This window comes from Pleurodeles waltl, chromosome 6, assembly GCF_031143425.1.
Source record: "Pleurodeles waltl isolate 20211129_DDA chromosome 6, aPleWal1.hap1.20221129, whole genome shotgun sequence".
In the NCBI taxonomy this organism is placed as follows: Eukaryota; Metazoa; Chordata; class Amphibia; order Caudata; family Salamandridae; genus Pleurodeles; species Pleurodeles waltl.
Window position 1 is genome coordinate 1,178,379,185 of NC_090445.1, and position 144,179 is coordinate 1,178,523,363.

A 144,179-nucleotide genomic window follows, 5' to 3' on the forward strand; every position below is an offset into this window, starting at 1 on the left:
GCATTACTGTGTGAAATATAAGTAAATCTGCTGTCAAATTTCTTGTTGAATAACCCAGAGCAGTACCCGGCTAAGCAGACTATAAATATAAGAATTACCATAATAGGACCCACGCAGCCGTGCAAAGCTGCAGGCATACTAAAAAACCATAAACAGCATATTTGTGTCTCTCACCTCAACATCCGCCACAATACTACGAGCTGCATCTAATAATATGATAATCAAACCTCGCTGATCGTCACACACAACATGGAAACACTTCCCATGTTGAATCATAAAACAAGGACAATACCCTTCTAACTATTCACCACCATATATGGCTTAGCATGCTGCCAATTCAGGTAAGTGCTTCCATGCCACAGATAGGGGTAATAAGCATTATGCAAATGTGCAAACAATACAATACAATATTTATCACTTGTGCATCACCAACATTTGTTTTGGTCCTAGTAAGTGGTTTGTTTCACTCAAACTCTGGAATTATAAAACACAATGTGCTTCTTTTTTGCTTTCATAACTGCTGGTATATGTTGAAATATTTGTACTGTTTATTTACAGGTATTTTTACATTTATTGTGAATTATGAACAAATTGACATCTTACAGTGTTTTTTCTTGCACTCCCCGTTTGCAAGGCCAGAGGAAATTGTGATTCTGCTGCATCTTCCAAATAATTATGAATTTACCTCATTTGACACATAATCGATCGTCTGCTGCATATTCGCAGATTTTGACAAAACAATTTTGTTTCTATCTCAAACAAATAAAAAGTTTCTAAAAATGCTACAAAATATGCTGCTGTGCAGTGGAATGTACTTTGCAAAAGTTGACTGGTCAGCGGTCAGTTACTTACAGCTGTATTTGGATGTGAAACTGGTACTAATGAAATGAAACCTTTGCCCAGACAGTGCTAACGTGTAAAAAGGACAATATAATGAAGTGATACTATTAAACAATGTGCCACATTAACCTGCATGATTTGTTTTGCCAAATAATTTAGGACATGATGTATATATTGGTGAAGATTGTACTCTCACAGTTGCGACGCAGTTCCTTCCCTGCTAATATAGTGGTCCGTACACCAGATGTATTAGCAGGTGGACCTTAAGTTTGGCTACAGTGGAAACTACTTCATCTTTGCCGTGGCCAAACTTTTCCAATGGCCTGGGTGAGTAAGGTACATAAAAGAAATAGCAACGTGTCCTCCCATTTAGATGGAAGACATGTAGTCATTTTTTTTTTACTGTTTCTTACCGCCAGCTAAAACTTGGCAATAAGGAACAGTAGACTCATTATAATTCTACATCCACCATTGGAGAATACTCCCATAGTGAGGGGAGCATTATATTTTTAACTTACAAAAAGAAACTCCCATTTCAGGATTTTCTTTTTGAAAAGGAAAACAATTATTGTGTGGTATTGGGCTGCATTCTGCGTACACAGCCTTGTAGAACAGAGTAATATCCATGTCCAGGAACTGCGATGACAGCAGTTCCTGGCAATGTTTTTCCGGTCGAGTGCGCAAGCACTCTGGCCCCTGTTGTAATCTCTCTGTGGGCTTTTAACCATGCCCATGTCACACCACTCAGTTTTGTTGGTTCGTGGGCTTGCCTTTTAAAATTCACTTGATTTCATTATTGAAAGGGATGCGTACGTCATGCCTTTTCCAGTGTTTAGCCCTCCTCGAGTGCACCGGCCAAATACTGAAAACACATGAGGCTCCATGTTTTCCGTATGGTTTCTGGACTACTTTTTCTTTTTGACTTTGTATGCAGCGCAATCTCGCTGGGCAGTAATTGAGCGCTTTTCATGACTACCAGTTTAATTCTATTGTTTATCCTAGGGCTCCTTTGCGAATTCAAGGTTTTACACAGCGCAATCGCACTCGTTTTTTTAAAATTATTTTTCTTTGTATTTTTTTTAAACACTTTTAATGATGCTGTGTGCAAAAATTGCATCTAATTTCCCTTAGTCCTCTGTTCGTTGTGTGTGCTTCTCAATCATTCAGTGTGCCGCTGTCACTGCAAAACTGTACTCCTACTTCGATGTATGTGGAATGTCCTGGTTTTTAGCCTTCACAATCTGGCCTTTCCACTGTGTAATAACACACCATGTCACTCCGAGCCCACCTTTCACAGTTGACAAAATCTATCATGGTCGCAGAAACCAAGTCCACCTACTGTGCTGGCTAGCCTTTCAGGCAATCTGGCAGTCTGGCACTATCAGATGGGCCATCTTGAAATGGTCAGTGTGTGAGGTGTTTTTCTGGTCCTGTGGGCCTTGTTGGAAGTAGAAAGACATGACTGTTCAAGCTGGCCCATCTGGCACTGCGAGACTGCTCAAAAAGAAAGTCCAGCACTGGAAGGCTCCAGCGTTTACCTGCCCTGGCAAACTTCAGAGGACCTTCTGCAAAACATTGATGGGCAGTCCTGCTGTTTAATTAACCCATTTTGTTTAGAATATTCCTACAGTCTCCACATCTCCATGTGAACCACACCTTTCACTTCCTACAAGCTCTGGACAGCCATAGATGCAGTGTTGTATGTTGGTGTTGTGCAGTGCAAAGGGTTTTAGCACTGCCATAGTTTAAAAATTCTCACTGCTTAATAATGACACACACAGTTCTGCTAGATGGTCACTGAAATGTAAAACCATGGCAGAAGGATTTAAGTCAACTCAGTGGGATAAAATCTTGGTGCTCAAGCTTACCCGTGGGTAGGTCTACATAAGCCCTGGTTCTTAGTGTATGTGTCTGCATTTGTTTATCTAGATCTGTTTTAATTATAAAGATCTTGGCCAACTGATGAATTGGGGTTAGAAGGCAGCCAGGATGGCACTGACCATATATGGCTATTTAAGCCCACTTCCGACAGATCCAGTTTAAGTACTTCCATTGGGGCACTATGGCCAATGGACGGAATGAACTCTCTGAATGTCAGAGGTATTTTTAGGTTGAGCTTAGCAGCGCACAAGCGCTGCTTTTCTGACGTCGTGTTATCTATTTGGGCTTTTAGCCACTCCCACCTCATGCCCCTCACTATCGCTCGTTTATGGGTTTGCTCTTAAAAAAATCTTTGTTATCATTGGTAAATGCTTTATGTTTGTCCCTCCTTGGGGCGGTCTGGTTACTGCCTTGGACAGCAACCCTGTTACATGGCTAATTGCACTTTTGCTGATACGTTTGACTGCGAGCTAACTTTTGTTTCCTTTTATGTGTCTCCTTCACACTCATGGCGTGGCACTTTGAATCGGCTCGTTTATGTAAAACTGTTACTTTTCATTTTCAATTTATGTGTGTAGGAGGCTGGCCTGGCTTATAGTGGGTACCTTGTGGTACTTACACCCGTGCCAGGTCCAGTTTTCCCTTATTAGTAGAATAGAGGTGCTGTTGCAGCTTAGGTTGATAGAAGGTAGCTATGGCAAGGCAGCTTAGGCTGAACTAGGAGACATGCAAAGCTCCTACTATACCACTTATATCATATAGCACAATATCATAAGGAAACACAATACTCAGAGTTACTAAAAATAAAGGTACTTTATTGTTGTGACAATATGCCAAAAGTATCTCAGAGAATACCTTCACTTAGAGGTAAGTAATATACACAAGTTATATGTACACAAACCCAAAACAGGTAAGTAACAGTAGGAAAAGTAGTGCGAACAATGTAGAATCACAATAGGATGCAATAGGCAAACATAGGTCTAGGGGCAACACAAACCATATACTCCAAAAGTGGAATACGAATCACAAATGGACCCCAGACCTATGAGAGGTTGTAGAGGGTCGCTGGGACTGTGAGAAAACAGTAAGGGCATCTGAAATACCCCACCCCAAGACCCTAGAAAGTAGGAGTAAAGTTACTCTACTACCCCAGAAAGACACAATAGTCGTAATAGGGGGATTCTGCAAGAACCACAAGCACCAGCAAAACACTGAAGACAGACTCTTGGACCTGAGGACCTGAAAAGGAAGGGGACCAAGTCCAAGAGTCGCAATAGTGTCCGGGGGGGCAGGAGTCCAGGAAAACCCAGATGAAGGTGCAAAAGGGCTTCCTCCAGGTGGAAGAAGCCGAAGATTCTGCAACAATGAAAAGGGCTAGGAACTTCTCCTTTGGATGGAAGATGTCCCACTGCGTGCTGGATGTTGCATAAGTGTTTCCGTGCAGAAATACCGCAAACAAGCCTTGCTAGCTGCAAGGGTCACGTAGAGGTTTTTGGGTGCTGCTGGGGACCTGGAAGGACCAGGATGTCGCCCCTTGGAGGAGGAGACAGAGGGGGCGCTCAGCGACTCAGAGAGCCCCCACAGAAGCAGGCAGCACCCGCAGAAGTACTGGAGCAGGCACTTGGAAGTTCTGTGAACTCAGAATCACAAAAGGAGGGTCCCACAACATTGGAGTCCAACTCAGAGGGTTGTGCACTGTAGGACGGAGTGCTGGGAACCCAGGCTAGGCTGTGCACAAAGGAATCCTTGGAGAAGTGCACAGAAGCCGGAGCAGCTGCAAATCACGCAGTACACAGGTTTGCTGTCTGGCTTGGGGAGGCAAGGACTTACCTCCCCCGAATTTTGACAGAAGGGCCACTGGACTGTGGGGGACACTTGGACCCAGCGCCTGTGTTCCAGGGACCAAGCTCATCAGGATGAGGGGACCCAGAGAACCGGTGATGCAGTCTTTTGGTGCCTGCGTTAGCAGGGGGAAGATTCCGTCGACCCACTGGAGATTTCTTCTTGGTTTCCAGTGCAGGGTGAAGACAGACAGCTCTCAGAGCATGCACCACCAGGAAACAGTCGAGAAAGCCGGCAGGATGAGGCGCTACAATGTTGCTGGTAGTCGTCTTGCTACTTTGTTGCGGTTTTGCAGGCATCCTGGATCAGTCAGCAGTCCATCCTTGGCAGAAGTCGAAGAGGGAAGTGCAGAGGAACTCTGGTGAGCTCTTGCATTCATTATCTGAGGAATAGCCCAGAGGAGAGACCCTAAATAGCCAGAAAAGGAGGTTTGGCTACCAAGAGAGGTAGGAACCTATCAGAAGCGGTCTCTGACGTCACCTGCTGGCACTGGCCACTCAGAGCAATCCAGTGTGCCCCCAACACCTCTGAATCCAAGATGGCAGAGGTCTGGGATACACTGGAGGAGCTCTGGGCACCTCCCCTGGGAGGTACCGGTCAAGGTAGTGGTCACTCCCCTTTCTTTTGTCTATTTTCCCACCAGAGCAGGGCTGGGGGACCCTGAACCAGTGTAGAGTGGCCTATGCAGAGATGGGTATCATCTGTGCCCATCAAAGCATTTCCAGAGGCTGGGGGAGGCTACTCCTCCACAGCCGTTCACACCTATTTCCAGAGGAAATCCTTTGTTCTGCCTTCTTGGGCCTGGGCTGCCCAGTCCCCATGAGGGCAGAATCCTGTCTGAGGGGTTGGCAGCAGCTGCAGTGGAAACCCCAGAAAGGCAGTTTGGCAGTACCCGGGTTCTGTGCTAGAGACCCGGGGGATCATGGAATTGTCTCCCCAATACCAGAATGGTATTGGGGTGACAATTCCATGATCTTAGACATGTTACATGGCCATGTTCGGAGTTACCATGGTGAGGCTACACATAGGTAGTGACCTATGTGCAGTGCACGCGTGTAATGGTGTCACTGCACTCACAAAGTTCGGGGAATTTGCCCTGAACGATGTGGGATCACCTTGGCTAGTGCCTGGGTGCCCACAAACTAAGTAACTTGGCACCTAACCTTCACCAAGTGAGGGTTAGACATATAGGTTACCTATAAGTTACTTATGTGCAGTGAAAAATGGCTGTGAAATAACGTGGACGTTATTTCACTCAGGCTGCAGTGGCAGTCCTGTGTAAGAATTGTCTGAGCTCCCTATGGGTGTCAAAAGAAATGCTGTAGCCCATAGGGATCTCCTGGAACCCCAATACCCTGGGTACCTAAGTACCATATACAAGGGGATTATATGGGTGTACCAGTGTGCCAATTAGAATTGGTAAAATTAGTCACTAGCCTGCAGTGACAATTTTAGAAAGCAGAGACAGCATAAACATTGAAGTTCTGGTTAGCAGAGCCTAAGTGATACAGTTAGGCACCACACAGGGAACACATACAGGGCATACACTATGAGCACTGGGGTCCTGCCTAGCAGTATCCCAGTGACACAAGGGCAAAAACAAACATACATACAGTGAAAATGGGGGGAACCTGCCAGACAAGATGGTACTTTCCTACAATATGCAAGAAAAGTCTGGTTAGGAGTTTACAACGCTAATAGCTATGACTCGAGGAAATGCAAGACCCATTGCAAATGCTTGTTATAAATGACCGTTTGCTTGGCGGCCATTCATAAATTGTGCGGGTGGCCTTTCCACCATGTGGAGGGAGTAAATTACTCTGTCCCCATGGGGGAACTGTGAGCCGGCCACCACCAAATAAATCAGGTAACATTGCCTCATAATTAAGGCCTTCTCTGCCGCCTAATTATAGTGGCCCTGTTTGTACCAAGGAGATATTGGCACACAGTTCACTTAACAAAATTATCTCACATAACCTGACATTTAACCTTTCTTGGAGCACTCCGCTAATGTAGCAAGACAAAAACAACACTTTAAAAAAGGCATTCACCTTCTGAACTCTAGCACAGTTATACTGTTACAGCTGCCTCGGTCGTTAGGTGGGGGTGTGGTACTGAAAATTCTGGACCCGTGTTATAAACATCGTCGTATCACAACGATTTTGGTATCAGCAGACCGAGAATGATTAGAATAGTATGCACAAGCATTGTATTCATATTCGGGTGACGAAATCACCCGAATATCAGAGTTTCCGTCCTGAACCCTCGGGTTCCATTTAAACGACAGCCATTTTGTGATTGCCCTCACATAGGCCAATGACTAATGCTGAAAATGAGTCTGAAGGACACGTACATCTTTGCTGACTCCTCTGTGACCTGGGCAAGCTGACTCCACTGCCTGAAGCCAAACCTGTTCGGCCAGTTTCTTTCCCAGTGGCCGAATGAGATTAGTATCAAGGCACAACACATCATAAAACCTTTCATCACACACAAACCATGCCTAATCTTACACGCACCTGTCCCTGTTTCTTTCTTTATGACTTGCTTTACAAGGAGGAGGTGCCTGTTTATATTGGGGGTCCGTCTCATATCTGATGAAAGTACTGAGCCTTGCCGAGTAATTGATTGAGGGCTGGACAAACTGAAATATGGGCTTGTCATCATAACCCTGTTATTTCTTTGTAGTGAAAATATGTGAATGGTCAACTGTAAAATAAGGAATGTTTGCCTAAAGCATAATATTTTGTATAAAAGAGAAGGTTAGCTTTGCAAGGGGAGCAGTCTCCTGAGAATATACACCGTGTTGTACTTCTAGGATACCTGTTACTGGCTGCAGCCAATAAACAAGATCTTTGACTTCACCAAGAAGACTCTGTGTTTCTGTAGTCTGAAACAGGAAGGACTCGAAGTCTTAGGGTGTGTTCCCTGGCACCACTGGGTTCTGAAAAACCCAGTACTTCAGGGGCCAAAGATTATTACTGGCTGGCCCTGGCTATGAGCCTGCTGGAATGTGCAATAGTTATGCACACACTGGAATTATACAAGCCATTAGGAATGTATCCTGATAACGTAAGTGAGAACTGTGAGAAAGTATCCTCTTTCTAGCTTGGTTACCCCCCATTTTTGGCCTGTTTGTCAGTGTGTTTTTATTGTCTTGCTGGGATCGTGCTAGTCAAGACCCCAGTGCTCATAGTTTGTGGCCTACATGTCCGTATGTTTTACTTTTCCAGCTAACCAGAACTCCAGTGCTTATGCTGTCTCTGATTTCAAATTTGTACTTACATACTGGTAACCCAGTATTCCACTCCACATTGGCACACTGAACCCCTCCCTTATAAGTCCCTAGTATATGGTACCTAGGTACCCAGGACATTGGGGTTCCAGGAGATCCTTATGGGCTGCAGCATTTCTTTTGCCACCCATAAGGAGTTCATACAAACACTTCTTCAGGACTGCCATTGCAGCCTGAGTTAAATAGTGTAAGCACTATTTCACAACTGTTTTCAACGCACCAGGTCACTTAAAAGTCACCTTTATATTTAACCTTCAGACCCTGAAGGCTAGGTGCATAGTACTTGTGTGTGATGGCACCCCTGCACTGGCAGAGGTTCCCCCACATATGCCAGGTCCATTTTCCCAGACTTCGTAAGTCCGGGTATTCCATTACAAGTGTGCCCTACACAATACATATATGTAGCTTCACAATGATAACTTAGAATATGGCCATGTGAGGTGTCTAGGAACTGGAAATTGCACCCCCAATCTCATTCTGGTATTGGAGGCCAATTCCATGCACCCTGGGGGCTCCCCAGTACTGCCATACCAGTCTTCTGAAGTTTTCACTGCAGCCCCAGCTGCTGCCACCTCACAGACAGGCTTCTGCCGTCCTGGGGCTTGAGCAGCTAAATAGCCCCAAGAACCGCCTTCTTGGATACTTGGTTGCAGTTGTAGAGTTCCTGGAGCAGTCTGCGGTCGATCCAAGGTCAGAGGATGAAGTAGTAGTTGCAGAGGATTCCTGCTGGAAACTTTTAAGTAGAATCTAAAGAGAACCCCACAGGAAATAACCTAAATAGCCATGAGAGGGGGATTGGCTACTTTATCAGGTATGGACCTATCAGGATTATGGAAGCCTGTATAACTTGATCCTGAGAGAGCATATTCTTAATAATTGTGTGTCTGATTTGTTGCACCAGTACTTGGTGGACTCTGATCTGACCTCTCCCCAAGAATTGGGAAAGAAGGCAGACAAATGGGTCAGAACAAGGGTGAACAGAAAAGTTCATACAGGGGGTGACAAAGATGGCAATAAGAAGAAGGATGGTAAGTCTTCTGACAAGGGTGGGGACAAATCTAAAAATGAGTCTTCATCAGGCCCACAAAAACACTCCGGTGGGGGTGGTGGGCCCAAATCGTCTTCTAATCAGAACAAAGAAAAGAAACCATGGTGCTATTTATGTAAAATAAAAGGCCATCGGACAACAGATCCCAGTTGTCCAAAGAAAAGCACCAAGCCTCCTACCACTACAACCCCTACTGCTACACCTAGTGTCCCTACTAATAGCAGCGGTGGTGGGAGCAAACCTACTAATAGCCAATCCAAGTCCAAAAGTCACAAGCAAGTCGGAGATGGGCAGATAGATGCCCAGGAAATGCCGGCTGTGGGTGCAAAGAAGCTGCTACTGGACAGTAGAAGCTGAGGATTCTGCAGGAACGACAAGGGCTAGAGACTTCCCCTTTGGAGGATGGATCCCACACGCTGTGGAGAGTCGTGCAGAAGTGTTTTCCCGCCGAAAGACTGCCAACAAGCCTTGCTAGCTGCAAATCGTGCAGTTAGGGTTTTTGGATGCTGCTGTGGCCCAGGAGGGACCAGGATGTCGCCAATTGCGTCTGGGGACAGAGGGGGCATCGAGCAAGACAAGGAACCCTCTCAGAAGCAGGCAGCACCCGCAGAAGTGCCGGAACAGGCACTACGAAGAGGAGTGAAACGGTGCTCACCCGAAGTTGCACAAAGGAGTCCCACGCCACCGGAGGACAACTTAGAAAGTCGTGCAATGCAGGTTAGAGTGCCGTGGAACCAGGCTTGGCTGTGCACAAAGGATTTCCGCCGGAAGTGCACAGAGGCCGGAGTAGCTGCAAAAGTCGCGGTTCCCAGCAATGCAGTCTGGCGTGGGGAGGCAAGGACTTACCTCCGCCAAACTTGGACTGAAGAGTCACTGGACTGTGGGAGTCACTTGGACAGAGTTGCTGGATTCAACAGACCTCGCTCGTCATGCTGAGAGGAGACCCAGGGGACCGGTGATGCAGTTCTTTGGCACCTGCGGTTGCAGGGGGACGATTCCGTCGACCCACGGGAGATTTCTTCGGAGCTTCTAGTGCAGAGAGGAGGCAGACTACCCCCACAGCATGCACCACCAGGAAAACAGTCGAGAAGGCGGCAGGATCAGCGTTACAGAGTTGCAGTAGTCGTCTTTGCTACTTTGTTGCAGTTTTGCAGGCTTCCAGTGCGGTCAGCAGTCGATTCCTTGGCAGAAGCTGAAGAGAGAGATGCAGAGGAACTCTGATGAGCTCTTGCATTTGTTATCTGAGGAATTCCCCCAAAGCAGAGACCCTAAATAGCCAGAAAAGAGAGTTTGGCTACTTAGGAGAGAGGATAGGCTAGCAACACCTGAAGGAGCCTATCAGAAGGAGTCTCTGACGTCACCTGCTGGCCCTGGCCACTCAGAGCAGTCCAGTGTGCCAGCAGCACCTCTGTTTCCAAGATGGCAGAGGTCTGGAGCACACTGGAGGAGCTCTGGGCACCTCCCAGGGGAGGTGCAGGTCAGGGGAGTGGTCACTCCCCTTTCCTTTGTCCAGTTTCGCGCCAGAGCAGGGCTGAGGGGTCCCTGAACCGGTGTAGACTGGCTTATGCAGAAATGGGCACCATCTGTGCCCATGAAAGCATTTCCAGAGGCTGGGGGAGGCTACTCCTCCCCTGCCTTAACACCTTTTTCCAAAGAGAGAGGGTGTAACACCCTCTCTCTGAGGAAGTCGTTTGTTCTGCCATCCTGGGCCAAGCCTGGCTGGACCCCAGGAGGGCAGAAACCTGTCTGAGGGGTTAGCAGCAGCAGCAGTTGCAGTGAAATCCCTGAAAAGGCAGTTTGGTAGTACCAGGGTCTGTGCTACAGACCCGTGGGATCATGGGATTGTGCCAACTATGCCAGGATGGCATAGAGGGGGCAATTCCATGATCATAGACATGTTACATGGCAATATTCGGAGTTACTATTGTGAAGCTACACATAGGTAGTGACCTATGTGTAGTGCACGCGTGTAATGGTGTCCCTGCACTCACAAAGTCTGGGGAATTTGCCCTGAACAATGTGGGGGCACCTTGGCTAGTGCCAGGGTGCCCACACACTAAGTAACTTTGCACCTAACCTTTACCAGGTAAAGGTTAGACATATAGGTGACTTATAAGTTACTTAAGTGCAGTGGTAAATGGCTGTGAAATAACGTGGACGTTATTTCACTCAGGCTGCAGTGGCAGGCCTGTGTAAGAATTGTCAGAGCTCCCTATGGGTGGCAAAAGAAATGCTGCAGCCCATAGGGATCTCCTGGAACCCCAATACCCTGGGTACCTCAGTACCATATACTAGGGAATTATAAGGGTGTTCCAGTATGCCAATGTGAATTGGTGAAATTGGTCACTAGCCTGTTAGTGACAATTTGGAAAGAGATGAGAGAGCATAACCACTGAGGTTCTGGATAGCAGAGCCTCAGTGAGACAGTTAGTCATAACACAGGTAACACTTTCAGGCACACTTATGAGCACTGGGGCCCTGGCTGGCAGGGTCCCAGTGACACATACAACTAAAACAACATATATACAGTGAAAAATGGGGGTAACATGCCAGGCAAGATGGTACTTTCCTACAGAACCCCCTCCCCCCCCCAAACGAAGGACAATAAGACTAGCCATGACCTGATGAGTCTTCATTGTCTAAGTGGAAATATCTGGAGAGTCCATCTGCATTGGAGTGGGTACTCCCAGGTCTATGTTCCACTGTATAGTCCATTCCTTGTAGGGATATGGACCACCTCAACAATTTAGGATTTTCACCTTTCATTTGTTTTAGCCAAAGTAGAGGTTTGTGGTCTGTCTGAACAATGAAGTGAGTGCCAAACAGGTATGGCCTCAACTTCTTCAGTGCCCAGACCACAGCAAAGGCCTCCCTCTCTATGGCACACCAACGCTTTTCTCTAGGGGTCAACCTCCTACTAATAAAAGCAACAGGTTGATCCTGGCCCTCAGAATTAAGTTGTGATAGGACTGCCCCTACTCCTAATTCAGATGCATCGGTTTGGACATAGAATTTTTTAGAGTAACAAGGGCTTTTCAGGACAGGTGCAGAGCACATGGCCTGCTTCAGCTCCTCAAAAGCTTTCTGACAGTTTGCTGTCCATAATACCTTTTTAGGCATTTTCTTTGAAGTGAGGTCATTAAGAGGGGCTGCAATGGAGCCATAGTTCTTTATGAACCTCCTATAGTACCCAGTGAGGCCTAAAAAGGCTCTCACCTGAGTCTGAGTAGTAGGGGGAACCCAATCAATAATTGTTTGGATTTTCCCCTGAAGTGGTGCAATCTGTTCTCCACCAACCAGGTGTCCCAGATAAACCACCTTCCCCTGCCCTATCTGGCACTTTGAAGCCTTGATAGTGAGGCCTGCCCTTTGCAGGGCCTCTACAACTTTCCATAGGTGGACCAGGTGATCATCCCAGCTGGAGCTAAAGACAGCTATATCGTCCAGATATGCTGCACTAAAAGCTTCCAGCCCTTGCAGGACTGTGTTCACCAACCTCTGAAAAGTGGCAGGTGCATATTTCAATCCAAAAGGCATTACTGTGAATTGGTAATGGCCTCCAATGGTTGAAAATGTAGTTTTAGCTTTTGCATCTTCTGATAATTTGATCTGCCAATACTCTGCAGTCAAATCAAAAGTGCTTAGATACTTGGCAGATGCCAGTGTATCTATGAGCTCATCTGCCCTGGGTATAGGGTGAGGATCAGTTTTGGTTACCTGGTTGAGACCTCTGTAGTCAACACAAAACCGCATTTCCTTCTTTCCATCTTTGGAATGAGGTTTTGGTACAAGTACCACAGGAGAAGCCCATGGACTTTCAGAGTGCTCAACCACTCCTAGATCTAACATTTTCTGCACCTCTTGCTTTATGCAGTCTCTGACATGGTCAGGCTGCCTATAGATCTTACTTTTGACAGGCAAGCTGTCTCCAGTATCTATAGTGTGCTCACACCAAGAAGTGGTACCTGGCACAGTAGAGAAGAGTTCAGAAAACTGACCCAGGAGATTTATGCAGTGGTCTTTCTGCTCAGCAGTAAGACAATCTGCTAGTACAATACCTTCCACTTGAGCATCTTGTTCTGTGGAAGAGAAGAGATCAGGGAGAGGATCACTGTCTTCTTCCTGTCCCTCATCAGTTGCCATGAGCAGGGTGAGATCAGCCCTGTCATAGTAGGGTTTCAGGCGATTGACATGGAGCACCCTAAGGGGACTTCTGGCAGTGCCTAAGTCAACTAAGTAGGTGACTTCACCCTTTTTCTCAACAATTGTGTGGGGTCCACTCCATTTATCTTGGAGTGCTCTTGGGGCCACAGGCTCCAAGACCCACACTTTCTGCCCTGGTTGGTACTGAACCAAAACAGCCTTCTGATCATGCCATTGCTTCTAGAGCTCTTGGCTGTCCTGAAGGTTTTTACTGGCCTTTTTCATGTACTCAGCCATCCTTGATCTGATGCCAAGTACATAGTCCACTATGTCTTGCTTTGGAGCTTTTAAAGGTTGTTCCCAACCCTCCTTAACAAGTGTTAGGGGACCTCTCACAGGCTGACCAAAAAGAAGTTCAAAGGGGCTGAAGCCCACTCCTTTCTGGGGTACCTCCCTGTAAGCAAATAGGAGGCATGGTAAAAGGATATCCCATCTCCTGCGGAGTTTTTCAGGGACTCCCATAATCATGCCTTTGAGAGTTTTGTTAAATCTCTCCACCAGTCCATTTGTTTGTGGATGATAGGGTGTAGTGAACTTGTATGTCACACCACACTCCTTCCACATGGCTTTTAAGTAAGCAGACAAGAAATTGCTTCCCCTGTCTGATACTACCTCTTTTGGGAAGCCCACCCTGGAAAAGATTCCCAGGAGGGCCTTTGCCACTGCAGGAGCTGTAGTGGTCCTTAGAGGAATTGCTTCAGGATATCTGGTGGCATGGTCCACTACCACCAAGATAAACCTATTGCCTGAAGCAGTAGGAGGGTCAAGGGGGCCAACTATGTCAACCCCTACCCTTTCAAAGGGAACCCCAACCACAGGCAGTGGAATAAGGGGTGTCTTGCAACTGGCTTGACAGGTTTCACAGGACTTACAAAATTCCTTTGTGTCCTCAGACATTCTAGGCCAATGAAACAAGGGAACAAGCCTGTCCCAAGTTTTCATTTGCCCCAAATGTCCAGCTAAGGGAATGTCGTGAGCAAGAATTAGGAGGAACTTTCTGTACTCCTGAGGAATCACCAATCTCCTGGCAGCTCCAGGATTTGGATCCCTTGCTTCAGTGTACAAGAGGTTGTCCTCCCAGTAACCTCTGTGAGAGTCACTGACATCCCCATTTGCTTGTTTGACAGCTTGCTGTCTTAGACCCTCTAGTGTGGGACAGGTCTGCTGTGCCACACTCAGCTCCTCCCTGGCAGGCCCCCCTTCACCCAAAAGCTCAGCAGTGTCTGCTTCCAGCTCCTCTGGTGTAGGTTCTGCACAGGGTGGGAATTCTTCTTCCTCAGAAGTAGAATCCACTGTAGAGGGAGGGATAGTAGGTAGTTCTTTATTTCTACTAGCCCTAGCTTTAGGGAGCACTTGGTTCATTGTTCCAGGATCCAAGTCACCCTGTCCTTTTTGCTTTTTGGCCTGAGCCCTGGTTAAAGCAAAAATATTCCCTGGGATGCCCAGCATTGCTGCATGGGCCTCCAACTCCACATCTGACCAAGATGATGTCTCCAAATCATTTCCTAGTAGACAGTCTACAGGTAAATCTGAGGCTACCACAACTTTCTTTGGACCAGTAACCCCCCCCAGTTGAGATTTACAACAGCCATGGGGTGGCTAAATGTGTTGTTGTGAGCATCGGTTACTTGGTACTGGTGACCAAGTAGGTGTTGTTCAGGGTGGACCAGTTTCTCTATTACCATTGTAACACTGGCACCTGTGTCCCTGTAGGCCTGAACCTCAACACCATTTATTTGCTTGTACTTATCCATGTTAAGGGGACAAGCAACCAAGGTGGCTAAATCAATAGCCCCCTCAGAGACTAACACAGTCTCTGTGGTCTCCCTAATCAGACCAATCCCAACTAAGTTACCAATAGTGAGCCCAGCTACTCCCTTGGATTGGCTATTAGTAGGTTTGCTCCCACCACCACTGCTATTAGTAGGGACACTAGGTGTAGCAGTAGGGGTTGTAGTGGTAGGAGGCTTGGTGCTTTTCTTTGGACAACTGGGATCTGTTGTCCAATGGCCTTTTATTTTACATAAATAGCTCCATGGTTTATTTTCTTTGTTCTGATTAGAAGAGGATTTGGGCCCACCACCCCCACCAGAGTGTTTTTGTGGGCCTGATGAAGACTCATTTTTATATTTGTCCCCACCCTTGTCAGAAGACTTACCATCCTTCTTCTTATTGCCATCTTTGTCACCCCCTGTATGAACTTTTCTGTTCACCCTTGTTCTGACCCATTTGTCTGCCTTCTTTCCCAATTCTTGGGGAGAGGTCAGATCAGAGTCCACCAAGTACTGGTGCAACAAATCAGACACACAATTATTAAGAATATGCTCTCTCAGGATCAAGTTATACAGACTTTCATAATCAGTAACTTTACTGCCATGTAACCACCCCTCCAAGGCCTTCACTGAATGGTCAATTAAATCAACCCAGTCTTGTGAATACTCCTTTTTGGTCTCTCTGAACTTCATCCTGTACTGTTCAGTGGTTAAGCCATAACCATCCAGGAGTGCATTCTTAAGAACTGTAAAATTATTGGCATCACTTTCTTTCACAGTAAGGAGCCTATCCCTACCCTTTCCACTAAATGATAGCCATAGGATAGCAGCCCACTGCCTTTGAGGGACATCCTGTACAACACAGGCCCTCTCAAGTGCAGCAAACCACTTGTTAATGTCATCCCCCTCCTTATAAGGGGGAACTATCTTGTGCAGATTCCTGGAATCATGCTCTCTTGCAGGATGACTATGGGGAATACTGCTGCTGCCACCATGGGTTTCAAACCCAATTTTCTGTCTTTCTCTTTCAATTTCTAAGGACTTCCTATCTAAATCCAGCTGTTGCTTCTTGAGCTTCAGCCTGGATTCCTCCACTCTCAATCTATTGAGCTCCCTTTCTAACACTCTGTCATCAGGGTGGGTGGGAGGGATATGCCTAGAAACAGAAGTATGATGAGAATGGACAGAAGAAGACCTGGCCCTAACAGAAGGCATCCTAACAGCTTGATTAACAGAAACATCACTTCTACTATGATGTGAAGGAATACTTTTGCTATGATGTGAGACCACACTATCAGTATGGTGTGACTCTACATCAGTACCAACTATGCTAGGTTGTCTGATAATGGGCAGGCTAGGAAGTTTATTTCCTGAATCTTTTTCTTGGGGTGTCCCAGGATCAGATTGGGAACCATTAGCTACTTTTTCAACAGATGGGGCACCTCTGGCCTTATCCTGTTCTTTAAGCATGTTAACTAACAGTTCTCTAGAAGGATTCTTCCTTACACTTAAACCTCTATCTATGCAGAGACTCCTTGCTTCTTTCCAGCTAAGGTTATCATAAGCAAGTTTGGACAGATCAACAGTTTGGCCTGTGCCAGACATTTTAGAAAGAGTTTAAGTGATAGAAAAAGTGAAGAAAAAGTTTTTCAGAACTTTTGGAAAGACAGAACAAAACTTTTTAAACTTTTTAAGAACTTTTAGAAAGTTTAGAGGTACTTTTCAGCACTTAGAAAAGAGTGAAAAGAGGAAATGCAAAACGTTTTAGTTAGGTGTACATACACTGAACTTGTTTTGTATATTTTTCTCTTATGAAAAGTACAGTGACAAAAGTGGTAAGTAGTTGCAAAGTACTTATCCCACCGCTGCACAACCAATGTAGGAGGCTGGACTGGCTTGTAGTGAGTACCAATAGGTACTTACACCTTGCACCAGGCCCAGGTATCCCTTATTAGTGTATAGGGTGTCTAGCAGCTTAGGCTGATAGATAATGGTAGCTTAGCAGAGCAGCTTAGGCTGAACTAGGAGACGAGTGAAGCTCCTACAGTACCACTAGTGTCACTTGCACAATATCATAAGAAAACACAATACACAGATATACTAAAAATAAAGGTACTTTATTTTTATGACAATATGCCAAAGTATCTCAGTGAGTACCGTCAGTATGAGGATAGCAAATATACACAAGATATATGTACACAATACCAAAAATATGCAGTATAGTCTTAGAAAACAGTGCAAACAATGTATAGTTACAATAGGATGCAATGGGGACACATAGGGATGGGGCAACACAAACCGTATACTCCAAAAGTGGAATGTGAACCACGAATGGACCCCAAACCTATGTGACCTTGTAGAGGGTCGCTGGGACTGTAAGAAAACAGTGAGGGTTAGAAAAATAGCCCACCCCAAGACCCTGAAAAGTGAGTGCAAAGTGCACTAAAGTTCCCCAAAGGACATAGAAGTCGTGATAGGGGAATTCTGCAGGAAAGACACAAACCAGCAATGCAACAACAATGGATTTCCAGTCGAGGGTACCTGTGGAACAAGGGGACCAAGTCCAAAAGTCACAAGCAAGTCGGAGATGGGCAGATGCCCAGGAAATGCCAGCTGTTGGTGCAAAGAAGCTGCTACTGGACAGTAGAAGCTGAGGATTCTGCAGGAACAACAAGGGCTAGAGACTTCCCCTTTGGAAGATGGATCCCCCACGCCGTGGAGAGTCTTGCAGAAGGGTTTTCCTGCCAAAAGACCGCCAACAAGCCTTGCTAGCTGCAAATCATGCAGTTAGGGTTTTTGGAAGCTGCTGTGGCCCAGGAGGGACCAGGATGTCGCCAATTGCGTCTGGGGACAGAGGGGGCGTCGAGCAAGACAAGGAGCCCTCTCAGAAGCAGGCAGCACCCGCAGAAGTGCCAGAAAAGGCACTATAAAGAGGAGTGAAACTGTGCTCACCCGAAGTTGCACAAAGGAGTCCCACGCCACCGGAGGACAACTTAGAAAGTTGTGCAATGCAGGTTAGAGTGCCGTGGACCCAGGCTTAGCTGTGCACAAAGGATTTCCACCGGAAGTGCACAGAGGCCGGAGTAGCGGCAAAAGTCGCGGTTCCCAGCAATGCAGTCTGGCGTGGGGATGCAAGGACTTACCTCCACCAAACTTGGACTGAAGAGTCACTGGACTGTGGGAGTCACTTGGACAGAGTTGCTGGATTCAAGGGACCTCGCTCGTCGTGCTGAGAGGAGACCCAGGGGACCGGTGATGCAGTTCTTTGGTGCCTGCGGTTGCAGGGGGACGATTCCGTCGACCCACGGGAGATTTCTTCAGAGCTTCTAGTGCAGAGAGGAGGCAGACTACCCCCACAGCATGCACCACCAGGAAAACAGTCGAGAAGGCGGCAGGATCAGCGTTACAGAGTTGCAGTAGTTGTCTTTGCTACTTTGTTGCAGTTTTGCAGGCTTCCAGCGCGGTCAGCAGTCGATTCCTTGGCAGAAGGTGAAGAGAGAGATGCAGAGGAACTCTGATGAGCTCTTGCATTCGTTATCTGAGGAATTCCCCAAAGCAGAGACCCTAAATAGCCAGAAAAGAGGGTTTGGCTACTTAGGAGAGAGGATAGGCTAGCAACACCTGAAGGAGCCTATCAGAAGGAGTCTCGGACGTCACCTGCTGGCCCTGGCCACTCAGAGCAGTCCAGTGTGCCAGCAGCACCTCTGTTTCCAAGATGGCAGAGGTCTGGAGCACACTGGAGGAGCTCTGGGCACCTCCCAGGGGAGGTGCAGGTCAGGGGAGTGGTCAATCCCCTTTCCTTTGTCCAGTTTCACGCCAGAGCAGGGCTGAGGGGTCCCTGAACTGGTGTAGACTGGCTTATGCAGAAATGGGCACCATCTGTGCCCATGAAAGCATTTCCAGAGGCTGGGGGAGGCTACTCCTCCCCTGCCTTAACACCTTTTTCCAAAGGGAGAGGGTGTAACACCCTCTCTCTGAGGAAGTCCTTTGTTCTGCCATCCTGGGCCAAGCCTGGCTGGACCCCAGGAGGGCAGAAACCTGTCTGAGGGGTTGGCAGCAGCAGCAGTTGCAGTGAAACCCCTGAAAAGGCAGTTTGGTAGTACCAGGGTCTGTGCTACAGACCCGTGGGATCATTGGATTGTGCCAACTATGCCAGGATGGCATAGAGGGGGCAATTCCATGATCATAGACATGTTACATGGCCATATTCGGAGTTACTATTGTAACACGCGTGTAATGGTGTCCCCGCACTCACAAAATCCGGGGAATTTGCCCTGAACAATGTGGGGGCACCTTGGCTAATGCCAGGGTGCCCACACACTAAGTAACTTTGCACCTAACCTTTACTAGGTAAAGGTTAGACATATAGGTGACTTATAAGTTACTTAAGTGCAGTGGTAAATGGCTGTGAAATAACGTGGACGTTATTTCACTCAGGCTGCAGTGGCAGGCCTGTGTAAGAATTGTCAGAGCTCCCTATGGGTGGCAAAAGAAATGCTGCAGCCCATAGGGATCTCCTGGAACCCCAATACCCTGGGTACCTCAGTACCATATACTAGGGAATTATAAGGGTGTTCCAGTATGCCAATGTGAATTGATGAAATTGGTCACTAGCCTGTTAGTGACAATTTGGAAAGAAATGAGAGAGCATAACCACTGAGGTTCTGGATAGCAGAGCCTCAGTGAGACAGTTAGTCATAACACAGGTAACACTTTCAGGCACACTTATGAGCACTGGGGCCCTGGCTGGCAGGGTCCCAGTGACACATACAACTAAAACAACATATATACAGTGAAAAATGGGGGTAACATGCCAGGCAAGATGGTACTTTCCTACACTTTTCACTTAGTAACTTTGCACCTAGCCTTCAGTAAATGAAGGTTAGACATATAGGTGACTTACACGTTACTTAAGTGCACTGAAAATGGCTGTGAAATAGTGTGTGCACTATTTCTCATGGGCTGCAGTGGCAGTCTTCTGAAAGGGATTGTCTGAGCTCCTTATGGGTGGCAAAAGAAATGCTGAAGCCCATAAGGATCTCCTGGAACCCCAATTCCCTTGGTTAACTAGGTACCATATACTAGGGGCTTATAAGGTGGGTCCAGTGTGCCAAATGGAATTGGTAAATGAAGTCACTAACCTATAGTGACAAATGTAAAAGCAGAGAGAGCATAAGCACGGAGGTTGTGGTTAGCAGAGCCTCAGTGACACAGTTAAGCAATATTGAGAACACACACATTAGGCCACAAACTATGAGCGCTGGGGTCCTGTCTAGCAGGATCCCAGTGACACAGTAAAAACACACTGACACACACTCACAAACAGGCCAAAAGTGGGGGTAACCATGCTAGAAAGAGGCTGCTTTCTCACAGTTACTAATGTATATTTCATGTGTATTACTTACCTCCTAAGGGAGTATAGCCTCTAAGATATTTTTGGCCTTGTGTCACTAAAATAAACTACCTTTATTTTTGGTAACATTGGGTAATGTCTTTTCTTGTGTATAAGTACTGTGCAACTACAGTGGTATTGCAAGAGCTTTGCATGTCTCCTAGTTCACCGTTGGCTGCTTTATCTACAGCTACCTCTGGACAGCCAGGCTTCTAGGCACTGACTACATTTCGCTAATAAGGGATAACTGGACCTGAACTAAGGTGTAAGTAGGGTAGGTTCCCACTACAAACCAGGCCAGCCCCCTACAAGAACAACACTTGCATGACTCAGTCTACTTTTATTACATTTCCGAGCACTTCATCTCAGCTGTTATCTTGTAAAAAATCCTCAGCAAAAAAACTGCGGTTTCACAACTTCAAACTATAGTTGATCGTTTCCATGTGTGGAGATTGCGAAATCCTGCTGGGAAAGATTTGTGCAGACAAGGCTCAAATAACACATATTTTCTACTTTGGCAGCAAAAACGCATAAATCCTGTGTTTTTTTTTTAATCTACGTAACTCAAGGGAATGCTAAAAACCGCAGAACCTATATAAATCACTGACCATAAGCAACAGAGGCACGCCTTGGTTCAAACAATCCTAACTCTGGAAGAAACTGTTTGCCTGGATCATGGTAAGCCACATTTAAACCATTTTTTCTCGCTTTTTTAATTAAATCGCATCTATGTGACCTTATAGAGATATTCCTTGAGATATTACTTTAATTCTCTTAGTACCGTATTACATATAGTAACAGCATGCTTGTTAACGTTACTCTATTTCGTTTTTGTGCCCCCACAAATCATTGGGCATTCTTTTGTCTACAGAGGTAGATTGAAACAATAGAAAAATAGGATTGCCAGCTGCAATAAAGGAGCAAAATAATCCATCGTCAGTTCTAATTGTCACCACATCTCAGTTTACACAATTCGGCCTTAGTGTTCAGTAATGTACTTTGGCTTCTGCGTCTCTGCCTGGGAATGTTTTCAACACGCAGATATCTGCTAGGATATGCCCTCCCCTTACTGGCCTTAATAAGTCACAGTAGAATAACTTGGATACATGAATGCTTTTTTAAACGGCACTCTGAGAATCGTATAACAATAAAGATAACCAGAAAGAGGTGACACAGTCATAAACTCATAAGCCATTTCAGTGATGCTTAAAGTGGGCAAATACCAGCTGGACGGGGAAGTGAAAATACCCCTTGTGAAGCGCGTGTCCCAGAGCACGTTCTTTCCTGGGTCTCGCCGAGAGGCGGGTTTAGCAAACTCGTCTCCCTTTTCTTATCGGTGAAATGAAGCTATCGTACTCCTAGTGATGCCACACACACGAAGGGGCATTTGGATCAGCCTCGTTCACCCATTGCTCCGTTGACACGCCGTTCATAATGTGGTTCCGCTTTCAGCATAAGATGCATACAGTTGGGGACTGAGGTAGACCCCTTCATTAACTCGGCGCTTGACAGTGGCCGTTGCATTTTGCATTAACCCAGCCATTGTTAGTCTAGTTGGTCAGCAAGCAAGAGTGATGGGTTTTTGGATTCTTACTATCATCCTCCATATGAGGAAGAGACAGATACCAGTAGACATCTAGTGCTCTCAGGAGATCCTTGCTGCGCACCCCACTCTGGGCCCCACTGGTGAGTGCAATGTTTACTGCAATGACAGATTCTATTCCACCATGAATTTTTCTTTGTCTTCTGTTTGTAATTCAGGCTGCTTTTCTGTCCTCCCATCCCAGACACTGTTTCACCATGGCTCACAATGGTCTAATAACCTACCATTACCACCACTACTAATATACCGTCACAAGTAATACCATCAGCATCATTATCAACACCTCCAATACTACTACCCTTAGCACCAAACATACCTTTACCATGATTACCCTTACCACCACTACTACTGCTGCACAATCACTGCCACCAATGTCACCACTATCACCACCACTATCAATACCACCCTCACCGTGACTGCCATTATCTGCTACTACTGCTACCACCACCACTATTACCAAGAACACCCCACTCTAGTATCATCACGACTTTCACTATCATGGTTACCATCACCGTCACTATCACAATCATCACAACTACTACTACCATCAATGACACTCCCAGCACCGTCACCACTACAACCACTGCGTTCATGTGAATGTGTGTATAAAAACATTGTGTGTTTGACAATGCCATGTCCTAAAAGGTTTTATATGATGTAAATAACACATTGATGTATGGAGAAACTCTTCTGTGAAGCTCTCTGTGCTCAAGAACCTTTGTTCAATAAATCTGGCCAGTGGTACAATACCAAGACAAAGTCACTAACAGGTTCATCGGTCTCCCAGACAACAGACAAAGACAGGCCTGTCCGATATTTTTATGTGCAGAGTTCTCCACCTCACCTGTGAAGCCTCCACACTCACAAAATAACTATTAAAATGCAGTTTTGTGACTACTGAAAAAGCGCAAACTTATACAAACATGTGAGTTTACCTTTGTCAATCAGGCCCTGAGTCTTTGAAGTTTTGGTGTGAGTCTGCTTCATTTTGTAATAGTCACTTCTCTTCCTATTAAAAGCAGTCTGTCACTGCAGGAGTGACCCCAAACCTGATAGCCCTCCAATACAGGCCACAGGAGTGACTGTAGTTCACACCTGGATGTCAGCCACAGTGATAGCCCATGGCCCCAGCCCTACTCTTTATGATTCTCATATCAGCTCGATATCCTTCCTGAAATGTGCCAAGGCCACCTTCCTTGATACCTCTCACTGAATCAAAGAGCACCCTTTGAAGTGTACAGGGTAAGAGTGCTGCTTCCCACTCCAATGTGTGTGCCACCCAATTTACAGGAATGCAGCAATACACAAATCTGTCTAGGGAGGTTCCCCTACCTCCTCTCCCTATGTTTCACAATGCAGTCTTGTATCTCCCAAAATGGAACCCAGAGTCCTCCATGTATTGTACCATTCACGGGCACACAGCCCCAGTGCATGTATGCAGCATACACACACACTGCATAGCACTGTGTCCTTTCTGTTCTGTACCACTCATAGGCACACATTAACCCAGCACATATATTTAACATACACACTGCACCAGACTGAATCCTTTGTATATTGTGCCAGTGGTAGACACACATACACCCAGCATATGCATTTAACATGCACCACTGCACAGTACTTCATTATCCCTGTGTTGTATCCTTCATAGGCACGCATACAGCCAGTACAGATCCATGCGCTGTGCAGCACTCCACACCAAACCGATGCAGGTCAAGAATGAGTTAGGCACACACAGCTGAACTTTAGAATGAGTGAGCCTGGAGAGCTCACTCCAGTCACACAGGTTAAAAAACCTTCTCACTCCTACTGATCACTACACACTATGCTGTAGCTACTGCACACTTGCCACTTAACTCCTGGTGAGAGCAGTAACCTTCCACCACTATAAGGGTGGTGCTTTGTCAGCTCCTCCCTGTCCAAAACAGCAGCAATCTGTGAGACAGGGTTATGTCACACAGGTTAAAAAAGACCTGCTCACTCCTACTGATCACTACACAGTATTCTGTCACCACTGCACACTTTATACTCAACTCCTGGTGAGGGCAGTAACCTTCCACCACTACAAGGGTGGTGCCTTGGGAGGGAGCCCCTCCCGGTCCAAAAAAGGCTGCAATCTGTGAGACAGGCTCATGTCATGGCATACACGTATGGTCCATGATTGCCTATAACAAAAAAAATCAGCATTAGGGATCCAGACATCTGTACAGTTGGGGCACTTAGGGCACTAGTCCATGTTTATTACCATGCAGAGGACTTTTCCGTCCTACAACGTTCATGTATGTATTATATTCATTTAGTGGTAGTGCTTTCAATCGCACAGACTCTACGTTAGGGTGTAGTATGGCGCAAGTGTTAATGCAGGAATTACAGTGAAAGAGACATGTATGACAATCATTTCCCCATTCCTAACATTTTTTGATAAATATCTTTTTCATTTCAGAAATATCTTTTGGGATTTTCTCTTCTTTTAATTGTCTCAGATTTGGGATGTGATGCAGCTTGCTACCGTCAGCTTTTGCATTCTGACGACAAAGGTATGAACGAAATGCCTTATCTTACTAATTAACATAATGTTTTTATTAATGAAAGCAGGTATACCATGCATTTGCAAATGTTTGATAATTTACAGAGAGGTTTAAACAAATATCTTTAAAGATCAACACTTTCAACAATTACGTTTTTCGGATTCAAGTACTGATGAAAGTCCATCTGCCTTCTCCGAGTAATATGGATCTTTAAGCAAGCTCCATCATGTACCCCAATATATTTGTTTTAAAATGGTGGACATTCAAGCTAAACAAATAAAACGTTGCGGTAATCTGTCCCTTTAGCACAATCTTGCAACATCCTACTTGGATACAGTTCAGTAGATGTTGCCAGCATTCAGTACCTCATGAGAACTTTTGAGCGTTCACTTCCTTGGAAATTACATCTTGCAATTTTAAGATATTTGCTTGAATGCCAAAGGGTGTTGCCTATTAGGTCTGGCTAAAGACAGCTTAACGAAGAAGAAAGTTTAGGCCAGCCCCTTAAGACATCGAGAGTAGGGAATGACCGGATCAGGGGCATTTCATGGATTTTTCGTTTCTAGCACTGATTAGCAAACTGCGGGATCACTGGACGGCAACCAGCCCGCGGGTTAGGCGCTGCAGGAAAACGAGTTGTCCGCCGCATATTTTTCTATAGGTGTACACAAAGTGCTACCACAAAGATCTTAGAGCATATCTTAGAACTTATCAGAGGCCTGTACCCTTGGGAAGGCTGCCTTCTGTTCAGTCTAAGCAATGCGGTAATTGTGGTCATTCATTTTTCATTTCTTTCACATTTATCAATTTATCAGCTAAAAACCTATTATTTTTTAGTGAGGTAATATCGTTGTATTCTTTTTATTAAGGCAGAGTCTAAATTTCTATTTTCACGGAGGCAATCTCCTGACATCACGAGGTTTGGATTTCATTAAAGCTCTTCAGAGAAGCTAAACATAGATAGATGGTGTAGACTCTGAATACAGCAGACATCAAGTGATAACAAAGATAGAGGGAGCACCCAGACAAGGCAAAACAGAACCTATCTCGGTTGTGCGCCTTCAGTAAAAATACCTTTGCCCCAGAAAATTCAGGTAAATGCCGTCCTTTCATTTTTAATTTATTTTGATATTTGTATTTTAACAGTTAAATATTGATACATTTTTGCTGTGATAATCTTCGTTTAGCACTTTTGTTTAGTAATTAGCATCATCGGAGCCGCCTCCCTCACCAACCACTGTTCCAATGCTCCTCTGCGACGTGGAGACTCCCGTCGTTTTTGTCGCAGTGTGGTCCCCCTTGAGTACAGCCTGGAGTTTAGTGGAGATGTACCCTGGAACCTGTGTACAATATACAAATATTCTTCCCTCAGTAAAGCATGCAACATTAGGGATTTGGCCCGAATGACAACGGTCTTCCCCTCTATTCAACCCATACATTGAGAACAGGATTAAATGTATAGTTCCCAGCATCCCCTAGACACATCATTCTATCTTTTTTGTCATTGTATTTACCACCAGTTTTGAAAGTTGAGCTCTCAACGGAAACAGCAATCCGGCGTGTCTTGTTCTGCCCATTATAGTGGTATTACAGTGGGCGCCGAGTCAGAACACATTCAATGAGTGCCTATGTTCGGAAATAGCTCTACATCACCATGTGTTAAGTGGAACATTTCAGCAGTGGCGTGACGAAATGTAGATGCCCCCCATTTCTACCCACCCTTACTGGCGATGTCCATGAAGACTGCAGAGCACCTCCCAAAGCACCTCCCAAAGAACACTTTGAGTCACCAAGCAATGCTTCCAGTTAATGTACTTTGCCGGCGGATCTAGCCGATCATATAGTTCATAGGATTAGAGCTGATGGATAAAAATAGAAATCCACAAATTGATTGATTGAATGATGCGGGCTGGAATAATGTGTAAGGGTGGGGGCATGATGGGAGGCCTTTCGAAGAGCTGCGTCAGTGACAGTCGGCCTATGGTTTAAAAGTGCACAAACAATATTTGTGCAAACTCCACCATTAATGAAATCCATGCGAATATTTTTTTTTATAGTGAAGCTGTTCTGTCGTACTTGATTTGTCACAAATAGGCTGCATTGTAAGGACCCTGCTGCAGGCAGGGTCTGACTCCAGCGTCTCAGAAGATAATTCTAGTGACATAGCTCAGATGTCAATGCAGGTGCTGGAGAGATAATTGTGTGGTGTCTGGTTCTACGTCTGAAACTTAATATGCCTGAAGAAAGGCATTGCTTGTATAATATAGGTGATTTATTTGTATTGCATATAACATAGTCCCGGGTTTATTGTGGTTATTAAAGAGATCTATTTCTAACCACAGCTCCCAAGCTGTAATTCCGACAAAGTAACAAAGGATTTAATTGCCCCATGCAAACAGCTACCCACAGTCTGTATTGCAACTCAATATTTCATAATTCAAAGTTGGCAAAACGTGCTTTGTTTGGTATCACTAACAATTATAAAGTGCACTAAAGGTGCAGTTTGTAAGATGATTCGAAAGGTCTGTAGTGAAACATGCAATGATCTACAGGTCACATCGAGCTCCATCCTTCTGGGCTAAATAAATTTAGTACCATTAACAGGGATCGGCCATTACTATCACCCAAGTTAAAGGGGGTTACCATTCCTCTCATCACATTGGATAATAGTAGCACCTGCTATTTACAGAGCCTGGAAACAAAAGAAGTGTGGTCTGAAGCAACATATAAAAAAGATATTGTGTGGTCTAGACATACGTATTATTCATGTAATTTCACACATAAAACACCATACCTCATATTCCCATACTGCACACGAAGATACACATATCTCAAATAAAGAGCTTGAGAAAGTCTGAAAATACCTTTGCGGGTTTATCTCTTAACAATTTATGAAGTAATAGGCTCTGCCTATATTCATCTGGTGGACCATCTAGAGTAGTGTGAGGATAAAAATAAGCTCTATTTGACCTCCAGCACTTAGTACCAGCCTAGGACCTACTCAAACAAATTAGAATGATCAATTGTCGTGAACTCACATTGGCTGCCACACCATGGCAGGGGGGGAAACATATAGGCCTTGTAGGCAGTTCCTCCGAACAACATACAAATCATTGCTTAACTGGTTGTATGACACAACCATGCATGCAAAAACAATGCATGCCTGAACAACGTGGTCAGAACCACAACGTGTCTTTACCACGCATGCCTTTACAAAAATTTTGTTGTAAAAGCATATGTGGTAAAGAGGTATGCGTGGTAAATCCCCCCGCTCTACACCCTAAGACGCCCCAGTATTTAAAACTACCCGCCCGACGAGCCCTAAGCTAAAAAACTACCCCAACATCTCCTGCTCTTAAAACTACCCCAAGGCTTAAATCCACAAAACTACCTGACCCCCGGGCCCTCCTACCCTTAAAATCTACACGCGCCTTGAGCCCTTAAACACACCAGCTATCCAACCAGCCCTGCATGTAAAACTACCCCACCCCCTGAAGCCCAAATCCACAAAACTACCCCTACCCCTCCCCACCCCAAATCTTCCCCGATCCCCCCCGGCCCTGAGCCCTACATTCCGAAAACTACCCAAATGCCCCCATCCTGAGCCCTAACCCCCCCCCATGCACCCCTCAATACCTCCCCAAGCTACCCCAACCCCAACCCCAACTAAGGCCTAAATTTCGAAAACTACCCCACCCTGAGCCCTAAAACCCCCTCAAAGACACCTAAAAACCACCCCTCCCCAAACTACCCCAACCCCCCACCCCCACCCTAATGCCTAAATCCACCAAACTACCCCGAACCCCCTGGCCCACCTACACTTAAGTCTAACCCAAACCCCCCCTCCCCGGCCCTGAGCCCTAAACTCCCACTGTGCACCCCTAAAATGAAAACAAAATCCCCCACCCCTAAAACCAACCCCAGCCCCACTTACCTCAATCGATCCTTCTTCCTGCTTGCCTGTCCATCCTCCACCACCTTCAGCCCTAAATCCCCTCATATACAACCTAAAAACGACACCCCAGCGCCCCCTCCCCTTTAATCTACCCCAACACCACCCCAGCCCTGACAGTCACCAAATTACCCTTGTCCAGCTGCCCTTTAATCTACCCTGACCCTCCCCCCCGGCCCTGAGCCCTAGACCCCCCACCCACCCGTAAAATAAAAAAAACTCCCTCAGTCCAACTTACCTTGACCGATCCGTCTTCCTGCTTGCCCGCCCATCCGCACAGCTAGACCACTGCCTGAACAACGCATATGCGCCCTGCCTTAACCACGCAAATGCCTATTTAAGACATATGCGTTGTTCTGGCAACCGTTGTTTAGCTTGCGGCCTTCCGCTATGCATGGCTATGCCCAAGTAGGTTCTGCCGTTTCCCATGCTTCATTTGTTGAAGAATAAGTGCTGGTGCCAAACTTTGCTTAGAAGACTGTGGTTGGCACTGGTGCACACAGAATACCAAAGCTTCATAGTCTGGAATCAACCTCATGCGTCTTTAACCGACTGCCAGACATTCCCTGCCTGTTTAGTGTAGGAAAGTACTATCTTGCCTGGCATGTTACCCCCATATTTCACAGTATATATGTTGTTTTAGTCTATGTGTCACTGGGACCCTGCGAGGCAGGGCGTCAGTGCTCATAAGTGTATGCCCTGTATGTGTTCCCTGTGTGATGACTAACTGTCCCACTGAGGCTCTGCTAACCAGAACCTCAGTGGTTATGCTCTCTCTGCTTTCCAAAATGTCACTAACAGGCTAGTGACCAATTTCACCAATTCACATTGGCATACTGGAAAACCCTTATAATTCCCTAGTATATGGTACTGAGGTACTCAGGATAGTGGGGTTCCAGGAGATCCCTATGGGCTGCAGCATTTCTTTTGCCACCCATAGGGAGCTCTGACAATTCTTACAGAGGCCTGACACTGCAGCCTGAGTGAAATAACGTCCACGTTATTTCACAGCCATTTACCACTGCACTTAAGTAACTTATAAGTCACCTATATGTCTAACCTTCACCTGGTGAAGGTTGGGTGCAAAGTTACTTAGTGTGTGGGCACCCTGGCACTAGCCAAGGTGCCCCCACATTGTTCAGGGCAAATTCCCCGGACTTTGTGAGTGCGGGGACACCATTTCACGCGTGCACCATACATAGGTCACTACCTATGTATAGCGTCACAATGGTAACTCCGAACATGGCCATGTAACATGTCTAAGATCATGGAATTGTCACCCCAATGCCATTCTGGCATTGGGGAGACAATTCCATGATCCCCCGAGTCTCTAGCACAGAACCCGGGTACTGCCAAACTTCCTTTCCCGGGGTTTCACTGCAGCTGCTGCCAACCCCTCAGACAGGTTTCTGCCCTCCTGGGGTCCAGCCAGGCCTGGCCCAGGAAGGCAGAACAAAGGACTTCCTCAGAGGGAGGGTGTTACACCCTCTCCCTTTGGAAAAAGGTGTCAGGGCTGGGGAGGAGTAGCCTCCCCCAGCCTCTGGAAATGCTTTGATGGGCACAGATGGTGCCCATCTCTGCATAAGCCAGTCTACACCGGTTCAGGGATCCCCCAGCCCTGCTCTGGCGCTAAACTGGACAAAGTAAAGGGGAGTGACCACTCCCCTGACCTGCACCTCCCAGGGGAGGTGCCCAGAGCTCCTCCAGTGTGCTCCAGACCTCTGCCATCTTGGAAACAGAGGCGTTGCTGGCACACTGAACTGCTCTGAGTGGCCAGTGCCATCAGGTGACGTCAGAGACTCCTTCTGATAGGCTCTTACCTGTGTTGCTAGTCTATCCTCCTTCCTAGGTAGCCAAACCTCCTTTTCTGGCTATTTAGGGTCTCTGCTTTGGGGAATTCTTTAGATAACAAATGCAAGTGCTCATCAGAGTTCCTCTGCATCTCTCTCTTCACCTTCTGCCAAAGGATCGACCGCTGACTGCTCAGGACGCCTGCAAAACCGCAACAAAGTAGCAAAGACGACTACTGCAACCTTGTATCGCTCCTCCTGCTGCCTTCTCTACTGTTTCCTGGTGGTGCATGCTCTGGGGGTAGCCTGCCTCCTTCTTGCACAAGGAGCTCTGAAGAAATCTCCTGTGGGTCGACGGAATATTCCCCCTGCAACCGCAGGCAACAAAAGACTGCATCACCGGTCCTCTGGGTCCCCTATTAGCATGACGAGCGTGGTCCCTGGAACTCAGCAACTCTGTCCAAGTGACTCCCACAGTCCAGTGACTCTTCAGTCCAAGTTTGGTGGAAGTAAGTCCTTGCCTCCCCACGCTAGACTGCATTGCTGGGTCGCGCGTGATTTGCAGCTGCTCCGGCTCCTGTGCACTCTTCCATTATTCTGAGTTGGCCTCCGGCGTCGTGGGACTCCCTTTTGTGTCTTCGGGTGGACTCCGGTTCACTCCTCTTCCAAGTGCCTGTTCCGGTACTTCTGCGGGTGCTGCCTGCTTCTGTGAGGGCTCCCTGACTTGCTGGGCACCCCCTCTGTCTCCTTATCCAAGTGGCGACATCCTGGTCCCTCCCGGGCCACAGCAGCATCCAAAAACCCTAACCGCAACTCCTGCAGCTAGCAAGGCTTGTTTGTGGTCTTTCTGCGTGGGAACACCTCTGCAAACTTCTTCACGATATGGGACATCCATCCTCCAAAGGATAAGTTTCTAGCCCTCTTCGTTCTTGCAGAATCCACAGCTTCTACCATCCGGTGGCAGCTTCCTTGCACCCTCAGCTGGCATTTTCTGGGCATCTGCCCACTCACGACATTGTCGCGACTCTTGGACTTGGTCCCCTTGTTCCAAAGGTACTCAGGTCCGGAAATCCACTTTGGTTGCTTTGCTGGTGTTGGTCTTCCTTGCAGAAACCCCCTATCACGACTTCTGTGCTCTCTGGGGGTTATAGGTGCACTTCACACCTACTTTTCAGAGTCTTGGGGTGGGCTTTTTTTCTAACCCTCACTGTTTTCTTACAGTCCCAGCGACCCTCTACAAGCTCACATAGGTTTGGGGTCCATTCGTGGTTCGCATTCCACTTTTGGAGTTTACAGTTTGTGTTGCCCCTATACCTATGTGCTCTTATTGCAATCTACTGTAACTTTACATTTCTTGCATTACTTCCTTTTGCTATTACTGCATATTTTTGTTATTGTGTACATATATCTTGTGTATATTTGGCATTCTCTTACTAGGGGTACTCACTGAGATACTTTTGGCATATTGTCATAAAAATAAAGTACCTTTATTTTTAGTATATCTGTGTATTGTGTTTTCTTATGATATTGTGCATATGACACCAGTGGTATAGTAGGAGCTTTGCATGTCTCCTAGTTCAGCCTAAGCTGCTCTGCTATAGCTACCTTCTATCAGCCTCAGCTGCTAGAAACACCTCTTCTACACTAATAAGGGATAATTGGCCCTGGTACAGAGTGTAAGTACCCCTTGGTAACCACTACAAGCCAGGCCAGCCTCCTACATTGGTTGTGCAGTGGTGGGATAAGTACTTGCAACTACTTACCACTTTGTCATTTTGTACTTTTCATAAGAGAATAATATACAAAACAAGTTCAGTGTATGTACACCTAACCAAAAAGTTTTGCTTTTCTTCTCTTACACTATCTGCTAAGTGCTGAAAAGTACTCCTAAAACTTTCTAAAAGTTTCAAAAAGTTGAAAACATTTTTTTTTCCTGTTCTTTAAAAAGTCCTAAAACTTTTTCTCTCTTTTATCTGTCCCTAAACCTTTTTCTACCATGTCTGATGTAGGAACCCCTCTTAATTTGGTCAATGCTACTTATGACCACCTTAACTTTAAGAGCCTAAGGAGTCTCTGCATTGGTAGAGGTTTAATGCTAGGAAAGAACCATTCTAGAGAGTTATTGTCTAATATGCTTATTGAGAATGATAAGGCCCAGGGTGGCACCTCATCAGAAAAGTTGATAGATAGCTCACACTCTGACTCAGGGGAAGCCCTTGAGGGAGTGGTACAGGGTTCCCTTCCTAACCTGCCCCTTAGCAGGCCACCTAACAATGCTGGTAGTAATAGAAGCTCCCATCACAGTAGGGATGTTTTTGTTCCTGCAGGCCAGGTTGCTAGGGTGCCAACTGTTAGGGACAGGTCTCCATCTGTTCATTCACATCATTCTTCTGAGTCAAAGCATTCCCAACCCACCCACCCTGATGACAGGATGTTAGAAAGGGAACTCAGTAGATTGAGAGTGGAAGAGTCCAGGCTGAAGCTTAAACAGCAACAGCTGGCTCTAGACAGGGAATCCCTAGACTTAGAAAAAGAGAGACAGAGGTTGGGGTTTGGACCCCATGGGGGCAGCAGCAGTATTCCTGATAGTAATCCTGTTAAAGAGTATGATGCTAGGAATCTGCATAAGATAGTTCCCCCTTACAAGGAGGGGGATGACATTAACAAGTGGTTTGCTGCACTTGAGAGGGCCTGTATGGTACAGGGGGTCCCTCAAAGACAGTGTGCTGCTATCCTATGGCTATCTTTCAGTGGAAAAGGTAGGGATAGGCTCCTTACTGTGAAGGAAAATGATGCCAATAATTTTACAGTTTTGAAGAATGCACTCTTGGATGGATTTGGCTTAACCACTGAACAATACAGGATTAAGTTCAGAGAAACCAGAAAAGAGTCCTCACAAGACTGGGTAGACTTTGTTGACTGTTCAGTGAAGGCCTTGGAGGGGTGGTTACATGGCAGTAAAGTTTCTGACTATGAAATCATGTACAATCTAATCTTGAGAGAGCATATTCTGAATAACTGTGTGTCTGATTTGTTACACCAATATCTAGTGGACTCAGATATGACCTCTCCCCAAGAATTGGGAAAGAAGGCAGACAAATGGGTCAGAACAAGAGTGAACAGAAAAGTTCATACAGGGGGTGACAAGGATAGCAAGAAGAAGGATGGTAAGTCTTCAGGCAAGGGTGACGACAAATCTAAAAATGAGTCTTCATCAGGCCCACAAAAACACTCTGGTGGGGGGGTCCAAATCCTCTTCTAATCAAGTTCAGAAACCATGGTGCTATTTATGTAAAGTAAAAGGCCATTGGACAACTGATGCCAGTTGTCCAAAGAAAAGCACCAAGCCTCCCACTACCACAACCCCTACTGCAACCTCTAGTGCCCCTAGTAATAGCAGTGGTGGTGGGAGCAAACCTACTAATAGCCAATCCAAGGGAGTAGCTGGGCTCACTTTTGGTAATTTAGTTGGGGTTGGTCTTGTTAGGGAGGCCATAGAGGCTGTGTTAGTCTCTGAAGGTGCCATTGATTTGGCCACCTTGGTTGCTTGTCCCCTTAATATGGATAAGTACAAACAACTTCCCCTAATCAATGGTGTTGAGGTTCAGGCCTACAGGGACACAGGTGTCAGTGTTACCATGGTGATAGAGGAACTGGTACACCCTGAACAACACCTACTTGGTCACTAGTACCAAGTGACAGATGCTCATAACAACACTCTTAGCCACCCCATGGCTGTTGTGAATCTCAACTGGGGGGGGGGGGTGGGGGGGGGGGGGTGTTACTGGTCCAAAGAAAGTTGTGGTTGCCTCAGATTTACCTGTAGACTATCTACTAGGGAACGATTTAGAGACATCAGCTTGGGCAGAAGTGGAGTTGCAGGCTCATGCAGCAATGCTGGGCATTCCTGGGTATATTTTTGCTTTAACCAGGGCTCAGGCCAAAAAGCAAAAAGGACAGGGTGACTTGGATCCTGGAACAATGGACCAAGTGCTCCCTAAAGCTAGGGTTAGTAAGGGTAAATCCCTACCCACTATCCCTCCCTCTACAGATTATTCTACTTCTGAGGAAGAAGAATTTCCCCCCTGTGCAGAACCTTCACACGAGGAGCTGGCAGCTGACACTGCTGAGCTTTTGGGTGGAGCGGGGCCTGTCAGGGAGGAGCTGAGTGTGGCATAGCAAACCTGTCCCACATTAGAGGGTCTAAGACAGCAAGCTGTCAAACAGCAAAATGGGGATGTCAGTGACTCACATAGAGTTTACTGGGGGGACAACCTCTTGTATACAGAGGCAAGGGGCCCAAAACCTGGAGCAGCCAGGAGATTGGTCATTCCCCTGCAATACAGAGTTCCTCCTAACTCTGGCACACAACATTCCCTTGGCTGGACATTTGGGTCAGATTAAAACATGGGAAAAGCTTGTCCCCCTGTTTCACTGGCCTAGGATGTCAGAGGACACAAAGGATTTTTGTAAGTCCTGTGTGACCTGCCAAGCCAGTGGCAAGACTGGTGGCACACCAAAGGCTCCCCTTATTCCACTGCCTGTGTTTGGGGTTCCCTTTGAAAGGGTAGGGGTTGACATAGTTGGCCCCCTTGACCCTCCTACTGCTTCAGACAATAGGTTTATCTTGGTGGTAGTGGACCATGCCACAAGATATCCTGAAACAATTCCTCTAAGGACCACTACAGCTCCTGCAGTGGCAAATGCCCTCCTGGGAATCTTTTCCAGGGTGGGTTTCCCAAAAGAGGTTGTATCAGACAGGGGTAGCAACTTTGTCTGCATACTTGAAGGCCATGTGGAAGGAATGTGGTGTAACATACACATTCACCACACCTTATCATCCACAAACAAATGGACTGGTAGAGAAGTTTAATAAAACTCTCAAAGGAATGATAATGGGACTCCCTGAAAAACTCAGGAGGAGATGGGATGTCCTGTTACCTTGCCTCTTTTTTGCTTACAGGGAGGTACCCCAGAAAGGAGTGGGCTTCAGCCCCTTTGAACTCCTATTTGGACACCCTGTAAGAGGTCCTCTAACACTTGTAAAGGAGGGTTGGGAACTACCTTTAAAAGCTCCTAAGCAAGACATAGTGGACTATGTACTCGGCCTAAGATCTAGAATGGCTGAGTACATGAAAAAGGCCAGTAAAAACCTTCAGGCCAGCCAAGAGCTCCAAAAGCAATGTCATGACCAGAAGGATGTTCTGATTCAGTACCAACCAGGACAGAAGGTGTGGGTCTTGGAGCCTGTGGCCCCAAGAGCACTCCAAGACAAATGGAGTGGACCCCACATCATTGTTGAAAAGAAGGGAGAAGTCACCTACTTGGTTGACTTGGGCACTGCCAGGAGTCCCCTTAGGGTGCTCCATGTCAATCGCCTAAAACCCTACTATGACAGGGCTGATCTCACCCTGCTCATGGCAACAGATGAAGGACAGGAAGAAGAGAGTGACCCTCTCCCTGATCTCTTCTCTTTCACGGAACAAGATGCTCTAGTGGAAGGTGTAGTTTTGGCAGACTGTCTTACTGCTGAGCAAAAAGACAACTGCATAAATCTCCTAGGTCAATTTTCAGAACTCTTTTCTACTGTGCCAGGTACCACTTCTTGGTGTGAGCACACTATAAATACTGGAGACAGCATGCCTGTCAAAAGTAAGATCTATAGGCAGCCTGACCATGTCAGAGACTGCATAAAAGAAGAGGTTCAGAAAATGCTTGAACTAGGAGTGGTTGAACATTTTGAAAGCCCATGGGCCTCTCCTGTGGTGCTTGTACCAAAGCCTCACTCAAAAGATGGGAAAAGAGAGATGAGGTTTTGTGTAGATTACAGAGGTCTCAACCAGGTAACTAAAACTGATGCTCACCCAATACCCAGGGCAGATGAGCTTATAGATACACTGGCATCTGCGAAGTATCTAAGCACATTTGATTTGACTGCAGGGTATTGGCAGATCAAGTTATCAGAGGATGCTAAAGCAAAAACTGCATTTTCAACTATTGGAGGGCACTACCAATTCACAGTAATGCCCTTTGGTTTGAAAAATGCACCTGCCACTTTTCAGAGGTTGGTGAATACAGTCCTGCAGGGGTTGGAGTCTTTTAGTGCAGCATATCTGGACGATATAGCTGTATTTAGCTCAACCTGGGATGATCACCTGGTCTACCTGTGGAAAGGTTAGGAGGCCCTGCAAAAGGCAGGCCTCACTATTAAGGCTTCAAAGTGCCAGATAGGGCAGGGGAAAGTGGTTTATCTGGGACACCAGGTAGGTTGAGAACAGATTGCACCACTTCAGGGGAAAATCCAAACTATCATGGATTGGGTTCCCCCTACAACTCAGACCCAGGTGAGAGCCTTCTTAGGCCTCACTGGGTATTACACGAGGTTCATTAAGAACTATGGCTCCTTTGCAGCCCCACTAAATGACCTCACTTCCAAGAAAATGCCTAAAAAGGTATTGTGGACAGCTAGCTGTCAAAAAGCTTTTGAGGAGCTGAAACAGGCCATGTGCACTGCACCTGTCCTAAAAAGCCCATGTTACTCCAAGAAATTAATTGTTCAAACTGATGCATCTGAATTAGGGGTATGGGCAGTCTTATCACAACTTAATTCTGAGGGCCAGGATCAACCTGTTGCTTTTATCAGCAGGACGTTGACCTCTAGAGAAAAGCGTTGGTCTGCCATAGAGAGGGAGGCCTTTGCTGGGGTCTGGGCACTGAAGAAGTTGAGGCCATACCTGTTTGGCACTCACTTCATTGTTCAGACAGACCACAAACCTCTAATTTGGCTAAAACAAATGCAAGGTGAAAACCCTAAATTGTTGAGGTCGTCCATATCTCTAGAGGGAATGGACAATACAGTGGAACATAGACCTGGGAGTACCCACTCCAATGCAGATGGACTCTCCAGATATTTCCACTTAGACAATGAAGACTCATCAGGTTATGGCTAGTCTTATTGTCCTTAGTTTGGGGGGGGGGGTTTGTGTAGGAAAGTACCATCTTGCCTGGCATGTTACCCCCATATTTCACTGTATATATGTTGTTTTAGTGTATGTGTCACTGGGACCCTGCCAGCCAGGGCCCCAGTGCTCATAAGTGTGCCCTGTATGTGTTCCCTGTGTGATGACTAACAGTCTCACTGAGGCTCTGCTAACCGGAACCTCAGTGGTTATGCTCTCTCTGCTTTCTAAATTGTCACTAACAGGCTAGTGACCAATTTCACCAATTCACATTGGCATACTGGAACACCCTTATAATTCCCTAGTATATGGTACTGAGGTACCCAGGGTATTGGGGTTCCAGGAGATCCCTATGGGCTGCACCATTTCTTTTGCCGCCCATAGGGAGCTCTGACAATTCTTACACAGGCCTGCCACTGCAGCCTGAGTGAAATAACGTCCACGTTATTTCACAGCCATTTACCACTGCACTTAAGTAACTTATAAGTCACCTATATGTCTAACCTTCACCTCGTGAAGGTTGGGTGCTAAGTTAATTAGTGTGTGGGCACCCTGGCACTAGCCAAGGTGCCCCCACATCGTTCAGGGCAAATTCCCCGGACTTTGTGAGTGCAGGGACACCATTTCACGTGTGCACTATACATAGGTCACTACCTATGTATAGCGTCACAATGGTAACTCCGAACATGGCCATGTAACATGTCTAAGATCATGGAATTGTCACCCCAATGCCATTCTGGCATTGGGGAGACAATTCCATGATCCCCCGAGTCTCTATCACAGACCCGGGTACTGCCAAACTGCCTTTCCCGGGGTTTCACTGCAGCTGCTGCTGCTGCCAACCCCTCAGACAGGTTTCTGCCCTCCTGGGGTCCAGCCAGGCCTGGCCCAGGAAGGCAGAACAAAGGACTTCCTCAGAGGGAGGGTGTTACACCCTCTCCCTTTGGAAAAAGGTGTCAGGGCTGGGGAGGAGTAGCCTCCCCCAGCCTCTGGAAATGCTTTGATGGGCACAGATGGTGCCCATCTCTGCATAAGCCAGTCTACACCGGTTCAGGGATTCCCCCAGCCCTGCTCTGGAACGAAACTGGACAAAGGAAAGGGGAGTGACCACTCCCCTGACCTGCACCTCCCAGGGGAGGTGCCCAGAGCTCCTCCAGTGTGCTCCAGACCTCTGCCATCTTGGAAACAGAGGTGTTGCTGGCACACTGGACTGCTCTGAGTGGCCAGTGCCATCAGGTGACGTCAGAGACTCCTTCTGATAGGCTCTTACCTGTGTTGCTAGCCTATCCTCCTTCCTAGGTAGCCAAACCTCCTTTTCTGGCTATTTAGGGTCTCTGCTTTGGGGAATTCTTTAGATAACGAATGCAAGTGCTCATCAGAGTTCCTCTGCATCTCTCTCTCTTCACCTTCTGCCAAAGGATCGGCCGCTGACTGCTCAGGACCCCTGCAAAACCACAACAAAGTAGCAAAGAGGACTACTGCAACCTTGTATCGCTTCTCCTGCCGCCTTCTCGACTGTTTCCTGGTGGTGCATGCCCTGGGGGTAGCCTGCCTCCTTCTTGCACCTGGAGCTCTGAAGAAATCTCCTGTGGGTCGACGGAATCTTCCCCCTGCAACCTCAGGCAACAAAAGACTGCATCACCGGTCCTCTGGGTCCACTCTCAGCACGACGAGCGTAGTCCCTGGAACTCAGTAACTCTGTCCAAGTGACTCCCACAGTCCAGTGACTCTTCAGTCCAAGTTTGGTGGAGGTAAGTCCTTGCCTCCCCATGCTAGACTGCATTGCTGTGTACCGTGTGATTTGCAGCTGCTCCGGCTCCTGTGCACTCTTCCAGGATTACCTTCATGCACAGCCAAGCCTGGGTCCCCGACACTCTAACCTGCAGTGCACAACCTTCTCAGTTGTCCTCCGGCATCGTGGGACTCCCTTTTGTGTCTTCGGGTGGACTCTGGTTCACTCCTGTTCCAAGTGCCTGTTCCGGTATTTCTGTGGGTGCTGCCTGCTTCTGTGAGGGCTCCTTGACTTGATGGGCGCCCCCTCTGTCTCCTCATCCAAGTGGCGACATCCTGGTCCCTCCTGGGCCACAGCAGCATCCAATAACCCTAACCGCGACCCTTGCAGCTAGCAAGGCTTGTTTGCGGTCTTTCTGCGTGGGAACACCTCTGCAAGCTTCTTCACGACGTGGGACATCCATCCTCCAAAGGGGAAGTTTCTAGCCCTCTTCGTTCTTGCAGAATCCACAGCTTCTACCATCCGGTGGCAGCTTCTTTGCACCCTCAGCTGGCATTTCCTGGGTATCTGCCCATTCTCGACATTGTCGCGACTCTTGGACTTGGTCTCCTTGTTCCACAGGTACTCAGGGCCGGAAATCCACTTTGGTTGCTTTGCTGGTGTTGGTCTTCCTTGCAGAACCCCCTATCACAACTTCTGTGCTCTCTGGGGGTTATAGGTGCACTTTACACCTACTTTTCAGGGTCTTGGGGTGGGCTATTTTTCTGACCCTCACTGTTTTCTTACAGTCCCAGCGACCCTCTACAAGCTCACATAGGTTTGGGGTCCATTCGTTGTTCGCATTCCACTTTTGGAGTATATGGTTTGTGTTGCCCCTGTACCTATGTGCTCCTTTTGCAATCTACTGTAACTTTACATTGCTTGCATTACTTCCTTTCGCTATTACTGCATATTTTTGGTATTGTGTACATATATCTTGTGTATATTTGGCATCCTCATACTGAGCGTATTCACTGAGATACTTTTCGCATATTGTCATAAAAATAAAGTACCTTTATTTTTAGTATATCTGTGTATTGTGTTTTCTTATGATATTGTGCATATGACACCAGTGGTATAGTAGGAGCTTTGCATGTCTCCTAGTTCAGCCTAAGCTGCTCTGCTATAGCTACCTTCTATCAGCCTAAGCTGCTAGAAATACCTCTTCTACAATAATAAGGGATAACTGGACCTGGTACAGAGTGTAAGTACCCCTTGGTACCCACTACAAGCCAGGCCAGCCTCCTACAATACTGGAACACCCTTATAATTCCCTAGTATATGGTATCTAGGTACCCAGGGTATTGGGGTTCCAGAAGATACCTTTGGGCTGCAGCATTTCTTCTGCCACCCATAGGGAGCTCAGACAATTCTTACACAGGACTGCCACTGCAGCCTGAGTGAAATAACGTCCATGTTATTTCGCAGCCATTTTACACTGCACTTAAGTAACTTATAAGTCATCTATATGTCTAACCTTCACTTGCTGAAGGTTAGGTGCAAAGTTACTAAGTGTGAGGGCACCCTTGCACTAGCAAAGGTGCCCCCACATAGTTCAGGGAGATTTCCCTGGAGTTTGTGAGAGCGGGGACACCATTACACGTGTGCACTACATATAGGTCAATACCTATATGTAGCTTCACCATGGTAACTCCAAACATGGCCATGTAACATGTCTAAAATCATGGAATTGTCCCCCCATGCCAAATCTGGTATTGGGGAGCCAATTCCATGCAACCCCAGGGCTCCACTATGGACCCTGGGTACTGCCAAACCAGCTCTCTGGGGTTTTCTCTGCAGCTACTGCTGCTGCCACCCCACAGACAGGGTTCTGCCCTTCTGGGGTCTGGGCAGCCCAGTCCCAGGAAGGCAGAACAAAGAATTTCCTCTGAGAGAGGTGTTACACCCTCTCCCTTTGGAAATAGGTGTTAAAGGCTGGGGAGGGGTAGCCTCTCTCAGCCTCTGGAAATGCTTTGAAGGGCACACATGCCTTGCATAAGCCAGTCTACACCGGTTTAGGCAACCCCCGTCCCTGTTCTGGAGCAAAACTGGACAAAGGAAAGGGGAGAGACCATTCCCCTGTCCATCACCACCCCATGGGTGGTGCCCAGAGCTCCTCCAGTGTGTCTCAGACCTCTGCCATCTTGCTTTCAGAGATGTGGGTGCACTCCGGAGGCCTCTGAGTGGCCAGTGCCAGCAGGTGACGTCAGAGACCCCTCCTGATAGGTGCTTACCTGACTAGGTGGCGAATCCTCCTCTGAGGGCTATTTAGGGTCTCTCCAGTATGCTTTTCTTCAGATAACGACTTGCAAGGATTCACAAGAGTTCCTCTGCACCTCTCTCTTTGACTTCTGCCAAGGATCGACCGCTGATTGCTGCAGGACACCTGCAAAACTGCAACAAAGTAGCAAGAAGACTACCAGCGACATTGTAGCACCTAATCCTGCCGGCTTTCTCGACTGTTTCCTTGTGCATGCTCTGGGGGCTGCCTGCCTTCACCCTGCACTGGAAGCCACAAAGAAATCTCCTGTGGGTCAATGGAATCTTCCCCCTGCCTCAGCAGGCATCAAACTTCAGCTTCACCGGTACTCTGGGACCCCTGTCATCCTGACGAGCGTGGCCCTTGGAACACAGATGGTGGACCCAAGTGACCCAAACTGTCCAGTGGTCCAATTGTCCAAATTTGGGGAGGGTAAGTCCTTGCCTCCCCTCTCCAGAGAGTAATCCTGTGCACTGCATAATCTGCAGCTACAAGGGCTTCTGTGCAAATTTCCAAGAAATCCTGCATGCACAGCCGAGCCTAGGTCCCCAGCACTCTGTCCTGCAATGCTCAGCTGTAAGAGGCTGGTCTGGCTTGTAGTGGGTACCAAGGGGTACTTACACTCTGTACCAGGGCCAGTTATCCCTTATTAGTGTAGAAGAGGTGTTTCTAGCAGCTTAGGCTGATAGAAGGTAGCTATAGCAGAGCAGTTTAGGCTGAACTAGGAGACATGCAAAGCTCCTACTATACCACTGGTGTCATATGCACAATATCATAAGAAAACACAATACACAGATATACTAAAAATAAAGGTACTTTATTTTTATGACAATATGCCAAAAGTATCTCAGTGAGTACCCTCAGTATGAGGATGCCAAATATACACAAGATATATGTACACAATACCAATAATATGCAGTAATAGCAAAAGGAAGTAATGCAAGCAATGTAAAGTTACAGTAGATTGCAATAGGAGCACATAGGTATAGGGGCAACACAAACCATATACTCCAAAAGTGGAATGTGAAACACAAATGGACCCCAAACCTATGTGAGCTTGTAGAGGGTCGCTGGGACTGTAAGAAAACAGTGAGGGTCAGAAAAATAGCCCACCCCAAGACCCTGAAAAGTAGGTGTAAAGTGCACCTATAACCCCCAGAGAGCACAGAAGTCGTGATAAGGGGTTTCTGCAAGAAAGACCAACACCAGCAAAGCAACCAAAGAGGATTTCCGGACCTGAGTACCTGTGGAACAAGGGGACCAAGTCCAAGAGTCGCGACAATGTCAAGAGTGGGCAGATGCCCAGGAAATGCCAGCTGAGGGTGCAAAGAAGCTGCCACCGGATGGTAGAAGCTGTGGATTCTGCAAGAACGAAGAGGGCTAGAAACGTCCCCTTTGGAGGAAGGATGTCCCACGTTGTGAAGAAGCTTGCAGAGGTGTTCCTACACAGAAAGACCGCAAACAAGCCTTGCTAGCTGCAAGGGTCACGGTTAGGGTTTTTGGATGCTGCTGTGGCCCAGGAGGGACCAGGAAGTCGCCACTTGGATGAGGAGACAGAAGGGGCGCCCAGCAAATCAAGGAGCCCTCACAGAAGCAGGCAGCACCCGCAGAAGTACCAGAACATGCACTTGGAAGAGGAGTGAACCGGAGCCCACCCGAAGACACAAAAGGGAGTCCCACGACGCCGGAGGACAACTCAGAAGGTTGTGCACTGCAGGTTTGAGTGTCAGGGACCCAGGCTTGGCTGTGCATGAAGGAAATCCTTGAAGAGTGCACAGGAGCCGGAGCAGCTGCAAATCACGCGGTACTCAGCAATGCAGTCTAGCATGTGGAGGCAAGGACTTACCTCCACCAAACATGGACTGAAGAGTCACTGGACTGTGGGAGTCACTTGGACAGAGTTGCTGAGTTCCAGGGACCACGCTCGTCGTGCTGAGAGGGGACCCAGAGGGCCGGTGATGCAGTCTTTTGTTGCCTGCGGTTGCAGGGGGAAGATTCCGTCGACCCACAGGAGATTTCTTCAGAGCTCCTGGTGCCATAATGAGACAGGCTACCGCCAGAGCATGCACCACCAGGAAACAGTCGAGAAGGCGGCAGGAGAAGCGATACAAGGTTGCAGTAGTTGTCTTTGCTACTTTGTTGCGGTTTTGCAGGCGTCCTGAGCAGTCAGTGCTCGATCCTTTGGCAGAAGGTGAAGGGAGAGATGCAGAGGAACTCTGATGAGCACTTGCATTTGTTATCTAAAGAATTCCCCAAAGCAGAGACCCTAAATAGCCAGAAAAGGAGGTTTGGCTACCTAGGAAGGAGGATAGGCTAGCAACACAGGTAAGAGCCTATCAGAAGGAATCTCTGACGTCACCTGATGGCACTGGCCACTCAGAACAGTCCAGTGTGCCAGCAACACCTCTGTTTCCAAGATGGCAGAGGTCTGGAGCACACTGGAGGAGCTCTGGGCACCTCCCCTGGGAGGTGCAGGTCAGGGGAGTGGTCACTCCCCTTTCCTTTGTCCAGTTTCGTGCCAGAGCAGGTTTGGGGGATCCCTGAACCGGTGTAGACTGGCTTATGCAGAGATAGGCACCATCTGTGCCCATCAAAGCATTTCCAGAGGCTGGGGGACGCTACTCCTCCCCAGCCCTGACACCTTTTTCCAAAGGGAGGGGTGTAACACCCTCCCTCTGAGGAAGTTCTTTGTTCTACCTTCCTGGGCCAGGCCTGGCTGGACTCCAGGAGGGCAGAAACCTGTCTGAGGGGTTGGGAGCTGCAGCAGCTGCAGTGAAACCCCAGGAAAGGCAGTTTGGCAGTACCCGGGTCTGTGCTAGAGACTCGGGGGATCATGGAATTGTCTCCCCAATGCCAGAATGGCATTGGGGTGACAATTCCATGATCTTAGACATGTTACATGGCCACGTTCGGAGTTACCATTGTGACGCTATACATAGGTAGTGACCTATGTATAGTGCACGCGTCAAATGGTGTCCCCGCACTCACAAAGTCTGGGGAATTTGCCCTGAACGATGCGGGGGCACCTTGGCTAGTGCCAGGGTGCCCACACACTAAGTAACTTAGCACCCAACCTTCACCAGGTGAAGGTTAGACATATAGGTGACTTATAAGTTACGTAAGTGCAGTGGTAAATGGCTGTGAAATAACGTGGACGTTATTTCATTCAGGCTGCAGTGGCAGGCCTCTGTAAGAATTGTCAGAGCTCCCTATGGGTGGCAAAAGAAATGCTGCAGCCCATAGGGATCTCCTGGAACCCCAATACCCTGGGTACCTCAGTACCATATACTAGGGAATTATAAGGGTGTTCAAGTATGCCAATGTGAATTGGTGAAATTGGTCACTAGCCTGTTAGTGACAATTTAGAAAGCAGAGAGAGCATAACCACTGAGGTTCCGGTTAGCAGAGCCTCAGTGAGACAGTTAGTCATCACACAGGGAACACATACAGGGCACACTTATGAGCACTGGAGCCCTGGCTGGCAGGGTCCCAGTGACACATACACTAAAACAACATATATACAGTGAAATATGGGGGTAACATGTCAGGCAAGATGGTACTTTCCTACATCAGCTCCCTGAGTTGATGTCCGGTGTTGTGGGACCTCCTTTTGCAGTGTTAAGATGACCGCCGTGTTCAGACTTTTTGAACCCATGTTCAAGGACTTTTGCGGGTGCTACTTTCTTGTGCGTGGGCTCTCTACGTTGCTGAGAGCCCCCTCTTTCTCCCCTCCCAAGTGGCGACATCCTGGTCCTTCTTTGGCCCGGGCAGCACCCTTTTTCTTCAACCTTGACTCTTACAGCTAGCAAGGCTCGTTTGCGGTATTTTGCCAAGGAAACGCTTCTGCATCTTCCAGCACGCAGTGGGACATCTTCTGCATGAAGAAGAACTTCCTGCCTCCTTTCGTTGCAGAATCTTCAGCTTCTTCCCACCATATGCAGCCATTTTGCACCTTCATCCGGGGTTTAGTGGGCTCCTGCCCCCCCCGGCCACTTTTGCGACTCTTGGACTTGGTCCCCTTCCTTTGCAGGTCCTCAGGTCCAGGAATCCATCTTCAGTTCTTTGTAGTCTGTTGTAGTCTTTGCAAAATCCTTTATCACAACTTTAGTGTGTTTCTGGGGAAACAGTAGTACTTTACTCCTAGTTTACAGGGTCTTGGTGTGGGGTATCTTGGACAACCTGGGTGTTTTCTTACACTCCCAGCGACCTTCTACACACTACACTAGACTAAGGGTCCATTCATGGTTTGCATTCCACTTTCTTAGTATATTGTTTGTGTTGCTCCTAGGCCTATTGCATCCTATTGTATTCTGCAGTGTTTGCCCTACTTTCTGACTGTTTTACTTACCTGATTTGGTTTTCTGTGTATATTTTCTGTATTTTACTTACCTCCTAAGGGAGTATATCCTCTGAGATATTTTTGGCACATTGTCACTAAAATAAAGTACCTTTATTTTTAGTAACACTGAGTATTGTCTTTCTTATGATATAGTACTTATATGATATAAGTGGTATTGCATGAGCTTTGCATGTCTCCTAGATCAGCCTTGGCTGCTCTGCTATAGCTACATCTATCAGCCTATGCTGCTAGAACACTACTACTCTACTAATAAGAGATAACTGGACCTGGCACAAGGTGTAAGTACCATCAGGTACCCACTACAAACCCGGCCAGCCTCCTACACTTCCGGCACATAAACAATCATTTAAAAATGACACGTTGGCACTTCTGTGTGTGCAGCACACACAGAAGTGCCAAATAGTCATTAGTGATTGTTTATGTGCAGGAAGGGACACATTCCCACACGTAAACAATCTAACCCCTCAACGCAGACATCCTTGCATGATGGTGCAAGGATGCCTGCATTAGCGCTAGCCAGCTCAATTTAGCGCCAGTGGAGGGGACAACACAGGGTTGCGCCGTATTGAAGTAAATGTGGTTCATCCCTGCATTGTGAAAATGATGGAGCGCGGCGCTGCCAGTTTTGGGGCATCATTGCGCACCGTCATTTTCTGTTAAATATGGGCCCAAGTTTATAATGTGATCATTTGTGGGCAGTTTGAAGGTTGCAAATTAAAACCTTGTGACCAACTCTTGATTTTATCCATTTATTGGCTATACAATTAGCACTTCTAAGTAGTTTTGTGTGTGTGTTTGTGTGTGTGTGTGTATGCACCCCCTTACGTGGGTATTATTATGCGAGTGCAAAAGGGTCATAGAAGATTTGCCGGCGTTTCGGGACCTTTATCACTTTGTGTAAAGCTTCTCGAAAGAAGAGAATTGTGACAGAACTATGTTACTTGGGATGGGGAAAACGTAAAATCGATAGACCAAAATTGAGAAATGACTCTAAGGAGAAACGAAGGATGGGAAAGACAGGGAGAAAGAACTGAACCTCAACATTTTCCCACAGGGATTAGTTTTGTGTAAAATAAATAAAATAGGAAACCATGTTGCAAGATTACTGGCAAATCAAAGTTTTTAATAAATATTTTATTGTAGGTTTTACAAAAGTAACATAGTCGGGAACCACAGTAGTATAGCATTTGAATCAGTTACATCAATGTATCACTCTTTTATGGTTATTTTAATAATCTGCATATCTTGATGTGTCTTCTAGAGCTAGAGTGGTGGGAGGAGCTGGCACTTGCACCTGAATAGGGATGTGCATGTCCTTTCACAAAACAGTCTTCAACCTCCTGCAGTACCTATGACCCCACAAGTTTGAATCCTTCTGTACTGAGGACATTCTGCTATGAAGAAGAGCTTGATGCTGTAGGAGAGACTACCACTTCGTCTTTTGCTTTGCTGTGCTGACCTGCTGCTTATTGCTTCTTTCCTGAGAGTGAAAGGACTGGACTTTGCTTTCTACATCCTGCTTCCAAAGGTTCTCAAAGGGCTTGGCCTGAGCTTGCCTCCTTTTGAGAAGACTCAGGTGTAGGAAAGTACCATCTTGCCTGGCATGTTACCCCTATATTTCACTGTATATATGTTGTTTTAGTCTATGTGTCACTGGGACCCTGCCCGGCAGGGCCCCAGTGCTCATAAGTATGTGCCCTGTATGTGTTCCCTGTGTGATGACTAACTGTCTCACTGAGGCTCTGCTAACCAAAACCTCAGTGGTTATGCTCTCTCTGCTTTTCAAATTGTCACTAACAGGCTAGTGACCAATTTCACCAATTCACATTGGCATACTGGTACACCCATATAATTCCCTAGTATATGGTACTGAGGTACCCAGGGTATTGGGGTTCCAGGAGATCCCTATGGGCTGCAGCATTTCTTTTGCCACCCATAGGGAGATCTGACAATTCTTACACAGGCCTGCCAGTGCAGCCTGAGTGAAATAACGTCCACGTTATTTCACAGCCATTTACCACTGCACTTAAGTAACTTATAAGTCACCTATATGTCTAACCTTCACCTGGTGAAGGTTGGGTGCAAAGTTACTTAGTGTGTGGGCACCCTGGCACTAGCCAAGGTGCCCCCACATCGTTCAGGGCAAATTCCCCGGACTTTGTGAGTGCAGGGACATCGTTACACGCGTGCACTATACATAGGTCACTACCTATGTATGGCGTCACAATGGTTACTCCAAACATGGCCATGTAACATGTCTAAGTTCATGGAATTGTCACCCCAATGCCATTTTGGCATTGGGGAGACAATTCCATGATCCTCCGGGTCTCTAGCACAGAACCCGGGTACTGCCAAACTGCCTTTCTGGGGTCTCCACTGCAGCTGCTGCTGCTGCCAACCCCTCAGAGAGGTTTCTGCCCTCCTGGGGTCCAGGCAGCCCTGACCCAGGAATGCAGAGCAAAGGATTATCTCTGAGAGAGGGTGTGACACCCTCTCCCTTTGGAAATAGGTGTGATGGCTGGGGAGGAGTAGCGACCCCCAGCCTCTGGAAATGCTTTGATGGGCACAGATGCTGCCCACCTCTGCATAAGCCAGTCTACACCGGTTTAGGGAGCCCCCAGCCCTGCTCTGGCGCGAAACTGGACAAAGGAAAGGGGAGTGACCACTCCCCTGACCTGCACCTCCCATGGGAGGTGCCCAGAGCTCCTCCAGTGTGCCCTAGAGCTCTGCCATCTTGGAAACAGAGGTGTTGCTGGCACACTGGACTGCTCTGAGTGGCCAGTGCCAGCAGGTGACGTCAGAGACTCCTTCTGATAGGCTCTTACCTCTCTTGGTAGCCAATCCTCCTTCCTAGGTAGCCAAACCTCCTTTTCTGGCTATTTAGGGTCTCTGCTTTCGGCAATTCTTCAGATACCGAATGCAAGAGCTCACCAGAGTTCCTCTGCATCTCCCTCTTCACCTTCTGCCAAAGGATCGACCCCTGACTGCTCAGGACGCCTGCAAAACTGCAACAAATTAGCAAAGATGACTACTGCAACCTTGTATCGCTTCATCCTGCCGGCTTTCTCGACTGTTTCCTGGTGGTGCATGCTCTGGGGGTAGCCTGCCTCCTCCCTGCACCAGGAGCTCTGAAGAAATCTCCCGTGGGTCAACAGAATCTTCCCCCTGCTAATGCAGCACCAAAAGACTGCATCACCGGTCCTCTGGGTCCCCTCTCAGCCTGACGAGCGTGGTCCCTGGAACTCAGCAACTCTGTCCAAGTGGCTCCCACAGTCCAGTGACTCTTCAGTCCAAGTTTGGTGGAGGTAAGTCCTTGCCTCCCATGCTAGACTGCATTGCTGGGTACCACGCGATTTGCAGCTGCTCCAGGTCCTGTGCACTCTTCCAGGATTTCCTTTGTGCACAGCCAAGCCTTAGTCCCCGACACTCTATCCTGCAGTGCACAACCTTCTGAGTTGTCCTCCGGCTTCGTGGGACTCCCTTTTGTGACTTCGCGTGGACTCCGGTTCACTTTCCTTCCAAGTGCCTGTTCAGGTACTTTTGCGGGTGCTGCCTGCTTTTGTGAGGACTCCCTGAGTTGCTGGGTGCCTCCTCTGTCTCCTCCTCCAAGTGGCGACATTCTGGTCCCTCCTGGGCCACAGCAGCACCCAAAAACCCCTAACGCAACCCTTGCAGCTAGCAAGGCTTGTTTGCGGTCTTTCTGCATGGGAACACCTCTGCAAGCTTCATAGTGACGTGTGACATTCGTCTTCCAAAGGAGAAGTCCCTAGCTCTCTTCTTTCTTGCAGAACTCTAAGCTTCTTCCAACGGTGGCAGCTTCTTTGCACCCTCAGTTGGCATTTCCTGGGCTCCTGCCGATTCTCGACACTGTCGCGACTATTGGACTTGGACCCCTTGTCTTACAGGTACTCAGGTCCGGAAATCCACTGTTGTTGCATTGCTGGTGTTTGTTCTTCCTGCAGAATCCCCCTATCACGACTTCTGTGCTCTCTGGGGGTGTACTTTACTCCTACCTTTCAGGGTCTTGGGGTGGGCTATTTTTCTAACCCTCACTGTTTTCTTACAGTCCCAGCGACCTTCTACAAGCTCACATAGGTTTGGGGTCCATTCGTGGTTCGCATTCCACTTTTGGAGTGTATGGTTTGTGTTGCCCCTATACCTATGTGCTCCTATTCCAATCTATTGTAATTCTACACTGTTTGCATCACTTTTCTTGTTATTACTTACCTAAGTTTGGTTTGTGTACATATATCTTGTGTATATAACTTATCCTCATACTGAGGGTACTCACTGAGATACTTATGGCATATTGTCATAAAAATAAAGTACCTTTATTTTTAGTACTTCTGTGTATTGTGTTTTCTTATGATATTGTGCATATGACACCAGTGGTATAGTAGGAGCTTTACATGTCTCCTAGTTCAGCCTAAGCTGCTTTGCCATAGCTACCTTCTATCAGCCTAAGCTGCTAGAAATACCTCTTCTACACTAATAAGGGATAACTGGACCTGGCACAAGGTGTAAGTACCTCTGGTGCCCACTACAAGCCAGGCCAGCCTCCTACACCAGTGTGGCAATTGAAATTGGTAAATCAAGTCACTAGCCTCTAGTGACAAATTTAAAAGCAGAGAGAGCATAAGCACTGAGGTTCTGATTGGCAGAGCCTCAATGAAACAGTTAAGCACTATACAGACACACACATTAGGTAATAAACTATGAGCACTGGGGTCCTTACCAGCAGGATCCCAGTGAGACAGGTAAAAACATCCTGACATACAGGCAAAAATGGGGGTAATATGGCAAGAAAGATGGTACTTTCCTACATTAGTGTCCTACTATCTCCTATTACTGAGATACATCTGCATTCCAGCAAATGTTGTATAACTTCACTGCATCACACTGCGGTGCACGTTAGCAACCAGCTGCTTGAAATATACAGTGAAAGAAGATCTGGTTTATGAAGGTTTTTTCCCCCATACAAATAATAATGTTGCAAATGTCACAAAAACAAATGAATGCCAGAAAAGAACAGAACGCCATTACAAACATGCCGACAATCCAAAAGCGTATCAATGCTAACGCAATAATGCAGAGAAATTCAGAAAACTGACTAGATGCGAAATTCCTGGCAGAATTAACTGAATCTCGATTCCTGCTTTGTTTCTAGGCTGCCTCATAGATGGCAAGTTGCGTCCCTTCGGTTCAACAACTAGAACGAAGCAATGCATGAGCTGCAGTTGTTCACCCTCATCAGGCATAGAATGCTGTTCTCTGTAAGTGTTATGGAAAACAAGAAATCAAAAAATGAAAAGTAAAATATATGCACTTGTTTCATGATTTACACAAGGAATCTCTGTTGCTGCTTCTAGAATTAAACTGCATTTTTCTAGTGCGCTGCACTGCGCCTCGATGAGTCTCCATGTATTTCTCTAAAGCAGAAGTCTTTATCCTGGGGAGAGGGCGGGATGGCATCCGCCCTGGGATGCCTGAACTGACTTAAGTGGGCACCAAGCACTTTTCAAGAGGAGCATCATGCTAAAAACAGTGCTGTGTTGTTAAGGACAAAACCAGAAAGTCATCGAGGCATCTTTTGTCACTCATGTCCTGGGTGGGAGTAAGTCTTAAGGGGTACGGCTGAAGTAACACGCAAGGTCTCTCCCCCACTCCCGACAAAGGATCACACTGCGGATAACTTTATACTTTGGGGAGATCAGGCTGCAGATAGCATGTTGGTCATCGTAATGGAGTGCAATTTTAAAAGGGATACCTTAAAATAATAGTAATGTTTGAATTGCTAAATATGTTTAGAGCTGACAGTTTTTAAAGAATTTTGAGGAAAAAAACGAGAGTCAAAGTGATTAAATAAAGAGCATGTACCTAAGTCTTCTTGCAGGGACGATAAAAGGATGGGATGACCCAAAGTGTAAGATGTCTGTTCCTTAGCACCTGTGACTAAGATGACCTCTAGCCTGGAGCTGGCTGATGTTGCAGTGCTAAGTTACGATATATTATGTTATGTTATCTCATTTGTAAAGCATGTGATCACCCCAAGGTGTTCTGATGCTGATAATGGGAGAGGAGAAGAAACTATTAGTGAAACAGATGCGTTTTTAACATTCTGCGGAATTTAAGAAGTTGTTGCTCAGATAAGATTGAGGGAGGAAGGGCGTTCCAGGCCCTGGTCACAGCAAAGGAATGCCCACCAGCCCAAGTTCAGCTAAACCTAGGTACAGACACAAGGTAAGTAGTAGTGGATCCCAGGGCTTTGGAAGAAATATATCTCGAAAAGAGTGATGGCATATAATTCTGGACACATTGCAAGGCCAGTAGGGTTAGTTTAAAGGTCTGGTGAAGCCCAGAAGGAAGTCAGTGAAGAGCCCATCTGGATTTTGGCCCATGGTTTATTTTTCTGAACCAGGTGACCATCTAACTACTGCCTGCTGCGCCCACTTTAGTTGTTAAATAAATCATTGGAACTCGGAGGCAGGAAAAGACTGAGTTGCAATAATCAATCCAGAAAATGTTTATGCCCCCAGGGGCGTAGGAGCCAATAAATTTCGGGGGGGGGCGGGGGGGGACAGGGACAGCCTTGGGGACTTTTCAATTGACCCTATACAAATAGCCCGTTGTTTGCGAACTGCAGGCTTCGACAAATGTACCCAATCATATAGTTTGGACGTGAAATAGGGAGAAAGGAAGTCATTTTGTCACATTTTTAAAATATGTTTTATTGTTATTTACATTCACTAAGTATTTAGACCAAATTTGAAAAAAACATGTGCATCCTCATGCACCAAGCAAATACAAGTAGGAGGGAGAAAAGGAAAAACATACCCTTAGTGCCCGCACCGATCATGACCCTCTCCTCATGCAAATTGGAACCACACTGGAGAAATCAAAAGCGATCAGATACAATAATTGTAAACTGTGCTCTGAAACCGTAGTTCTAATAACACTTCTACTCCTCTGTGCGATTTCGGGCAGCTCAGCTCCACATCAGTCAAAACTGGGAGCATTTACACTGAAGAAGCTCTTGATATTACAGCCTACATAGGATTCTGTGATACCTGTACAAACGACAGTCAATAATTTCTATATAATCGTTTACTTCTGATGCATCAAGTCACCGATCATAAATAAAAGACTTCAGAACTCAACTTGTATAAGGTTATTTTAGTCGAGTTCTGACTCACAGTGCCTTCTGTCAGAGCCAGCAGCCAAGGTCAAAGGCAGGTCAGGTCATGGATCATAATTAAAACAGCTGTTTAAAGCACAAATGCTTTTCTTTCTTCTGCTCTATTATAATAGCTTACAGTGACAGAAGCTATGCTTTAATGCAGTGGTTCCCAACCTTTTGACTCCTGAGGACCCCCACTGAATCACTACTGGAAGCCGGTGACCCCCACGCAATTTGTACAATTTAAATTCCAAACATTAAAACAGTAATTCACAGAAAATTCACAAACAAGTTCACACTGAACAAATACTCGAATTACTAAAGATATAATTATTTTATATTGAAAAAATATGGAAAAAAAATAAAAAATGTTAATGGGAAGGTTGGAGCAGCATCTCAGGTGACTAATTTTGCAATGTCTGGTCTTATTTAGATAAGCTGAATCCTCAGGTCAGATTCTACATTTCCCAAGCAATTTCTGTTTTTATTTTTTAGGTACATAAGATCAGAGAAGGCTTTTTTCACATAAATATGTGGTGGGGGAAAGGAAGTAAAACCATAAAGGGCTATCATCTCTCCAAAGCCCCTTTGTCACATGCAATTCATTTGTTTTATAACACCTCTCATAACAGTGCAGGGTGTCAGAGCAGTTTACATGGGGCTTCAAGGCATAGGATTCACATGTCATGCACACTGGTAGGCTTTTTCTAATAGTGCTTGGTCTGGAGAAGCACAAACTCATGATTCAGAACATCACACAGTAGATATCATTGACTTTAATAATAAGAATATATTTATACGCAAGTAAAACTTTTTAGCAGTATAAGGAAAATGAATGATGGGGAAAAAAACGTAACTTTCTAATTTGTGCCATGCAGTTTGCATGCAGATCTTTTGACAGCAGTTCATACCTTACTGTGCTAGATTATGATTGTAACTTACGAACTGCACTGTAAGAAAAGAATCTCTGTGACAGAAGTAGTAACCCACTATGCTCTGCACCTAAAATACTTTCCTTTGCATGCTACATATTCCTTGCAGCAGGCATATTAACTATCTGCACTACCTTAGATGAGTCAAAACTGCTACTAGATAAAACTCTGATCTCTCTCCGGCAGGCAAATTAATTCAAGTATCAGGTACTGACGTAGACAGTTATCTTAAAGCTTTTAGTTTTGCCCGAAAGCTTCTGGATGTACAAGGAACTTTGCAGTGATTTTAAAACTGCTGCACAAAGGAAACAATAAATATAGAAATGCACGTGTTTCTAGAGGCCCCAGCTATAGTAGTGCCTTCCTGCTGGCCCAGGATTGCGAATCCCTTGGGAATGTGTCACGGGCCCATGGGGGGCTTCAGACCACAGGTTGGTAACTGCTGCACTAAGTTTTAAGTGGTTTGTGGGAAAGTTGATGGTGTTATCATGTATAATATAGGCTATTGTACCACCTGGCATAGATGAGAAGGATACTGCAAGTCACCTAAAAGTTCCATACTTTATAAACAAGCATTGGCAAAGCCAATAGGTCTCACCTATGCAAATCTATTGGCTTTGCCAATGTGTTTTAGCCATGTTGTAAACTAGCATGGCTACTGTTTCGCATGGCTTTAAGTTAATGGCGAAAAGAAGAATGATGTGTCATAGAGTGCCATCGATTGGTGTGGCATAGAGTGTCGAGGAGTGAGTAAAATATCATAGAGTGGAGTAGTGTCATAGAGTGTCATAGAGTGGAGAGGCATAAACAAGAGTGGAGAGGCGTAGAGTGGAGTAAAGTAACGTGGAGGGGTGTAGAGAGTTGAATAGGGTGTCATTGAGCATCGTACATTGTCATATAGTGGAGAGGCATGGAGTTTCGTAGAGTGGAGTGGAGTAGAGTATCATAGATTGAAGTGGCATAGAATGTCAAGGAGTGGCATAGAGTGGAGTAGTGTGTCATAGAATAGAGTGGAGTAAAGTGGCATGGAGTGGCATAGAGAGGCACAAAGTGGAGTAGAGTTTAATGGAGTAGAGTGTCAGAGTGGAAAAGATGAGTGTAATGTTTTAGAGTGAAGTGTTGTAGAGTGGTCGAGTGAAGTGGTGCAGAGTACAGTCGTGCAGAGTAGATTGCCACGGAGTGCATTGGTTTTTAGTAAAATAGTGCAGAGTGCATTGGTTTAGAGTAGAGTGAACTACTCCAGTGGTGAAGAGTAGAGGGGCGCAGAGTGGAGTGGTACAGTATAGATTGCAGGGCGAAAGTGCAGTGGTGCAGAGAACTGTGTCATAGGATGATGTGGTGCATGGTAGAGTGGAGTGGTGCGAGATATTGTGGCCAAGAGTGCAGTGATGCAGAGTAGAGAGGCACAGAGTTCAGAGGCAAAGTGTGCAGTGTTGCAGAGTAGAATGTCATAAAGGACAGTGGTGTAGAGTAGAGTGGCATAGAGTGCACTGGCCTAGAGTGCAGTGGCATAGAGTGGTGTACAGTACAGTGGTACAGAGTAGAAAAGAGTGGCGTAGTGTGCAGTGTTGCAAAGCAGAGGGTCGTAGAGTGCTGTGGTGTAGAGTGATGTAGAGAGCAGTGGTGTAGAGTGCAGCGGTGCAGAATAAAATAGAGTGGCATACAGTGCAGATGTGTAGATTAGGGGCCTCAGTAAAGTACAGTGATAGATACGAGAGTGGTGAGGAGTAGAGTGGCCTAGACTGGAATGGGGTAGAGTGCATTGGCATAGAGTAGAGTGGTACACAGTAGAGTAGAGAGGTGCAGGGTGGAGTGGTACAGAGTAGATTGCAGTGGCATGGAGTGGTGCAGAGTAGAGTAGAGTGGAGACAAGGGACATAAAGTGGAGAATGCATAGTGTTGTACCACACTACCATTACAGGCAACACATTTTGAATTGAAATGACCATTACATTTGCACAGACAGTCTTACTGATAAAAATATACAGCACACAGATATTAATGTGTGGAAAGTTCATTACCAAGTGTATTGATTAGTTTTAATCATCTTAAAATATTTGTTTCCCCCACACTTATATTCTTAAGTACCTGCACATTTAATTTACAGACATTTAAAGTGTGTTGTGTGGTGTAAAATAATAGCATCAGAAAGCCTTTCTTCACCACACCCCCTGTAGCCAGCATGATTATCATATAAGTCATCTCACTTTGAAGCCAGAGAAAGAAAGATAAACACCAAGCTCCATAGGAAGACAGAGCCTGTCATTTGACCTTGGTCTTTGAATGCACAGCAAATGAAACAAGATATGAACAAGATTTAAACGCCTATTTACAGAAATCGAACTCTGGTGGAAGTATAGAGTAAACAAGGTATGCTCTACAGGAGGGATACTCTCAAGCTGGACAGCCTAACACAAATATAGCTAACAAGTAGAAACCAAGCAAATGTGAATTACAAACCACAAAGCCAAAGGTAACTAATGAGTGCAATACATTCCCAGCGAAGCTTTCCAAATGTCCCCTAAAATATTTTTCACAAACCAGATAGTCTTCGACCTAATGAAATCAACTTTCAGCCTTGTTCCTCTATAAGTTTATGGAACTCCTCTGTGACTTGCAATATCCTTATACTGTATGGTAGGGGGTACTTTATTCCTTATAACATGGGTACACACAAACATTTTCCCAGGGTCCACAAATTTTGGTTTGTGATGTGACGAAGGGTCGCATTGATGCTAGCAGAGTGCCGGGGGAGGGTTTTGGAGAGTACTGGAGGGTGATGGGGGAGTGACAGCATGGTGGGTGTGAGGGAAGCAACAAATATACATCTAGTGGATGAATTGCACAGTTTGGAACCAGAAAGCCTGGGATTAATCATGGCTTCCACACTTTACCAAATTGTGTGATCCTTGGCAATTGTTTTATTTCCCTTTCCCTCCTTTTTCTTCATTATTGCATGTAATAGAACCTCAAAATACGTGACTTCAGGCTTTGTTCTGTACAAAACATTTTCCTGTGTTTCCTTTAATAAACTATATTGTTGTTCATTAATAAAGGGAACCCAGGCTACCCAAAGAGTGCACATAACAAGGGACTTGCCTATTAGTTCACTATAGGCATTTGTATCAGGGTGGAGGGGAGGGAGAATCATTATTTCTGAATTTCTGTTTGAAAACTATCACTTAAAAAGAAAATACTTCAGAATGCACTGATGTAACCTGATGTACTAAGATGAAACATCTCTGCATGATTTTTTGAGGAGACCTTATCATATTTTACACTTTAGCTGCAATATGTCTTTAAAAATTAAAAATAAAATAAAAATAAAGGTGTTCCCAAAGTTAAAGGTGCATGACAACCTAGTTACTTCCTTTCTTTACCTTCAATTAACATGTAAATGAAGGTGTTCCTGTTTATTTTACATCCTTTTGATCATAGTGCTGAGTCAAGTAAACAGCAGCTCAGTGCTGCTTTTGACCAGGGGGCCGCATGTAACGGTCAGGAGGGCCACATGCGGCCCCCGAACCATATCACTGCCTTATATTAAGAACTGTGTACAGAAAGTTATAACCTCTGAGGTCTGCTATGCACCTTTATATTCCACATTGCTGAAGACGAAGATGTTGAACCATCGCCCTCCTTTGGCCTAACCCACACATCAGAGTAAGGAAAGGATTCTATGCACACTAAATAAATGCTGCCACTGCTCAGAGATCTGACAGACTAGAATACAACATGCCATCTAAGCACTACAGCAGTCACACTGTATCTTGCTATTTAGTGCCTTTTACACACTCTCTTATAGGCATGGACTGCACTCACTGTATTTTCCTGTAACATTATGAAATGTGTGCAGAATTATGCAAATGCATTGATAACAAACACTGCATTACTGTTGCCTTAGTTGGCTATAGGCAGGGCTACTGGAATTATGCGATTGTGCGCTGCAGTGTTTCTTGCATATTTATGGATTTGCTGCATTTGCCACAAAATCCATCATCTGCTGCATAATCTGCAGATTCAAACAAAAAAAGATTCTAGCTCAAACGGTTCTAAATTACTAAAAGTGCAGCAGCACATGTTGGTGCACAGTGGAAGGCCCCTTTGCAAAAGTTGACTGCCAACCTTTCTTTTGCTTGCTATATTTAGGTGTTAACCTGATACTAATGAGGTGCAACCTAAGCCCACAGAGTTTTAACAAGTCTAACAAAGCATTTGCAATGCAGTGGATCTCGCCTTTGCTCGAGTAAGAGCTATTAGCGTTGTAAACTCCTAATCCATCTTTTCTTGCCACATAAATTGAAAATTAAACGTAAAACAGTCCCACATAAGCGAGCCGATGAACAGTGCCACGGCCGCCATGAGCATCAGCGTGAAGAGACACACAAAATCAAAAAGAAGTTCGCTCGCAGTCAAACTTATCGGCAAAAGTGCAATTAACCATGTAACAGGGGTGATGGTCAAGGCGGTAACAAAAACTCCCCAAGGAGGTACAAAGGTAAATCATTTACCACTGTCATTAAAGGATTTTTAAAGGGCAAGCCCAGGAGCGAGTGGGAGTGATGGGCGTGAGGTGGCTATGGTTAAAAGCCCAGATACATACCAACACGTCGGAAAAGCAGCGCTTGTGCGCTGCTATGTTCAACCTAAAAATGACAAAATAATGAAATACTATCACAAAATGTGTTACATTATGCCGCATAATTTGCCTCTTTTTACTGCATATCTTAGTCAAACCTGCCACACAATTTGACCCTCTCATGTCGCATAATTCTAGTGGCCCTGATTATCATAAATGTATCCTCATATAACTGTCATTCTTTAATTGCCATTTTTTTCTGTCTGTACTCATAAAATAAGAAAATAATAAAAAAAATATAATATCAGTAAAACGAGAATGTTAAAAACAGAAAAGATAATATACCTCAAAATACTTCAATATGCTTAAGTATGTGACAAAAACAACAACATAACTAATCACACTAAGCAAAGCTGCCAAAATGAAACATGGCTTCTCCCTGTTAGCCACGTGATAATCCAACTAGTCATTACATAGATAAAAAACATTTTGTGTAAATGTTAGAAAGAGATACCCTTGTAGTAGCTAAATTGTATAGTGTGAAAAAGTAAAATCTTGCCTTCCGTTTCACCAAATGGTGTGATCCTAGGCAACTACAAATACTCAGGATACAAGTCCTAAGAAAAGAAGTAGGGGACTAACAAACTTAAGCAGTATGCAAGTGACATCACAGCCCATGACATCATAGCGTGTGACATTGCACTTAGCATTACAACCCATGACCTCACAGGAAGTGGCATCAGATCTGACACCTCAGACATATTTTCAGAAGGTCTATCATGAGCACATTACTATATTTAACAAATTAGATTTTCTTTTGGGGTTGTGCCAAATAAATTACGCAACCCTGACACAAAATTTGGGCCTCAATTTATAAATTTAAGGCACCTGCTGAAGAGAGATTTGTGTGCCCTTCTAAGTAGCCTTTTGCACGCTAATGGCCCTGCGAATAATAGAAGTGAAAGGGGAAATTCTTGTGTCCCCTTGTCCCCCCCATTCTCATCCCCTGTGTCCCCCACTCTCCAAAATCTGGGGGGGGATACATCCCCCATTTCCCCCACCCTTTCTACGCCCATGTATGCCCCTACCGCCAAGGCATAACTTTTTAGGTCAAAAAAGGGAATATTGGATTTTGTGTGGCTAGTGGGTGCAGTGCTTCTGAACTACAGCCCCTACTTGGGGGTTGATACTTGATAGGGAAAACAGCATAAACCACGAACCCCGAACAACGAGGTGCGTTGTCCACGAAAGCGGAACAAGGCTTTTGTTATGCACGAAAGCGGTCAGGTAAATGGTAGGGTTGGCGATTAGTTTTAGGGGTGGGGATGGGGTGTTGGGGTAGTTTTTGAGGTAGCTGTAGCAGAGCAGCTTAGGCTGAACTAGGAGACATGTAAAGCTCCTGCAATACCACCATAGTTACACAGTACTTATACACAATAATAGACAATACTCAGTGTTACCAAAAATAAAGGTAGTTTATTTTAGTGACACAAGGCCAAAAATATCTTAGAGGCAATACTCCTTCTGAAGGTAAGTATTATAGACAATATATACACTAGACACCAAAATCAGGTAAGTAATTAGTCATACGATAGTTCAAACAATAGAAAATACCATAGAATGCAATAAGAAGAAATAGGTATAGGGGCAACACAAACCATATACTAAAAAATGTAATGCGAATCTCGATTCACAAATTCCCCCCTAGACAAGTGTAGTGTGTAGAGGATTGCTGGGAATGTAAGAAAATCACAAAGGTGAGTAAACTACGCCACCCCAGATCCCAGGAAAGTAGGAGTAAAGTACTGCAAGTTTCCTTAGGACACACCACAAGGGGTAGTTTTAGGGGCAGGGGTGGGAGGTTGAGGTGGTTTAAGTTTTAGGGGTAGGGTTGGGGGGCTGGGGTAATTTTTTGTTTTTAAGGGCGGGGTGGGGGGTTCGCAGTAGTGTTAGGGGCAGGGGTGGAGGGGTAGGTGTAATTTTAGTTTTTAGAGGTGGGGTGGGTGTAGGAGGCTGGCCTGGCTTATAGTGAGTACTGGATGGTACTTACACCTTCTGCCAGGTCAAGTTATCCCTTATTAGTAGATTAGTAGTGTTCTAGCAGCTTAGGCTGATAGAGGTAGCTATAGCAGAGCAGCTTAGGCTGAACTAGGAGACATGCAAAGCTCCTACTATACCACTTATATCATATAGCACTATATCATAAGAATCACAATACTCAGTGTTACTAAAAATAAAGGTACTTTATTTTAGTGACAATGTGCCAAAAATATCTCAGAGGATATACTCTCTTAGGAGGTAAGTAAAAATACACACAATATATACACAAAACAAAATCAGGTAAGTAAACAGTTAGAAAAGTAGTGCAAACACTGTAGAATACAATAGGATGCAATGGGCCTAGGGGCAACACAAACCATATACTAAAAAAGTGGAATACGAACCACTTAGGGATCCCAGGCCTAGTGTAGTGTGTAGAGGGTTGCTGGGAGTGTAAGAAAACACTAAGGGTGTCCATGATACCCCACCACAAGACCCTGAAAAGTAGGAGTAAAGTTACCCTACTTCACCAGAAACACACTACAGTTGTGAAAGGAGATTCTGCAAAGACCACAACTGACTGCAAAGTACTTAAGACTGATTCCTGGACCTGAGGACCTGCAAATGAAGGGGACCAAGTCCAAGAGTCATGAAAGTGTCTGGGGGGGCAGGAGCCCACTAAACCCCAGATGAAGGTGCAAAATGGCTGCCTCCGGGTGGAAGAAGCTGAAGATTCTACAACAACAGAAGATGCCAGGAACTTCTCCTTGCACAGAAGATGTCCCATGGCATGCTGGAGGATGCAGAGTTGTTTCCACGCACAAAGACTGCAAACAAGCCTCGCTAGCTGCAAAGGTTGCGGGTAAAGAACATGGGGACCTCCCTGGGCCCAGGATAGATCAGGAGGTCTCCCCTTGGAGGAGGAGGCAGTGGGGGTACTCAGCAACACAGACAGCCCATGCACAAGCAGGCAGCACCCGCAGAAGTACTTGAACACAGGTTCAAGAAAACTGAGCACGGCGGTCGTCTCAACACTACAAACGAGGGTTCCACGAAGCCGGTGGTCAACTCAGCAATTGAGCAATGCAGGACGGAGTGCGGGGGACCTGGGCTGTGCTGTGCTGTGCACGAAAGATACCTTGCAAAAGTGCACAGAAGCCCTAGCAGCTGCAGTTCATGCAGTACACAGGATTACTGTCTGGTGTGGGGAAGCAAGGACTTACCTCCACCAAATTTGGACAGATGGACCACTGGACTGTTAGGGTCACTTGGATCCAGCTCCTGTGTTCCAGGGACCAAGCTTGTCACTATGAGAGGAGACCCAGAGGACCAGTGAAGCAGAAGTTTGGTGCCTGCGTTAGCAGGGGGAAGATTCCGTCGACCCACTGGAGATTTGTTCTTGGGTTCCAGTGCAGGGTGAAGGCAGACAGCCCCCAGAGCATGCACCACTTCGTTGCAGTTTTGCAGCCGTCCTGGAGTAGTCAGCGGTCGACCCTTGGCAGAAGTAAAGAGGGAGATGCAGAGGAACTCTGGTGAGCTATTGCATTCGTTATCTGAGGAAAAGCCCACAGGAGTGACCCTAAATAGCCCTCAGAGGAGGATTGGCCACCTAGCCAGGTAAGCACCTATCAGGAGGGGTCTCTGACATCACCTGCTGGCACTGGCCACTCAGAGGCCTACATTGTGTCCCCACACCTCTGGATTCAAGATGGCAGAGGTCTGGGACACACTGGAGGAGTTCTGGGCACCACCCCTGGGGTGGTGATGGACAGGGGAGTGGTCACTCCCCTTTTCTTTGTCCAGTTTTGTGCCAGAGCAGGGCTGGGGGTCCCTGAACCGGTGTAGACTGGCTTATTCAAGGAGGGCACCATCTGTGCCCTTCAAAGCATTTTCAGAGGCTACTCCTCTCAGGCCCTTAACACCTATTTCTAAAGGGAGAGGGTGTAACACCCTCTCTCAGAGGAAATCCTTTGTTCTGCCTTCCTGGGACTGGGCTGCCTGGAAGCCTGTCTGTGGGTTGGCAACAGCGGTAGCGGCTGGGAAAACCGCTGAGAGCTGGTTTGGCAGTACCCGGGGTCCATGCTGGAGCCCCGGGGATGCATGGGATTGGCATCCCAATACCAGATTGGCATGGGAGGACAATTCCATGATCGTAGACATGTTACATGGCCATATTCGGAGTTACCATTGTGAAGCTACATATAGGTATTGACCTATATGTAGTGCATGCGTGTAATGGTGTCCCCACACTCACAGAGTCCGGGGAAATTGCCCTGATTATGTGGGGGCACTTTGTATAGTGTCAGGGTGCCCTCACACTTAGTAACTTTGCACTTAACCTTCAACAAGTGAGGGTTAGATATATAGGTGACTTATAAGTTACTTAAGTGCAGTGTAAAATGGCTGTGAAATAACGTGGACGTTATTTCACTCAGGCTGCAGTGGCAGTCCTGTGTAAGAATTGTCTGAGCTCCCTGTGGGTGGCAAAAGAAATGCCTCAGTCCATAGGGATTTCCTGGAACCCCAATACCCTGGGTACCTAGGTACCATATACTAGGGAGTTCCAGTGTGCCAATAAGAATTGGTAAAAATGGTCACTAGCCTGCAGTGACAATTTTAAAGGCAGAGAGAACATAAGCACTGAGGCTCTGATTAGCAGAGCCTCAGTGATACAGTTATACACCACACAGGGAACACATTCAGGCCACAACTATGAGCACTGGGGTCTTGGCTAGCATGATCCCAGTGAGACAGGCAAAAACAAACTGACACACAAGTAAAAAATGGGGGTAACATGCCAGGCAACATGGTACTTTCCTACACAACCCCCCCACAAACGAGTGACAATAAGCCTAACCTTGCCCAGATGAGTCTTCATTGTCTAAGTGGAAATATCTGGAGAGTCCATCTGCATTGGAGTGGGTACTCCCAGGTCTATGTTCCACTGTATAGTCCATTCCCTGTAGGGAGATGGACCACGTCAACAATTTAGGGTTTTCAGCTTTCATTTGTTTAAGCCATAATAGAGGTTTGTGGTCTGTCTGAACAATAAAGTGAGTACCAAACAGGTATGGCCTCAACTTTTTCAGTGCCCAGAGCACAGCAAAGGCCTCCCTCCCTATGGCAGACCAACGCTTTTCTCTAGTGGTCAACCTTCTGCTGATAAAAGCAACAGGTTAATCTTGGCCCTCGGTGTTAAGCTGTGATAGCACCGCCCCCACCCCTAATTCAGAAGCATCAGTCTGGACTGTGAACTTCTGGGAGTAACAAGGGCTTTTTAGGACAGGTGCAGAGCACATGGCCTGTTTGAGCTCATTAAAAGCCTTTTGACAGCTAGCTGTCCACAATACCTTTTTAGGCATCTTCTTACAAGTGAGGTCATTAAGAGGAGCTGCAATGTAGCCACAATTCTTGATGAACCTCCTATAGTACCCTGTGAGGCCTAGGAAGGCTCTCACCTGGGTCTTATTTGTAGGGGGAGCCCATTCCATAATCGTTTGGATCTTCCCCTGCAGTGGTGCAATCTGTTCCCCACCTGCCAGGTGGCCCAGATAAACCACTTTCCCCTGCCCTATCTGGCACTTTGAAGCCTTGATAGTGAGGCCTGCCTTTTGCAGGGCCTCCAAAACTTCCCATAGGTGGACCAGTTGCGCATCCCAGGTGGAGCTAAAGACAGCTATATCATCTAGATATGCTGCACTAAAAGCTTCCAAACCTTGCAGAACTGTGTTCACCAACCTTTGAAAAGTGGCAGGTGCATTCTTCAAACCAAAGGGCATAACAGTGAACTGATAGTGCCCTCCAATGGTGGAAAATGCAGTTTTAGGTTTAGCATCTTCTGATAATTTAATCTGCCAATACCCTGCAGTTAAATCAAAAGTGCTTGGATACTTGGCAGAAGCCAGTGTATCAATTAGCTCATCTGCCCTGGATATAGGGTGAGCATCAGTTTTGGTTACTTGATTGAGACCTCTGTAGTCAACACAAAACCTAATTTCTCTTTTATCATCTTTACTGTGAGGTTTTGGGACAAGCACCACTGGGCTAGCCCATGGGCTTTCTGAAGGGTCAATCACTTCTAAGTCCATCATTTTCTGTACCTCTTGTTTTATGCAATCTCTGACATGGTCAGGCTGCCTATAAATCTTACCTTTGACAGGTAAACTGTCTCCAGTATTGATTGTGTGCTCATACCAATTAGTTGTACCTGGTATCAGTAAGAGGAGGTCAGAGAATTGGCCTAGGAAATGTATACAGTTCTCCTTCTGCTCAGCCGTAAGGCAATCTGCAAGCACCACTCCCTCCACTAAGTCATCAGCTTCAGTGGTGGAGAAGAGGTCAGGGAGAGGGTCACTCTCTTCTTCCTTCCCCTCATCAGTTGCCATGAGCAGGGTTAAGTCCTCCCTGTCATAGTAGGGTTTTAGGCGATTGACATGGAGCACCCTAAGGGGACTCCTGGCAGTGCCCAGGTCTACCAAATAGGTAACCTCACCCTTCTTTTCAACAATGAGATGGAGTCCACTCCATTTGTCCTGGAGTGCTCTTGGGGCCACAGGCTCCAATACCCATACCTTCTGCCCTGGGTGGTACTGGGTCAGGACAGCCTTCTGGTCATGCCATTGCTTTTGGAGCTCATGGCTGGCCTGAAGGTTTTTACTGGCCTTTTTCATGTACTCAGCCATTCTGGATCTTAGGCCAAGTACGTAGTCCACAATGTCTTGCTTTGGAGCTTTTAAAGGTTGGTCCCAACCCTCCTTCACAAATGCAAGGGGACCTCTTACAGGGTGCCCAAAGAGGAGTTCAAAGGGCCTGAAGCCCACTCCTTTTTAGGGTACCTCTCTGTAAGCAAAAAAAAGGCCTGGCAACAGGACATCCCAACTCCTTCTGAGTTTTTCAGGGAGTCCCATAATCATACCTTTGAAAGTTTTATTTGTCTGTGGATGATAAGGGGTGGTGAATTTATAGGTTACACCACACTCCTTCTACATTCCCGTGAGGTATGCAGGCATGAAGTTACTGCCTTTGTCTGATACAACTTCCTTATGGAAACCCACCCTGGAAAATAGTCCCAGGAGGGCCTTTGCCACTGCAGGTGCTGTAGTGGCCCTTAAGGAGATAGCTTCTGGATACATTGTGGCATGGTCCACTACCACAAGGATGAATCTATTGCCAGAAGCTGTTGGAGGGTCAAGGGGGCCAACAATGTCAACCCCTACCCTCTCACAGGGCACCCCAACCACTGGGGTGCCACAAGTCTTGCCACTGGCTTGGCAGGTGACACAGGAGCGACAAAACTCCTTTGTGTACTCTAACATATGAGGCCTGTGAAAATGGGGGACAAGTCTGTCCCATTTTTTACTTTGGCCCAAATGTCCAACCAAGGGAATGTCATGAGCTAGAGTTGGGAGTCATTCCCTATACTGAAGGGGGATAACCAGTCTCCTGATGGCAGCAGGTTTAAGGTCCCTTGCTTCATTATAGAGGAGATTATTATCATCGTAAACTCTGTGGCTGTCATTGACATCCCCATTTTGCTGTTTGACAGCTTGCTGTCTGAGACCCTCTAGTGTGGGACAGGTGTGCTGTGCTACACTCAGTTCCTCCTTGGCAGGCCCCCTGCACCAAAAGCTCAGCTGTGTCAGCTTCCAGTTCCTCTGGTCTAGGTTCTGCATAGGGAGAAGACTCCTCCTATCAAAAGGGAAATCCTATGGAGAGGGAGGGATAGTGGACAAGGGTTTGCCCTTCCTACCTCTAGTTTTTGGGAGCACTTGGTCCATTGTTCCAGGATCCAAGTTTCCCTGTCCTCTTTGCTTCTTCGCCTGAGTCCTAGTAAGAGCCATGATATACCCAGGAATGCCCAGCATTCCTGCATGGGCCTCTAACTGCACTTCAGCCCAAGCTGAAGTCGCTAAATCATTTCCTAATAGACACTCTACAGGTAAGTCAGTGGATACCACAACTTTCTTTGGACCAGTAACCCCACTCCAGTTGAGATTCACAACAGCCATGGGGTGGCTAACAGTGTTGTCATGGGCATCTGTCACTTGGTACTGATGACTATAGTGACACTGGCACCTGTGTCCCTGAAGGCCCCAACCTGAACACCATTGATTAGGGGTAGTTGCTTGTACTTATCCATATTAAGGGGACAAGGAACTAAGGTGGCAAGGTCAGTGCCACCATCGGAGACTAAAACAGGCTTTGTGGTCTCCCTAACTGTACCAACCCCCACTACATTACCAAAAGTGAGCCCACCTACTCCATTTGACTGGCTTTTTGCAGTGTTCTTCCCACCACCACTGCTATTACTTGGGGCACTAGTGTAAGCAATAGGGTTTGTGGTGGTGGGAGGTCCAGGAGCCCAGGAAAGTAGAAGTAAAGTACTGCAAGTTTCCTTAGAACACACTACAAGTTGTGATTAGAGTTAATGCAAGAACCAAACAAGACTGCAAACAACAAATGGTGGGTTCCTGGATCTAAAGACCTGCAAAGAGAGGAGACCAAGTCCAGAAGTCGGAAGAAGTTCAGAGGGTTCCTGCTGGAAACTTGCAAGTAGAATCTGAAGAGAAACCCACAGGAGAGACCCTAAATAGCCCAGAGAGGAGGATTGGCTACCTTACTAGTTATGGACCTATCAGGAGGGGTCTCTGACATCACCTGCTGGCACTGTCCACTCAGAGCCCTCCAGAGTGTCCCCACACCTTGGAAAACAAGATGGCTGAAGTCTGGGACACACTGGAGGAGCTCTGGGCACCACCCCTAGGGTGGTGATGGACAGGGGAGTGGTCACTCCCCTTTCCTTTGTCCAGTTTCGCGCCAGAGCTGGGGACAAGAGGTCCCTGAACCGGTGTAGACTGGCTTATGCCAGGAGGGCACCATCTGTGCCCTTCAAAGCATTTCCAGTGGCTGGAGAAGGCTACCCTTCCCCAGCCTGTAACACGTATTTCCAAAAGGGGGAGGGTCTAACACCCTGATCTCAGAGTAAATGCTTTATCTGTCTTCCTGGGCTTGAGCTGCTCAGACCCCAGGAGGGCAGAACCCTGTCTGTGAAGTGGCAGCAGATGCAGCTGCAGTGCAAGCCTGAGAGAGCAGGTTTGGCAGTACTGGCGGGCCTTGATGGAGCCCCAGGATGCATGGAATTGGCTCCCCATACCAGATTTGGAATGGGAGGACAGTTCCAAGATCTTAGACATGTTACATGGCCATATTCAGAGTTACCATTGTGAAGCTACATATAGGTATTGACCTATATGTAGTGCACGCATGTAATGGCGTCCACGCACTGACAAAGTCCCGGGAAATATCCCCGATGTGGGGGCACCTTTGCTAGTGCAAGGGTGCCCTCACACTTAGTAACCTCACACCTAACCTTCAGCAAGTGAAGGTTAGACATATAGGTGACTTATAAGTTGCTTAAGTGCAGTGAAAGTGTGTGCACTATTTCATGCAGGCTGAAATGGCAGGCCTGTGGAAGGGTTTGTCTGAGCTCCTTATGGGTGGCAAAAGAAATGCTGCAGACCCTATGGATCTCCTGGAACCCCAATGCCCTGGGTACCTAGGTACCATATAGTATGGACTTATAAGGGGGGTCTAGTGTGCCAATTGCAATTGGTAAATGAAGTCACTAGCCTACAGTGACAAATTTAAAAGCAGAGAGAGCATAAGCACTGAGGCCTGGTTAGCAGAGCCTCAGTGACACAGCCAAGCACTACTGACAACACATACATTAGGCCACAAACTATGAGCACTGGGGTCCTGGCTAGCAGGATCCTAGTGAGACAGGCAAAACACACTGTGTTGGACTTGTTTTGCTTATGCAGGGTCATCCTCAATCTTTTTGCCTCCTGCCTCCTATTTATTCTGACCTGTTGCTGTTGGCTTTTCAACTCTGAGCACTTTACCACTGCTAACCAGTGCTAAAGTGCATATGCTCTCCGTGTATTGTATGTAATTGGTTTATCCATGATTGGCATATTTGATTTACTAGTAAGTCCCTAGTAAGGTGCACTAGAGGTGCCAGGGCCTGAAATTCAAATGTTACTAGTGGGCTTGTAGCACTGGTTGTGCCACCCACACAAGTAACCCTGTAATCATGTCTCAGACCTGCCACTGCAGTGTCTGTGTGTGTATTTTTACACTGTAAATTCGACTTGGCAAGTGTACCCACTTGCCAGGCCTAAACCTTCCCTTTTCTTCCATGTAAGGCACCCCTAAGGTATGCCCTAGGTAGCCCCAAGGGCAGGGTGCAGTGTATGGATAAGGTAGGACATATAGTAATGTGGTTTATATGTCCTGACAGTGAAATACTGCCAACTTCGTTTTTCACTGTTGCAAGGCCTGTCTCTCTCATAGGATAACATGGGGGCTACCTTTAAATATGATTAAAGTGTAGATTCCCCTAGAGAGTAGATGGACGTGTGGAGTTTGGGGTCCCTGAACTCACAATTTGAAAATACATCTTTTAGTAAAGTTGATTTTAAGATTGTGCGTTTGAAAATGCCACTTTTAGAAAGTGAGCATTTTCTTGCTTAAACCATTCTGTGACTCTGCCTTGTTTTCGGATTCCCTGTCTGGGTCAGTTTGACAGTTGGGTTGTTTTTCACCTCGCACTAGACAGTGACACAAAGGGGGCTGGGGTGTAACCTGCATTTCCTGATTAGCCATCTCTGCTAGGAGGGAGGGGTGGAGTGGTCACTCTCATCTGAAAGGACTGTGCCTGCCTCTGACAATGCTGGCTCCAACCCCCTGGTGTGTTTCTGAGGCCTTGCCTGGGCAAGGCAGGATTTCACAAGTAGGTGTGAGTCCCCTTTGAAGAAAGGTGACGTCAAAGACTAAAATGGGTATAAGAAGGGCACCCAAATCTACAGACTTGAGAAACACTTCTGGAACCAAGAGGAACCTCTGCCTGGAGAAGAGCTGATAGCTGAGGAAGAAGTGCTGTCCTGCCTGTGACTGTGCTTTGTGGAGCTTTCCTGCAGTGCTGCTTCTGCAAGAGTAAGAGGGCAAAGACTGGACTTTGTGTGCCTTCCATCTTGTGAAGGAATCTCCAAGGGCTTGATTTAGAGCTTGCCTCCTGTTGTTTGAAGTCTCAGGGACAGCAGAGACTTCTCTCTGCCAGCACCTGGAGTCTCTGGAGAGACTCCTACCCCGACAAGTGGTGCCATATCCAGTCCCTGGGCCCTTGAAAGGAAAGCTGGTGGAAATCCAAAGAAATCGACTTTGGACGACTCCGGACCGACGCCGCTGTTGAATCTGGTAACGCCGTCTGCACCTGACGCCGTGAACTTCGCTGGAACTTGACGCTCTTTGCAGGCCCGACACCGCAGCAGCCCCGCTGAAGTCCGCGACTCCATGGAACTCGCCGCACCACATCATGACCGACGCCGCTGGAAGCGCGTGGATTCAGCGTTTCGCACAGACGCCGCGATCCCAGACTTCGCGCATCGGCTTGTTTTCACTCTTCACCAAAGGTACTGTACTTCGGGGTCTACACGACTCCGTGTCCGGCGCCGCTGGTGTCGGCTTGTTGGGAACGACTCCGTCACGATGCTGTGTTAACATCTCATCGAAGCATTTTTGTTTCTAAACGCTATTTTTGAGTTTATTTATTCATAAATTGACTTGTGTATGTCGGATTTTTGTCGTTTTGGTCTTGTTTTGTTTAGATAAATATTCCCTATTTTTCTAAACCAGTGTTGCGTCATTTTGTAGTGTTTTCATTAAGTTACTGTGTGTGTTGGTACAAATACTTTACACCTAGCACTCTGAGGTTAAGCCTACTGCTCTGCCAAGCTACCAAGGGGGTAAGCAGGGGTTAGCTGAGGGTGATTCTCTTTTACCCTGACTAGAGTGAGGGTCCTTGCTTGAACAGGGGGTAACCTGACTGTCAACCAAAGACCCAATTTCTAACATTGGTGATCAGCGGTTGGGATTTGGACTGGTATTTGTACTTGACATACAGTGATTAAGTGTACACTACTGTTTGAGTTCAGACCAGTACGTGACCACATACTACTTGTTTGGTGATCTTTTTCTTTTTCTCTTAAGGACTCTTTTTTGTTCTACTTCCATGATTTTGCTGATCCCTTGATGGATTCTTTTTACTTCATTGGGAACTTATTTTCTGCCTTTGGAACTTTGCACTTGTGACCATCATGTCTCAATCTGGAGACGCAACAGTTGGAGCTGTGTTTGAAATAGAGAAACTGAAGGAGTACTCAGTTGCTCAATTGAAACAGTTCCTTAAAGATCTTGACTGTCCCACTGAGAGCTCCACCAGGGAGGGGGAGCTGCAAAAGGCACAGATGGCCTGGAAGACAGTCAAGGAGGTTGGAGGGCACACAGAGGAGGAGAATGTGGGTGGGGAAGTGCAGAGGATACACAGTGGTGTAGTGGAGGTACCTGTTGCGCCTGGGGGGAGGGTCCCCAGGAGGGGTAGCAGGGTGTCATCCAAGGGTCTGACTCCTGAAGAGTTAAAGGACAGACAGGCAGAGGGGGCTCTCCGGTTGAAGTTCAAGGAGTTGAGGATGCAAAGGGAGAAGGAGTTGAAAGAAAGGAGGACGGACTTAGAGATCAAAAAGAGGATTTGGATTTATGAGCTCAAAATGAAGGAGCTGGAAGTCATAAGGGCTGAGTCCAGCTGGAATGGTGGCAGCAACAATTTTATATCCAGTGCTGCTGAAGAAGTGCACACGCCCAGAGATGTGGTGCCCTACTTGAGGGAGGGAGTTAGCACACGCCAGGAGGTTCAGGGGTATGAGGTAGCTCCAGTGATGCACAGGGTCCGTGAGGTGGATTGGGGAACTGGCATGGGGAGTCATATTCCTACTGGTGGGAGGGACACTATTGACTCTAGGTGAGAGTGACAGGGAGAGGGGTTCCCCCAGGTAGAAGTCTTGGTTATGGAGTGTGAAGACATCCCAGAAGAGTGTGGGTTGAGTGTCAGAGACAGTCAGGTACTGTCTCACCAGTCTCAGGAGGGTGATGTGGGGTGCTTTTTCAAAGCAGAGTCACTGGATGGTTGGGTGAAGGGTACTTTGGTTAATTCATGTGAGGGGCTGAGTGATGTAATTGCTGGAGAGCATATGTCTAGTCCTTATTTTCCAGAGCTACGCCAACACCAGGTGGAGTGTGAGTTCTCTGACCCCAGGGAGCTTACAATGGAGACAGACTTCTGGGTGAGTACCAGAGAGTCTGAAGAGGCATTTGAGGGTGCTCCTGAGAGGAGTGGTCTAGGTAGTTCCCAACCAGGTGAGGTAGGGAAGGATTGTAGTGTCCCAGGTAGGTCCCAGTGTAGTGGGATGGGTGAGGGACCCCATGTCCAGTCTCTGAGGAGAGGGAATGGGGATGGGTTGAGGCCCAAGGTGCCCGAGATCCGGTCCCAGGTCTTGGAGGGTTCCATGAGGGAACATCAGGAGGGGAGCCTAGCCTGTACCATAGGGCCATCTGTTGAGGGTGACCCCACAGTGTCAGGAGAACTTGGGGGGGGGGTGGCTGTAGCCAGCGTCCCACCAGTTCTGGTGTCTGGCAGTACCACTCCTAGTGAGGGGGTGCAGAAGTCCAGACAGAGGGTTGAGAGGGGGTTTCGGACCCCAGTGGAAAACCTTGAGGGTCAGGAGTCAGCTCTGAGAGCAGAGCCCCCCAGGAATGACCTTGGTGAGACCATTTCTGGGTTGGGGGGAATCCAGACTCTGCCAGATGGGCAGAGGTCAGGGGACCTGCGCCAGCCAGACTCTTGTGTGGCCCTTGGGGACAGTGTGTCCCTTGAGGGGGGTAAGTGTGCCCCCCTGGAAGTCCTGGTGTGCCAGGCAAAGGTTCAACCGCAGGGTGGTGACTCTGGGTTGAATGATCAGGTTCAGGGGGTAAACTCTGACCTGATGGGGGGTAAGTGTGCTCCCAAGGAAGTCCTGGTGTGCCAGGCCGTGGTTCAACCGCAGGGTGGTGACTCTGGGTTGGATGACCAGGTTCAGAGGGTAAACTCTGACCTGGTGGGGGGTAGGTATGCCCCCCAGGAAGTCCTGGGTTGCCAGGCGGTGGTCCAGTCTGTGGGTACAGACCCTGGACTGGAGGATGAGGTTCAGGGTGTCCCCCCTGACCTAGAGGAAGGGGCTACTGCTAACAGTGCCCCTACCATGTTGTCTTCTGGGGGGGCACTCCTAGTTGGGGGGGGCAGGACCACAGAAGAGAGGGCAGGGGGAGGGAAACCTCACCCCTGCCCTGGTCCAACCTGAAGGTACAGACCCCAGGATGGAGGGCCAGTTGCAGGTTAACATCCCTGCACTGGTGTAAGAATTGTGCAGGACTGCTTCTACAAGAACCCTGACAATTTTGGACTCTGGGGGTGCCGTTCCTGCAGGGAGGGTACAGAGCCCCAGAGGGGAGGACCAGGGTCAGGTTATCTTCTCTGACCTGGTGGAAGGTAGAGTGGTCAAAGGGTGTCAGGCACCTGGGGCTACCGCCCCCCACTCTCCACAGTCACAGTGGTTGGAGAGGCCTGAGGTCAGGCTCTCATCCCTGACAGTTGTCAGGGGTCACTGTGGCTTGCTGTCCTGGTGGACAGAGCTGCCCCTGGGGGGGGGAACGAGAGTCACACCCCAGGGGTGGAGAGGGCAACACCACTGTGTTGGCCCTGGTGGTACTATCTGCCCATTGCAATAGATCTTTGAGCAAAGTAAAGTTAGGCGCTGCACAGATGGTGTCTGCAGATGTGGAGAAGGGTTCCCCATGGGTTAGCTTAGTGGGCCCTGGGAGTATGGACAGAGGGATCCAACTGGAGTCAGGAAGGCGTAGAACTGGAACATGCCCCTGCTGTTGTGGGCCTGGGTCCTTGTTCTATCACCCCAATCAGGGAAGTACATCAAGGTATTGATTGTTCTCCCCTGGCTTTAGGCTGGTAGGGGGTCGTGTTGGACTTTTTTGCTTATGCAGGGTCATCCACACTCTTTTTGCCTCCTGCCTCCTGCCTCCTATTTTTTCTGACCTGTTGCTGTTGGCTTTTCAACTCTGAGCACTTTACCACTGCTAACCAGTGCTAAAGTGCATATGCTCTCCGTGTAAATTGTATGTAATTGGTTTATCCATGATTGGCATATTTGATTTACTAGTAAGTCCCTAGTAAGGTGCACTAGAGGTGCCAGGGCCTGTAAATCAAATGTTACTAGTGGGCCTGCAGCACTGGTTGTGCCACCCACACAAGTAACCCTGTAATCATGTCTCAGATCTGCCACTGCAGTGTCTGTGTGTGTATTTTTACACTGTAAATTCGACTTGGCAAGTGTACCCACTTGCCAGGCCTAAACCTTCCCTTTTCTTACATGTAAGGCACCCCTAAGGTAGGCCCTAGGTAGCCCCAAGGGCAGGGTGCAGTGTATGGATAAGGTAGGACATTTAGTAATGTGGTTTATATGTCCTGACGATGAAATACTGCCAACTTCGTTTTTCACTGTTGCAAGGCCTGTCTCTCTCGTAGGATAACATGGGGGCTACCTTTAAATATGATTAAAGTGTAGATTCCCCTAGAGAGTAGATGGACATGTGGAGTTTGGGGTCCCTGAACTCACAATTTAAAAATACATCTTTTAGTAAAGTTGATTTTAAGATTGTGTGTTTGAAAATGCCACTTTTAGAAAGTGAGCATTTTCTTGCTTAAACCATTCTGTGACTCTGCCTTGTTTGTGGATTTCCTGTCTGGGTCAGTTTGACAGTTGGGTTGTTTTTCACCTCGCACTAGACAGTGACACAAAGGGGGCTGGGGTGTAACCTGCATTTCCTGATTAGCCATCTCTGCTAGGAGGGAGGGGTGGAGTGGTCGCTCTCATCTGAAAGGACTGTGTCTGCCTCTGACAATGCCGGCTCCAACTCCCTGGTGTGTGTCTGAGGCCTTGCCTGGGCAAGGCAGGATTTCACAAGTAGGTGTGAGTCCCCTTTGAAGAAAGGTGACTTCAAAGACTAAAATGGGTATAAGAAGGGCACCCAAATCTACAGACTTGAGAAACACTTCTGGAACCAAGAGCAACCTTTGCCTGGAGAAGAGCTGATAGCTGAGGAAGAAGTGCTGCCCTGCCTGTGACTGTGCTTTGTGGAGCTTTCCTGCAGTGCTGCTTCTGCCAGAGTAAGAGGGCAAAGACTGGACTTTGTGTGCCTTCCATCTTGTGAAGAAATCTCCAAGGGCTTGATTTAGAGATTGCCTCCTGTTGTTTGAAGTCTCAGGGACAGCAAAGACTTCTCTCTGCCAGCACCTGGAGTCTCTGGAGAGACTCCTACCCCGACAAGTGGTGCCATATCCAGTCCCTGGGCCCTTGAAAGGAAAGCTGGTAGAAATCCAAAGAAATTGACTTCGGACGACTCCGGACCGACGCCACTGCTGAATCCGGTAACGCCGTAGGCACCTGACGCCGTGACCTTCGCTGGAACGCGACGCTCTTAGCAGGCCCGGCGCCGCAGCAGCCCCGCTGAAGTCCACGACTCCGTGGAAGTCGCCGCACCACATCGTGACCGATGCCGCAGGAAGCGCGTGGATTCAACGTTTTGCACAGACGCCGCGATCCCAGACTTTGCGCATCGGCTTGTTTTCACTCTTCACCAAAGGTACTGTACTTGGGGGTCTACATGACTCCGTGTCCGGCGCCGCTGGTGTCGGCTTGTTGGGAACGACTCCGTCACGACGCCGTGTTAACATCTCATCGAAGCATTTTTGTTTCTAAACGCCATTTTTGAGTTGAATCTCTAAAAATTCATAACGTGACTTGTGTATGTCGGTTTTTTGTCGTTTTGGTCTTGTTTTGTTTAGATAAATATTTCGTATTTTTCTAAACCGGTGTTGTGTCATTTTGTAGTTTTTCATTAAGTTACTGTGTGTGTTGGTACAAATACTTTACACCTAGCACTCTGAGGTTAAGCCTACTGCTCTGCTAAGCTCCCAAGGGGGTAAGCAGGGGTTAGCTGAGGGTGATTCTCTTTTACCCTGACTGGAGTGAGGGTCCTTGCTTGAACAGGGGGTAACCTGACTGTCAACCAAAGACCTCATTTCTAACACACTGGCATATAGGTTTTTATCTATGAGCACTGGCGTTCTGGCTAGCAGGATCCCAGTGACACAGTAAAAACACACTGACACACACTCACAAATAGGTCAAAAGTGGGGGTAACCATGCTAGAAAGAGGCTACTTTCTCACACACACACCCCAAATGAAGAACAATAAGGCTAACCTTGGTCAGTTGAGACTTTATTGGCTAAGTGGTGATAAGTGGAGAGTAGATTTGCCATAGAGTGGTTACTCCCTTTATCATCCACTATATGGTTACTTCCCTGTGGGGATGTAAACCACCCGATTTGGAGAGTTCTACCTAACCAACAGTGTGAGTGTACATTTTCAGAGTTCCTATGAGTATCTTTTAAAGTTGGGCAGTGGGATTGGTCCACTGGGCCTATGTCGAATGCAGTAAATACTAGACAGGGATACTAAAGGCATTGTTGGGCAAAAACCTTGTCCATATGGCTGTAAGAGAGAACAGGGTTGCTGCTTCTCTTGAGTTGGAGCAGGGCAGGGCAGGGCTGCTGTCGTATAAGCTCCACACCAGGACAGGGCTGCTGTCCTAAGTGCTTAGAGGTAGTGCAGGGATGCTGCACTAATGTTTCTCTGGGAGGGCTGGAGGGATGCTCCATATTTACTAAAATGGTGCAGTTTTGCACATCTGGATTAGTAGTTCCACAGAGAGGTACTTTTACCTCTGGGAGTCCAGCTTTGGAATCTGATGGCTCCTTTGGTACAGGTTCCACCCCGGGAGAGGTTTCTCCCACCACGGGAATGGTATCCTTAGTGGCAGGGTGGGGAAGGCATACTTTGATACCCTTCTTACCAGTTGGTGGAGAGGGATCCTGAGATTTCAGGCATTTTTCTCTCCTTTGCTTTTTCATTTCACTAGAAATTAGAGGAAGCAATTCCTATGGGATACCCAGCATGGATGAATGGGTACTAAACTTTACCTCAGCCCAACCTGAGGCCTCTAGGTCATTCCCTAAGAGACAATCTGCAGGTAAGCTAGGTGATACCACCACCTGCTTAGGGCCAGTAACTCCACCCCAACTAAGTTGAACTACAGCTAAGGGGAGAGACTGAGTGGAGTTATTGATATCATTAACTTGGTACTTCTGTCCAAGGTGATGTTGTGCAGGTGACACTAGGTTTTCAGTCACCAAAGTGATACTGGCACCTGTGTCCCTGTAGGCCTGGGCCTCAACACCATTTATTAAGATTGACTGCCTGCAGTTATCCATGTTAAAGGGACAAGCAGCCAAGGTGGCAAGGCCAATGCCATGAACCCAACTGCACCTTTAGTTTGACTATTGCCAGTAGTCCGACCACTATTACCACTACTGCTAGGGGCACTAGAGTCTGATGTCTTAGTGGTGGTAGGCTCAGGGGCTTTGCCTGTGCAGGACTTATCCCCTGGCCAATGGCCTTTATTTCTACAAGCATAGCACCAAGGCTTTTTCTGATTGTGTGAAGAGTTTGAAGAAGATGAAGACGTTTTATCCCCACCCACAGAGGAGTGTTTCAGACCTGAAGAAGGATCATTGTGTTAACTTTTATCCCCATGCTTGACCTGAGATTTTTCACCATCTTTCTTTTTGATGTCTTTGTCACCCCCTGTATTAACTTTTCTGTTCACCCTTGTTCTGACCCATTTGTCTGCCTTCTTTCCCAATTCTTGGGGAGAGGTCAGATCTGAGTCCACAAAATACTCATGTAACAAGTCAGACACACAATCATTCAAAAATGTTCTCTCAGAATCAAGTTATACAGGCTTTCATAGTCAGTCACCTTACTGCCATTTAACCAACCTTCTAGGGCCTTAGGGTCTACAAAGTCTGTCCAGTCCTATGATGACTTCTTTCTGGTCTCTCTGAACTTAAGTCTGTACTGTTCAGTTGTTAAGCCCAGCCCATCCAAGAGTGCATTTTTAAGAATTTGATGGTTATCTGCATCATCCTCTCTGACAATAAGATGTCTGTCTCTCACCTTGCCAGAGAAGGATAACCAGAGGATAGCAACCCACTGTACATGAGGGACCCTCTGAACTTTAGAGGCCCTCTCAACTGCAGCAAACTGCTTGTAAATGTCATCACCATCCTTGTAAGGAGGGACAACCTTGTGCAGATTTCTACAGTCAAATGAAGGTTCCCTAGCATTTGAATTTCTAAAACTGCTGCTGCCACCATGGGGAACTAACACCAAACCCTGCCTCTCTTTCTCCACAACCAGGGATTCCCTGTCTAAGGCCAACTATTCATAGCCTCAGTCTGGCCTCCTCTAACCTCAACTTTCTGAGTTCCCTATCTTGGGACTAGTCCTCAGGGTTAGAAGTGTGTGGAGCCTCTGAAACAGAGGTAACATGATAGTGTGCAGAGGCAGATCTATCTCTAACAGGGGCATCCTAGTGACCTGACCTCTAGGGGTAAAGGGAGCCCTACTTGTGTGTGAACCCTTCCCACTACCAGTGGTACTAGGTGGCTTATTGACAGATAGATCTGTGGAAGGACCCTCCCCAGGATTGTCAGTTTGCTCCTGTGAGCCTTCCTGGTTGGAATCATCCTCTACCTCTTCCCCTGTCTGATCTGGACCAGTGCTGAGTCCCTGGTCATCTCGGAGGAGAAGATTTAAGAGGAACTCCTTATTGGGGGTCTTCCCAATCCCCAAACTTCTTTCAATACAGAGACCCATCAAACTTTTAAAGTTAAGACTTCCATATGTTGTTTTCACAACTCTAGGGGTAGCTTCCACAGAAGAGAAAAAAAGGTTTGGGAAATTGAGCTAAAAGTTAGTAGAATAACAGAGCTAACTTTTTGGAGAAAAGAAGAAAACTTTTCAAGACTTTGTAAAACTTTTTGCAAAGTTTAAATAACTTTTAGAAAGTTAGAAAATTACTTCTGGGTATATATTATATATGCTCTAAGTATATATATAACACAAGCTTTATTCGGTCAACATAACCATCAAAGTAACCATAAAACAATTTTAAACTTGTAAAAAGTTTAAAACATTGAAGAAATTAAAAAATAATTCAACAGTTACAACAAAATATAAAACCTCCCACTTCATGTCCGTAACATACTTATTTATAAAGCATTTTAAGATTTTTTAAGAGAACGAATGCGTATATGCCAGGCAGCCACGAGGGACTTGCTAACCACAGAGATTAAAAAGGTTGAAGTGTCACTTTTCAGAATCCTTAAGGCATTATGACGTTGTCTTAAGCCTACATTTTGGCAGAAGTAAAGTTCAAACTGGGGATACCACTTAAAGTCAAGGAATTGATTGGTTAACCGGCCATGTGATATGCAACACAGGAGATTATTTCTTACATAGGAACAATAAACTGCTTTCAAAATCAATTTGTGTTTTTTGCCTAAATTCTGTGGATTCTCCCAGTAGCTTTCAAGCCCAAAGTACGAAACTATTTTGACACGTGTCTAAACCATGGGATAGAAATTACATCCGGTCTTTTTAAGAGATCAAGAAGGGAGTCCCTATATAAAATAAGTTCAGAAGTAGTCCAAATTCTTACCCAAAAGAGTAAGGGTCTCAGAGGTATCAAATCAGCAGTGCGATTAAACCCAAGAACCAGGAACGCAGTGGTCAGGGGTGTGCTACGAGGGCATGCAAGTAGAGCCCTGGAAAAATTATTTTTGCTCACGGACAACCTTTTGCTATTATGGAACCCCCACACCTCGGCATCATAGGCGGCCGCACCCTGTGCCTTTGCCAGATAAATTTTGATAGCCGGGGATACAGCTTTTGATACAGAGCTTTTATAGAAACGCAGGATAGTGCCCGCCCTATGCTGTAGAAGCACCGCACTTTTGCTAATCTGATCCTCCCAGTGTAAATTATTAGAGATCCTCACTCCCAGGTAATCTATTGAGCTAACCTTACTTAAAGGGGTCCCATCTAAAATGATGGTACATCTCCTAATTGATCCTGGACTAAACATCATTAATTTGGATTTTACTAAAATCTAGTTCCAGGCCATAGCCTACACAGTATGATTTAAACCTATGGACAAGAATCTGAAGACCCATTGGGGTCTTAAAGATGAGTAGAGAATCATCTGCAAAAAGTAGTATAGGGATTTTCTGCGTGTTTAGAGAGGGGGCATCATTCTGATAGAAAGATAACATTTGTACCACCTCATTTATAAATATAGTAAATAAGGTTGGAGCCAAGACACATCCTTGGCGAACGCCCCTCTGAATGGGAATATAATCTGTTAATTCTCCCTGATTACCCCATCTCACCTGAGCATATGTATTCTCATGTAGCCGTTGTAATAGATGGATTATATTGATAGGAGTACCCATTCTGTGTAACACTTCCCATACTTTTTCTCTGGAGACCATATCGAAAGCAGAGCGAAGGTCTACAAAACAACATATAGATTTTCCTTGGCAAGGACTACATATTTCCAATGTAAAAGCATCAGCCTAAAGACCTGATCTACCGTACTGGTTTTTGGGCGAAAACTCGCCTGTAATGGGGATAGCACCTGGTGGTCTTGAACCCAACTTAATAGCCTTTCCAAAAGCTCTTTGGCAACACTTTTCTGGAGATTATCAATAAGGCTAATAGGTCTATAATTGGCTGAGGAGCCAATAAGAATTATTTCAGCCCCTTTCCAAGTACTCAGGCTTGGGCCCCCAGCTGCGATTTTATTGGAAATCTGGTTTATATGCCAGGACCATATTCTTGGTTCAGATTTATATAGGTCCCCCGGAATCTTATCCGGGCCTGGCGCTTTAGCAGATTTTAGGAAGTTAATTGTTGCTATACTTTCCTCTAGAGTAAAAATAATTGGATCTTCATAAACACAAGTATCCAATCCTGGTTCATCCTGGAAATAGCTCGTTCTAGCCAGCAGTGGAGAAAAAGATTCTTGGATTGGAAGATTACAAGGTGTAGCATAAAGTTTAGTAAAATGATTCACCCAGCTCTCAGGTTGAATATGATTACTTATAATGCTCTTGCCCCCTCTTTTTCTATTAGACAGTAGCTTTCAGAATGTCATGTTATCATTATGTTTAGTTGCATCAAGCAAATTTTGCCGAATTGAGTCTTCCCAGTTTTTCTTTGCTTGTATTGTGATCTTCTTATAAGCAAGTCTAGCTGATTGTATCGCCCCCGGAGAACATATAATAGCTGTTTTTAATGCTGACTTAGCCTTTGAACAATCCTTATTTAACCACACATTATTTTTAGAGTTACCATCGAAATACTTAATGTTGGTGTAGGAAAGTACCATCTTGCCTGGCATGTTACCCCCATTTTCACTGTATGTATGTTTGTTTTTGCCCATGTGTCACTGGGATCCTGCCAGGCAGGACCCCAGTGCTCATAATGTATGCCCTGTATGTGTTCCCTGTGTGGTGCCTAACTGTATCACTGAGGCCCTCCTAACCAGAACCACAGTGTTTATGCTCTCTCTGCTTTCTAAAATTGTCACTACAGGCTAGTGACTAATTTTACCAATTCTCATTGGCACACTGGTACACCCATATAATTCCCTTGTATATGGTACTTTGGTACCCAGGGTATTGGAGTTCCAGGTGATACCTATGGGCTGCAGCATTTCTTCTGCCACCCATAGGGAGCTCAGACAATTCTTACACAGGACTGCCACTGCAGCCTGCTTGAAATAACGTCCACGTTATTTCACAGTCATTTTTCACTGCACACAAGTAACTTATAAGTCACCTATATGTCTAACCCTCACTTGGTGAAGGTTAGGTGCCAAGTTACTTAGTGTGTGGGCACCCTGGCACTAGCCAAGGTGCCCCCACATTGTTCAGGGCAAATTCCCCGAACTTTGTGAGTGCGGAGACACCATTACACGCGTGCACTGCACATAGGTCACTGCCTATGTATAGCGTCACAATGATAACTCCGAACATGACCATGTAACATGTCTAAGATCATGGAATTGTCACCCCAATACCATTACCCCAATACCATTCTGGTATTGGGGGGACAATTCCATGATCCCCCGGGTCTCTAGCACAGAACCCGGGTGCTGCCAAACTGCTATTCCGGGGTCTCCACTGCAGCTGCTGCTGCTGCCAACCCCTCAGACAGGTTTCTGCCCTCCTGGGGTCTGGGCAGCCCAGTCCCAGGAAGGCAGAACAAAGGATTTCCTCTGAGAGAGGGTGTTTGGAAATAGGTGTGAAGGGCTGGGGAGGAGTAGCCTCCCCCAGCCTCTGGAAATGCTTTGATGGGCACAGATGGTGCCCAACTCTGCATAAGCCAGTCTACACCGGTTCAGGGATCCCCCAGCCCTGCTCTGGCGTGAAACTGGACAAAGGAAAGGAGAGTGACCACTCCCCTAACATGCACCTCCCAGGGGAGGTGCCCAGAGCTCCTCCAGTGTGTCCCAGACCTCTGCCATCTTGGATTCAGAGGTGATGGGACACAATGGACTGCTCTGAGTGGCCAGTGCCAGCAGGTGACGTCAGAGACCCCTCCTGATGATAGGTGCTTACCTCTCTTGGTAGCCAAACCTCCTTTCTTGGTAGCCAAACCTCCTTTTCTGGCTATTTAGGGTCTCTGCTTTGGGGATCTCACCAGATAATGAATGCAAGAGCTCATCAGAGTTCCTCTGCATCTCCCTCTTCACCATCTACCAAAGGATCGACCGCTGACTGCTCAGGACGCCTGCAAAACCCCAACAAAGTAGCAAGACGACTACTAGCAACCTTGTATCGCTTCAACCTGCCGGCATTCTCGACTGTTTCCAGGTGGTGCATTCTCTGGGGGTAGCCTGCCTCCTCTCTGCACCAGGAGCTCTGAAGAAATCTTCTGTGGGTCAGCGGAATCTTCTCCCTGCAACCACAGGCACCAAGAGACTGCATCGCCGGTCCTCTGGGTCCCCTCTCAGCACAACGAGCGTGGTCCCTGGAACTCAGCAACTCTGTCCAAGTGACTCCCACAGTCCAGTGACTCTTCAGTCCAAGTTTGGTGGAGGTAAGTCCTTGCCTCCCCATGCTAGACTGCATTGCTGGGTACCACGTGATTTGCAGATGCCCCGGCTCCTGTGCACTCTTCCAGGATTTCCTTTGTGCACAGCCAAGCCTGGGTCCCGACACTCTAACCTGAAGTGCACAACATTCTGAGTTGTCCTCCGGCGTTGTGAGACTCCCTTTTGTGTGTTCGCGTGGACTCCGGTTCACTCTTCTTCCAAGTGCCTGTTCAGGTACTTCTGCGGGTGCTGCTTGCTTATGTGAGGGCTCTCTACGTTGCTGCACGCCCCCTCTGTCTCCTCCTCCAGGTGGCAACATCCTGGTCTCTCCTGGGCCACAGTAGCACCCAAAAACCTCTACCGCAACCCTTGCAGCTAGCAAGGCTTGTTTGTGGTCTTTCTGCATGGGAACACCTCTGCAAGCTTCATCGCGATGTGGGACATCCATCCTCCAAAGGGGAAGATCCTAATCCTCTTCTTTCTTGTAGAACTCCAAGCTTCTTCCAACAGGTGGCAGCTTTCTTGCACCCTCAGCTGGCATTTTTGGGCTCCTGCCCACTCTTGACACTGTTGCGACTATTGGACTTGGTCCCCTTGTCTTACAGGTACTCAGGTCCTGAAGTCCACTGTTGTTGCATTGCTGGTGTTTGTTCTTCCTGCAGAATCCCCCTATCACGACTTCTGTGCTCTCTGGGGGTAGTAGGTGCACTTTACACCTACCTTTCAGGGTCTTGGGGCGGGCTATTTTTCTAACCCTCACTATTTCCTTACAGTCCCAGCGACTCTCTACAAGCTCACATAGGTTTGGGGTCCATTTGTGGTTCGCATTCCACTTTTGGAGTATATGGTTTGTGTTGCCCCTATACCTATGTGCTCCTATTGCAATCTATTGTAACTTTACACTGCTTGCATTACGTTTCTTGCTATTACCTGCATAATTTTGGTTTGTGTACATATATCTTGTGTATATATATATCTTATCCTCATACTGAGGGTACTCACTGAGATACTTTTGGCATATTGTCAGAAACATAAAGTACCTTTATTTTTAGTACTCCTGTGTATTGTGTTTTCTTATGATATCGTGCATATGACACCAGTGGTATAGTAGGAGCTTTACATGTCTCCTAGTTCAGCCTAAGCTGCTTTTCCACAGCTACCTTCTATCAGCCTAAGCTGCTAGAAACACTTCTTCTACACTAATAAGGGATAACTGGACCTGACACAAGGTGTAAGTACCTCTGGTACCCACTACAAGCCAGGCCAGCCTCCTACAGGGCAAAACAAACCATATACTAAGAAAGTGGAATGCGAATCACGAATTCCCCCCTAGACAAGTGTAGTGTGTAGAGAATCGCTGAGAGTGTAAGAAAACCACAAACGTGAGTAAAATACCCCATCCCAGAGCCCAGGAAAGTAGGTGTAAAGTACTTCAAATTTCCTTAGGAGACACTACAAGTCGTGATTAGAGTTATTGCAAGAACTAAGAAAGACTGCAGGAAACAAATGGTGGATTCCAGGACCTGAAGACCTGTAAAGAGAGGAGACCAAGTCAGAGAAGTCACAGAAGATTCCAGGAAGGACAGGAGCCCCCGCCAACCTAGAAGATTATGCAAAAGAGGATTCTCTGGTTAGAAGTCTTCAGATGAGCACCAAAGACAAGCTGCTGGTAATAGGAATCCTCAAAAATGTTGCCGTCTGACTTGCATGATCGTTTCCTATTGGATGCTACATCTGCAACCGCAGGTGGAGTGATGGATGGATGAATCACCGTGCCCCATAAACTTTAAAATACTGTTCCCCAGCAGGACTTTTGTCAAAAATCAGAATCTGCATTTCCCCTTTGAGAATTCTCCCTTGCTGAACCCCTTGGAATCTGAGAGGAATAATCCTCACTGCCCTTGCCTTTGAAATGCTTTGATGAGACTTCAGATTTTCTCCTTAACCCAAAGAAGAAGACGTTTGACCAAACTTCTGAAATGCCGATGTCTCCCCTTTTTACTTAATTTCTGCTCAGTTTAGTTAGTGATTTGTTGCCCCAGATTCCCTTTTTCCAAATTCTTTTTGTCCCTTTTGTCCTTTGTAGTCATGTGTTCATCTCCACACTTGTTAATACCTGATTGGCTAATCTTTAGGGTTTCCCTTGCCCAAACTATCTGAATTTAAATTGCCTTAATGCTTATTACAACAAAGCAACGCCTGTTTTCTGTAAATCAGGGGATTAATCTGATGTTCTATATTGTATTCGTTGAATGTTTAGTTCTTCTAATGCTAGTTCATTTTAACTTATTTAGTCATCTTGGGCAACCGTTGGTGATTTTGTATCTTTATAATTATGTCTTGCAAATTGTCTACATGCCTTTGATTCTTAGCCTGTGATAAAACCCCTTAAATTTATTATCGACTGGAGTATTCGTTGTGTGGCCACATTGGTGATACTGTGTAGTTGAATTGATTGCTGTGAAATTTGATTACTTTTTCTCTACACCTTTATGATGGTTCCAAAGATTCATTGACCTCATTAAGCATTGATTCCTGTGAAGGAAGAAATGCGTAAACAGCAGCTACATTCCATCATTTCCAGGGCAGTAAAAGTAACTGCAGTGCCATGTGGCATAATGCCGGCTGAAAAAAAAATCACTGGATCAAGGGTGACGCCTGGAAATAATCTTGGTGAGGATAAGAAAAACTTTGTGACTCTCACACTTCACATCCTCATTCAAAGAGGAAAATAAGGTCTATAATCAATGCACGGGATGTGATTCTAGAATAGGCTCATGCTGTAAAGAAAACTAGGGCCAGATGTATCAAAGGATTTGACCCATTCTGTGCCTATGGGAAAAAGCTTTCTAACATATGGCCCCTAGTTACTTAGCAGTAATAATAGTTTTCTAGCTTGAAACTGTTTGAGATTTACATGTGTGTTAGTGCAAGCACATTGTTTGCAATTCACTACACGCATGCCAAAAAACTCCTGAGCAAAACATAATCTGAAGGTGGTGGCTTTGTCTTGAAGTCTGTTGGCTTACGATTGACATTCTAGAGAATTATACTGGCTCCAGCTATGATTGATGTCCAAAATTAAAAGGTAAGTTAATTTCAAAGCTGTGTTAAAACCCAATTACTAGGTGATAGAAATGTAGAGCATGTGACTCTGGAAAAGATCTAATCTACAAACAATTATTACAGGCAAGTGCCTTCTTTCTTTTTTACTGCATCATCACACCTCACCAATGACACTCTGTTAGGTTCACATTCACCACCATGCCAAATCATGATCACACTTACATGTACAACCCCACAAACTCAGTTGCTCGAAAAAATCCCAAACATGTCTCCCTCACCAACCCCACCCACACACCTATACATGCACTTAATTAACCCTGCACTGTTGCCGCACAAGCTGTATGTGTTTTATGTGTGTGAGTAAACATCTTCCTTCAGTTCATGTTATACACTAGTAATATGTGTGTGAGGTATCCTAGCAATATTCCTGCTGCCTCCTGCCCCATGCCAATGCTTCCTTCTAGGTCGGTTTGTATTACCACGGTTGCCCAAGTTGTGCCTGTGCTTTGTGTTGGTGCAGCTTGATAAAAACTATAGCACTATACTATAGGCGAGCGATTAACATTATGGATGCTTATTTTATGTTTTGCTTGCCAGAAGATATAAGAATAAATGGAGGATGTTAAGACTTGGGTATTTCCAATGCAATGCATATTGTATAATATACGCACATTACAGAATTACTGAAAGTAACAAACATGGAATGGAGAAGTGCTTGATTTAATTGAATTAGAGCATGTCACTAATCCTGAAAAGCTGCCTATCCTTGTTCCTAATCATTAGCATGACACTGTACTAAGGATACTTTAAGGCATATTTACAAGCCCCTTGTGCTACCGGGGCGTCACTTTCAGCGATGCTCTGGTGGCGCAATGCCCTGCACCATATATACAAGGCGGCGTTATGCACTATGGTGCAAGGGTGCCTGCGTTGGTGCTTGGCAGCTTCATCTAGCACCAGCACTAGGGGAAACACAGAGTTGCGCTGTATTTTTGTAAATACGGTGCATCCCAGCGTTTCTGAAGTGATGCAACGCGGTATTGCCAGTTTGGGCGCAGCGCCACGCTGTGCCACTTCCTTGTTAATATGCCCCTATGACTTTCACTTCCACTCAGGGCTGTGGTGGCAAAAATATACCAGTGAATGAGTACTATAAATGCATCATTTTGTCACCAAGCACCTGTTGCCTTTTACACTAACAAACATTCTAGAATATTTTTTGAGCACTCAAGCTTCTATATGACCAAACCTTCCACTCCTACCCTCAAGCCTAAGTGTCTCTGCAAAATCAGTTATACAAACCACTTCTGGATGTACCTTATGCACAGACAATTATTTGAGGTTCATTCCATTCCACCCCTTTGTAATTTTGCCTTCTGTTTTATTGACTAAACATAAGCAAATAAAACCTGGCCCTAACTGAAAAGGCGTTCGCTGACAGGTACCATTATAAGCATATATCGTTTTACTTTCCAATTTGGTGGTACGTAAGACATGTGTTGAAGATGTATTTTTTCACCATCTGATGAAACTCTCGTTTCTTCTTTTGATGTAGGTATGTCACACCAGTGGAATATGATAAGAAGAACTGTAAGACTTTCTTGGACTACAAGTCATGTGTAACCAGAGTTGTGAGAAATGATGACCCTAATGTTGAGTGCCCAGTCTTTGCTGCAGTCGGAAGATAAAATATATAGCCCAAAATAATACAAAACAATAATGTCGACTTTTTAAAATAAATAATTGTTATTCAATCATTTTGCAATAACGTTTACACGTTTAAAAAATAAATAAAACAGATCTGCACCTCTTTGTAGTTCTCTTACTATTAGTACCATCTCTATCAAACTCCTTTGGCAGGACCCGTTTACGATGGCCTGGTATCGTACCACTGAGCTTTCAGATGATGAAGATGGCCATGAACGAGGGATCAAGAGTTATTTTATGTTTAATGGATATGGTTTAAACTAAATTCCGGGGATGAGGGTTCGTGCACAATATATATCAATGTTGATAGGGTAGTTTCCCTCTTGTGAGTGAGTATTTGTTATGCCACAAAGTTTGTGGGTTCGAATGGGCAGAAAACCAAAGTAAGTGCTATCAGCAATGGTGTAACAAAGTCTTTGCCCCGCCTCCCCACAGGGTGCGGTGAGGAGGCCCCCATACCATCACGCAGACAAGGGTCATGCACAAGTGCCTTACTTCCTGCCACATCATACAACTTCAGCATGTGTTTCATACAACTCTCTTAAAAGAGAATACTGATAACTCAGAGTGATCAACATGCACTGTAGTCAAAGTGACAACAGAGTACATTGAAAATCGATTTCAGCATTCTTGATTTACAAAATGGGGTTGACATACTGCCTGTGTTGTCCCCATTATCTCAAAAACGTAAATCAACAGAGCTCTTACTTTATACCGCATGTTGAGATGTAAATGAAATTGATGTGCTAAGAAGTGTAAATCGTCCCGCTACCTTCACCCCGATGATTACAGATTGGGTTTCCAGGTTTCTTAACATTTATTTAGCTTTTTATAGAATCAATGCATCTTGTGTGGTGTCACTCACGTCCCGCTTCTACTGAAACAATGTTTTGGTCAAGATATGGCCTAATAACTAAATAGTCAAGCCAGGATACTTGGGTTCACATCCCAGCTCTGCCTTCAACAAAGTGTGTGATCATGGCACATCAATGCATCTCTCAGTGCCTAGGTTTCTGTATCTGCCAGCATTTGGAGTGACAAGGAGTGATACAATACGCATTTGAGGCGCTCGGCAAATAGAGCCCCCCCCCCATATTGCAATGAGTGATCAATGTGTCAGTAGTTTTGCTCGGTTATGCTCACAATTCATTGGCTAATGACTGCTACAGATTACCCTTAATTTACAGATCTTCCAGTTTCAGATAGCATAAAACTAGATAAAATCCCAAGCACCAATCTCACTAAATGATTGATGATATTCAGAATTTCAATTAAATATATTCATGGAACAGTCCTACAATTTCAAACTTCCTTATACATTCAAATGGATTCCAAAGCATATATTTAAGAAAGTCCTCAGACGAGCTTCCATTTATTCATGAAAATTCTTTATTCATCATCCACATTAAATTCACAGCGTGCCTCCAACAGCAGCCGATGTATTTAGTCCTGCTCAAAGACTTCTTCAGAGCTACAAAAGGACATATAAGAACACAATTCAAAACCAAAGCCATCATTATAGATGGATCCAGTAAAATCAACATCTGTCACTAAACAAAACAAAAATAAACAACGATAAAAGAGGGAAAACAAACACACTACCAAACAAAGTAAATTACTTTTCAGCCCACATTATATCAACCTAATGTATAGGTCAATCAGTTATTCATAAGGCTGAGAAATTAGTAAAGAATAAATCATATAAACAGTAATACAGTAGATACTCCCAAATTACAAATGCTACATTTTACAAATTTAAAGTGCAAATGAACTCTTCTGAGATTGATTTAATTTACATATTCCTATCCCTTGGTGAATAACTTCTTTCTTTAACATTAATTCATACAATACTATTCTTGCTGGGGACAACCTATTTTATTCACATAAAGTGGTAATATAATCCATAAATTCATAATAAATGCTGGCAATTGTCACTTGATATAACAAAATATTAGAAGTCATACCACAATTCATTCAGTTAGTGACAGATGTCACATACTCAGACAGACGCGCTCACTAATGTGTTGTAAATTCAGACGTACTCAAGCACACCATATAGCCCACAAATTTATTATAATGCCTCCCAACTGTATGTATTTTATGTTTCATTACTTCTGTCAGGTACGAATACATCAAGGGATACCACCCTTTTATGTTCTTAACATTAGTGGTGGATTGCCCACAAACAATATCCTTCCAACAACCTGAACAAAGTAACATCCTATTTTAATTCTGCCCATTCGTCAATATGTCATATAGCCACAGACCACTTTGTTAAAGTATCCCAACCAGACAGATATTACACTTATGTTACCGCAGTCCATCCATGAGATTTCATTCTTATGTTAGACCCTAAAATTCATTCTAACATGGGCCTGCTTTCATAAGAATCTTCATATTCATAACATTCTAAATGCCCAAATTCACTTTGTGATACACAGGAGCTTAAAATATTAGATCCCTCCGCATACTAGTGGCTCGACTCGAATCGATCAACATTTCAGCCAAATCATTACTGCATCGTAATTGATAAACAATTTATGTGTTCAGCTCATTAATCCAAACACTATCCATAATAATTATTTATTTCAATGCTCCTAAATTCCCAATTTTTGCCGCTCAACCATATGTTAGTAATCCCCCCACTGCAAAAAGTTTTACACCAAACAAAACATTGTCTGTCTTCAAGACATAAAATAAACACGCCACTTGGATCCAAAACGTGTAACACACGAATTACAAGTACCGTCACCATTACAAATCCACATCTATTCCTCTAGAAGATCTAAGTCAGATATATCCCATTGTCTGGCCAATGTAAAGCACATACATGGCAATAGCATGCATAGTCCCAGAAGGTAAACTAACTACTCACTTGCAGTCTTTATGTGTACATTCCCTCAATATGAATGTTTTTAAACAATGCCCAAAAAAGCGTTGAGGGAAGAACTCCTCCTTTTGAAAAATCGCGCACCGACCACATGGCATTACATACATCTGTGTGTTCACCAAACATCACACCCATTACCAGTCAGGTGACCCTGCTGATTAAAAAAGCCAGGCACACATGACCAAGGCCAGTTAATAGAACCTACAACCAATAATCAGTATAATCAATCAGTAACCACTTAGAGAATCATTAGTCACCAAAACAATTATAACCATCATTTCATGAATAACCACAACTCACTGAAGCATTTAACAATTTTTATTTCCCTATTAATTACAATTCTAATGCATTTGGTTAACTGAAACTTTATTTAATCCGCTCAGAATTAGATTATTAGCAACCACCAATAACACAGTCTAATCAAAACTTGAGAAACAAATGCTCAAATGCTTCAACATAAGCCAATAATGATGAATATAGCAGCATTAATAGCAGAGTTCAGCAAATCAGTCTGTCAATCATTTGTCACTTTCAAGTCACCCAAAGGACCCTTAACTTACCCAGATTGGCATTAGCATGTGGGACTTCATTCAAAACAATTTAGAAAACGTGAATTTGGAAAACATCTAGCTAAGAGATAAACTATAAAACAGAGCAGTAGGTAGCTAGAAGAAAAGGCACAAGGTTAGTCAGTCACATTGTCATAGCTGCCTATCCACGGAGTGGATCAGCAACAAAGTCAGTCTTCGTCTTCAGGTCATCAATAGATCAGCAACACATCAGGCTCTCAAAAGCATGAGCACAATGACAGAATCTCGAACCGCGTCTCCTGACGTCATCAGCATCTCACCCCTATTCTACCGCATCTGAAGTTTTAGCCCCTTGTCATCAGTTTTTATTAGAGTTTTACAGTCCATCCCCCTAATTCCTAATTGGTCAGTCAATCGGCAGATATGACTCTAACCTATAGTATACATTTTTCAAATCTATGAGTTCTAATATTTCTTCTTTCGCAGTTTCCGGATTAGTCCACTGTACGATGTCTTCATCATCTGGCTCTTCAGGTATTGAAAATGTTGCATGTTCCTCTTCAGTCAGTGCTCCCATTGTTCAAGTCCTTGGAAAGTACATTTAGCCTACTCTACACATAATCATATCAATTTGACTTCATCATCTCATGTCCGTCGGTACATTTCAGAAAATTCTAGCTAAGCAACTTTAACATGGGGTGGTTCAGGGTCAGGTTATGCACGGCTTCTCTTCGGTGGGCTAGAATTTCAGCTCCTTGTGTGAGGCCTGGAAAAGACTAGGCCATAACTTCAGCTAAGTTAATTCTACGAATTAATGCAAAACATGGGTTATACATCTCAATATGATATATTACTACATTGTTCTTACATATTTTCATTATTTCACTCATTTTTAGTTATGTTAGTACAACTTTCGTATAAGTGACTGCCATACCACGTGGGCACATTTTCGACTTGCACATTAATTTCACTACAATTAATTTATAGCTTTTCATTAATCAAGACACATAAATATTAATTAATAATTTCAAATGAGCATATCTGTGTCAACAAGGGGCAGGGCCCCAAACACTACACTATCTTCTCAGTGTTGTGTCTAAAATGCATGAACCCGGTTTACTGTTATTCAAGCCAAACTTAAGTTATTGATTACACGGAAGTGCCATATTGGTTAGGATCATCATCATCCATCCTTTGGTTCAAAGCAGCACCATACTACTTAGAATCGCACATCAGTATGTTCCTTAGACATCACGCTGTTTACTCATGCAGACGGCCATGATGGACTGGCCAAAACAAAAGGTTGTGCCTGTATAAAACGCAGTTCTACACAAGAGCATATTACTTTGCACAGAGGCCTATAGTCCAAATATTGTATCTCAAGTGCGTGAGCTCAGTTTAATGTTCAAACCGTACATAACTTGTTAATTACACGGTGGTGCCGTAGTAGGTAGGATCATTATCATTCATGTTTTGATTACACTGCGGCGCCATATTGTTTAGGATCGTTGTAGGAGGCTGGTCTGGCTTGTAGTGAGTACCAAGGGGTACTTACACCTTGCACCAGGCCCAGGTATCCCTTATTGGTGTAGAGGGGTGTCTAGCAGCTTAGGCTGATAGAAAAGGTAGCTTAGCAGAGCAGCTTAGGCTGAACTAGGAGACGAGTGAAGCTCCTACAGTACCACTAGTGTCACTTGCACAATATCATAAGAAAACACAATACACAGATATACTAAAAATAAAGGTACTTTATTTTTATGACAATATGCCAAAGTATCTCAGTGAGTACCCTCAGAATGAGGATAGCAAATATACACAAGATATATGTACACAATACCAAAATATGCAGTAATAGCAATAGAAAACAGTGCAAACAATGTATAGTCACAATAGAATGCAATGGGGGCACATAGGGATAGGGGCAACACAAACCATATACTCTAGAAGTGGAATGCGAACCACGAATGGACCCCAAACCTACGTGACCTTGTAGAGGGTCGCTGGGACTGTAAGGAAACAGTGAGGGTTAGAAAAATAGCCCACCCCAAGACCCTGAAAAGTGGGTGCAAAGTGCACCTAAGTTCCCCAAAGAGCACAGAAGTCGTGATAGGGGAATTCTGCAGGAAAGACCAACACCAGCAATGCAACAATGATGGATTTCCAGACGAGAGTACCTGTGGAACAAGGGGACCAAGTCCAAAAGTCACGATCAATTCGAGAGTGGGAGATGCCCAGGAAATGCCAGCTGTGGGTGCAAAGAAGCTGCCACCGGATGGTAGAAGCTATGGATTCTGCAAGAACGACAAGGGCTAGAAACTTCCCCTTTGGAGGATGGATGTTGCACGTCGTGAAGAGTTGTGCAGAAGTATTTTTCCGCAGAAAGACCGCAAACAAGCCTTGCTAGCTGCGAGGGTCGCGGTTAGGGTTTTTGGATGCTGCTGTGGCCCAGGAGGGACCAGGATGTCACCAATTGCGTGAAGAGACAGAGGGGGCGTCCAGAAAGACAAAGAGCCCACTCAGAAGCAAGCAGCACCCGCAGAAGTGCCGGAACAGGCACTACGAAGTGGAGTGAACCGGAGCTCACCCGAAGTTGCACAAGAGGGTCCCACGACGCCGGAGGACAACTCAGGAGGTTGTGCAATGCAGGTTAGAGTGCCGGGGACCCAGGCTTGGCTGTGCACAAAGGAAATCCTCGGAGAGTGCACAGGAGCCGGAGTAGCTGCAAAACACGCAGTTCCCAGCAATGCAGTCTAACGTGGGGAGGCAAGGACTTACCTCCACCAAACTTGGACTGAAGAGTCACTGTACTGTGGGAGTCACTGGGACAGAGTTGCTGAGTTAAAGGGACCTCGCTCGTCATGCTGAGAGGAGACCCAGAGGACCGGTGATGCAGTTCTTTGGTGCCTGCGGTTGCAGGGGGAAGATTCCGTCGACCCACGGGAGATTTGTTCAGAGCTTCTAGTGCAGAGAGGAGGCAGACTACCCCCACAGCATGCACCACCAGGAAAACAGTCGAGAAGGCGGCAGGATCAGCGTTACAAGGTCGCAGTAGTCGTCTTTGCTACTTTGTTGCAGTTTTGCAGGCTTCCAGCGCGGTCAGCAGTCGATTCCTTTGCAGAAGGTGAAGAGAGAGATGCAGAGGAACTCTGATGAGCTCTTGCATTCGTTATCTAAGGAATTCCCCAAAGCAGAGACCCTAAATAGCCAGAAAAGGAGGTTTGGCAACTTAGGAGAGAGGATAGGCTAGCAACACCTGAAGGAGCCTATCAGAAGGATTCTCTCACGTCACCTGCTGGCACTGGACACTCAGAGCAGTCCAGTGTGCCAGCAGCACCTCTGTTTCCAAGATGGCAGAGGTCTGGAGCACACTGGAGGAGCTCTGGGCACCTCCCAGGGGAGGTGCAGGTCAGGGGAGTGGTCACTCCCCTTTCCTTTGTCCAGTTTCGCTCCAGAACAGGGTTGAGGGATCCCTGAACCGGTGCAGACTGGCTTATGCAGAGATGGGCACCATCTGTGCCCATCAAAGCATTTCCAGAGCTGGGGGAGGCTACTCCTCCCCAGCCCTGACACCTTTTTCCAAAGGGAGAGGGTGTAACATCCTCTCTCTGAGGAAGTCCTTTGTTCTGCCTTCCTGGGCCAAGCCTGGCTGGACCCAAGGAGGGCAGAAACCTGTCTGAGGGGTTGGCAGCAGCAGCAGCTGCAGTGAAACCCCGGGAAAGGTAGTTTGGCAGTACCCGAGTCTGAGCTAGAGACTCGGGGGATCATGGAATTGTCTCCCCAATGCCAGAATGGCATTGGGGTGACGATTCCATGATCCTAGACATGTTACATGGCCATGTTCGGAGTTACCATTGTGACGCTATACATATGTCGTGACATATGTATAGTGCACGCGTGTAATGGTGTCCCGCACTCACAAAGTCCGGGGAATTTGCCCTGAACAATGTGGGAGCACCTTGGCTAGTGCCAGGGTGCCCACACACTAAGTAACTTGGCACCCAACCTTTACTAGGTAAAGGTTAGACATATAGGTGACTTATAAGTTACTTAAGTGCAGTGGTAAATGGCTGTGAAATAACGTGGACGTTATTTCACTCAGACTGCACTGGCAGGCCTGTGTAAGAATTGTCAGATCTCCCTATGGGTGGCACAAGAAATGCTGCAGCCCATAGGGATCTTCTGGAACCCCAATACCCTGGGTACCTCAGTACCATATACTAGGGAATTATAAGGGTGTTCCAGTATGCCAATGTAAATTGGTGAAATTGGTCACTAGCCTGTTAGTGACAATTTGGAAAGAAAATGAGAGAGCATAACCACTGAGGTTCTGAATAGCAGAGCCTCAGTGAGACAGTTAGTCATAACACAGGTAACACATACAGGGCACACTTATGAGCACTGGGGCCCTGGCTGGCAGGGTCCCAGTGACACATACAACTAAAACAACATATGTACAGTGAAACATGGGGGTACCATGCCAGGCAAGATGGTACTTTCCTACACAACCCCCCCCCCCCCAAACGAAGGACAATAAGACTAGCCATGACCTGATGAGTCTTCATTGTCTAAGTGGAAATATCTGGAGAGTCCATCTGCATTGGAGTGGGTACTCCCAGGTCTATGTTCCACTGTATAGTCCATTCCCTGTAGGGATATGGACCACCTCAACAATTTAGGGTTTTCACCTTTCATTTGTTTTAGCCAAAGTAGAGGTTGTGATCTGTCTGAACAATGAAGTGAGTGCCAAACAGGTATGGCCTCAACTTCTTCAGTGCCCAGACCACAGCAAAGGCCTCCCTCTCTATGGCAGACCAACGCTCTTCTTTAGGGGTCAACCTCCTGCTGATAAAAGCAACAGGTTGATCCTGGCCCTCAGAATTAAGTTGTGATAAGACTGCCCCTACCCCTAATTCAGATGCATCAGTTTGGACAATGAATTTATTGGAGTAACAGGGGCTTTTCAGGACAGGTGCAGTGCACATGGCCTGTTTGAGCTCCTCAAAAGCTTTCTGACAGCTAGCTGTCCACAATACTTTTTTTAGGCATCTTTTTACTGGTGAGATCATTAAGTGGGGCTGCTAAGGAGCCATAGTTTTTAATGAATCTCCTGTAATATCCAGTGAGGCCTAGGAAGGCTCTCACCTGGGTCTGTGTTGTAGGGGGGACCCAATCCATGATTGTCCGGATGTTCCCCTGCAGTGGTGCAATCTGTTCTCCACCTACCAGGTGTCCCAGATAAACCACTTTTCCCTGTCCTATCTGGCAGTTTGAGGCCTTGAAACTGAGGCCTGCCTTTTGCAGGGCCTCCAAAACGTTCCAAAGGTGGACCAGGTGCTCATCCCAGGTGGAGCTAAAGACAGCTATATCATCAAGATATGCTGCACTAAAAGCCTCCAACCCTTGCAGGAGTGTGTTCACCAACCTCTGAAAAGTGGCAGGTGCATTCTTCAAACCAAAGGGCATCACTGTAAATTGGTAGTGCCCTCCTATAGTTGAAAATGCAGTTTTAGGTTTAGCATCCTCAGCCAATTTGATCTGCCAATACCCTGCAGTCAAATCAAAGGTGCTTAGATACTTGGCAGATGTCAGTGTATCTATGAGCTCATCTGCCCTGGGTATAGGGTGAGCATCAGTTTTTGTTACCTGATTGAGACCTCTGTATTCTACACAAAACCTCATCTCACTTTTTCCATCTTTTGAGTGAGGCTTTGGTACAAGCACCACAGGAGAGGCCCATGGGCTTTCAGAATGTTCAACCACTCCCATATCAAGCATTTTCTGAACTTCTTGCTTTATGCAGTCCCTGACATGGTCAGGCTGCCTATAGATTTTACTTTTGACAGGCAAGCTGTCTCCAGTATCAATTGTGTGTTCACACCAAGATGTGGTGCCTGGCACAGTTGAAAATAGTTCAGAAAACTGACCTAGGAGATTTATGCAGTTGTCTTTCTGCTCTGCAGTAAGACAGTCTGCCAAAACTACACCTTCCACTGAAGTATCTTCTTCAGTGGAAGAGAAGAGATCAGGGAGAGGGTCACTCTCTTCTTCCTGTTCTTCATCTGTTGCCATGAGCAGGGTGAGATCAGCCCTGTCATAGTAGGGTTTTAGGCGGTTGACATGGAGCACCCTCAGGGGACTCCTGGCAGTGCCCAGGTCAACCAAGTAGGTGACCTCGCCCTGCTTTTCAACAATGAGATGGGGTCCATTCCATTTGTCCTGGAGTGCTCTTGGGGCCACCGGCTCCAATACCCACACCTTCTGTCCTGGTTGGTACTGAATCAGAACAGCCTTCTGGTCATGCCAATGCTTTTGAAGCTCTTGGCTGGCCCTAAGGTTTATACTGGCCTTTTTTCTTGTACTCCGCTATTCTGGATTTTAGGCCAAGTACCTAGTCCACTATATCCTGCTTAGGAGCTTTTAAAGGTTGTTCCCAACCCTCCTTCACAAGTGTTAGTGGACCTCTTACAGGGTGCCCAAATAGGAGTACAAAGGGGCTGAAGCCCACTCCTTTCTGGGGTACCTCACTGTAAGCAAAAAGGAGGCAAGGTAACAGGACATCCCATCTCATCCTGAGTTTTTCAGGGAGTCCCATTATCATTCCTTTGAGAGTTTTATTAAACCTCTCTACCAGTCCATTTGTTTGTGGATGATAAGGTGTTGTGAATTTGTATGTTACACCACATTCCTTCCACATAGCCTTCAAGTATGCAGACATAAAGTTGCTACCCCTGTCTGATACAACCTCTTTTGGAAAACCCACCCTGGAAAAGATTCCCAGGAGGGCTTTTGCCACTGCAGGTGCTGTAGTGGTCCTTAGAGGAATTGCTTCATGATATCTTGTGGCATGGTCCACTACCACCAAGATAAACCTATTGCCTGAAGCAGTAGGAGGGTCAATGGGGCCAACTACGTCAACCCCTACCCTCCCACAGGTAGTGGAATAAGGGGAGCCTTTGGAGTGCCACCAGTCTTGCCACTGGGTTGGCAGGTCACGCAAGACTCACAAAAATCTTTTGTGTCCTCTGACATCCTAGGCCAGTGAAACAGGGGGAGAAGCCTTTCCCATGTTTTAATCTGGCCCAAATGCCCAGCCAAGGGAATGTCATGTGCCAGAGTTAGGAGGAACTCTCTGTACCGCAGGGAAATGACCAATCTCCTGGCTGCTCCAGGTTTTGGGTCCCTTGCCTCTGTGTACAAGAGGTTGTCCTCCCAGTAAACTCTATGTGAGTCACTGACATCCCCATTTTGTTGCTTGACAGCTTGCTGTCTGAGACCCTCTAATGTGGGACAGGATTGCTGTGCCACACTCAGCTCTTCCCTGGCAGGCCCCCCTCCACCCAACATCTCAGCAGTGTCTGCTGCCAGCTCCTCTGGTGAAGGTTCTGCACAGGGAGGAAATTCTTCTTCCTCAGAAGTTGAATCATCTGTAGAGGGAGGGATAGTGGGTAGGGATTTACCCTTGCTACCCCTAGCTTTAGGGAGCACTTGGTCCATTTTCCAGGATCCAAGTTACCCTGTCCTTTTTGCTTTTTGGCCTGAGCCCTTGTCAAAGCAAAAATATGCCCAGGAATGCCCAGCATTGCTGCATGAGCCTCCAACTCCACTTCTGCCCAAGCTGATGTCTCTAAATCATTTCCTAGTAGACAGTCTATAGGTAAATCTGAAGCAACCACAACTTTCTTTGGACCAGTAACCCCCCCCCAGTTGAGATTCACAACAGCCATGGGGTGGCTAAGAGTGTTGTTATGAGCGTCTGTCTCTTGGTACTGGTGTCGTAGTTTGGACTCTTGCTCTGAGCAAGACTGCTGGTCTCAGGATGACAGTACTTTCGTTTGTAGGTGACTAAGGGCCTGATTCTGACCCTGGCGGTCTATGACCGCCAGGGTGGAGGCCGGGGGTAGCACCGCCAACAGGCTGGCGGTGCTACATGGGCAATTCTGACCGCGGCGGTACAGCCGCGGTCAGATACGGGAAACCGGCGGTGTACCGCCGGTTTCCCGCTGCCCAAGGGAATCCTCCATGGCGGCGCTGCAAGCAGCGCCGCCATGGGGATTCCGACCCCCTTACCGCCAGCCTGGTTCTGGCGGTTTTGACCGCCAGAACCTGGCTGGCGGTAACGGGTGTCGTGGGGCCCCTGGGGGCCCCTGCAGTGCCCATGCCAATGGCAGGGGCACTGCAGGGTCCCCCTAACAGGGCCCCACCAAGATTTTCAGTGTCTGCCACGCAGACACTGAAAATCGCGACGGGTGCAACTGCACCCGTCGCACCCCTACCACTCCGCCGGCTCCATTCGGAGCCGGCATCCTCATGGAAGGGTGTTTCCCGCTGGGCGGGCGGGCGGCCTTCTGGTGGTCACCCGCCCGCCCAGCGGGAAACTCAGAATACCCGCGGCGGTCTTTTGACCGCGCAGCGGTATTCTGGAGGTTCCAGCCAGGCTGGCGGCTTCCGCCGCCGGCCGGTGTCAGAATGACCCCCTAAGTCTCTTCCTACAACTAGTTGTAACTGTTGTCCAAACCTTACCGGCTTACTAGCAGTACCTCACCAGAAACAAAATAGTAACAGGTGATTTGTAGCAGTCGCTTACGCATGGACTCAAAGTAAGATCTCTCAGGGTTGTCGTGGTTAAACGGAAATTACCCTTTTCTCACAGATTTATTATGTCTCATACAAACAAAGGCAATAACACAGATGCAGTGAAGTTATAATAGTTTTTATTCAACATAACTGCAATTTGTGATAAGTTGCATGAACTGCAATGATTAGGATTATGAATATACCATGCAACAGTATTGTGAAGAAGAGAGTCATTGTTATAAAGACCCCCACCATTGTGCAATATATGAAAGAAATATATGTATATGTATAAGATGGAATAAGCCCTAATACCCTAAGGAGAATAGGTCTAAGCTCCTACCTAAAAGATGAGCTGGGTTCGTTAAACCTAATCTGCCAAAGCCGTGTCCATGAGAGGAGCCCCCAACCCTCGTTACCTTGGAATGAGGTCTCTATCTCAGACTCCGCAGGGACACGAAGACTGGGTCAGCGTCAAGATGACTGCAGCATCGGTATCAGCGATGGTGGCGATGCCCTCTGGTCTCAATCCCTCTGATTATCTGTCTAAAGTGTGTTGTATTTATAGAGATCTACAAGGTCCCCTGACATAAGTGTTATTCATAACAATAGATAACAGGCATGCTTGGGACGGCAATTAATATCAACAATCCCTCGAAAGTATAGAGAGGGAAAATCCCTAAGTGTGAATACCTACTGTATGTTTGTCTTTCGTGCTAGATCTTGACGCCTTGGCGCAGTGACACTGATAATAGAACCCATAACAAGTGGCCTAACTATAAACAAGGCCGCCATCTTAAAGGAAATAAATAATTAAATGGACTAAGACAGAGCAAGCTAAGTAGGTTGAAAGTCACAGGGTGACGGGGGCACGAGTTTACAAGCCTACGGCTAAGCTAACTCCTGTTATCCCGTTAAAACAAACTAGGATTCACTACACCCTCCCCATTGCCGTAACAGGTATGATGAACGTAAAGCAACCCAAACGCTAAAAAAGCTGCTACTGAACTAAAAGCCAAAAAACAAAAACGAAAACTCAAGCTAAAAAATTTACTTAATGACAAAATAATTGCTGTGTGTTAAAATTTGTTTCAAAAAACATACAGAGATGTTAATATCAACCATGACAAGTGTAGCAAACTTTTAGTATAATCGCTTATTTTAGAACCGGGAACTGGTAAGCAAGTTCATCAAATCATGTGCTATATGCGGGATCTTGAAGAATGTCATCGAAGTCACCATTCAAGGATCTTAAAAACGAGTCAAAATCGTCTGAAGTGAAATCGAGAGCTGGACGGACAAACGGATCCACAGAGCAGAAGTGAGCCACATTTATCTGTGTATCGACACTCGCTGCAGCGTCCTCATCCATGTTAGATCGTATAACAGAAGGCTCATAGGTGGCCTCGCGGAGCAACCTCAGTCTCAAGGGGCATAACCGTGTATGAACCCTCATCGGGAACATCAGCAGTTCGTGGTCCACAGGAGATGTCGGTGCAACAGCAAGACAGACCATAGGCAGATGTTCAAAGAGACACCATATGCAGCGGAACACCGGTTGCACACACCAGAGTAGAGGTTGGAATGACAATGAGCAGTCAAACTCCAGTTCCACCAGCAAAGGTGTACCAAAGATCCAAACCATGCGTTCACGGCACAGCGGGGTTGACGGGAGCGGCTCCATTGCTCTGTGTCGCTGGAAAAAAACAACCACCGCGAATCAGAAAAAATAGCAGTAGCACTCCGTCAATTAAAGCCAAAATAATTGGAAAGCCACCAAACACACTTGAAAAGAGAGAATGGATGGCTGATGGGATGACTCCGAAGACAGTCTGTAAGATGGACACGAAACCAGACCCGACAGCCTTAAAGAAATGAACAATCCCAGTTGTGCTTGAAGCATTGAATATTCTGGATACCAACTCTCCAAAGTGTTTGGGGAAATCGGTATTTAAAAGGGATTGTATCTCGGCTGATGATCACGCAATCTGGAGAGCATACGTCTCTTTTGCGGATGCCAAGGCGACCTGTTTTTGAAACAATAGCGCCTTTAGTCTACTCAACTTGTCATAGTTCACATTAATAGTATCAATGTGGGGCCACATTTCAGATACTTGTATCTCTCGTGTGGGGGGAAACAAAACATGGCCACAACACGTAACGACCTTCGTGACTGAGATTGCGTAGGCAATTCCAGGTCGCAAGCCGCAACAGCTGTCATCGCTCAGTAGAACATAACTCCCATTAGAAAGTACATGAAACACAGAACGAATCAAGGGGACGGGAGTACCCTTCAGAAAACAGGACAAATTTGCGACCCCCGCATTGCAAAGACCGTGAAGAGACACCTGTTTGCATATCATGGAATGACAAGCAGTAGTCTCACATTCACTTCCGCTAAGAAAGACCTCCTGTTCACCGTTCAGACATCGATACTCAAAGGGCAACTCCCACTCTTCCTTAATAAAGCTATCTCCTAGCCGTTCATATCGTCCCACTGCAAGATGTTTCAGGCAGCTCGAGAAACGAAAGGTCGAAAACGGTAAATTAATAATGCTGTGTAAAAGCCAGATAGTTGAAGGACTCTCTGCTACTGTGAAGGGCAACTTATCTAATTTCTCTACTTGAAGCAAGGTGAAACGAGCCTCCCTTTTAGCCATTGTCTCTTGTTCCCTGGAAAAATTAAAAGCAGTCAATAGTTCACTCCCATTAATGTACTTCCATGGAATGTGGCCACTTCTTAGTGTCTGCAATGCCCAACCCAGCTGCATGATGGAACGCAGCTGTGTTTGCCATGATATAACCGGGACAAATCAGTCTGAGTGATATCAATAGCAGATGACACTATATTTGACAGTGAACAAATCCTGTTAGACAGTGTGTTCATGCCATTGTCGACAACAGCCAATGTTTTTTCCAAATTCTCTTTATCAAGTTGCCTTAAACGTGCAGCAGCCTCAATTTGAGAAAGTTTCCAAATTTCATTATACATAGCATATAAAAACCGTTTCGAGCGTTGTTTCCTAGGACCTAACAGGAAATCCTGTAAGTCTATATTATCAGAAAGAGTGTTCAGGTGTTGTTTAACTGCTGTTAAAGTGTTTGTCTGCACCCATTGCTGGCACAGCTTACCCACACTGTATGTTGTAATTATTCCAGTATTTTGACCTGATAGAAAGCGAGGGTCTGGCCTATGAATGGAAAAACCCCCCTGAAGAGTTCAAAAAACGCCTTTGACACTCATCAGTGTCGGTGGGCCATACCAACCACCCCCCCCGGGACGGGAAAGTGAAGAATTATAAGCACCAGCCTTAACCATTGCATCTAGCCTGTCCTCTGAAACATTAAGAAAGTGTTGCCAATCTCTAAATTTTGTCGGTGTAGGGATACTGGGCGTGTTTAGATCTTTAATTTTTGCTAACCCCAGACATGATGTCTGCTCAACAGTGTCATTCAAAAAAATCATTTGACAGGAATCAAGCAAGCTCGAAACAAAGCACCAGCCTTAACCATTGCATCTAGCCTGTCCTCTGAAACATTAAGAAAGTGTTGCCAATCTCTAAATTTTGTCGGTGTAGGGATACTGGGCGTGTTTAGATCTTAAATTTTTGCTAACCCCAGACATGATGTCTGCTCAACAGTGTAATTCAAAAAAATCATTTGACAGGAATCAAGCAAGCTCGAAACAAAGCCTCCCTACCCTGTATTTGCCAATCTTGTGTTCCCCATACACTCTTCAAATCGATAGTGTTCTTCTAATATTCGTAATCCTCAATCGAGAGTCGGGAAACAAAGGGGTCTGAATAAATCAGTTTCGTATCTGTTAGCAAAAGTTTTCTAAATTGTGCTGTAGGTAATTTAAAATAATATGATTCAGCTTTCTTTGTATCATGCCCAGGAAAGTATGTGAATTTGTCACTGTAATACTTTGGACTCCCCATCTGTGGTGTTGAACAGTGTTCCCATTGTGTGTAGTTAAAGAGAGGCCTATATCTAGTTGCACTGTGCAGGTAGTGATGTCCCCAATTGTTATAGCAGAACATTTCCCCATAATTCATTGTATAATCATAGACATCATCACTTCCAAAAGCGGAGTAGTCCTTCATTATAGTTAGCATTGAATCAACTGTTTGGACATCCCAATCATCAGAGACAACATTAGGTGTAATAACATCAGACATTGAAATTTTGAACACGTATGGCATTTGAATTATCTCTGTAGGCCCATATATATCGAACGGAACTTTGTCCCATACAATCCCATCAGGAATCGGAATAGCTGTAATATTGACAGGGGACAAATCACATCGGACCTTATGTGATGAATGATGTAGTGTTAAAATTACATCAACAGGCTCCACAGAGGAGCGATATAGTGACCATTAATTAGTAAAAAGAAAACAGTCACAAAACCAATCCATAAAAACAATGCAATAAATGTCAAACAGAACCAAAGATAGTTCCAAGGATATATCAAATAGTTCTTCTTAAGCCATCAATAGAATTTGCTACCTCTCGAAAGTTTGTCAGTCTCAGTTGAATCTGAAGAAAAATCATCAATGTCAACAAAATAGCCAGAGGAAGTCTCTGCAAACACAGGACCCGTCGAATTCTCATCTATTGCTCGTGGAAGTTCTTGATAGACAACGTTATTAGCCGTGGAAGTGTTCGTGTAAAACACAGCCAAATCCTGAAGCGGGGTGGTCTCCGAAGTTGTTACTGGAACCAACAAAAGTTCATTTTCCGCCCTCCCCATGGTCGAGGAAGTGTTCGAAACAGCAGTCGACATAGTTGCATAGTCAGTAGTAGTGATATTCATCCTACTATGTAGATGGATGTCCTGTTGGGTAGTGAGAGGGGATCGGGAACTACCCAAGGGACCTCCTGGTCTACTGTGAAGAATCGGCCACATGGTGTAATTTGATGTCATCAATGGAGATGAATCTGTTTGACTTGGAACCAGACAATGGTGGAAGGATGACAGTCCTGGTGCCTTTTATCCCCAAGACCGGTACAGGTGCTCTGTATGATGGACCAAACTCTTTTTTCACAGCGATCTTCTCACAAACCAGATCCCCAACGTTAGGAATCCAGCCAGTCGAAGTTTTCGCCAATTCCCTTATTCCCAAGGTGGCAGCACTTGTAGATGATTTATCATCACGGAATTGTTGAAGCTCCTGTAAAACAGCGAGACGTTCTTTTATGTCAAATGGTGTTTCTGCTGCCACCATACCAGGGCCATCTAGATCGGGGACATACATAGGTGTCCCAAAGAGAACCTCATATGGAGACCTTCCCCGCAAGGACCATCTTGGCAGATTATTCAGTGCTCTCTGGACCCCATATAGGTGATGTAACCAACTGCGGCCTGAACCTAATACTCGAGCTGTTAAGGACTGCTTTAGATCACGATTCCGCCTCTCCACGACCGAATTTCCCTCGGGATGGTATGGTGAGGAGTAATGGAGTTCAACACCCATCGTTCTCATGGTGTCCCTGAAAGCTTTAGAGGCAAATGCAGGGCCCTGGTCCGAATGGAATGCTGCAACCGCATTTGTACCGATAAAGATCAGCAAATCTTTTATAACAGTCCGGGCGTCAGCCGATCGCTGTGGCCATACCCACAGGAATCTTGAACAGGAATCTACAGCCACTAAAATGTATTTATATGCACCATTAGGCTGCAAGGGACCACAATGGTCCAGGTATACACAATGGAGTGGCTTGTCTGACACTAAGAGAGATGTCTGCGGAGGGCGTTTGATATTTGAGCCCTTAATCTGCTGACAAATGTCACAGCAAAGGACATACTGTTTAGTCCGTCTGCATAGACCAGGCCACCAGTACCGTTGTTGTAGAATGGTGATAGTGGCCTGTATACCAGCATGTGCAGAAGCGACACCCTCATGCACAGCTGTAATCAGTCCTAATCTTTGGTCTTCATTTGGGATCACTCGATCACCTACCTCAGGAATCGTTGCAAAAGCAACATTCTGTGCACTGATATGATAAGTATAGTTCGTAGGGTATCCTTTCGGAAGCGTTTTGCCTGCAGCCGAAGCTTTAACGGCAATCAGTATTTCATTATCCAACCTCATCCGAGAACGAGTCACTGCAGCCACAGAAGCCGTAGCTACTAGTGCTTTGGCTGCTTCATCAGCCAATGTATTGCCGGCAACGTGTATTCCTACACGTTGGTGCCCTAATGTATGAACTACATGGACACATGGTAGCTTATCCTTAAGATCAGCCACCCTTCCCCACAACATTTTGTGTTTAATGGTGTTTCCTTTAGAATCTCTAAACCCGTTCAGTTTCCAATGATTGAGATATTCATTGTATGACTGGATGCAGTAATATGAATCACAGACGATCAAAGTCTGTGTTTCTGGCTCTGAATGTTCGAGCGCTAGAAGAAGAGCCTTAAGCTCAGCCAACTGGGCTGTGCAGTCCCCTAAGGTCTGCATGTAGGTATTGTGAGGATGGAAAACTCCGTCTTCCATTACCCCGCACACGGCTGCGCAAGCTGCAGAGTATTGATGTTTAGTACCCACAGCCGGTTGTGCCGATCCGTCAGTATAAATGATGGTATCATAACTGTCTATTGGCAATATGTGTAGAGGAGCGGGGTACTCCTGTTCATACTGGAGAAATTCTTGTGTCTGAAGTCTCGGGTCAAACACATAATCAACATTGCCCATTGAATCCAGCGTGGATGTAATGCCTTAGCGTTTGGAACGCTCGCTTTAGTGACAGCCTCTAAGGCCGGCACCGGGGAGACAACAATAATGCGTTTCCCCTGGGCAAGTGGCCTCTCCTTTATGACGGCCATCTGAACTGCTGTCAGAATTTTTTCAGTAGGAGCAAAACGTTTCTCAGCATTGGAGTATAAATGTGATTTGTATGCTATCGGCACTGTGTCACCCTCATTAAAAGTGACATAGGTAAATCCAAGGGCACCAGCTATTATTCTGATGACCAAATTTGTTTTATTGTCACGTGTGTTTAAATGTCTAGCTTCCAGCATGTCCCGTTGTACGACCTAAGGATGTGTGTGTGTTCAATCGTCCATCGCCTGCCAGAAAAGTTGGGCTGAATTAAGTCATAAAGAGGCTTGATGCGTTCAGCATAATCTGGTATGTATGTTCTGCCAAAATTAAAGAAACCCAGTAATGACTGTAATTTCTTAAGCGTGTTTGGAGGCTGTAGCTGAGCACACTTTTCTAGGAAGTGCGGGCCAGGCTCTTTCCCTCGTTTGATAGTTCATATCCTAGGAACAATACAATAAGAAAGGCTAACTTGCTTTTTTTTAAATTAAATTTATAGCCGAAGGCTGCAAATCCCAAAATGATCCGATCGACCCTTGCAAGATGAATGTCGAGGGTGTCGTCAGTGAGATAGATGTCATCCACATAGGATAATGCATCGGAATCAAGCTTGTGCAAGATTGATGTTACACGGGCCGAAAACAATCCTGGGCTGTTTTTATAGCCTTGGGGTAAACAACAAAAGCGTTTCTGAGAGCCAAAGGAAAATGCACTTAGGTCCCTACTTTCATGTGCTAAATTCTGGCAGAAAAACCCATTAGATATATCCAATGTAGTTTTATATTTTTTACGCACTATATTATTGATCAGCACTGTGCTGTGTGAATTTTGTATAGCATATGTGCGTGTATGACTATTTAAGTGTCTATAATCAACCACTATTCTATATGAATGATCAGGTTTTGCAACGGGAAATAGCGGATTATTCATTGCCGATGTACAGGGCTCAATTACTCCCTGGTATTCAAGTTGTGACAGTATCTCCCTCACTGGAGCTTTCGCTTCATGTTTAACAGGGTATTGTGGCTGCGGGTGTGGTGTAGACCGAACGGGAATAACATGACAAGGAGAGTCCTTGTCCCAACCTACATGATTACGGTATAACGCAGGTGCCTGCGCTAAAGCCCATTCAGCAGCATAGGCTTTTTGGTCTGCCTCCGGAACAAGATCGGAGAAAGAAGGCAAAATGACATCTTCACCATGTGGGAGCTTGCGGACATGTTCAGGTGGCCAGTCTCTCTCGGCCAACAGGATATCACTAGTAAGTTCATCCCAGAATATTACACTAATAATGCGTTCTACGTCTCCCTCTATCTGAATTGTTAAATCATAAACCCGATCGGGTGGGAGAACGCGGCCATCCGCCGTCTCAACCCGCGATGTAATCGCTAGTTGCTGTCGCATCCAGATTATCTTTCAGACTCTGGCGACATATCGTGACCTCTGCCGCGCTGTCCAACAGAGTCACTGCCCACCTCTTGTTCCTCAACAGTGTTCTCAATACTACTGGCATTTTTAACGGTCAGTGCTGCCACTTTCTTTTTTTTAAATTGTGGTTTTTGTTGAGGAGTCTTTTCTTCTTTTTTACTGGTAGACTGCGGCGAGTCTTTCTTTTCTTTCACGTATTCCGGTCGTCGATCTTGACGGCCCCCTCTCTCGCTACGTTTATCCGGTGCGTCCTGAAAGGAACGAGAGGGACGTGAATCAGTATATCTGTCTGGAGTTCTAATGTTATCCCTATTCCTGAGATTATATCTCCTTTCGGAGTACTCCGGATGTGGAGAATCAGCTCTTTTATTTCTCCTGTCTTTGAAATCTTTTTGTTTTTCCCAGTGCTTTTTGGAGCCCTCTCGTGCTTGCTTTGTACCTTCCTTATGGGCGGTACTTGGTATGTCCAATTTTTTAGGTTTGGCTCCCAACCCGTCCCGTCCTATACTAGTATAGGTATCGGAGATTATTTTCGGTAGCTGTCTCTCTTGTTCCACATTTGGAGTTTCCCGGAGACGCTGGCGTATTGCCAGTGCCACCGCTTCCCCTTTAATATTACTTAGTATTATCGAGGAGACGGGGTCAAAGTTACGCATCAATTTCATCCCCAGATCCAGGGCTGGTGCAGCCCCATGCTCATTTTGTATTTGTTTTAACACTTCCGGTAAATTGGCAAGTGTAGGGGTAACATGTGTGGTAGTATAAACGGCAGCGAAGACTGTACCCCAAGTGGCACATTCATCCACTGAGGGAACCATGCCGAATGGCAAGCACATAGTGAGCAATCTATGTTTCTCCTGTGGCCCCGTATGGGGGAACACAGCTTCCAGCTGATTTGTTTTCTGAGCAATCCAGAACGGTATTTTTTCACGTTCCGTGGGCACTTTACCCATAATAGTATGTACTGTTTGTAGATTAATCCCAGTAGCCAATTGATATCCACCAGCTACTGGTGGTGCTGGACGCGCTGGTGTAGTGTTCAATGTTCGCATTACGAACTGAACCAATCGTCTATATAATGCCACTAATTCATTATATAATATTCTTAAATCTACGATTGGCATAGTCTGTATGCCTGGGTGAGGTGTATATGTGGCAAACATGGGCCATGTAGGCCCTTCATTACTTAAAGGACCTAGCCTCACCCGACGTAGTCCATGCGGTAGGGCGCCTTCAAACCAGTTCTGATGCTCTTGATATGTGAGCGATATTTCATGATACTGGTATGCTTCGTATCTTACGGGTACGTCCGCAATGTCATAAGTGTGAAATGTATGCGTTCGTTGGTCAGCCTCAGGAAAGGCAACCCAACAGTAAAACGTTTCTGTTTGGTAGGCTTCAGACGCTTCTATAATCAGAGTAACACCCCGCCCTCTTCTGTAAGGCCATGCGCTAATAAATGTGTGTATGCATGTCTAGCATTTGCAGGAATGTCTATGGTATTAGCCATAGTTGTTTAGAGAAACGGAACACCAAAATAAGGGAAGTTTTTCCTTTTGTGAGTTCGAGCTCGAACAACCTACAGCCTAATTAGGTGTTACCTGTTTGGCTGAGGAGGATTCTCCCAAAGACCACGGACGTCTCTGTATAATGGTACTGAGGGTACCTGTTGTCTCTGATAGTCAGGGTATCCGTAAATTAGTGCTTAAACACCATCGTTGGTGGCGCCATGTGGTAGTTTGGACTCTTGCTCTGAGCAAGACTGCTGGTCTCAGGATGACAGTACTTTCGTTTGTAGGTGACTAAGGGGGTCATTCCGACCCTGGCGGTAAATACTTTATTTTTATGACAATATGCCAACAGTATATCGGTGAGTACCCTCAGTATGAGGATAAGTTATATACACAAGATATATGTACACAAACCAAAATTAGATAAGCAATAGCAAGACAAGTAATGCAAGCAGTGTAGAATACAGTAGATTGCAATAGGAACACATAGGTATAGGGGCAACACAAACCATATACTCCAAAAGTGGAATGCGAACCACAAATGGACCCCAAACCTATGTGAGTTTGTAGAGGGTCACTGGAACTGTAAGAAAACAGTGAGGGTTAGAAAAATAGCCCACCCCAAGACCCTGAAAAGTAGGTGTAAAGTGCACCTACTGCCCCCAGAGAGCACAGAAGTCGTGATAGGGGGATTCTGCAGGAAGAACAAACACCAGCAATGCAACAACAGTGGATTACTGGACCTGTAAGACAAGGGGACCAAGCCTAATATTCGCGACAGTGTCAAGAGTGGGCAGGAGCCCAGGTAATGCCAGCTGAGGGTGCAAGAAAGCTGCCACCGGATGGAAGAAGCTTGGAGTTCTGCAAGAAAGAAAAGAGCTAGGGACTTCTCCTTTGGAAGACGGATGTCCCACGTCGCGATGAAGCTTGCAGCGGTATTCCCATGCAGAAAGCCCGCAAAGAAGCCTTGCTAGCTGCAAGGGTCGCAGTAGAGGTTTTTGGGTGCTGCTGTTCCCCAGGAGGGTCCAGGATGCCACCATTTGGAGGAGGAGACATAGGACGCCCCCAGCAACTCAGGGAGCCCTCACAGAAGCAGGCAGCAGACGCAAAAGTACCTGAACAGGCACTCGGAAGGAAAGTGAACCGGAGTCTACGCGAAGTCACAAAAGGGAGTCCCACGACGCCGGAGGACAACTCAGAAGGATATGCACTGCAGGAAGGAGTGCCGGGACCCAGGCTTGCTGTGCACAAAGGAAATCCTGGAAGAGTGCACAGGAGCAGCTGCAAACCACGCCGTACCCAGCAATGCAGTCTAGCATGGGGAGGCAAGGACTTACCTCCACCAAACTTGGACTGAAGAGTCACTGGACTGTGGGAGTCACTTGGACAGAGTTGCTGAGTTTCAGGGTCCACGCTCGTCAGGATGAGAGGGGACCCATAGGACCAGTGTTGCAGTCTTTTGGTGCCTGCGTTAGCAGGGGGAAGATTCAGTCGACCCACAGGAGATTTCTTCGGAGCTTCTGGTGCAGGGTGAAGGCAGGCTACCCCCAGAGCATGCACCACCTGGAAACATTCGAGAAAGCCGGCAGGATGAGGTGATACAAGGTTGCTATTAGTCGTCTTGCTACTTTGTTGCGGTTTTGCAGGCGTCCTGAGCAGTCAGCGGTTGATCCTTTGGTAGAAGGTGAAGAGGGAGATGCAGAGGAACTCTGATGAGCTCTTGCATTCGTTATCTAAAGAATTCCCCAAAGCAGAGACCCTAAATAGCCAGAAAAGGAGGTTTGGCTGCCTAGGAGGGAGGATTGGCTACCAAGAGAGGTAAGAGCCTATCAGAAGGAGCCTCTGACATCACCTGCTGGCACTGGCCACTCAGAGCAGTCCAGTGTGCCCCCAACACCTCTGTTTCCAAGCTGGCAGAAGTCTGGGACATACTGGAGGAGCTCTGGGCACCTCCTCTGGGAGGTGCAGGGGAGTGGTCACTCCCCTTTCCTTTGTCCAGTTTCGCGCCAGAGCAGGGCTGGGGGATCCCTGAACCGGTGTAGACTTGCTTATGTAGAGATGGGCACCATCTGTGCCCATCAAAGGATTTCCAGAGGCTGGGGGAGGCTACTCCTCCCCAGCCTTCACACCTATTTCCAAAGGGAGAGGCTGTAACACCCTCTCTCAGAGGAAATCCTTTGTTCTACCTTTCTCGGCCAGGCCTGCCTGGACCCCAGGAGGGCAGAAACCTGTCTGAGGGGTTGGCAGCAGCTGCAGCTGCAGTGGAGACCCCGGAAAGGCAGTTTGGCAGTACCAGGGTACTGTGCTAGAGACCATGGGGATCATGGAATTGTTGGGGTGACAATTCCATGATCTTAGACATGTTACATGGCCATGTTCGGAGTTACCATTGTGACGCTATACATAGGAAGTGGCCTTTGTATAGTGCACGCGTGTAATGGTGTCCCCGCACTCACAAAGTCCAGGGAATTTTCCCTGAACGATGTGGGGGCACCTTGGCTAGTGCCAGGGTGCCCACACACTAAGTAACTTTGCACCCAACCTTCACCAGGTGAAGGTTAGACATATAGGTGACTTATAAGTTACTTAAGTGTAGTGGTAAATGGCTGTGAAATAACGTGGACGTTATTTCACGCAGGCTGCACTGGCAGGCCTGTGTAAGAATTGTCAGAGCTCCCTATGGGTGGCAAAAGAAATGCTGCAGCCCATAGGGATCTCCTGGAACCCCAATACCCTGGGCATCTCTGTACCATATACTAGGGAATTATATGGGTGTACCAGTATGCCAATGTGAATTGGTAAATTTAGTCACTAGCCTGTTAGTGACAAATTTGCAAGTAAAGAGAGAGCATAATCACAGAGGTTCTGGTTAGCAGAGCCTCAGTGTGACAGTTAGGCATCCACACAGGGAACGCATATAGGCCACAAACTTATGAGCACTGGGGTCCTGGCTAGCAGGGTCCCAGTGACACATAACAAACATACTGACAACATAGGGTTTTCACTATGAGCACTGGGTCCTGGCTAGCAGGATCCCAGTGAGACAGTGAAAACACCCTGACATATACTCACAAACAGGCCAAAAGTGGGGGTAACAAGGCTAGAAAGAGGCTACTTTCTCACGCAACCCCCCCCCAAACGAAGGACAATAAGGCTAACCTTGGCCAGTTGAGTCTTTATTGCCTAAGTGGTGATGAATGGAGAGTAGCTCTGCAATAGACTGGTTACTCCCTTTATCATGCACTATATTGTTACTTCCCTGTGGGGATGTAAACCACCCTGTTTGAAGTTTTTTAGTTAACCAACAATGTGAAGATATATTCTCAGAGTTCCTATTAGTAAGGTTTAGTTTAGAACAGTGGGAATTGTCCACTGGACCTATTTCTAGTGATGAGAATGCCAGATAGGGATGCTGTCTCAGTAAAGCCATAGCTGGGCAAAAACTTAGTCCATATGGCTGTAAGAGAGAACAGGGATGCTGTTTCTCTTGTTTTGGAGCAGGGCAGGGATGCTGTCCTATGAGTGCCACACTAGGGCAGGGCTGCTGTCCTAAGTGTTTTGAAGCAGTGTAGGGTTGCTGCACTAAAGTTTCTCTGGGAGGGTTGGAGGGATGCTCCATGTTATCTACAACGGTGGACTTTTTCTCACCAATATTAGTTATCCCACAGCGAGGTACTTTTTCCTCAGGGAGTTCAGCTGTGCCAGCTAATGGTTCCCTTTGTACAGGTGCCACCTCAGGAGAGGTTTCTCCTACCACAGCAATGGTATTCTGAATGGCAGGGTGGGTAGGGGATACTGTGATGCCCTTTTTACCTGTTGTTAGAGAAGGATCCTGAGTTTTCAGGCCTGTTCCTCTCCTTTGCATTTTCATTTCAGCTGAAATGAGAGGAAGCAATTCCTCAGGGATGCCCAGCATGGCTGCATGGCTATTAAACTCTACCTCAGCCCAACCTGAGATCTCTAGGTCATTACCTAAGAGACAGTCTACAGGTAAGCTAGGTGACACTACCACCTGCTTAGGGCCAGTAACTCCACCCCAACTAAGCTGAACTATAGCTAAGGGAAGAAACTTAGTGGAGTTATGGACATCAATAATCTTGTACTGTTGTCCAATGATGTGTTGTTCAGGAGACACTAGGTTTTCAGTCACCAAAGTGATACTGGCACCTGTGTCCTTGTAGGCCTGGGCCTCAACACCATTTATTGAAAAGGACTGCCTGTACTTATCCATTGTAAGGGGACAAGCAGCCAGTGTGGCAAGGCCAATGCCACTAGATGTGACAGAAACTGTCTTGGGACTGACTACCTCAGTTTCTATGATGGACCCATTAGTGAACCGAACTACATCCTTACATTGATTGTTGCCATCAATCCCACCACTATTACCACTACTGCTAGGGTCGCTAGAGTTTGATGTATTAGTGGTGGTTGGCTCAGGGGGTTTACATGGACAGGACTTATCCCCTTGCCAATGGCCTTTATTTTTACACACATAGCACCAAGGCTTTTTAATGTGTGTATGTTGTGAAGAAGAGGAAGAATTTGATTTATCCCCACCCCCTGAAGTGTGTTTAGGATTTGAAGAAGGATTTTTGGTTTTACCCTTATCCCCATGCTTATCCTTAGATTTCTCATCATGTTTCTCTTGCCATCCTTGTCACCCCATGTATGAACTTTTCTGTTCACTCTTGTTCTGACCCATTTGTCTGCCTTCTTTCACAATTCTTGGGGAGAGGTCAGATCTGAGTCCACTAGATATTGGTGTAACAAGGCAGACATACAGTTATTCAGAATATGCTCTCTCAGAATAAGATTATACAGGCCTTCATAGTCAGATACTTTACTGCCATGTAACCACCCCTCCAAGGCCTTCACTAAACAGTCTACAAAGTCTGTCCAGTCTTGTGAGGACTCTTTTCTGGTGTCTCTGAACTTAATCCTGTATTGTTCAGTGGTAATCCAAATCCATCCAAGAGTGCATCCTTCAAAACTGTAAAATTGTTAGCTTCACTTTCTCTAACAGTAAGGAGCTTATCCCTACCCTTTCCAGTGAAAGATAGCCGCAAAATAGCAGCCCACTGCCTTTGAGGGACCCCCTGTGTCATACAGGCCCTCTCAAGTGCAGCAAACCACTTGTTGATGTTATCCCCCTCCTTGTAAGGGGGGACTATCTTGTTCAGATTCCTGGAATCATGCTCTCTAACAGGATTAGTATCAGGAATACTGCTGCTGCCACAATGGGGTCCTAACCCCAACCTCTGTCTCTCCTTCTCAATGTCTAGGAATTCCCTATCTAAGGCCAGCTGTTGCTGTTTAAGCTTCAGTCTGGTCTCTTCAACCCTCAACTTGTTGAGTTCCCTTTCTAACAAGTTATCCTCAGGGTGGGTGGGTTGGGAATGCTTGGACACAAAAGACAAGTTAGAAACAACAGAGGGGGGTCTGTCCCTAACTCACTGGACCCTAGCAACTTGGCTTCTAGGAATAAAGACTTCCCTAATGTGATGGGAACCTCCATTACCACCAACATTACTGGGTGTCCTGCTAGGGGGCAGATCCTGATCAGAACTCTCCCTACCTCCCTCAAGGAGATCCCATGAGTCAGACTGGGAACCTTCTATTAACCTCTCATTTGATGTGCCTGCTTGGGACTCATCATTTACAATAAGCATGTTAAATAGAAATTCTTTGGTAGGGTTCTTTCCTATCACTAAACCTCTTTCTAAGCAGAGACTCCATAGGCTCTTGTAATTCAAATTGTCATAAGTAGTATTGACCATTTTAACCGCTTCTGTGCCGAGGACATAGTGGTTACGTCCTTCGGCACAGTGCTGCTGTGCCGAGGACGTAACCATTACGTCCTTGGCACACAGCCCAGAGGGAGCACTCTCGTGTGCCAAAAGCAGGGATGGAAGGCAAAGCCCTTCCCCTTCCACCCCTGACCCTCCCCCCCCCCTGTGACATCACCGTGCGAGCGCGCGCTGTTTGTCACAGAGCCTCCCCCATCGCGCTGGAATGCTTTGCATTTTTCTTTCGATCACGTGGGGGAGGCCCGGAGAGGCTTCAAAGGGAAGTCTCTCCAAGTGTTTCAAAAGCCGGATTGCTTGCAATCCGGCTTTTGAAACGCCCACTAGACGCCAGGGATATATTTTTTTTTAAATTGTCATAAGGGAGCGACCCCTTGGGCAAGGGTCGCTCCCAGGGGGGGCATTTTTTGGGAAGGCCTTTTCTGCCCCCCCTGGGGGCAGAAAGGGGGGCCCCAGAGGGGCACCAGGTATATTTCTTTTTTTTTTCTTTTGATTTTGTTTATTTTTTTGTTTTAGGTGTGGGGAGCGACCCCTTAGGCAAGGGTCACTCCCTTAGGGGGCAAATTATATTTAGGCCATTTCTGTCCCCCTTGGGGGCAGATTGGCCTATTTTGATGAGGCCAATCTGCCCCCAAGGGGGACAGAAACCGCTAGATACCAGAGAGTTTTTTTTTGTACGTGAATTTCACGCAAGGGGAGCGACCCCTTAGGCAAGGGTCGCTCCCCTGGGGGGGGGATTATTTTAGGCCATTTCTGCCCCCCTGGGGGGTAGATCAGCCTATTTTGATTAGGCCGATCTGCCCCCAAGGGGGGGAGAAACCACTAGGCACGAGGGATTTTTTGTTTTTTTGTTTTACAGATGGGGAGCGACCCCTTGGACAAGGGTTGCTCCCCTGGAGGGGAAAATTGTATTTAGGCCATTTCTGCCCCCTTTGGGGGCAGATCGGTCGATTTTTGCTACGCCAATCTGCCCCCAAGGGCCACTAGGCACCGGAGATTTTTTTTTTGGCGCCAATGTCACGCAGGGGGAGCGACCCCGTAGGCAAGGGTCGCTCCCAGGGGGACAAATTGTATTTAGACCATTTCTGCCCCCCCATGGGGACAGATTGCCTGATTTTAGGTCAATCTGCTACCAAGGGGGCAGAAACCACTAGGCACCGGGGATTTTTTTTTTGGCGCCAATGTCAGGCAGGGGGAGCGACCCCGTAGGCAAGGGTCGCTCGGAGGGGGGGGTTGGGTGGGTAGCAAATTCATTTTAGCCCATTTCTGACCCCCCCCTGGGGCCGATCGGCCTATTGTTATTAGGCCGATCTGCCCCCAGGGGGGGCAGAAACCTCTAGGCGCCAGGGCAATTTTTTTTTTTTGTGTTTTTTTTTGTTTGCTTGTTTTTTTAGAGATGGGGAGCGACCCATTAGGCAAGGGTCGCTCCCCTGGGAGGCAAATTGTATTTAGACCATTTCTGCCCCCCTTGGGGGCAGATTGGCCGATTTTAGGTCAATCTGCTACCAAGGGGGCAGAAACCAATAGGCACTGGGGATTTTTTTTGGGGCACCAATGTCACGCAGGGGGAGCGACCCCGTAGGCAAGGGTCGCTCCCGGGGGGGGGGGGGGTTGGGGTTAGGCAAATTTATTTTAGGCCATTTCTGCCCCCCAAGGGCAGATCGGCCTATTGTTATTAGGCCGATCTCCCCCCAGGGTGGGCAGAAACCTCTAGGCGCCAGGGCAACAAAAAAATTTTCTTTTTTTTTTTTGTTTGTTTGTTTTTTTAGAGATGGGGAGCAACCCATTAGGCAAGGGTCGCTCCCCTGGGGCAAATTGTATTTAGACCATTTCTGACCCCCTTGGGGGCAGATAGACCGATTTTAGGTTAATCTGCCCCCAAGGGGGCAGAAACCACTAGGCACCGGGGATTTTTTTTTGGGCGCCAATGTCACGCAGGGGGAGCGACCCCGTAGGCAAGGCTCGCTCCTGGGGGGGCAGGGTTGTGGGGGTGGGGGACAAATTTATTTTAGGCCATTTCTGCCCCCCCTGGGGCCGGCTGAGCTAGAGGCCAAAACCCTCAGGAAGGCACTTTGCAAAAAACACCTCTGTTTTCTTTTAAAAAATGTGATGTGTCCACGTTACGTTTTGGGGCATTTCCTGTCGTGGGGGCTAGGCCTACCCACAAAAATGGGGTATCGTTTTTATCGGGAGACTTAGGGGAATGCTGGGTGGAAGGAAATTTGTGGCTCCTTCTGATTCCAGAACTTTCTGTCACCGAAATGTGAGGAAAATGTGTTTTTTTAGCCAAATTTTGATGTTTGCAAAGGATTCTGGGTAACAGAACCTGGTCAGAGCCCCACAAGTCACCCCATCTTGGATTCCCCTGGGTTTCTAGTTTTCAAAAATGTGCTGGTTTGCTACGTTTCCCCAGGTGCCGGCTGAGCTAGAGGCCAAAATCCACAGGTAGGCACTGTTATCTATGAAAAAATGTGACATGTCCAAGTTGTGTTTTGGGCCATTTCCTGTCACGGGCGCTGAGCCTACCCACACAAGTGAGGTATCATTTTTATCGGGAGACTTGGGGGAACGCTGGGTGGAAGGAAATTTGTGGCTCCTTTCTGATTCCAGAACTTTCTGTCACCGAAATGTGAGGAAAATGTGTTTCTTTAGCCAAATTTTGATGTTTGCAAAGAATTCTGGGTAACAGAACCTGGTCAGAGCCCCACAAGTCACCCCATCTTGGATTCCCCTGGGTTTCTAGTTTTAAAAAATGTGCTGGTTTGCTAGGCTTCCCCAGGTGCCGGCTGAGCTAGAGGCCAAAATCCACAGGTAGGCACTGTTTTCTATGAAAAAAGGTGATGTGTCCAAGTTGTGTTTTGGGCCATTTCCTTTCGCGGGCGCTAGGCCTACCCACACAAGTGAGGTATCATTTTTATCGGGAGACTTGGGGGAACGCTTGGTGGAAGGAAATTTGTGGCTCCTCTCAGATTCCAGAACTTTCTGTCACCGAAATGTGAGGAAAACGTGTTTTTTTATCCATATTTTGAGGTTTGCAAAGGATTCTGGGTAACAGAACCTGGTCAGAGCCCCACAAGTCACCCCATCTTGGATTCCCCTAGGTCTCTAGTTTTAAAAAATGGACAGGTTTGGTAGGTTTCCCTACGTGCCGGCTGAGCTAGAGGCCAAAATCTACAGGTAGGCACTTTGGAAAAAAACACCTCTGTTTTCTTTCAAAAACCGTGATGTGTCCACGTTGTGTTTTGGGGCACTTCCTGTCACAGGCGCTAGGCATACCCACACAAGTGAGGTATAATTTTTATCGGGAGACTTGGGGGAACGCTGGGTGGAAGGAAATTTGTGGCTCCTCTCTGATTCCAGAACTTTCTGACACCGAAATGTGAGGAAAACGTGTTTTTTTAGCCAAATTTTGAGGTTTGCAAAGGATTCTGGGTAACTGAACCTGGTCAGAGCCCAACAAGTCACCCCATTTTGGATTCCCTTAGGTCTCTAGTTTTTAAAAATGCACAAGTTTGGTAGGTTTCCCTACTTGCCGGCTGAGCTAGAAGCCAAAATCTACAGGTAGGCACTTTGCAAAAAACACCTCTGTTTTCGTGAAAAAAATTTGATGTGTCCTCGTTGCGATTTGGGGCATTTCCTGTCGCGGGCGCTAGGCCTACCCACACAAGTGAGGTATCATTTTTATCGGGAGACTTGGGGGAACGCTGGGTGGAAGGAAATTTGTGGCTCCTCTCTGATTCCAGAACTTTCTGTCACCAAAATGTGAGGAAAATGTGTTTTTTTAGCCAAAGTTTGAGGTTTGCAAAGGATTCTGGGTAACAGAACCTGGTCAGAGCCCCACAAGTCACCCCATCTTGGATTCCCCTAGGTCTCTAGTTTTCAAAAATGCACAGGTTTGGTAGGTATCCCGAGGTGCCGGCTGAGCTAGAGGCCAAAATCTACAGGTAGGCACTTTGCAAAAAACACCTCTGTTTTCTTTAAAAAAATGTGATGTGTCCACGTTGCGTTTTGGGGCATTTCCTGTTGCGGGCGCTAGGCCTACCCACACAAGTGAGGTATCATTTTTATCGGGAGACTTGGGGGAACGCTGGGTGGAAGGAAATTTGTGTCTCCTCTCTGATTCCAGAACTTTCTGTCACCAAAATTTGAGGAAAATTTGTTTTTTTAGCCAAAGTTTGAGGTTTGCAAAGGATTCTGGGTAACTGAACCTGGTCAGAGCCCCACAGGTCACCCCATCTTGGATTCCCCTAGGTCTCTAGTTTTCAAAAATGCACAAGTTTGGTAGGTTTCCCTATGTGCCGGCTGAGCTACAGGCCAAAATCTACAGGTAGGCACTTTGCAAAAAACACCTCTGTTTTCTTTCAAAAAATGTGATGTGTCCACGTTGCGTTTTGGGGCATTTCCTGTCACGGGCGCTAGGCCTACCCACACAAGCGAGGTATAATTTTTATCGGGAGACTTGGGGGAACGCTGGGTGGAAGGAAATTTGTGGCTCCTCTCTGATTCCAGAACTTTCTGTCACCAAAATTTGAGGAAAATTTGTTTTTTTAGCCAAAGTTTGAGGTTTGCAAAGGATTCTGGGTAACAGAACCTGGTCACAGCCCCACAAGTCACCCCATCTTGGATTCCCCTAGGTCTCTAGTTTTCAAAAATGCACAGGTTTGGTAGGTATCCCTAGGTGCCGGCTGAGCTAGAGGCCAAAATCTACAGGTAGGCACTTTGCAAAAAACACCTCTGTTTTCTTTAAAAAAATGTGATGTGTCCACGTTGCGTTTTGGGGCGTTTCCTGTTGCGGGCGCTAGGCCTACCCACACAAGTGAGGTATCATTTTTATCGGGAGACTTGGGGGAACGCTGGGTGGAAGGAAATTTGTGGCTCCTCTCTGATTCCAGAACTTTCTGTCACCAAAATTTGAGGAAAATTTGTTTTTTTAGCCAAAGTTTGAGGTTTGCAAAGGATTCTGGGTAACAGAACCTGGTCAGAGCCCCACAAGTCTCCCCATCTTGGATTCCCCTAGGTCTCTAGTTTTAAAAAATGCACAGGTTTGGTAGGTTTCCCTAGGTGCCGGCTGAGCTAGCGGCCAAAATCTACAGGTAGGCACTTTGCAAAAAACGCCTCTGTTTTCTTTAAAAAAATGTGACGTGACCACGTTGCGTTTTGGGGCATTTCCTGACGTGGGCGCTAGGCCTACCAACACAAGTCGGGTATCATTTTTATTGGGAGACTTAGGGGAACGCTGAGTGGATGGAACTTTGTGGCTCCTCTCTGATTCCAGAACTTTCTGTCACCAAAATGTGAGGAAAACTTGTTTTTTTAGCACAATTTTGAGTTTGCAAAGGATTCTGGGTAACTGAACCTGGTCAGAGCCCCACAAGTCACCCCATCTTGGATTCCCCTAGGTCTCTAGTTTTAAAAAATGCACAGGTTTGGTAGTTTTCCCTACGTGCCAGATGACCTAGAGGCCAAAATCTACATGTAGGCACATTGCAAAAAACACCCTTGTTTTCTTTAAAAAAATGTGATGTGTACACGTTGCGTTTTGGGGCATTCCCTGTTGCGGGCGCTAGGCCTACCCACACAAGTGAGGTATCATTTTTATCGGGAGACTTGGGGGAATGCTGTGTGAAAGGAAATTTGTGACTCCTCTCTGATTCCAGAACTTTCTGTCACCAAAATCTGAGGAAAATTTGTTTTTTTAGCCAAAGTTTGAGGTTTGCAAAGGATTCTGGGTAACTGAACCTGGCCAGAGCCCCACAAGTCACCCCATCTTGGATTCCCCTAGGTCTCTAGTTTTCAAAAATGCACAGGTTTGGTAGGTTTCCCTAGGTGCCGGCTGAGCTAGCGGCCAAAATCTACAGGTAGGCACTTTGCAAAAAACGCCTTTGTTTTCTTTAAAAAAATATGATGTGTCCACGTTGCGTTTTGCGGCATTTCCTGTCACGGGCGCTAGGCCTGCCCACACAAGTGAGGTATCATTTTTATCGGGAGACTTGGGGCAACGATGGGTGGAAGGAAATTTGTGGCTCCTCTCTGATTCCAGAACTTTCTGTCACCAAAATTGGAGGAAAATGTGTTTTTTTAGCCAAAGTTTGAGGTTTGCAAAGGATTCTGGGTAACATAACCTGGTCCGAGCCCCACAAGTCTCCCCATCTTGGATTCCCCTAGGTCTCTAGTTTTCAAAAATGCACAAGTTTGGTAGGTTTCCCTAGGTGCCGGCTGAGCTAGCGGCCGAAATCTACAGGTAGGCACTTTGCAAAAAACGCCTCTGTTTTCTTTAAAAAAATGTGATGTGTCCACGTTGCGTTTTGGGGCATTTCCTGTCGTGGGCGCTAGGCCTACCAACACAAGTCGGGTATCATTTTTATTGGGAGACTTAGGGGAACGCTGAGTGGATGGAAATTTGTGGCTCCTCTCTAATTCCAGAACTTTCTGTCACCGAAATGTGAGGAAAACGTGTTTTTTTAGCAAACTTTTGAGTTTGCAAAGGATTCTGGGTAACTGAACCTGGTCAGAGCCCGACAAGTGACCCCATCTTGGATTCCCCTAGGTCTCTAGTTTTCAAAAATGCACAGGTTTGGTAGGTTTCCCTACGTGCCAGCTGAGCTAGAGGCTAAAATCTACAGGTAGGCACTTTGCAAAAAACGCCTGTTTTCTTTCAGAAAATGTGATGTGTCCATGTTGCGTTTTGGGGCATTTCCTGTCGTGGGCGCTAGGCCTACCAACACAAGTCGGGTATCATTTTTATTGGGAGACTTAGGGGAACGCTGAGTGGATGGAAATTTGTGGCTCCTCTCTGATTCCAGAACTTTCTGTCACCGAAATGTGAGGAAAACGTGTTTTTTTAGCAAAACTTTGAGTTTGCAAAGGATTCTGGGTAACTGAACCTGGTCAGAGCCCCACAAGTCACCCCATCTTGGATTCCCCTAGGTCTCTAGTTTTCAAAAATGCACAGGTTTAGTAGGTTTCCCTACGTGCCAGCTGAGCTAGAGGCTAAAATCTACAGGTAGACACTTTGCAAAAAACGCCTGTTTTCTTTCAGAAAATGTGATGTGTCCATGTTGCGTTTTGGGGCATTCCCTGTTGCGGGCGCTAGGCCTACCCACACAAGTGAGGTATCATTTTTATCGGGAGACTTGGGGGAATGCTGGGTGGAGGGAAATTTGTGGCTCCTCTTTGATTCCAGAACTTTCTGTCACCGAAATGTGAGGAAAACGTGTTTTTTTAGGCACATTTTGAGGTTTGCAAAGGATTCTGGGTAACAGAACCTGGTCAGAGCCCCACAAGTCACCCCATCTTGGATTCCCCTAGGTCTCTAGTTTTCAAAAATGCACAGGTTTTAGTTTATTTCCCTACGTGCCAGCTGACCTAGAGGCTAAAATCTACAGGTAGGCACTTTGCAAAAAACACCTGTTTTCTTTCAGAAAATGTGATGTGTTCATGTTGCGTTTTGGGGCATTCCCTGTTGCGGGCGCTAGGCCTACCCACACAAGTGAGGTATCATTTTTATCGGGAGACTTGGGGGAATGCTGGGTGGAGGGAAATTTGTGGCTCCTCTCTGATTCCAGAACTTTCTGTCACCGAAATGTGAGGAAAACGTGTTTTTTTAGGCACATTTTGAGGTTTGCAAAGGATTCTGGGTAACTGAACCTGGCTAGAGCCCCTCAAGTCACCCCATCTTGGATTCCCCTAGGTCTCTAGTTTTAAAAAATGCACAGGTTTGGTAGGTTTCCCTAGGTGCCGGCTGAGCTAGAGGCCAAAATCTACAGGTAGGCACTTTGCAAAAAACACCTCTGTTTTCTTTAAAAAAATGTGATGTGTCCACGTTGCGTTTTGGGGCATTGCCTGTCGCGGGCGCTAGGCCTACCCACACAAGTGAGGTATCGTTTTTATCGGGAGACTTGGGGGAACGCTGGGTGGAAGAAAATGTGTGGCTCCTCTCTGATTCCAGAACTTTCTGTCACCAAAATTTGAGGAAAATGTGTTTTTTTTGCCAGAGTTTGAGGTTTGCAAAGGATTCTGGGTAACAGAACCTGGTCAGAGCCCCAGAAGTCACCCCATCTTGGATTCCTCTAGGTCTCTAGTTTTAAAAAATGCACAGGTTTGGTAGGTTTCCCTAGGTGCCGGCTGAGCTAGAGGCCAAAATCTACAGGTAGGCACTTTACAAAAAACGCCTCTGTTTTCTTTAAAAAAATGTGATGTGTCCACGTTGCGTTTTGGGGCATTTCCTGTTGTGGGCGCTAGGCCTACCCACACAAGTGGGGTATCATTTTCATCGGGAGACTTAGGGGAACGCTGGGTGGAAGGAAATTTGTGGCTCCTCTCTGATTCCAGAACTTTCTGTCACCGAAATGTGAGGAAAATGTGTTTTTTTAGCCAAATTTTGAGGTTTGCAAAGGATTCTGGGTAACTGAACCTGGTCAGAGCCCCACAAGTCACCCCATCTTGGATTCCCCTAGGTCTCTAATTTTCAAAAATGCACAGGTTTGGTAGGTTTCCTTAGGTGGCGGCTGAGCTAGAGGCCAAAATCTACAGGTAGGCACTTTGCAAAAAACACCTCTGTTTTCTTTAAAAAAATGTGATGTGTCCACGTTGCGTTTTGGGGCGTTTCCTGTCGCGGGCGCTAGGCCTACCCACACAAGTGAGGTATCATTTTTATCGGGAGACTTGGGGGAACATAGATTAGCAAAACAAGTGTTATTGCCCCTTGTGTTTCTCTACATTTTTTCCTTCCAAATATAAGAGAGTGTGTAAAAAAGACATCTATTTGAGAAATGCCCTGCAATTCACATGCTAGTATGGTCACCCCGGAATTCAGAGATGTGCAAATAACCACTGCTCCTCAACACCTTATCTTGTGCCCATTTTGGAAATACAAAGGTTTTCTTGATAGCTATTGTTCACTCTTTATATTTCAGCAAATGAATTGCTGTATACCCGGTATAGAATGAAAACGCACTGCAGGGTGCAGCTCATTTATTGGCTCTGGGTACCTAGGGTTCTTGATGAACCTACAAGCCCTATATATCCCCGCAACCAAAGGAGTCCAGCAGACATAACGGTATATTGCTTTCTATAATCTGACATTGCAGGAAAAAGTTACAGAGTAAAACGTAGAGAAAAATGTATGTTTTTTTTACCTCAATTTCAATATTTTTCTTTTTCAGTTGCTATTTTCTGTAGGAAACCCTTGTAGGATCTACACAAATGACCCCTGCTGAATTCAGAATTTTGTCTACTTTTCATAAATGATTAGGTTTCTGGGATCCAGCATTGTTTTCACGCCCATTTCTGTCACGGACTGGAAGGAGGCTGAAAGCACCAAATATTGTAAAAATGGGGTATGTCCCAGTAAAATGCCAAATTTGTGTTTTAAAATTGGGTTTTCTGATTCAAGTCTGCCTGTTCCTGAAAGCTGGGAATCTTGTGATTTTAGCACCGCAAACCGTTTGTTGATGCCATTTTCAGGGAAAAAAACAAAAGCCTTCTTCTGCAGCCACTTTTTCCCATTTTTTTGAAAAAAACGAAATTTTCACTGTATTTTGGCTAATTTCTTGGCCTCCTTCAGGGGAACCCACAAGGTCTGGGGACCTCTAGAATCCCTAGGATGTTGGAAAAAAAGGACACAAATTTGGCTTGGCTAGCTTATGTGGACAAAAAGTTATGAGGGCCTAAGCGCAAACTGCCCCAAATAGCCAAAAAAAGGCTCGGCACAGGAGCGGGAAAAGGACTGGCAGAGAATGGGTTAAGAGTAGATTCTTCTACATACATGAAAGCAAAAGGTTTAAAAACAGTGAGAAGGAAGAAAAAATGTAGGACTTTTTCAAGAACAGAGAAAAAAACATTTTTCTAACTTTTAGAAAACTTTTAGAAGTTCAGAGAAACTTTTCAGAACTTTGTAAAAAGTTTAAGAGGAGAAAAGCAAAACTTTTTGGTTAGGTGTACATACACTGAACTGTTTTGTATATTATTCTCTTATGAAAAGTACACAATGACAAAGTGGTAAGTAGTTACAAGTACTTATCCCACCGCTGCACAATCAATGTAGGAGGCTGGCCTGGCTTGTAGTGGGTACCAGAGGTACTTACACCTTGTGCCAGGTCCAGTTATCTCTTATTAGTGTAGAAGAGGTGTTTCTAGCAGCTTAGGCTGATAGAAGGTAGCTATGGCAAAGCAGCTTAGACTGAACTAGGAGACATGTAAAGCTCCTACTATACCACTGGTGTCATATGCACTATGTCATAAGAAAACACAATACACAGAGTTACTAAAAATAAAGGTACTTTATTTTTATGACAATATGCCAAAAGTATCTCAGTGAGTACCCTTAGTATGAGGATAAGTTATATACACAAGATATATGTATACAAACCAAAATAAGGTAAGTAATAGCAAGAAAAGTAATGCAAGCAGTGTAGAATTACAGTAGATTGCAATAGGAACACATAGGTATAGGGGCAACACATCCCAAAGTGGAATGAGAACCACAAATGGACCCCAGACCTATGTGAGCTTCTAGAGGGTTACTGGGACTGTAAGAAAACAGTGAGGGTTAGAAAAATAGCCCACCCCAAGACCCTGAAAGGTAGGTGTAAAGTGCACCTACTACCCCCAGAGAGCACAGAAGTCGTGGTAGGGGGATTCTGCAGGACGAACAAACACCAGCACTGCAACAACAGTGGATTTCCGGACCTGTGTACCTGTAAGACAAGGCGACCAAGTCCAATAGTCGCGAAAGTGTCAAGAATGGGCAGGAGCCCAGGAAATGCCAGCCGAGGGTGCAAGGAAGCTGCCACTGGATGGAAGAAGCTTGGAGTTCTGCAAGAAAGAAGAGGAGTAGGAACTTCCCCTTTGGAGGATGGATGTCCCACGTCGTGACGAAGCTTGCAGAGGTGTTCCTACGCAGAAAGACCACAAACAAGCCTTGCTAGCTGCAAGGGTCGCGGTTAGGGTTTTTGGATGCTGCTGCGGCCCAGGAGGGACCAGGATGTCGCCACTTGGATGAGGAGACAGAGGGGGTGTCCAGCAAGTCAGGGAGCCCTCACAGAAGCAGGCAGCACCCGCAGAAGTACCAGAACAGGCACTTAGAAGAGGAGTGAACCGGAGTCCACCCGAAGTCACAAAAAGGAGTCCCACGACACCAGAGGACAACTCAGAAGGTTGTGCACTGCAGGAAGGAGTGCCGGGGACCCAGGCTTGGCTGTGCACGAAGGAAATCCTGGAAGAGTGCACAGGAGCCGGAGAAGCTGCAAATCATGCGATACCCAGCAATGCAGCCTAGCGTGGGGAGGAAAGGACTTACCTCCACCAAACTTGGACTGAAGAGTCACTGAACTGTGGGAGTCACTTGGACAGAGTTGCTGAGTTCCAGGGACCACACTCGTCAGTGTGAGAGGGGACCCAGAAGACGAGTGTTGCAGTCTTTTGGTGCCTGCGTTAGCAGGGGGAAGATTCAGTCGACCCACGGGAGATTTCTTCAGAGCTTCTGGTACAGGGTGAAGGCAGGCTACCCCAAGAGCATGCACCACCTGGAAACAGTCGAGTAAGCCGGCAGGATGAGGCGATACAAGGTTGCTAGTAGTCATCTTGCTACTTTGTTGTGGTTTTGCAGACGTCCTGAGCAGTCAGCGGTTGATCCTTTGGTAGAAGGTGAAGAGGGAGATGCAGAGGAACTCCGATGAGCTCTTGCATTCGTTATCTAAAGAATTCCCCAAAGCAAAGTCCCTAAATAGCCAGAAAAGGAGGTTGGGCTACCTAGGAAGGAGGATTGGCTACCAAGAGAGGTAAGAGCCTATCAGAAGGAGCCTCTGACGTCACCTGCTGGCACTGGCCACTCAGAGCAGTCCTGTGTGCCCCAACACCTCTGTTTCCAAGCTGGCAGAAGTCTGGAGCACACTGGAGGAGCTCTGGGCACCTCCCCTGGGAGGTGCAGGTCAGGGGAGTGGTCACTCCCCTTTCCTTTGTCCAGTTTCGCGCCAGAGCAGGGCTGGGGGATCCCTGAACCGGTGTAGACTGGCTTATGCAGAGATGGGCACCATCTGTGCCCATCAAAGTCTTTCCAGAGGCTGGGGGAGGCTACTCCTCCCCAGCCTTCACACCTATTTCCAAAGGGAGAGGGTGTAACACCCTCTCTCAGAGGAAATCCTTTGTTCTGCCTTTCTGGGCCAGGGCTGCCTGGACCCCAGGAGGGCAGAAACCTGTCTGAGGGGTTGGCAGCAGCTGCAGCTGCAGTGGAGACTCCGGAAAAGCAGTTTGGCAGTACCCGGGTACTGTGCTAGAGACCCGGGGGATCATGGAATTGTCCCCCCAATACCAGAATGGTATTGGGGTGACAATTCCATGATCTTAGACATGCTACATGGCCATGTTCGGAGTTGCCATTGTGACGCTATACATAGGTAGTGACTTATGTATAGAGCACACGTGTAATGGTGTCCCCGCACTCACAAAGTCCGGGGAATTTGCCCTGAATGATGTGGGGGCGCCTTGGCTAGTGCCAGGGTGCCCACACACTAAGTAACTTTGCACCCAACCTTCACCGGGTGAAGGTTGGACATATAGGTGACTTTTAAGTTACTTAAGTACAGTGGTAAATAGCTGTGAAATAATGTGGACGTTATTTCACGCAGGCTGCACTGGCAGGCCTGTGTAAGAATTGTCAGAGCTCCCTATGGGTGGCAAAAGAAATGCTGCAGCCCATAGGGATCTCCTGGAACCCCAATACCCTGGGTACCTCAGTACCATATGCTACGGAATTAGATGGGTGTACCAGTATGCCAATGTGAATTGGCAAATTTAGTCACCGGCCCGTTAGTGACAAATTGCAAGTAAAGAGAGAGCATGCAGGAAAGTACCATCTAGCCTGGCATGTTACCCCCATATTTCACTGTATATATTTTGTTTTAGTCTATGTGTAATTGGGACCCTGCCAGGCAGGGCCCCAGTGCTCATAAGTATGTGCCCTGTATGTGTTCCCTCTGTGATGACTAACTGTCTCACTGAGGCTCTGCAAACCAGAACCTAAGTGGTTATGCTCTCTCTGCTTTCCAAATTGTCATTAACAGGCTAGTGAACAATTTCACCAATTCACATTGGCATACTGGTACACCCATATAATTCCCTAGTATGTGGTACTGAGGTACCCAGGGTATTGGGGTTCCAGGAGATCCCTATGGGCTGCAGCATTTCTTTTGCCACCCATAGGGAGATCTGACAATTCTTAAACAGGCCTGCGTCCACGTTATTTCACAGCCATTTACCACTGCACTTCAATAACTTATAAGTCACCTATATGTCCAACCTTCACCTGGTGAAGGTTGGGTGCAAAGTTACTTAGTGTGTGGGCACCCTGGCACTAGCCAAGGTGCCCCCACATTGTTCAGGGCAAATTCCCCGGACTTTGTGGGTGCAGGGACACCATTACACAAATGCACTATGTATAGCGTCACAATGGTAACTCCAAACATTGCCATGTAACATGTCTAAGATCATGGAATTGTCACCCCTTAGCCAACCCATGGCTGTTGTGAATCTCAACTGGGGGAGGGTTTACTGGTCCAAAGAAAGTTGTGGTTGCCTCAAATTTACCTGTAGACTGTCTACTAGGAAATGATTTAGAGACATCAGCTTGGGCAGAAGTGGAGTTGGAGGCTCATGCAGCAATGCTGGGCATTCCTGGGCATATTTTTGCTTTGACAAGGGCTCAGGCCAAAAAGCAAAAAGGACAGGGTGACTTGGATCCTGGAACAATGGACCAAGTGCTCCCTAAAGCTAGGGGTAGCAAGCGTAAATCCCTACCCACTATCCCTCCCTCTACAGATGATTTTCCTTCTGAGGAAGAAGAATTTCCTCCCTGTGCCTGTGCAGAACCTTCACCAGAGGAGCTGGCAGCAGACACTGCTGAGCTTTTGGGTGGAGGGTGGACTGCCAGGGAAGAGCTGAGTGTGGCACAGCAATCCTGTCCCACATTAGAGGGTCTCAAACAGCAAGCTGTCAAGCAGCAAAATGGGGATGTCAGTGACTCACATAGAGTTTACTGGGAGGACAACCTCTTGTACACAGAGGCAAGGGACCCAAAACCTGGAGCAGCCAGGAGATTGGTCATTCCCCTGCAGTACAGAGAGTTCCTCCTAACTCTGGCACATTACTTTCCTTTGGCTGGGCATTTGGGCCAGATCAAAACATGGGAAAGGCTTGTCCCCCTGTTTCACTGGCCTAGGATGTCAGAGGACACAAAAGATTTCTGTAAGTCTTGTGTGACCTGCCAAGCCAGTAGCAAGACTGGTGGCACACCAAAGGCTCTCCTTCTTCTACTACCTGTGGTTGGGGTTCCATTTGAAAGGGTAGGGCTTGACATAGTTGGCCCCCTTGACCCTCCTACTGCTTCAGGCAATAGGTTTATCTTGGTGGTTGTGGACCATGCCACAAGATATCCTGAAGCAATTCCTCTAAGGACCACTAGAGCACCTGCAGTGGCAAAAGCTCTCCTGGGAATCTTTTCCAGGGTGGGTTTCCCAAAAGAGGTTGTATTAGACAGGGGTAGCAACTTTATGTCTGCATACTTGAAGGCTATGTGGAAGGAATGTGGTGTAACATACAAATTCACCACTCCTTACAATCCACAGACTAATGGACTGGTAGAGAAATTTAATGAAACTCTCAAAGGGATGATAATGGGACTCCCTGAAAAACTCAGGAGGAGATGGGATGTCCTGTGAACTTGACTTCTTTTTGCTTACAGGGAGGTACCCCAGAAAGGAGTGGGCTTCAGCCCCTTTGAACTCCTATTTGGCCACCCTGTAAGAGGTCCACTAACACTTATGAAGGAGGGTTGGGAACAACTGTTAAAAGTTTCCAAACAGGACATAGTGGACTATGTACTTGGCCTAAGATCCAGAATGGCTGAGCACATGAAAAAGGCCAGTAAAAACCTTCAGGCCAGCCAAGAGCTCCAGAAGCAAAGGCATGACCAGAAGGCTGTTCTGATCCAGTACCAACCAGGACAGAAGGTGTGGATATTGGAGCCTGTGGCCCCAAGAGCACTCCAAGACAAATGGAGTGGACCCCATCTAATTGTTGAGAAAAAGGGTGAGGTTACCTATCTGGTAGACCTGGGCACTGCCAGGAGTCCCCTTAGGGTGATTCATGTAAACCGCCTAAAACCCTACTATGACAGGGCTGATCTCACCCTGCTCATGGCAACAGATGAGGGACAGGAAAAAGAGAGTGACCCTCTCCCTGATCTCTTCTCCTCCACTCTAGAGGATGCTCTAGTGGAGGGACTAGTTTTGGCAGACTGTCTTACTGCAGAACAGAAAGACAACTGCATAAATCTCCTTGGACAGTTTTCGGAACTCTTTTCAACTGTGCCAGGCACCACATCTTGGTGTGAACACGCAATTGATACTGGAGACAGCATACCTGTCAAAAGTAAAATGTATAGGCAGCCTGACCATGTCAGGGACTGCATAAAACAAGAGGTTTAGATAATGCTTGACATAGGAGTGGTTGAACCTTCTGAAAGCCCATGGGCTAGTCCTGTGGTGCTTGTACCAAAGCCTCACTCAAAAGATGGAAAAAGGGAGATGAGGTCTTGTGTTGATTACAGAGGTCTCAACCATGTAACAAAACTGATGCTCACCCTATACCCAGGGCAGATGAGCTCATAGATACACTGCCATCTGCCAAGTATCTAAGCACCTTTGATTTGAATGCAGGGTATTGGCAGATCAAATTGGCTGAGGATGCTAAACCTAAAACTCCATTTCCAACTATAGGAGGGCACTACCAATTTACAGTAATGCCCTTTGGGTTGAAAAATGCACCTGCCACTTTTCAGAGGTTGGTGAACACAGTTCTGCAAGGGTTGGAGGCTTTTAGTACAGCATATCTAGATGATATTGCTGTCTTTAGCTCCACCTAGGATGATCACCTGGTCCGCCTTTGGAAAGATTTGGAGGCCCTACAAAAGGCAGGCCTCACTATCAAGGCTTCAAAGTGCCAGATAGGGCAAGGAAAGGTGGTTTATCTGGGACACCTGGTAGGTGGAGAACAGATTGCACCACTTCGGGGGAAAATCCAGACAATCATGGATTGGGTTCCCCCTACAACACAGACCCAGGTGAGAGCCTTCCTAGGCCTCATTGGGTATTACAGGAGACTCATTAAAAACTATGGCTCCATAGCAGCCCCACTTAATGATCTCACCAGTAAAAAGATGCCTAAAAAGGTATTGTGGACAGCTAGCTGTCAGAAAGTTTTTGAGGAGCTCAAACAGGCCATGTGCTCTGCACCTGTCCTAAAAAGTCCATGTTACTCCAAGAAATTCATTGTTCAAACTGATGCATCTGAAATAGGGGTAGTGGCAGTCTTATCACAACTGAATTCTGAGGGCCAGGATCAACCAGTTGCTTTTATCAGCAGAAGGTTGACCGCTAGAGAAAAGCGTTGGTCTGCCATTAAGAGGGAGGCCTTTGCTGTGGTCTGGACACTGAAAAAGTTGAGGCCATACCTGTTTGGCACTCACTTTATTGTTCAGACAGACCACAAACCTCTATTTTGGCTAAAACAAATGAAAGGTGAAAACCCTAAATTGTTGAGGTGGTCAATATCTCTACGGGGGATTGACTATACAGTGGAACATAGACCTGGGAGTACCCACTCCAATGCAGATGGACTCTCCAGATATTTCCACTTAGAAAATTAAGACTCATCAGGTCATGGCTAGTCTTATTGTCCTTCGTTTAGGGGGGGGGGGGTTGCGTAGGAAAGTACCATCTTGCCTGGCATGTTACCCCCATATTTCACTGTATATATGTTGTTTTAGTCTATGTGTCACTGGGACCCTGCCACACAGGGCCCCAGTGCTCAAAAGTATGTGCCCTGTATGTGTACCCAGTGTTAAGCCTAACTGTCTCACTGAGGCTCTGCTAACCAGAACCTCAGTGGTTATGCTCTCTCTGCTTTCCAAATTTGTCACTAACAGGCTAGTGACCAATTTCACCAATTCACATTGGCATACTGGTACACCCACATAATTCCCTAGTACATGGTACTGAGGTACCCAGGGTATTGGGGTTCCAGGAGATCCTTATGGGCTGCAGCATTTCTTTTGCCAACCATAGGGAGCTCTGACAATTATTACACAGGCCTGCCAGTGCAGCCTGAGTGAAATAATGTCCACGTTATTTCACAGCCATTTACCACTGCACTTAAATAACTTATAAGTCACCTTTATGTCTAACCTTCACTTGGTGAAGGTTGGGTGCAAAGTTACTTAGTGTGTGGGCACCCTGGCACTAGCCAAGGTGCCCCCACATCGGTCAGGGCAAATTCCCCGGACTTTGTGACTGCGGGGATACCATTACACGCGTGCAATGTACATAGGTCACTACCTATGTACAGCTTCACAATGGTAACTCCGAACATGGCCATGTAACATGTCTAAGATCATGGAATTGTCACCCCAATGCCACTGGGGGAACAATTCCATGATCCGCCAGGTCTCTAGCACAGAACCCGGGTACTGCCAAACTGCCTTTCCGGGGTCTCCACTGCAGCTGCTGTTGCTGCCAACCCCTCAGACAGGTTTCTGCCCTCCTGGGGTCCAGGCAGCCCTGGCCCAGGAATGCAGAACAAGGGACTTCCTCTGAGAGAGGGTGTAACACCCTCTCCCTTTGGAAATAGGTGTGAAGGCTGGGGAGGAGTAGCCTATCCCAGCCTCTGGAAATGCTTTGATGGGCACAGATGGTGCCCATCTCTGCATAAGCCAGTCTACACTGGTTCAGGGATCCCCCAGCCCTGCTCTGGCGCGAAACTGGACAAAGGAAAGGGGAGTGACCACTCCCCTGACCTGCACCTCCCAGGGGAGGTGCCCAGAGCTCCTCCAGTGTGTCCCAGACCTCTGCCATCTTGGAAACAGAGGTGTTTGTGGCACACTGGACTGCTCTGAGTGGCCAGTGCCAGCAGGTGATGTCAGAGGCTCCTTCTGATAGGCTCTTACCTCTCTTGGTAGGCAATCCTCCTTCCTAAGTAGCCAAACCTCCTTTTCTGGCTATTTAGGGTCTCTGCTTTGGGGATCTCACCAGATAACGAATACAAGAGCTCACCAGAGTTCCTCTGCATCTCACTCTTCACATTCTGCCAAAGTATCGATCACTGACTGCTCAGGATGCCTGCAAAACCACAACAAAGTAGCAAGACGACTACTAGCAACCTTGTATCGCCTCATCCTGACGGCTTTCTCAACTGTTTCCAGGTGGTGCATGCTCTGGGGGTAGCCTGCCTCCTCTCTGCACCAGGAGCTCTGAAGAAATCTCCTGAGGGTCGACGGAATCTTCCCCCTGCAACCGCAGGCAACAAAAGACTGCATCACCGGTCCTCAGGGTCCCCTCTCAGCACGACGAGCTTGGTCCCTGGAACTCAGCAACTCTGTCCAAGTGACTCCCAGTGTCCAGTGACTCTTCAGTCTAAGTTTGGTGGAGGTAAGTCCTTGCCTCCCCACGCTAGACTGCATTGCTGGGTACCACGTGATTTGCAGCTTCTTTGGCTTCTGTGCACTCTTCCAGGATTTCCTTCATGCACATCCAAGCCTGGGTCCCCAACACTCTAACCTGCAGTGCACAACCTTCTGAGTTGTCCTCCGGCGTTGTGGGACTCCCTTTTGTGACTTTGGGTGGGCTCCGGTTCACTTTTCTTCTAAGTGCCTGTTCCAGTACTTCTACGGGTGCTGCCTGCTTCTGTGAGGGCTCCCTGACTTGCTGGGGGTCCCCTCTGTCTCCTCATCCAAGTGGCGACATCCTGGTCCCTCCTGGGCCACAGCAGCATCCAAAAACCCTAACCGTGACCCTTGCAGCTAGCAAGGCTTGTTTGTGGTCTTTCTGCGTAGGAATACCTCTGCAAGCTTCTTCGCGACGTGGGACATCCATCCTCCAAAGGGGAAGTTCCTAGTCCTCTTCGTTCTTGCAGAACACCAAGCTTCTTCAATCCAGTGTTAGCTTCATTGCACCCTCAGCTGGCATTTCCTGGGCTCCTGCCCACTCTCGACACTGTCGCGACTCTTGGACTTGGTCCCCTTGTCTTACAGGTACACAGGTCCAGAAATCTATTGTTGTTGCATTGCTGGTGTTTGTTCTTCCTGCAGAATCCCCCTATCACGACTTCTGTGCTCTCTGGGGGTAGTATGTGCACTTTACACCTATCTTACAGGGTCTTAGGGTGGGCTATTTTTCTAACCCTCACTGTTTTATTAAAGTCCCAGCGACCCTCTACAAGCTCACATAGGTTTGGGGTCCATTCCTGGTTCACATTCCACTTTTGGAGTATATGGTTGTGTTGCCCCTATACCTATGTGTTCCTATTGCAATCTATTGTAGCTTTACACTGCTTGCATTACTTTTCTTGCTATAACCTGCATAATGTTGGTTTGTGTACATACATCTTGTGTATATTTCTCATTCTCATACTGAGGGTACTCACTGAGATACTTTTGGCATATTGTCATAAAAATAAAGTACCTTTACTTTTAGTATATCTGTGTATTGTGTTTTCCTATGATATTGTGCATTTGACACCAGTGGTATAGTAGGAGCTTTACATGTCTCCTAGTTCAGCCTAAGCTGCTTTGCCATTGCTACCTTCTATCAGCCTAAGCTGCTAGAAACACCTCTTCTACACTTATAAGGGATAACTGGACCTGGCACAAGGTGTAAGTACCTCTGGGACCCACTACAAGCCAGGCCAGCCTCCTACATTGGTTGTGCAGCGGTGGGATAAGTACTTGTAACTACTTACCACTTTGTCATTTTGAACTTTTCATAAGAGAATAATATACAAAACAAGTTCAGTGTATGTGCAGTTAACCAAAAAGTTTTGCTTTTCTCCTCTAACACTTTCTACTAAGTGCTGAAAAGTACTCCAAAACTTCTAAAAAGTTTCAAAGAGTTTCAAAAAGTTTTTTTCTCTGTTCTTTAAAAAGTCCTGAAACGTTTTCTCTCTTCTCACTGTCTCTAAACCTTCTTCTATCATGTATGATGTAGGAACTGCTCTTAAGATTGTCAATACAACTTATGACAATTTGAATTTCAAGAGCCTAAGGAGTCTCTGCATTGATAGAGGTTTAGTGATAGGAAAGAACCCTTCAAGAGAATTTCTATTTAACCTGCTCATTGAGAATAATAAGTCCCTAGCAGGCACTTCAACTGAGAAGTTAGTAGATAGATCCCATTCTGACTCAGGGGAAACCCTTGAGGTAGGTGTGGAGGGTTCTATTCCAAATCTGCCCCTTAGCAGACCTCAGAGCAATGCTGGTAGTAATAGAAGCTCCCATCATAGCAGGGATGTTTTTGTTCCTGGAGGCCAGGTTGTTAGAGTCCAAACTGTTATGGACAGATCTCCCTCTGTTGGTTCCAATTTGTCCTCAGTGTCCAAGCATTCCCAACCCACCCACCCTGAAGACAACATGTTAGAAAGGGAACTCAAAAAGTTGAGAGTGGAAGAAACCAGGCTGAAGCTGAAAAAGCACAGCTGGCTCTAGAAAGGGAATCCCTAGACCTGAAGGAGAGACAGAGATTGGGGTTTGGACCCCATGGTGGTAGCAGCAGTATTCCCGATAGTAGAGAGAATGATTCAAGGAATCTGCACAAGATAGTTCCCCCTTACAAGGAGGGGGATGACATTAACAAGTGGTTTGCTGCACTTGAGAGGGCCTGTATGGTACAGGGGGTCCCTCAAAGGCAGTGGGCTGCTATATTGTGGCTATCTTTCAATGGAAAGGGTAGGGATAAGCTCCTTACTGTTAGAGAAAGTGATGCTAACAATTTTGCAGTTTTGAAGGATGCACTCTTGGATGGATTTGGCTTAACCACTGAACAATACAGGATTAAGTTCAGAGACACCAGAAAAGAGTCCTCACAAGACTGGATATACTTTGTTGACTGTTCAGTGAAGGCCTTGGAGGGGTGGTTTCATGGCAGTAAAGTTTCTGACTATGAAAGCCTGTATAATCTTATTCTGAGAGAGCATATTCTGAATAACTGTGTGTCTGACTTGTTACACCAATATCTAGTGGACTCAGATCTGACCTCTCCCCAAGAATTGGAAAAGAAGGCAGACAAATGGGTCAGAACAAGAGTGAACAGAAAAGTTCATACAGGGGGTGACAAGGATGGCAAGAAGAAGGATGGTAAGTCTTCTGACAAGGGTGGGGACAAATATAAAAATGCGTCTTCATCAGGCCCACAAAAATCCTCTGGTGGAGGTGGTGGGTCCAAAACCTCTTCAAATCAAGTAAAAAAGCCTTGATGTTATTTATGTAAAGTAAAAGGCCATTGGACAACTGATGCCAGTTGTCCAAAGAAAAACACCAAACCTCCCACTACCACAACCCCTACTGCAGCCTCTAGTGCCCCTAGTAATAGCAGTGGTGGTGGGAGCAAACCTACTAATATCCAATCCAAGGGAGTAGCTGCGCTCACATTTGGTAATTTAGTTGGGGTTGGTCTTGTTAGACCACAGAAGCTGTGTTAGTCTCTGAAGGTGCCATTGATTTGGCCACCTTGGTTGCTTGTCCCCTTAATATGGATAAGTACAAGCAACTTCCCCTAATCAATGGTGTTGAGGTTCAGGCCTACAGGGACGCGGGTGCCAGTGTTACCATGGTGATAGAGAAACTGGTACACCCTGAACAACACCTACTTGGTCACCAGTACCAAGTGACAGACGCTCATAACAACACTCTTAGCCACCCCATGGCTGTTGTGAATCTCAACTGGGGAAGGGGTTACTGCTCCAAAGAAAGTTGTGGTTGCCTCAGATTTACCTGTAGACTGTCTACTAGGAAATGATTTGGAGACATCAGCTTTGGTAGAAGTGGAGTTGGAGGCTCATGCAGCAATGCTGGGCATTCCTGGGCATAGTTTTGCTTTGACAAGGGCTCAGGCCAAAAAGCAAAAAGGACAGGGTGACTTGGATCCTGGAACAATGGACCAAGTGCTCCATAAAGCTAGGGGTAGCAAAGGTAAATCCCTACCCACTATCCCTCCCTCTACAGATGATTTTCCTTCTGAGGAAGAAGAATTTCCTCCCTGTGCCTTTGCAGAACCTTCACCAGAGGAGCTGGCAGCAGACACTGCTGAGCTTTTGGGTGGAGGGGGGGCTGCCAGGGAAGAGGTGAGTGTGGCACAGCAGTCCTGTCTCACATTAGAGGGTCTCAGACAGCAAGCTGTCAAGCAGCAAAATGGGGATGTCAGTGACTCACATAGAGTTTACTGGGAGGACAACCTCTTGTACACAGAGGCAAGGGACCCAAAACCTGGAGCATCCAGGAGATTGGTCATTCCCCTGCAGTCCAGAGAGTTCCTCCTAACTCTGGCACATGACATTCCTTTGGCTGGGCATTTGGGCTAGATCAAAACATGGGAAAGGCTTGTCCCCCTGTTTCACTAGCCTAGGATGTCAAAGGACACAAAAGATTTCTGTAAGTCTTGTGTGACCTGCCAAGCCAGTAGCAAGACTGGTCGCACACCAAAGGCTCTCCTTCTTCCACTACCTGTGGTTGGGGTTCCCTTTGAAAGGGTAGGGGTTGACATAGTTGGCCCCCTTGACCCTCCTACTGCTTCAGGCAATAGGTTTATCTTGGTGGTTGTGGACCATGCCACAAGATATCCTGAAGCAATTCCTCTAAGGACCACTACAGCACCTGCAGTGGCAAAAGCCATCCTGGGAATCTTTTCCAGGGTGGGTTTCCCAAAAGAGTTTGTATTAGACAGGGGTAGCAACTTTATGTCTGCATACTTGAAGGCTATGTGGAAGGAGTGTGGTGTAACATACAAATTCACCACTCCTTATCATCCACAGACTAATGGACTAGTAGAGAGGTTTAATAAAACTCACAAAGGAATGATAATGGGACTCCCTGAAAAACTCAGGAGGAGATGGGATGTCCTGTTAACTTGCCTCCTTTTTGCTTACGGGGAGGTACCCCAGAAAGGAGTGGGCTTCAGCCCCTTTGAACTCCTATTTGGCCACCCTGTAATAGGCCCACTAACACTTATGAAGGAGGGTTGGGAACAACTGTTAAAAGCTCCCAAACAGGACATAGTGGAGTATGTACTTGGCCTAAGATCCAGAATGGATGAGTACATGAAAAAGGCCAGTAAAAACCTTCAGGCCAGCCAAGAGCTCCAGAAGCAATGGCATGACCAGAAGGCTGTTCTGATCCAGTACCAACCAGGACAGAAGGTGTGGGTATTGGAGCCTGTGGCCCCAAGAGCACTCCAAGACAAATGGAGTGGACCCCATCTAATTGTTGAGAACAAGGGTAAGTTTACCTATTTGGTAGACCTGGGCACTGCCAGGAGTCCCCTTAGGGCGATTCATGTCAACCACCTAAAACCCTATTATGACAGGGCTGATCTCACCCTGCTCATGGCAACAGATGAGGGACAGGAAGAAGAGAGTGACCCTCTCCCTGATCTCTTCTCCTCCACTGAAGAGGATGCTCTAGTGGAGGGAGTAGTTTTGGCAGACTTTCTGCAGAACAGAAAGACAACTGCATAAATCTCCTTGGACAGTTTTCTGAACTCTTTTCAACTGTGCCAGGCACCACATCTTGGTGTGAACACACAATTGATACTAGAGACAGCATGCCCGTCAAAAGTAAAATGTATAGGCAGCCTGACCATGTCAGGGACTGCATAAAACAAGAGGTTCAGAAAATGCTTGATCTAGGAGTGGTTGAACCTTCTGAAAGCCCATGGGCTAGTCCTGTGGTGCTTGTACCAAAGACTCACTCAAAAGATGGAAAAAGAGAGATGAGGTTCTGTGTTGATTACAGAGGTCTCAACCAGGTAACAAAACTGATGCTCACCCTATACCCAGGGCAGATGAGCTCATAGATACACTGGCATCTGCCAAGTATCTAAGCATCTTTGATTTGACTGCGGGGTATTGGCAGATCAAATTGGCTAAGGATGCTAAACCTAAAACTGCATTTTCAACTATAGGAGGGCACTACCAATTTACAGTAATGCCCTTTGGTTTGAAAAATGCACCTGCCACTTTTCAGAGGTTGGTGAACACAGTCCTGCAAGGGTTGGAGGCTTTTAGTACAGCATATCTAGATGATATTGCTGCCTTTAGCTCCACCTGGGATGATCACCTGGTCCACCTTTGGAAAGTTTTGGAGGCCCTGCAAAAGGCAAGCCTCACTATCAAGGCTTCAAAAGTGCCAGATAGGGCAAGGAAAGGTGGTTTATCTGGGACACCTGGTAGGTGGAGAACAGATTGCACCACTTCGGGGGAAAATCCAGACAATCATGGATTGGGTTCCCCCTACAACACAGACCCAGGTGAGAGCCTTCCTAGGCCTCATTGGGTATTACAGGAGATTAATTAAAACTATGGCTCCATAGCAGCCCCACTTAATGATCTCACCAGTAAAAAGATGCCTAAAAAGGTATTGTGGACAGCTAGCTGTCAGAAAGCTTTTGAGGAGCTCAAACAGGCCATGTGCTCTGCACCTGTCCTAAAAAGTCCATGTTACTCCAAGAAATTCAATGTTCAAACTGATGCATCTGAAATAAGGGTAGGGGCAGTCTTATCACAACTGAATTCTGAGGGCCAGGATCAACCAGTTGCTTTTATCAGCAGAAGGTTGACCCGTAGAGAAAAGTGTTGGTCTGCCATTGAGAGTGAGGCCTTTGCTGTGGTCTGGACACTGAAAACGTTGAGGCCATACCTGTTTGGCACTCACTTTATTGTTCAGACAGACCACAAACCTCTACTTTGGCTAAAACAAATGAAAGGTGAAAACCCTAAATTGTTGAGGTGGTCCATATCTCTACAGGGGATTTACTATATGTAGGAGGCTGGACTGGCTTGTAGTGAGTACCAAGGGGTACTTGCACCTTGCACCAGGCCCAGTTATCCCTTATTAGTGTATAGGGTGTCTAGCAGCTTAGGCTGATAGATAATGGTAGCTTAGCAGAGCAGCTTAGGCTGAACTAGGAGACGTGTGAAGCTACTACAGTACCACTTAGTGTCATATGCACAATATCATAAGAAAACACAATACACAGTTATACTAAAAATAAAGGTACTTTATTTTTATGACAATATGCCAAAGTAGCTTAGAGTGTACCCTCAGTGAGAGGATAGGAAATATACACAAGATATATATACACAATAGCAAAAATATGCAGTATAGTCTTAGAAAACAGTACAAACAATGTATAGTTACAATAGGATGCAATGGGGAAACATAGGGATAGGGGCAACACAAACCATATACTCCAAAAGTGGAATGCGAACCACGAATGGACCCCAAACCTATGTGACCTTGTAGAGGGTCGCTGGGACTATTAGAAAATAGTGAGAGTTAGAAAGATAACCCTCCCCAAGACCCTGAAAAGTGAGTGCAAAGTGCACCAAAGTTCCCCTAAGGACAAAATAGTCGTGTTAGAGGGAAAATGCAAGGAAAACACAAATCAGCAATGCAACAACGATGGATTCCTGACTGAGGGTACCTGTGGAACAAGGGAACCAAGTCCAAAAGTCACAAGCAGCTCGGAGATGGGCAGATGCCCAAGAAATGCCAGCGGTTGGTGCAAAGAAGCTCTTACTAGGCTGAAGAACTGTGAATACTGCAGGAACGACAAGAGCTAGAGACTTCCCCTTTTGAGGATGGATCCCACACGCCTTGGAGAGTCGTGCAGAAGTGTTTTCCCGCCGGATGGACGCCAACAAGCCTTGCTACACGCAAATCGTGCGTTTGGCGTTTTTGGACGCTGCTGGGGTCCAGGAGGGACCAGGAGGTCGCAAATTGGACCTGCCGAGAGAGGGGACGTCGAGCAAGACAAAGAGCCCTCACTAAAGCAGGTAGCACCCGGAGAAGTGCCAGAAACAGGCACTACGAGGATGCGTGAAACGGTGCTCGCCGAAGTTGCACAAAGGAGTCCCACGTCGCCGGAGACCAACTTAGAAAGTCGTGCAATGCAGGTTAGAGTGCCGTGGACCCAGGCTTGGCTGTGCACGAAGGATTTCCGCCGGAAGTGCACAGGGGCCGGAGTAGCTTGCAAAGTCGCGGTTCCCAGCAATGCAGCCCAGCGAGGTGAGGCAAGGACTTACCTCCACCAAACTTGGGCTGAAGAGTCACTGGACTGTGGGGGTCACTTGGACGGTGTCGCTGGATTCGAGGGACCTCGCTCGTCGTGCTGAGAGGAGACCCAAGGGACCGGTAATGCAGCTTTTTGGTGCCTGCGGTTGCAGGGGGAAGATTCCGTCGACCCACGGGAGATTTCTTCGGAGCTTCTGGTGCAGAGAGGAGGCAGACTACCCCCACAGCATGCACGAGCAGGAAAACAGTCGAGAAGGCGGCAGGATCAGCGTTACAGAGTTGCAGTAGTCGTCTTTGCTACTATGTTGCAGGTTTGCAGGCTTCCAGCGCGGTCAGCGGTCGATTCCTTATCAGAAGGTGAAGAGGGAGATGCAGAGGAACTCGGCTGAGCTCATGCATTCGTTATCTAAAGTTTCCCCAGAGACAGAGACCCTAAATAGCCAGAAAAGAGGGTTTGGCTACCTAGGAGAGAGGAGAGGCTACTAACACCTGATCACAAGGAGTCTCTGACGTCACCTGGTGGCACTGGCCACTCAGAGCAGTCCAGTGTGCCAGCAGCACCTCTGTTTCCAAGATGGCAGAGGTCTGGAGCACACTGGAGGAGCTCTGGACACCTCCCAGGGGAGGTGCAGGTCAGGGGAGTGGTCACTCCCCTTTCCTTTGTCCAGTTTCGCGCCAGAGCAGGGGCTAAGGGGTCCCTGAACCGGTGTAGACTGGCTTATGCAGAATTGGGCACATCTGTGCCCAACAAAGCATTTCCAGAGGCTGGGGGAGGCTACTCCTCCCCTGCCTTCACACCATTTTCCAAAGGGAGAGGGTGTCACACCCTCTCTCAGAGGAAGTTCTTTGTTCTGCCATCCTGGGCCAGGCCTGGCTGGACCCCAGGAGGGCAGCTGCCTGTCTGAGGGGTTGGCAGCAGCAGCAGCTGCAGAGAAACCCCAGGAAGGGCAGTCTGGCAGTACCAGGGTCTGTGCTACAGACCACTGGGATCATGGAATTGTACCAACAATGCCAGGATGGCATAGAGGGGGCAATTCCATGATCATAGACATGTTATATGGCCATATTCGGAGTTACCATGGTGAAGCTACATATAGGTAGTGACCTATATGTAGTGCACGCGTGTAATGGTGTCCCCGCACTCACAAAGTTCAGTGAATTGGCTCTGAACAATGTGGGGGCACCTTGGCTAGTGCCAGGGTGCCCTCACACTAAGTAACTTTGCACCTAACCTTTACCAGGTAAAGGTTAGACATATAGGTGACTTATAAGTTACTTAAGTGCAGTGTAAAATGGCTGTGAAATAACGTGGACGTTATTTCACTCAGGCTGCAGTGGCAGGCCTGTGTAAGAATTGTCAGAGCTCCCTATGGGTGGCAAAAGAAATGCTGCAGCCCATAGGGATCTCCTGGAACCCCAATACCCTGGGTACCTCAGTACCATATACTAGGGAATTATAAGGGTGTTCCAGTAAGCCAATGTAAATTGGTAAAATTGGTCACTAGCCTGTTAGTGACAATTTGAAAGTAATGAGAGAGCATAACCACTGAGGTTCTGGTTAGCAGAGCCTCAGTGAGACAGTTAGGCACCACACAGGGAACATATACATGCACACCTATGAGCACTGGGGCCCTGTGTGACAGGGTCCCAGTGACACATACATATAGGCCACAAACCTATGAGCACTGGGGTCCTGACCAGCAGGATCCCAGTGACACATAACAAACATACTGAAAACCTAGTGTTTTCACTATGAGCACTGAGGCCTGGCTATCAGGATCCCAGTGAGACAGTGAAAACAGTGACAACACCCTGACATACACTCACAAACAGGCCAAAAGTGGGGGTAACAAGGCTAGAAAGAGGCTACCTTCTCACACTATACAGTGGAACATAGACCTGGGAGTACCCACTCCAATGCAGATGGACTCTCCAGATATTTCCACTTAGACAATGAAGACTCATCGGGTCATGGGTAGTCTTATTGTCCTTTGTTTGGGGGGGGGGGTTCTGTAGGAAAGTACCATCTTGCCTGGCATGTTACCCCCATATTTCACTGTATATATGTTGTTTTAGTCTATGTGTCACTGGGACCCTGCCAGACAGGGCCCCAGTGCTCATAAGTATGTGCCCTGTATGTGTACCCAGTGTTATGCCTAACTGTCTCACTGAGGCTCTGCTAACCAGAACCTCAGTGGTTATGCTCTCTCTGCTTTCAAAATTTGTCACGAACAGGCTAGTGACCAATTTCACCAATTCACATTGGCATACTGGTACACCCATATAATTCCCTAGTATATGGTACTGAGGTACCCAGGGTATTGGGGTTCTAGGAGATCCTTATGGGCTGCAGCATTTATTTTGCCAACCATAGGGAGCTCTGACAATTATTACACAGGCCTGCCAGTGCAGCCTGAATGAAATAACATCCACGTTATTTCACAGTCATTTACCACTGCACTTAAGTAACTTACAAGTCACCTTTATGTCTAACCTTCACCTGGTGAAGGTTGGGTGCAAAGTTACTTAGTGTGTGGGCACCCTGGCACAAGCCAAGGTGCCCCCACATCGGTCAGGGCAAATTCCCCGGACTTTGTGAGTGCGGGGATACCATTACACGCGTGCACTGTACATAGGTCACTACCTATGTACAGCGTCACAATGGTAACTCCGAACATGGCCATGTAACATGTCTAAGATCATGGAATTGTCTCCCCAATGCCTTTGGGGGGACAATTCCATGATCCCCCAGGTCTCTAGCACAGAACCCGGGTACTGCCAAACTGCCTTTCCAGGGTCTCCACTGCAGCTGCTGCTGCCAACCCATCAGACAGGTTTCTGCCCTCCCTGGGTCCAGGCAGCCCTGGCCCAGGAAGGCAGAACAAGGGACTTCCTCTGACAGAGGGTGTAACACCTTCTCCCTTGGGAAATAGGTGTGAAGGCTGGGGAGGAGTAGCCTCCCCCAGCCTCTGGAAATGCTTTGATGGGCACAGATGGTGCCCATCTCTGCATAAGCCAGTCTACACTGGTTCAGGGATCCCCCAGCCCTGCTCTAGCGTGAAACTGGACAAAGGAAAGGGGAGTGACCACTCCCCTGACCTGCACCTCCCAGGGGAGGTGCCCAAAGCTCCTCCAGTGTGTCCCAGGCCTCTGCCATCTTGGAAACAGAGGTGTTTGTGGCACACTGGACTGCTCTGAGTGGCCAGTGCAAGCAGGTGACGTCAGAGGCTCCTTCTGATAGGCTCTTAGCTCTCTTGGTAGCCAATCCTCCTTCCTAAGTAGCCAAACCTCCTTTTCTGGCTATTTAGGGTCTCTGCTTTGGGGATCTCACCAGATAACGAATGCAAGAGCTCACTAGAGTTCCTCTGCATCTCCCTCTTCACCTTCTGCCAAAGTATCGATCGCTGACTGTTCAGGACGCCTGCAAAACCACAACAAAGTAGCAAGACGACTACTAGCAACCTTGTATCGCCTCATCCTGACGGCTTTCTCGACTGTTTCCAGG

General features: G+C 46.5%; 1 long non-coding RNA gene across 1 annotated transcript; it reads left to right on the top strand.

Annotated features, from left to right (window-relative positions):
• The first annotated feature begins 20,797 nt into the window (after positions 1-20,797).
• Positions 20,798-87,106, top strand: LOC138300720 (uncharacterized). The gene is made up of 4 exons (XR_011204992.1): positions 20,798-20,948; positions 24,317-24,410; positions 50,661-50,766; positions 86,852-87,106. It is a non-coding gene; the product is annotated as an uncharacterized lncRNA (long non-coding RNA).
• Positions 87,107-144,179: the final 57,073 nt, after the last annotated feature.